The sequence below is a fragment of the Poecilia mexicana genome, unplaced genomic scaffold, assembly GCF_051168715.1.
Source record: "Poecilia mexicana isolate PSO_F unplaced genomic scaffold, ASM5116871v1 scaffold_17, whole genome shotgun sequence".
NCBI lineage: Eukaryota > Metazoa > Chordata > Actinopteri > Cyprinodontiformes > Poeciliidae > Poecilia > Poecilia mexicana.
The window spans coordinates 19,182,738-19,305,361 of record NW_028263386.1 but is presented as its reverse complement, the minus strand read 5'-3'; the positions used below and the strand labels follow the sequence as shown (position 1 = coordinate 19,305,361).

The window sequence follows — 122,624 nt, the reverse complement described above, 5'->3', positions numbered from 1 at the left end:
TTTCAAACAAGTGCAGTGAGGCAGATGTCGGCGTACACACAAACACAACTGCAGCAGGTGCACACATTCACACATTGCAACTCACTTTTATGTAGAGGAACAAATAACATAAATGTCGTCAGGCGTGTGAGTTAACAGAATCTGTAATGCTATAGTGATTCTACAATCTCCCACTTAGTACGTCTAACCTAACATGCTTCTCCTGTGCAGATGCTGACTTGTCAGTCTTCATCGACTTTTGGGGTCCTTCTGTTTCACTATAAGTAATCCCGTTGTAAGCGAATGGGACACAATGGCGTGCTGTTTTTCGGTGTCAAATCCCCTGAGAACTCATGTTTCACTCATCCTTTCTCTGCATCACCGGTCGGCCTCATTCAGGCGACTTCCTGCATTTTTGCCAGTGCCGGCTTTCTAATAAGTGGTTTAAATGGAAATTGGTGGCAATGCTGCATTTCTGCTGTGGGTTTTGTATGTCGCAGCCCTGGCATCCTGCAGAGATTTTTGCTTAGTAACACAAAAAGCTTACCTCCTCATATGTTTATTCCATATTGCCTAATGCCTCGGTAATCCTGATCATGTTTTATTTTGAGGCCTCACCTGCTCCCCCCTCCCCCTTTTTAGGGTGCTGAAAAAACTAGAAATGACTTTTGATGATATATTGACACGTAATTCACGATAAAAAGCCATGTTCAGTATTATTTTTGTCTCAATATTGTGCTTTTGTAAAGTAAATTGGGGCCACGTTCGCTTTCAGTCTAAACACTTTAATGTAACTTTGGATGTTTGCCAGTTTCCTATTGCATCATGTTAGCCTGGTGAGCTGAGATGCTGAAATTTGTCGCATTTTTTTGTGTTTGTGCTTTAGTAAAAGTGCTACTTGTTTTAGTTGTTGACTTTGCATAGTTTATGTTTACTATAATCTATAACAAAGTGGTGAAAGAGTTGCTTGGTAGATCACAATGCCCTGGTTTTAGGTGTCCTTTTAATACTGTTGACCCCAACCCAAATCTGTTCTGCCTCCCTTTCAGGCTTTATCCAACCATGAAACTTGTCCCAGAAAAAAACTGAATAGGTATTTTTTTAGTGCCTACTGTGACTCAATATTTGGGAGGTTTTTGAAATGGCTCGCTTTCCACACACCATCAAAACTTTCACTTATTGCCAAAAAACGTCTGGAATTTTATTTAATTTTTCTTCTGTGCTTGTACTGTTTCTACAAGCAGTAGAGACCTGAATGGAAGTATAAAAATGTGTAGAATATACGCATCGCAAGCACCCCTTTCTGGTCCTGCTCTGGGTAACCGCCAATATCAGCAAAGGGTGGATACTTTGTCACTTTGTTTTGCAATTATGAGCGAGTTGTGTATGTTTGCAGGTAGAATACTGATCATGTTCCGGATTACATCACACCCCTGAATGCAACTGGTGATAATTTTACTCTTGCAGCCTCATTAAAAATATTATTAATAAAAAGTCAAAGGGAGTTAAGTATCTAAATATGAACAAGAGTCTAATCTTAATTAAAAGGTAACTCCTCAGACATATAGTTCTATTCTGTTTTCAAGGAAATTATTAAATAGATTTTTTTTTTTTTTATGCATGGGGTTCATTTCTGTCCTTTCTGTCGCACCATTTGTGATCGCTGGGTTTGGCTTCAGTACGAGTCATCTGCACTCCACAAAGTCAGCAGCCTGTAGTCGTGTGAGGCGGAGATGCGGGTATGGGAGGGAGGCGCAGCCGGAGCTCACGTTCATTAACGACCACCGATAACCGGGAATCTTCCTCCGGCAGCATCACAGCGACACGCAGCCGGGGAAGATGGTCGCAGTGCAGACGTCCCTGAATTCGTCTCCATCGGCGGAGTGGATCTGTTGTCTGGATAAAAGGTGGGTCATTTAAAAGAAGGAAAGAAGAAAAAAAACCAACATTCGACCCACGGCCACGCCGTCGCCTGTCTCATTCATTCATTCATCTGCTTTTGCATGGTTAATCGGGACCGGTGACGGATGCGTGTACAGTGTGACAGCGCAGTGACAGCGTGATGTTCCTCGTTTTTCAGCGTTTTGCGTGTTTCCAATGAAAGTAGGATGTGGTGTATGTGTGTGCGCGCGTGTGTGACAATGCACAGTCTACGTGAAAGAAAATCCCGGTTTTGTCTGTGTTCGGTCAAAAAGGCGTTGGTGGCCTGAAGGTTCAGTGGGGTGTTGCTGCACTGTGTGGACTGTGGTAGACGGGGTGGATGAGCGCCACATGGGTGTTATCTGTCGGCTGAGACCGATAGTTATTATCATAATGGAGCAGTGAGCTGATTGCCTCGGGATATAAAGGAGAATAATCACAGCGTTTGAGTTCAGTCATTTGTTATACTGGGCATTGTCACATTGCTGCATGCAAAAAGCTGCCTATTCTGACTGAACAGATTAGCTGATCAGCCAATTCGCACTGTGACCAACTTCAGCTGGAATTAACATCCTAGCCTCTTTATGGGTCCATGAAACTAAAGTCTTACTGCGTTAAAAAAAAAAAAAAGTCTAAAGGAAATACTATGACTATCACTAATCACTGTCTCTGATGGACAAACCCCGATCTGTGCGACCTGCACACACACCCACGCATACTGCGCACACCTCTCAGACACATTGTCACGTTGCCATTGGCAACCTGAAGCTACCATCTTGTCCTCTCATCCACACCTGGAAGGAGACCTGGGGAGTACTTTCACTGAGCTATATTTCATCGCATTTAGTGGAAATAAGAACCAACATTTACTTTTTTTTTCCAACATTGACTCTTTTGAGGGTAATGAAAGACTGTTTTAGTTTGTGGAATAATTTATCGCCAATTAGTGACAATAAGGCCAGCTTAACCCTTTCACCCCATTTTAAGTCCTCGTTCTGTTTTTTTCTAAGGGGTAGAGTGCCCAAATTGTTTTGGGGTGTAGAAGGGGTGAGGGGGAGAGGGTATGACTCTTTAAACCCTGTAAGGTCGGATAATTGTTTACTCAACACTCTTGGCCATATGTCGTATGTTTACATATCACAAAACAGTGAGAACCGATGATGTGTCTGCCTTTTGAAGGAGTTTCAAATGCAGTGAGACTGCAGTGCTGGGTGGGAGTCACTAATGAATGAACCGGTGGACAGGACAGGATTTTATTGTGGCGCACTCAGCACTCCTCTTCCACTCCTCTGATTCAGTAAATGTCCAGCTCTTACATGTGACTGTGGGTTTGAGAGCTTCGAGTTACAGAAACTGTTGATGTGAAGAAGTGAGGAGAGTGGAAGGACGGTGGCGATGTCAAGACAGAGAAAACTGTTTAATGCAATTTTCCGAAGACGTTTATCGAGAGGGAAACATGCCAGCTCAAGGTTGCCCAGCTTTGAGAGCTGCAACATTTAGCCGCATGCATCCCTTCTCAAACACACCTGAATCAGATTATTGGGCCGATTCACTGCCAGTGAAGGACTAAGATTAAGACTATTTAAAAATAATAAATGTTTTTAAATAACATTGGTTTGGTTCAGACAATGCTGATAAGGGAATTCAACTGTGTCAGGCGTGTGCTGGATACAGTTGCTTTTATTTGTTTGTTGTTGCACCAGACACATTGTATATGGCCCAATTCAGAAGAACATTTAGATAAGATGTCTGACTGAAGCACCAAAACTGAAAGTCTTTACCAAAATATAATCACTAAAGACACTATAACATTAATTATAGTCTCTTATAGGTATCAGCTTATTTACGCTATCTAGATGTAAAATATTGGAAGATGTAGACATCGTCTGTTATCCTGTCTTGCTGTTTATTTTAAGAGAACAAGCTCAAGTGACCTGTGTTTTCTGTTGCTGTGCACTGCCAGTAAGTTGGCTGAAAGCTGCTATGCTTTAAACCTGTTTCCAAGAAAAACGATTTCAGTTGTTTGAAAATACCTTTGTTTGCCAAAAATATGGACAGTCATGGCTGGAAAAACAATGAATATAGTGAATTGTTGAATACTGCGCAAGCAATATAGCTGGCAAATAAACCTCATTTTCCTAACTCTTCTGTTTATTTTCCATCATCTTGGTGTTTGTGAAATTTTCTCTGAGTTTTTCCACAGACTGTTCATAAAATCTGTATCAAATTTAGGCATCAGTAGTTTGAGACGTCTGTCCAGCTGGTTAAATTTATTATTTTTATGGCTCTTTAAACATAGAAACACAATAAATATTCAAATATTAAGCATCCAAGCAGCCCCATATGCATATGATTGCAAGTTGCACATGCAAATATTGTGACAACTATTTTGATTCGGTCTGTTTAGAGTTGCTTCTGAAACGGGACACTGACCAACACATTCGACACGTATTGATAATTTTGATGATGGCACTCGTCAAAATGTAATGTTTGTCTCAATTGTTGACTGTGTGTAGTTTTTATGATGTAAAGCACTTTGAACTGCTGAAATGTTCCATATAAATAAACTTGATTGATTGCAGCGCTACTGTTAAGAAAAAGTTTATTGTATGGATGTCGATCTATGCGGAGCAGAACAGCAAAGGCCTATAATTTCCTACCCAAACGATTAAATCTTACTTCTAATTTGCAGAATATTTCTTCCATTGCTTAGGTCCATGTTTCAACATTTAACTAACAACTGAATGCTACAGACATTAGTATTATAATCCTAGCATTAATCAATAGAACATAGGATGGAGTAGAAATTATTACCGCTTCTCTTGCCTGTTATAGCTGCAATAAATTTGTTTTATTTTTGTGATAATACTGGCATACAGTGAAAGGCTTGATGTTACAATGACAATCGAATACTATATTGCCTAGAAGCTTTCTTCATAGCTTCAGTTTATTCATAGCTTTATTCAGAAGCTGCAGTTGAGATGGTTGAGGTGTGCGTTTGCTGGTTAATAGCTGATGTTTAACAGGTTCCCAGGCTGTACGTGTTGTAGACGGATGTTGAAGCAGCTTTATCCACGCAAGTGAAAAATCTCTGTTGCACTAATGTAAAACCAGAGAGCACAGGAAATGCATTTTTTTGGACCTGACGTAGTGAAACCACAATTTGTTTATCTGGTAACTATTTTTTTTCACCCAGTTCGATTTCCCCAAAATAGTCTGCAGAACATTGAAAGATGTCTCTGAGTCTTCTCTTTAGAGGTTGCTTTGTATATGGATGTGTGTGTGCACGCGTGCGTGTGTGTGTGTGTGTGCAGCATAATTTGTGGCTGAAAGCTGAGATCTCTGCTGACATTAGCATCAGGCTGGGAAGGCTGAGAAAAGAGATATCCTGCAAAAGAGAGGAAGGAGAGATGGAGGGAGGGGGGTGGAGTGAAGCAAGGTGAACACCTCTCAGGTCACATTCTTGTCAAACTATGAGGTACACACATTTCTCCTGGCAAGCTTGCAGGCAGGAAGCTCGGGGCACATAAAAGGACAAAGAATGAGTGAGGAGCTAAAGGATTGTTGCAGACAGAATTAACAGTTTTGCTGTAGACATGTAGAGCGCCACAGTCCTACATAGTTAACCTTTCTGTCTCTTCCTGCTGTACCGCGTGGGAGTCCACCTGTCGAAATCATTAACCCAGACTAGACTGGGCTATGATGCTCTGTCTGAGCTGTGTGGGCCAGTACGACTGATGATGAGTCAGAGAGTAGAAGCAGAGAGAACGTGGAAGAGATTCATTTAAGTAGGAGGAGGCTTTTCTGTCAATTATGGGGGGGAAAAAAAAATGAATGAAGCTGCCACATTATTAGGCACACCTGGTCTAGTGCTTGTTTACGCAAATAGTGAGTCTCTAGATGGATTCAGACATCTTCATCTTCAGACATCCACAGCCTCCACACACTCATATAGGAGAAAGCATTGTCTGCATAGGAGGCAATGCAACTTCTGGGTGTCTGGCACAATAAACGGCTATAATAGGCAAGCAAATTAGTTTTGTTAGTTAGTATAATGCGTCATTGCTTCAGTCTGCTGATTTTGACATCATAACTGATTAGATGCCACGTCATATATTTGTTTGCTTTGATACTGAAACTTACCAAAGCCATTGTCTGCTTATTTTGAGCTTTCATTGCATCAAACTCTTAAGAAGTTGCAAACCTTAATGTTCAGTTTCTTTAAATGAGGTGCAGTAACTTGCAGGAAAACCGAAATGATGTTGAATCCATCTGTACAGCAATGGGCTGACGTTCAAATTGAAGTTCAGAATGAGACGGAGAGCAAATTGAAGTTACTTTGAACTCAGCGTTTTTGTTGGTAATAGATAAATTAGTGTTTTTGAAACAGCTGATGTGCTGGGATTTTTTTATTTATTTATTTTTTACATTCATATCAGACTTATAGAGAATGGTCTGGCAGCGAGAAAGCATCAAGTAAATGGTGGACATCTGGGTAAACATTAATGCCTTGTGATCAGTGGTTGCAGATTGGCTACAGCAGCAGACGACCACTGGGTAACAGATTGGGAAAAAACAGCCCCGTCCAAGTGTTGGACCAAGTAACGTCTTGAATCGAATCCCAAGTTCAGCTGAAACATTCACATGGCAGGGTCAGAATTTGGAGTAAATAAAATAAAAGCACACATTCATTCTGACTTTTACTGGTGGTTGAGGTGGGTGGCGGCATTTTAATGGCATCGAATATATTTTTTACTGACAAAACTACCAAATGTATTGTTGCTGACCATGTCCACTGCTTCATCACAGTGTCACCTGTGATAAAGGGCAGATGAGTATGAACCATAATTTTCGAGGGAGGTTTTGGTTACTTTGGTAAATTTATTAAATCAGCTCTGCGGCCCAAAAAGGATCCAAGCCAATACTAGTGTCGTGTACGAAAAAATACAGCTGTTATGCGAGTGGTGGTGACAACAAATCTTTGTCAGTAATGGAAAGAAGCGATTTCTGATATAATCACAGAAGCATTTATACAATTTTGTCTTGCAAGCCATGCTGTGACAACAAAACACAACGGTATAGACAGGCAGAAAAAAATAGATGCTGACTGAAGAAAATTGCATATCAGGAGGAAGACAAAGACAAAAAGTGCCGGGGGGTTGAGGGAAGATGTTAGGGATGAAGAGGGGAAAGGCATTCTCTCATCAGTGAATGAAGGAGCTCTTTTAGTGCATTAGCTCTTCTGTATGAGGAATTCACGTACACGCAGATGCACACACACACACACACACACACACACACACACAAGGATGAGTCACTTGCAAAGAAAAAAATAAGTGAATGAGCGCTTTCTAACTGCAGCACGTTTTCCTGCGAGACGTTTTGGCGCCGTAGTTTTTCTCCAGTGCGCCACTGAGCAGAAGGTTTTATCCGTCAGATCGTACTTCTGTGTGTTCGCTGCTCACCCTCGTAGATTTCACAAGCAGGAATTGTGGGTGTGCTCAGTGAGATTAGAAGTCTATTAGAAAATAGCACAAGGACTTACATCAACACCCAGTGGGGGGTGCCTGTGCGGAAAGAAATGGCGCATGCAGCCCTCTACTGCTAATGCTAAGAGCGTAGGCAGAACAATGAAGCAGCGTGCTTGCACACACACACACACACACACGCACACACACACACACACACACACACACACACACACAAGCTCACAAAATTGCTAGGATAATGTAACAAAAGGCCTGTCTCAAGACATAGCACTACTGGCTCATTTAATTATTTAGGTCAAGACTGCTGGTCACTTTCATACAGCTATAGCTAATTACTGCATGCTGCAAGGCTCAGATAGACTAGTATCATCCAGGAAGTGGACTTTTATGAGCCCCTCCTCCCCCACTGCCACTTATATATTTTTGCTCCTTGTTACCATACACAGTAGTCATGTATGGTATTGATGCATTTCAACCATTCTTTTCCAGGGATAAATGACTGTACAAGCAAACACTTTATTGAATTTTATGTACAAGAAATAAGTGCACCAGTTTGAATTTCATGCATATGTAATGCAGAGTCAAATTTACACATACAGACTCAAATGCATAGCTAATATTTGGCTAAATGTCTCTTAGCAAGTTGCAGAGAAACCACGCCTTATCGATGTTCAATACATTTGAGTTTAGAGCAGTTCTGACAGCTTCTTGTTTCCCTGCTTCATCCATTTCATAACCAGCTCTGATGTGTGTTTGAGATCTTTATGTCGTTAGGTTAGAAGATCTAATTGTGCCTAAAGTTCAACCGTCTGACGCATACGCTCACCTTCTGATTTAAGAAGTATATTCAAGAGCAACCCAGAGCTCCTCCTACAATGGAAGATGCTGAAGCGCCTCTGTAAAGTGAGTTTAATATGTCATTAACTAAGAAAGGAGTCCCTGCTCCGAAACCGACAGCTTCAAGTAAGACTGATCTCCACAATTGTCCACATGGGAATACCACATGCCTTTGGGAGAGAAGGTTAAAAAAAAAAAAAAATCTGCCATTTGGCCGCAGTGACAAGAACAATGTTTGGTGTTGTCAAGCTAAGGCTTTCAAATTTAAGAACACAGTACCGACTGTCAAGCACGGTAGTGACGTCATTGTGCTGTGGGTCTGTTTCCGGTGCATCGTGCTAAGTGGGTGGAATTAATGCCCAACTGGGTGTCTGAACAGGATTATGATTCCAAAAATCAGAACTGGTTTTGGAATGGCTTAGAAGTTATATTGTAATGCAAAACAGATTAATGTGAGTGACCTTTGGTTTAAGGTCTGTTAAGGGACCTTAAACCAAAGTAAATTGGTCGTACGTACAAATAACAAACATTTTTGCACCAATTTCTTGATTTTTATGTTGCATTTTCTGTCCACTATCAGAAAATGGCTAAAATGTATCAAAAAATCTCATAATTACAGTAATTTATTATAGTGATGAATCTGAGCATGATTCTCTCTAGAGGTCAATGACTGCTGATTGCATTAGGCAACGAACATACACAGTAAGAAGAAAGGTTTGGATATGGTTGTACCTTATTCAAGTACATAACTTTCAATGTTGATCCTCTTTGTGCAGGCCCTCCGAGCGTTCAGGCGAGGATGTGGACATCATACTGACGAGGCTGAGAGGAGTCAAGACATTCCAGAGGTTTCCGCCTCCACTCCTGCTCCAGATCTGTACCTGCGCCTTTTATGAATGCCTGGAGAAAGGCATTACATGTACGTACGCTAACACCAACTAGCATGCAATAATGTGGGCTTTTTCCAAAATTAGAGTAATTGTGCTGCATTGTCTTCCCCCGGTCCTGCAACTCTTTTGGATGATGATGTGCTGTGTGTAGAGTAAAATACAGAGTAAATATTCTTTATTTTATCAAAACACAAACCTGCATGTCTAACCAATATTTTCCTTGCAAAGCAGTGCAAAAAAAACAAAACAAAAAAAAACAGTTATTGATAATTAGTTATCAAAAAGGGACCATTATTGGGAAGTCGAAATGGACATCTGCAAAAGATAACTTGCTTTCTATAAACTTTGTACAGTTTCTAAAGCCTTTTTGCAAATAAATTGGCATCAGAACACAATTGTGTACAAAATCTTACAGGAGGAAGATAAAACAACTAAAAATGCTTTAAGGAAATATTCTAAATATACGCACCCGATAGCAAAAACAATACAAATAAAATCTTTAAAACTCTGTGTAAAAAAAAAAGTGATGGTTTAGCCAATTAAGCTAAGTTTCGTTGATGAACAAATTTGTAGTGTCAAAACAAGCTATGGCGAAAACAGAGAAATGAAAAGTCGCAGTTAAAACTGTGATTGCTAACGCTGGCGGACAGTTTAGCTGATCTCGATGAGCAGCCGTCATATGTGGCCGACCCGGCTGGAGGCAATCTGCTATTGTCCCTGTCGTTACACCACTGCTGCAGATGCACAGTTGTGGAAAGATTGACATTCATTTGCATGGCTGGATATTTTAATTTTTTTTTTCTGCTTTCTGCCAGCATTAAGCTGATCAGCAGCTATGATGGCTTTTTGCAGTCTGGTCAGCTTCGAGCAACTATGAGAACGGTTTTATTTTTTTTATGTCTTTTATTTTTATGTGCTGGGGGTCTCACTGGGAAAAGACTCCTACTTTCATGGCTGGATGAAGCCACAATGTTCCAGCTTCAACTAAATAAACCTGGAAATTGCTCTACACTTCCATGATAATTCAAATTTTAGGTCTATTTATTTAATCATTTACCAATTTTTTTTGTGTTTAATATATTTATTAGGGTTTTCACATTATATCTAAAAACAATTCAAACAATGAAGAAGAAAAAAACTGAAAAAAACACCCAACAACCAGCATCCCTGTAAATACTGCCCCAGATTTTTTTTTATGTAAAAAAACTTTGCTTATTTTGTCCAATACCCTACTCTTAAAAGTGATATTCAACATATTTCTTTGTGTTGAAGAATATATGTATTTTTTTAATTAAAGGCCTGAAAACATTATCATCTTATGAATGAATGCTTGAATGAAGTAAATGTGCTGACGATGTGTTTTATTTTAAACTGGCTGCCTTACACATGCAGAGCCATTAAATAAATTGGGATATTACTGAAAATCACATTTATTTTAGGAACTTTATCACTAGGTGAAACATATTGCATAGAATAATTACACATAGATGGATGTGTCAGTGCCTTTGTTTGTGTTACACTTCATGAAAACATGACATTTACATTTTGTATATTACATCAGACTATTAAAAAACATATTTAACACAGAAATGTGGTTTTTATTAAAAGCATGCCACCTGTTTAAATTAAAGGTTGTTATTTCTAAAGAAGGTACTTTCACTCACCTGAATGCATATTCTAATTTATTGGATGTCTCTCTATTGCTGTCTGCAGTGTTTCGACAAGGAGACATAGGCACTAGCTGGTATGCTGTTCTGTCTGGCTCCCTGGACGTCAAAGTGTCGGAAACGGCTAATCATCAGGTAAGACCAGGCCTATCAACTGAAGCGGTTCATGTAGTTTGTGCTGTGCGTCCGTCGTTTAAGCCCCCAATTTATAATTTTGTCATTTGGTATTGATATAACCTATTCCGTCTTATTCTCTCAGTGTCCATTCAGCTGTAAACGTGTCCCCGCAGTCTCAGAGAGCCGGTCGTTTTCTGACTCCCCTCAATGCCGACATTGTTCTGGTACACTGCCCTGTCCCCCGTGGAAATATTGAGAAAGCAAAACTGCCACAGCACAGAAAACAAATCCCCAGAGAATCGAGCTTTCTGATGGACTGGATATCCACTTTGCTTTTAAAAACTGTGGAAATGGGGTTCTGGTGTACATGCAGAGGAGAAGAGTGGCATGTGGGACAGAGGATTTGTTCCAATTGAAAGACGGAGATAAGAAGCTCCTGTGGTGCGAATCGTCCTATTCACGCTCGGAGCGCTGAAGAGCTATTGGTGGCCTAGTTTCTGTAGCTATATTTGAAATGTCAGTTTAGTTTGGACGACTGAGAAGGTTCATTTAGTTCATTGAAAAATGTTGTCTAAACAAGTGGAAAAAATGACATACGAGTAAGTGTGTGTGTGTATGCTTCACCCAGACCTCAGCTATGTGCTGTTTGTCACTGCTGTGTGTTACATTGAAAAAGTTATGACATGACCTTGTCGTCACATTGTAAGATTTTTGAATTTTATTTGAAATTCTTAAAAAAAAAAAAAAAAAAAAATCAAGTGAGAGGTAAGTAAATGGTTTTCAAAAGATTTTACAAACAAAAGTCTCAAAAGTGCGGTGTGCCTGTTCTGAGGAAAACACTTTTTACTGAAGTCACATCTTCAAGTCTTTTATTATGTCTCTGTCGACTTTAGTTTGACAGAGAAAATATTTCCATGGAAACAGAAGATTAAATTAAAATAAAAAAAATTTCTATCCGCTGGAGGGCTTATAGCAAACTGGACTTCATTGGACTTTTTCGTATCAGTGGCAGCACTTCCATAAAGGCCGAATTTGAGGAGTGCACAACTGATAACTGTCTGTCAACAAGCGTTTCCACCTGAGCGGTAGATCTCAGCAACTCCCACTGAGTTGCCATGTTGGTTGCCTCTCTGAATAACACCCTCTTTCTCTGCCTGTTTGATGATACAGTTCCCATTTTGGATTGACAGAAAGCCTAAAGAAGGGAGGGTTGCTTTATAACATAACACATTTCTGAAGACAGTTAGTCGCACCAGATTTTAAATAGGAGTGGCAGAGAAAAATGAGGGATTGAACTCATTTTCCTACTGAACATTAAAAAAAAAAAAAAGTTTAAAACAACTTCTTCAAAAAGCTGCTTTGTGTTGGTGTCACATAAAATGCCAGTGAGCTACTCTAAGGTTTTGCGGTTGTAATGTGAGGAAATATGTATCACCTTCCTTTTGTATTAACTGCTGTATTGTTCTTGTAAAGTTTATAAAGAAACCTAATTTAAACACACACTGCTCGTTGCATGTTAATCACGTCTGTCTGTGTGTTCAGGATGCAGTCACAATCTGCACCCTGGGGATCGGGACGGCCTTCGGGGAGTCCATCCTGGACAACACGCCTCGCCACGCTACCATTGTCAGCAGAGAGACCAGCGAGCTTCTCCGGATCGAGCAGAGGGAATTCAAAACCTTGTGGGAGGTGAGATGGAGCAGTCAACAGATAATAAAATTAAATGACCCAATCTATAAATGATGATCTAAGCAGGTTGAGTTTTGATGTTTTTTTGGATTTTGTACTTTTTTCCAAAACAGCTTTCTGTTGCAACTCCCCCCTTGACCACAAGAGGGCCGTCCACCATTGTGGCCTCTGTTGTTGCTCCTAATAGATGAACTCCTCAGGCAACACAACAATGGGCTATTTTAAGAACGGAGGGAGACAAAGGCGGGCATGTACCGCACGTGCCTGTGTTGCTTCTTTATCGTAGCCGGTGTCAGTTTATGTGTAATTTACATTTTCCATTATTTGCTACATGTGAGTGCTATGAATAACATAGACTTAAATACTGCACTGTTACAGTAAGATGATCAAAAAAAGAAGAGACTAAACAACAACATGCTGAGATATTTGGAAATAGATTGCTTGATTTCCTCCAGTAATAAATCCAATTGTGTTTGTTAAAATATGTTAGACAGGTTAGCACTGCGAGACAACAGAGTATTGTACTGTAAAGGCTCGGTTTTTCCTTTATAAAAAGAGAGCATGTAGCTGATGACCATAATTAGACAATGTGCAGAGATCCTACATAGGAAGGCAATGTGTGTCGTGGTAGTCTGACTAATTAGCCTGTCTCTCTCTCTCTGTTGATTTGTTTGAGATTGCTGGCACAAACAAAATTTAACTTAAACAGAATGGTCTTTATGCCGGATTGCACTTGTAGAGTTGGCTTTGTAGTAGCTGCTTTTGTGAGGGTCTTTCTCTTGTTGAGGTTACTGACTCCATTCACAAAGTCCCACTCAAGGGAGGTCCTGGCAGCGAAGCGGATCACTTCACTTTGGCTTCACAGTCGTCACCCGGTACTTCGACCCGCTGTCTGCCAAGTCCTGACGAATCCAAATTTTCTAAGGACTTTTGTCTTGCATATATTATTTTTTTTTATGTTTGTACATTTAACTTTTCAGTTTTTGTTTAACGTTGCTCACGTTAAATCTGCTGTGTAGTGCATGAAACGCTCGAGCTCCTCAAAGTGTAATGAAACGAACAGGTTTCTCTCTCAGAACGACTCGTGAAAGGTTGGTTAAGGTGACCAGCCTCTTTAATATCACCCACAACAAGCACTGTTAATTACTTTTCTCTGCTAGAAAATAAAACCCAAAGCTTTGACTCTCTCACATTCGAACATAATATCCTCATGATTGTTTTAATTTTAATTATATTCACGCAACACTTTTTAGGTTCTTAATTGTGTTTTTTCCAAACATCGCAAGACAACTTATTATTTTCTTTTCACTAGATTGTTATAGATTATAGTTTGAGGGTGTGTGAAATAACAGAATATATTACTAATAAAAGTCACAGAAGTCTGTGTTTTATATTATGAAAAAAAGATCAAACATTTGAGGGGTATGGATACGTTTGGCTGGCTTCGTTTGTAGATCTGCTCGATCTAGAGGGATGTTTGCATGGAAATAATCTTTTTGCTGGTTATATTATTGCATCTGAAATGTGTAGTTGTTTGTAATGCTACTACTTCCCCTTAAAAAACGATATTACCTTACCTAAGTATACAATAACAGATGCACAAGAGAAAATTTCTTATTTTTTTCTGTCTAAATTAATTCCCGAAAGACCAGCATGGATTTTTTTTTTATAGAACTATTGCCACTGAAAACACATTTATCTCTATCATTAAAAAATAAAAATCTTCCGAGTGGTATAACTGCATGAATAAAAATTAGATTCACCGAAACGTGGCATCTCCATTCAATGCCGCAGGGACACGTTAGAGTAAGATAAGACAATAATTGGTAATTAAAGCGCGCGCGTCGTCTTTTTGGGCTCGTGGTGTGTTTGCTTGCTCACTAAGTGCACTCTGGGTCCCTATCAGCCGTCTATTTTAGGACAGTGGGCACAAAGCAGAACACGTCGCCTGAGGTCGTTTTCCTCTCAGTCTTATCCGGCTCGTCGTACGAGGCGCTTTGAGTTTCGTTCGTGGGCTAATTTGTGCGCACGTGCACTTTGAGCACTAGAAAGCTGCAAGATGAATGCAGCCGTGCGTTTGATGGAAGGATGAAAGAAGAGGAAGTGCCGCTTCGCAATCCTATCAGGAATATATATATATATATATATATATATATATATATATATATATATATATATATATATATATTTTTTTTTTTCTTTTTACAAATGCAAGTAAAGATGCATCTAGGATCTGCTCCTGATGATTCCCTGGTCTCCTTTTCCCCCTGCTGTTCTTCCTACTTTTGTCTCGTTTTACTCCTATGCCCACTTCCCTTTGCCTTCATTGAACTACTTTACAAGCCTTCTTGTTCTGGTTCGCCTGCCTTCTTCCTCCTCCTCTTCCTCCTTCTGCTCCAGCCTCACCCTTTACTACTCCTGTCTCTGCTGAGCTGCTTTCTCGCCACCTACTCCTCCACTGGAGTAGCTCTGTAATACAGGCTCACATCACCCTGGTAACCTGCGAGAGAAAAGTGCTCTGGCTCTTGGCTTGATTGCAGCGAGGGAGGGCAGGCGAGAGACAGAGACGGAGACTGTGGCAACTGTGTGCAAGGGGAAGAGAGGAAGAGGGAAGTGGAAAGAAAGGAGGAGAGCAGCTTGTTTTGGGCAGGATGCTATCCGGTGGTGTGTGTGTGTGTGAATTGTAAAGGAGCAGAGGGCAGCTCGCCGGGGTTTCAGTCCCTTCGGCTTTAGTTTGTCGAGTGTTACTCCAGGTGAGTCTGACTCTTTGGCTATAACACTTTTAGGCAAGTCTGTCTTTGCTTCATACTTGATTAAAAAAACAAAACAACAAAAACTAATACTATCTCTATGTTTACACTGTTTGTTTTTATCGTTGGGATGTAGTGTATTGCTCTGTTCTTTTCTGTGATGTAGCCGCATGTATTTTTTTATTTTTATTTTTTTTAATTTGTGGACAGCGAAGGGTTTGTGTCCTCAGGTCAAACAGATGCTCTCTGTTTCCATCTCTGTCAGTATGTGTGTTTGTGGCCATCCCCACAAATCCTGGGTTGCCAGATAATGACCTCCCAGTAAAGCATTCTTACATTCAAGCCTCTGCTCCAAAAAAAAGAAAAGAAAAAAAAAAAAGAAAAAACAAACCGGCAAAGAAAATCAATCATAATTTAATGTTAACAGATGTAAGAACAGCATCTGTGCTCTCCGAGTAGCTGAACTGTGCTTTAAGTGCAGCTGCTCTGTATGTGTGCGCGCGCGAGAGTGTGTGTGTATTATATAATGTTAGATGTTCTGCATATAAATGATCTTGGTTGTACAAAAGACTTTGTTTTGAAAGGCTCTTGAGGTTATGTGTTCAAGTAACATTGTAGGCCGTCAGGAGAGACATGGCTTTAATGGGATTTGATGTTTAATGAGTCCCATAATATTTGAAGCCACAAGCTCTAGTCTTGTTTTAGTAGCGTAGTAAAACAGGTCTGCGTGCCTTTTAAATAACACACACACACAAGCACAGTTTCCTACTCTAACAGGAACTCCAGTTGTCCTTTTTCGTTCCCGCTTTGCTAATTTCTGGAGATGCGGCAATCAGTTGGCCAGATTGCTTCAATTTTCCCTCGATCAGCTCTGAACGACAATCAGTAGGTTAACCTCTTTAAAAGCCTTCGTTAAATACACCAACAGTTCATTGAATGCATCCAAACTCAAACCTGCCACTACTTTGCTCCTAAATAGAAATATATTTTTTGTCACACTCCTCATTTTTCATATGTCCGTAGCACATGAAATTGAAAATCAGAATCCTTAAACATCAAAATTAGCAATCCAGTGCATCTCTACTTATTTGACTGATGAAAACTGTACTAATTATACTGGCTACTTAAGTAAAAAAAAAATGTTGTTAGTTCAGGAAAGGCTGAGCTAACAGGTTTAATAGCTGAAATACATTTTGAATACATTGTTAAATCCCATGCAGTATTTAAAAATATACTTAATTATTTAGAAAGCATTTGTACTCTAATGGTTTGGTCATAAGTTTTTAAGATGACGTTTTATTTTCCTGGCACATACATGGGCGTTAAGCATAGTATGGATAGTATTGATATGTCTTGAGGATCATCATGCAGTTCATCTGACCCAAACCGTTACCTTTGAGATTGGTTCGGATCTCTAAGAACCAACCAGAAATCACCACCGCTGCAAGAAGTTTGTTTGGAGAATGGAAGGTGAGGCTGTCAAGCACGGTGGTGGCAGCATCATTCTTCAGATTCATCGGCAGTGGTAGCTTGTGTTGCATCACGCAAAGTGTCATGGTTGAACCTCTAACCCTTTTGGGTCTTCCAACAGAACAATGAGCCCAAAGGTACACCAAAACCTGGTACAAAGGAGAAAAGAAACAAAACCACAAAGGTTTTAAAACTATATCAAGTTGTTATCTTTTCATATCATCCCATAAAAAAACAAAACAAAAACAGTTTAAGTGCACAATTGAAAGAATCCAATTAGTGCTTCGTCAGACTGGCATTTTAAATGGTCTTTGGTCTGATTTGTTTTCCTAACAGAAGTATCGTCAGAGCCTGGCTGGGTTGTTGGCCCCACCTTATGGAGCCATGGAGAGTGGATCCAACAACGACAGTACGTACGGAAAGGAACTGGAAGAAGCATGTGCAGAGTCAACAAGTCCATATCTGTCCAAAAGCAGCATGAGGGCTGAGTTGCTTATCTAAATCGCGTTGAAACACATTAGTGGCACAGACACAGGATGGGCTTTGCTTGGCTTTTCTTAAATCAACCGTTCTAAAGATAGTTTTTCTCCTCAGGACTGACAGACAAAGACAACATGAACTCAGACTCTGGAAACAAGGCTCATAACAAGGTAAATGTTTCCAGTAGTTCCCTGTTTGACCTTAAAGGTTTTGTAATAACTGAAAAACAAAGAAAACTACACTTGTTTTGCCTTCAGCTCTTTGTTTGCTGCAGTATTGGTGTGACAAAAAACTGAGAAGCACATATTTTTTTTTGCTGTTATAGATCTCTCTCTCTCTCTCTCCATGTTATCAGGCAGATCATTAACATGAACACTTTTATTAAAGCGTCCATTAATATTTGAGCTTAACGGTTCTCCATATATCTGAGCAAACTTGCCTCCTATATTCTGCAATCCAGTTGTTGTTGTTTTTTTTATGCAAACTTTTATGTGTCGTTGAATGAACCAGAATAGTAAAATAGATTGTCACACTGATGACTCATAGTTTTGATGTTCTGTAGATATGCTAATGCTAGCTAATGGATGCACATCGAAGAAAGATCCCATCTGCCCAATTAACATGCCTTCCTTTGTTGTTTCCAGTAGCAACTCTTTGTGCGTGTGCATGTGTATGCACAGCTCTCTTATATTCCTCTCTGTTTAAGAAACGGGTTCGGTTTTTTAAAATACGTCTCTGGTTTTATGGTTACACCACATCGCTCATGAAAATCTAACGGGCAAGCGTTCAAATGGCAAGCCCTAATCTCATCAGATTGATGAAAACAAACTATTTAGCTCTCCGTCTTAGATTAAAATTGGAAATGTGGGCTCCTCCTCCGCTTCTTGAACACAACAGCATTTCCAGAGTCCTTCTGTGGGTTCTGCAGGTTCCCTCCGAGAAGCTGCAGAGAGCAGCGAAGGTCCTACGCAACGCCATCCTGTCCAGGGCGCCGCACATGATTCGCGACAGAAAATATCACCTCAAAACATACAGGTGCGTTCTGCAGATGAACCCGTTTCGTTCCGAATGCTTTAGTTCGGATCGTCTCTCTCCGGTGTTTGAAGCATGCGTTCACACACGTGTGTTGCAGACAATGCTGCGTCGGGACGGAGCTGGTGGACTGGTTGGTGATGCAGAGCGCCTGTGTGCTGACTCGCTCCCATGCTGTGGGGATGTGGCAGGCGCTGCTAGAAGAAGGAGTGCTTAATCATGGTAACTTAAACTCGCTTCATTGTGTTTCAGCATGCATGTCTGATGGACTTTAACATGTGAAAAAGCATGTTTTTGTTCTATACATTTTCTATAACTTAACATATTTTACAAGAAAAATAGAAGTTTTTTTTCTTCTACAAAAATCAACCAAGGAAAAGTTGAAAATCAGGAAATATCTAAGCGATCGCAACGACTTCTTTATCACTCTCAGTGCTTTTCCAATGTCGAAGTTCTGCAAGATCAGTAAACTTTAAATTCTAATGAGTATTTAACACTGGAACTGGGAAACATTTTAAATATCCAAAATAAATGAACAAAACAACAAATAAAATGAATTTTGAAGTCTTTATAAACAAAACTGTCCTGGAAAAAAAAGGGGGCTATTTGAGACCAAATCACCAAACTGAAAACTGGACAATAAATGATAAATCATGCCAATGGAAATTATTGAGTTTGTTTTAATTTATTGTATGATTAACTGATTTGTTTATTATTGTGATGTAATAGTCTCTGGATTATTATATCCAGAGATTTAAAAACTGACACTATACGCTGTGTATTAAACTGCACATTTTCTGTGCTGCTCAGTGGACCAGGAACTGGGCTTCCACGACAAGTACCTGTTCTATCGATTCCTTGATGACGAGGAGGAGGACATGCCGCTGCCCAGTGAGGAAGAGAAGAGGGAGAGTGAGGAAGAGCTGCCAGAGACCATCCTGTTTCTGGCTCAGATCGGCCCGGACGCTCTGCTGCGCATGATCTTAAGGAAGCCGTAAGAAACCATTGTGCATCATTTACTGCACTGTAAACGTGGTCGAGAGAGTCTGGTGGAGCGATTCAAGTTTTTAGGAATTTCTAAAGATTACGTGTGACATTAATTGTACAGATGGGAACACATCAGCATTCCCAGAGTGGTACTGGTGGGTTTATTCTGACGAAGCCTCTCTGTGTGTGTGTGTGTGTGTGTGTGTGTGTGTGTGTGTGTGTGTGTGTGTGCGTGCGTGCGTGCGTGCGTGCGTGCGTGCGTGCGTGCGTGCGTGCGTGCGTGCGTGCGTGCGTGCGTGCGTGCGTGCGTGCGTGCGTGCGTATGTGTGTAGGCCAGGGCAGAGGACAGCGGATGACCTGGAGATCATCTACGATGAGCTGCTTCACATCAAGGCCTTATCTCACCTCTCCAACACTGTGAGTCTGCTGCTTCACTGTTGGTTTTCCTTAGTGGCATCAAATAACGAGTTCTCCTCAGAACAGCTTGACACAGATTTCTCGATCCTTGTAGCAAAGTGTGGAAATTCAAGTCGGCTCATGAAGGTTTTGTTTTGTGTTACATGGTTTGATGAATCAAACTGAAAACTTTGGTTCGTAATCAGATCAAAAACGCCACCGTTGATATTAATATCATCTAGTCTTCTGTTAAGATTAGAGGTCTGCATGTGCGGCCATTGTGAAGAAAACATTGATGGTTTTCTTCATATAAGCAGAGGTTGTATAGATTTACGGTTTTTGTTTTGTTTCTGTATTTATTTTTTTTGCTTGCAGGTGAAGAGGGAACTGGCAAGTGTTGTGATTTTTGAATCGCATGCAAAAGCTGGAACTGTGTGTAAGTTTTATGTTACTGGCCTGTATTGTAAAAACTGTTGCTGAAAATTGACTTTTACTTAAATTCGTTCCATTTCTTCTGTAGTTTTAGTGAATCCTGTACCAATAATGTAATTAAGTTGGTGTTAAAAGTTTGACTTTATTAATTTTATTGTCCCTGTAAAGACAGGTGGTGTGTAATCAGTGGATTTGGTGGACAGATTTATGTAAGAGATAAAAGTTGTTCATACCTGTAAGTTGGAATTGAAAGGAGACGTAATCTTTCAAAAAAAAATTCAAAATAAAAATCAGAAAATTCGGTTTAAATTTCTATAAATTTTATACTGAGACCACTGAATAAAATCTGATGCAACCAATTTTCTTCAAAAATATGTGCCAGCTGTTTGTAGTTCAATCATAAATAACGGGGAACACACCAAATAGTTCAGGAGGAAAGTTGAGGAAGGTTTTAAATCAGAGTTTTGTTTTTATTTATTTTTGTTTAATAAAACAACATGCCAAGCTTTGGACACAGCGAACATGTGGGAGAAAGGAGGTCTGGTCAGACCACTCAAAATTTACTTTTTGGCCCAACATGCAAACACAGTTTGTGTCACAAAGCACTAATGATACAAACGCCATCCCCACAAAGATGGGGATATGGCAGCATCATGCTGTGGGGTTGCTTTTCTTTAGCATGAACAATTCAGCTGCTAGAGTCTTTTAGTCTATCACCTAAAATTACAATAAAACTTACCAGTTTGAGATTTAACAAAATAAAATGTAAAAAAAGAGTAAAGATGATTATATGCGACTGATATGTGTGTGTGTTTTTATTTTCCAGTGTTCAACCAAGGAGAGGAGGGCACCTCTTGGTACATCATCCAGAAGGGCTCTGTAAACGTGGTCATCTACGGCAAGGTGCGTCTGGATGCATTCGTCCGCTAGCTGCACATCAGCTGGTGTGTTTTCATTGTTTGGAATTTCACACATGAGCCTTTTAATGGTTTTCCACTTCATCCGAAAGCACTTTATCTGTCTGTAACGGACGAGACCGCAGAAGTTATCGCATCTGGCCTGAACGCACAAGAGCATTTGTGCCCTCTGGAGACGGGGAAACGCCGGCAACGCAGTTTGGCAAAAACATCCACGACCCGGCTTGACTCATCCCAGTGACTAACCGGCCTGATGGATGGCACGCAGAGACAAAAAAAATAAATAAAAAAAATCCCACCGCGCAACTTGTGTGCAAACAAATGGATGCACGCTGCGATCGCACATTTCCATTAATAATTGGCTCTTTGCAAACGAACAGGCAGACTCTGGTGATTCATCGCTGCCCCTGCTTGCGCTCCTGTCTGGTGTCTCTTCTGGGCTCCGGATGACTCTCCGGCCGCCTTCGTGTCGAAGTTCTTTTGTGTCTGACTGCGACCTTCTCTCTGTGTTCGTTTTATGGATGTTTTAGGGAGTGGTGTGCACACTCCATGAGGGGGATGACTTTGGCAAGCTAGCCCTGGTTACAGATTCACCTCGCGCCGCCTCCATCGTCCTGAGAGAGGACAACTGCCACTTTCTCCGTGTGGATAAGGAGGACTTCAACAGGATACTCAGGGTTGGACCCTTATTATTCTTTTCTTCTTTTTTTTTTTACAGACGCCTCAAAACATTTAGTTCCCTATTTTAAAAGTTTTTTTTTTGTTTGTTTTTTTATTTATTAGATACAATAAACGTTGTTGCTTAGACTTTGTCTCCCTCCTGTGTCGGGTCGGCTGTACTGCACCGCAGAGCCTGTATTTACACTGACGCTGCTCTAAATATATTTCGTAGGATGTGGAAGCCAACACGGTGCGTTTGAAAGAGCATGAACAGGCTGTGCTGGTTTTAGAAAAAAGCCACAGGGCGTCCACGTTGGGAAGCATCAAGTAAGTGATACGTGTGGATCCTAAAATAATGGCCATGATGGTCTTAATTATTTTTAGAGGATTAGATCAGATCACCCCGATCCCGGCGTCTGCCTCCCACAGTGGATCATCATGTGTTTAAAATGATTTTCAGCATGGAGTAAACATTTACTTACATAAGTCTGTTTGAAGCCATAAATACACTGCAGTTAAGAATTAGAGTCAAATTGTCCAAATTGAGAAGATGAAAACTCACAGACCTGTTATGTCTGTTTTATTTGTACATTACCCCCATTTTTGGAGCATGCAGAACACTTAACAAGTCTTCTAATCAAAATGTAAACAAATGCATATTTAATGCAGAAATGTAATGTTTCAGTTGTTGACTTTGAACTGCCTTGTTGCTGAAATGTGCTGCACAAATAAGATTTGATTCGATTTTGAGTTTAATCATAAATATCATGTATTACTTTCCGATTGATTATTTAACTTGTGGTTTATGTTCCTAAAAAAAATTCCCCAAAATAGACGACATGATAGTGTCATGTTGTGTCAATTTTTTAAATTTTATTTCTAATTTCTTGCAGATACACTGTGATATCAGGAACGCCAGAGAAGATTCTTGAGCACTTCCTGGAGACTATGAGACTGGACATTCATCACAACGAGCCAGGTAACGGCACAGACAAACAAATACGAAATACAGGGGGGTTGTCAACTTTTCATTGATTGAAAATATACTCTAAAAAGAAGTGAAAATTAAACAGATGACCCAGCTGTGATACGTTTCAAAGTGCAATTAGAAATAAAAAGTTTACAGCAATCAGTAACTGCAAGCGGGCAGAAACGGCTTAGGGAGGAGGCTAGAATAATATGTATAAATATCAAATAAGAAGGGAAAAAAAAATGAAACCAACAAAACCCAAAGCTAAAAACAAATAATTGTCTAAGCATCAAAAACACTGAGAACAGCAACAGTGCGTCTCTGTTTATGCTCTTGTGTTCAAAATTAGTTGTTTTTCTAGTGAAATATCGTTAAAATGCTACGATGAAGATGATTGGTCTAAAGTAGTTGCTGTGGAGATTAACCAATCAGATGCTAACAGCAGTTTTTCAGTGCTGCTGAAAGAGCTGCAGCACAGAAACCTCGGTGACTGCACATTTTAGTTAATTTCTAATTTAAATATTTAATAATAAACATTCACTGTTGACTGAATGATTTCTTGATGTACTGAATGACCTGTTTAATGGATTATGGAGCTTTTGGGCCTTTGTACGTCGTCTATCTAGTAGGAAGGATCTGTACAGTGAGCTTCATCACCATTACCTTTTGAAACTTTTGTGTGTGTGTGCGTGCGTGCGTGCGTGTGTGCGTGTTGTGCTTCACTATGCTCTTCTTATCCATCCCCTGACTCTGTTCTGTTGTTTCTCTTACCTTTTAGACCCAGCAGTGGATGATTTTGTTCTCATGCACTGTGTCTTCATGTCAAACAGCCAGTTATGCCCTCTACTAATGGCACAATATCCTTTTTATCTTTTTATCTTCAAACGTTTCATGTTTTAGGGTTAGTGTTACGTCCTATGAATGTAATGCATGCAAAACAGTTTGCGTTGTATTAACTTTTGTACCGATGTCTTATTAGCTCTCATCATTAACACACAGGCAACCAGAGGCTTAGTTTTTTTTTCTGAATTGTATGAAATCCACGTTTTTTTGTTTTTGTTTTTTTTTTCTTTTTGGAATACCTACAACATATTCTCTTGACATATCTTTAATTAATGCATGCAATAACTCATAAGTGAAGGCTTTGACTGCAAGAGAAATATCTTGAATCCAGATTGATTCTGTATCAATTCAACCTAAAAAAAATAAAATAAAAATCAGATATAAAAATCAACATCTTTGATAAAATAAAATCTTTAAGTTCAGTACGGCATCGGACCTGTGTTACTTCTTACTTGTTCTTCTCCTTAAACCCTGGGTGTACCTACCACGTGGTCTCTCCGCCTGGCTCTGAGCAGGAGAGGCTGGAGTACACGCTCAACAACAAAAGGAGGGCCCTCATTCTGACCCTGCGCTGGGCGAACACACACACCTACCTGCTACAGGAGGAGCCTGCTGCAATCTCTTTCCTGGAGGTTAATATAGCATGATTTTATTTTATTTTTTAATGAAGCCATTAAAAAAAACTTGGCTGCCTCTGGAGCTCTGCGCTCTCTGACTTGTTGTTCCCTGAAGGAGCTGTACGGAAGCGTGTCCAATGAATCTCGGACACTGAGAGGTCTCAAAGACTTGGTGCCTGACCTGGAGAAAGTGGTGAAGCTACAGTACGCATCGGATTCTCGATTTAAATCACTGAGTGTGATTTCTGTAAGCCTGAAGTTATATGTGGTGGTTTTCTTTGCAGCTCAGAGGAAGTCAAATCAACTAAAAAGGTTTGCAAAGAGCACCGATGAGTATTACTGTCCACCGTTTGTGCTAGGCTTACGCCAAATGCATCGCAGTAACCTGGGTAATGTCATGTGATTCAACAGAAGACCCTGATTCGACAGTTCAGCAACGGGGAGGAGCGGCTGCAGAAGAAACAGCCAATTAGGAATCAAGATGACAGTAAGTCGCCCTGTAATCATTTGACACCGACAGCTACTTAGTAGATTGTTATGAAATTTACTGGCTAGAAAAATGCATCATAATTCAAATTAAATAAATATTGAGTGATAAGACTGTTTGTTTTTTTCACACCTAAGTGTGAGGCCGTGATAAGAAGACATAAGCAGAATTGTCTTTGGAATTTTTAAAAATACATTTCAGGCCATTTCAGGTAAAGATGTCTAAAAAAACCATTGAAATAACTCGTATCTTACAGGCTGAGTTGAACCTAAAAAGTGCTACAAAACCCATCAGTAATGCAGGAATTTATTCCAAGGCTTGTTGACCGTTGCAGTAAACGTTGGCCAGCGTGATAGCTGAATAAAATATCTTAGAGGATTTGAGATAAAAGCTAAATCTGACGTCGCCGTTTAGAAGCTGGCTAACTCTTACCTCGGTTCTCCAATCGTCTTTCTACCTGCGTGAAGTCCTCTTGAAGGTCTACTGCAGCGACCACACCTACACCACCATCAGGATCCCAGTGGCAGCGACCGGGAAGGACGTCATCAGCGCCGTGTCGGACAAACTCGGCACCACTGAGGAGCTGCTGCTGGTCCACCTCAGCTCTGCCGGTGGTGAGAAAAAAGAACGCGGAGCTTCTAGAAATTGATTTTAATACAGCAGCGTTGATATAATACGATTTTCCCCCCTCCCCCTCCCTTTGTCTGTGACAGAGAAGCAGTTGTTGAAACCTAATGACGTGTCGGTGTTTTCTACGTTGAGCATAAACGGTCGCCTGTTCGCCTGTCCTCGAGAGCAGCTCAGCGGTCTGGTGAGCGACTGACGTGGCCGCCGGTCTCTCGTCTCGGCCCGCAAATTTATAAAGACGCAAACGTGTTGCTCCTGTTTGCGTCAGGCTCCTCTCCCGGACCAGGAAGGCCCGTCTGCCGGCTCCATGTCAACCTTCGAGTTGATGAGCTCCAAGGACCTGGCCTATCAGATGACCATGTTCGACTGGGAGCTGTTCAGCTGCGTACATGAGGTGTCGTGTGCTGAAAATCTCAAGTTTCTCTGTGAGATAACGAAGACATTAAACAGGTTTTATGACTGTGAGTTTGTTTGTTTTTTTTTTCCCCCTGTGCTTTCCCTCAGCATGAGCTGCTCTACCACACGTTTGGACGCCACAGCTTCAGAAGAACCACGGCTAATCTGGACTTGTTCCTGAGGAGATTCAACCAGGTTCAGCTGTGGGTGGTCACCGAGGTCTGCCTCTGCACTCAGCTCAGCAAGAGAGTGCAGCTTCTTAAGAAATTCATCAAGATAGCTGCACAGTGAGTACATTTAGTGAATGTAAAAGATATTGGCTGATATCAACAAGAAACTCAGGCTTTTACTGCACGTGTTCCCTTTGTCGTCTGCAGCTGTCGAGAATTTAAGAACCTCAATTCATTCTTTGCCATCATTATGGGGATGAGCAACCCTGCTGTCAGCAGGCTGAGCCAGACATGGGAGGTAAAGCTTTCAGCAAAACCAACTAATCCACAAGTTAATCTACTGTAAACCTAATCTACATAAGAACTGTAGAAAAAATCTCCTGTCATATACATTCTGTTTTTGTTTTTTGTTTTGTCTCTGACAGAAACTCCCAACCAAGTTTAAGAAGTTTTATGCCGAGTTTGAGAACATGATGGTGAGCTTTGCGTTGAAATGCCATTTTTAAAAATTTAATCCAATGTTTTATACATGTTTGAGATTTATTCAGTAAGATCAGAGTAACAAAGATCATATTTTCTTGCTTAGCCTTGTTTTTCTTTATAGCAACCTAAAAAAAACTGTTTTGCACTGAAATATACAGTGGAAAGATGTGTTGAAATGTGCAGAAACTGTTTAAATCAGGACTGAAAATACTTGATTTGACCAATCATTGACGAGCAATGGAAGTGTTAGATTTAACATTATATTTGCATTTTTAATGTTTGTCATTTTTGTTTGATTGGAAAAGATGCCAGGAATGCCTGGTGCACCTTTAATTGTACTACTTATGATTTTGTTAAACACAATTATTCCTTAAATAAATATTCTCAATTTTTATTAAAAAAATTTTTTTGATTTGAGGTTATGCTATTTGAATAAAAAAAAATAAAATATTTCCCACGTCTTTACCATGGGTTGTCAATAATTGAGGCTGGTACAAAAACAAAGGAAGAAATTAAACACTGGACATACTTTTTATTTTATTTAGAAAATTTAAATTAGAGATTTGACCTTTATATTTTTTAGAAATTAACCTCATGTATCTGTTTTACGACAGGACCCGTCGAGAAACCACCGATCTTACAGACTCACTGTCACCAAGCTGGAGCCACCAATCATCCCCTTCATGCCGCTGCTTCTCAAAGGTGCGACTCAGAGCCACTGTGTTGTCTGTGATATATTTTTAAAAATAAAATACCCACATTTTTGCATTTTAAACGAGGAAAACTTCAAGACACAAATTGTCTTCAAAGAGCTCCAGTTCTCCCTTTATGTGCTCCAAATATGCAACACGTTGCTCTTTTTGTTGCTAACAGATGATCTTTGCCGCCTTCTTTACAGATATGACTTTTACACACGAGGGCAACAAGACTTGTATTGACAATATGGTCAATTTTGAGAAAATGGTGAGTTCCTTTGATCTTAAAAAAAAGTCAGATGAATATTTTTTTCCGATTGCATCAAAGTTCCTCCCGTTCAGACATAACAATCTAACACGCTGGTATCGTTTCATCAGCGTATTATAGCAAACACAATTCGACAAGTGAGACACTGTCGAAGCCAACCGTTCAGTAAGTTTGTACATTATTCAGCAGCAGTGCTATTGCTATTTTGCTCCCTTTTTTTCCACATATTGTCACATTGCAACAACCAAATTCCAGTTTTTGGCACGTAGGGACGCTAGTGGGGGTGCATAGCATAATATATTTTGCTACTTCTGGATGCAAATTGCTTTGTTAGAGCATCAGAATAAATAGTGGTAATGCATGCTGCATAACCTCTGTGATCCCTGTAAATACACTAAAGTTTGTGGTTGCAACGTGACAAACGTGGAAAAACGTGGGAGGGAAGGATCCGGTACCAAATGTTTCCCTGTGCTCCGTCAGATCCCGACATTTGCCAGCCAAACAAGAACCAGGCGGAGGTGCGGGGCTACGTCAGGAAACTCTGCGTGATCGACAACCAGAGGGCGCTGACGCAGCTCTCCTACAGGCTGGAGCCTCGGCGGACATGAGCCGCAAACCCTCCACCGCCGACGCCTTCGCTCCGTGACGTTAGCATAAAGTACACAAACGCGTCACCGGTTTGACGCAGCCCAACAAGTGGACTTGTAGTAGCAAATCACGGCAGTGATTCCTAGAACTGTGACGGGCTCAAGGACTCGTACTGTGCCGTTAAAACGCCGCCTCCCGCTGCTGGACTGAAGGGAAACCGGGTCAGCTGCTCTCTCGTTGCTCTGTCTTAAATCCTTGACCGATTGTTCATATCGTACCAGTTAGTACTGTTTCTACAGAGCCGCTAGATAGATCTGTGGTGTATAGAACGTGAATCAAATATCCTGCATGGTTGAACTTCATAGGCTTTGTGTTCTATACAGTGGATTTCTATCAGAGTGTCCTGTATTGTTGTGTTAAACCCAGAGGAAGCAGAGTTTACAACGAAAGACTCAACCTGCCTGTCGAACCAACTTCCCCACTTACCAACGTTAGTGTTTTAGACTTTTTTTTAAATATCCTATTATATACAGAAATCTGAGAGTACATATTTGCCTAATAATCTAAATTATTCTAATCGAAGTATTTAAAATCCATAGGATTATAGGTGTTACATTGAAAATGATTTAACAAGAGTATTAGTTTGATCTGAGCCCTGAAGGTGTTTAAAACGGACGCTAAAGTATTACATTTTATGTCAAAGAGATGAGAAGTAGTATCTCTTGGAAAATGCAAATTACCTGATTGGATCTCTATAGATCTGTTGTGATTTTATTTAGTTGAGCTTTTAAAGGGAACCCCCAGTCTTATCTACCAGTTGTGTTCAGTCTGTGTGGTTTTTATTTTTGTACGTGTACATTCGGAGTGCGTGCCGTTCATCTTTTCGTTTGATCTCACGATCTTTTGCTGTGATGATGTGTTGAGAAATTCAGTAGCTTTTTTTCCCCAAAAAAGCTGCCTGTAAGGTGTATTGTATGTGTAGTCTGCCTTGTAAATAAAATAAAAAAATATTGCAAATTTATCAGTGTTGACGACTTGATAATACTGCAATTTCTTCCCATGTGAACAGGATCTAGCTCATGTAAGCTAACAAATGATTGAGTTTATAGAAAAGTCTGGCTTGTAGAATCTGGTGAGCAGGTTTATCGCTTTTATCACCGAGAAAAATGGGCAGATGTACGCGCCATTCATTTGCGGTTCTTATCTGGATCAGTTGGTTTAAAACTGCTTAATGAGGGATTGTCCATAGTTAGGGATACATCCTGTAAGAGGATTTAGGAAATTGTTTTAAGTCAACTGCTGATCGCTGACTAATGGGCGGAAACGTAAATCCCTACAAACCGCTCCGATACACGTTGTGAGCTCGTGAAGCTGTCGCTCCCTTAAACGTAGCTGAAAGGGATAATGAGACATTTTAAAGTTGCTGTCCGTGTATGGTGACCTGGAGTCTTTCATTCCAAGGAGGCACATTTGTAACTGGACATAACTTCCATGGGGGCCAGAAAAGGGCAAAGGGCAACGTGGGAGACGGTTCATATCATCCAGCAAATAAGCAAAACGTAGTCTGAAGTCAGCCAATCAGCTGGAGGTCTTCCACTGTGACTTCTCAGTCATATTTCTACAGAATATTTTCCTTTCTATCTTTAAGACTGTCTCCTAATGGTTGTTTTGCAAACTAAAGGTTTTTTTCAAAAACGTCACAGGATAAAAGTGTCATACTCAGAATTTTTATATAGTAGTCCTTTAGCATTTAACCTTACCATAGCTAGCTTCTATTTAAACTATGTTTATTGATTAGTTTACATAAAATTTAATAAAGTGCTTAACATTCTTATTTTTTGTTTAGTCTCACAAAATAATCTAATCCATCTTGAGGTGACTTGATGCACAAAAATATCAGGCAGAGTTATGAGAAGAGAACCTAAAGCTATGCAAAGGATGCTTTATTTATTAAATGCTTATCTACACTGAATAAGAAAATAGAAACACTAGAACAAAAGGTGAAGGTTCATGCATAGCACACAGGCTTTCACAGCAGCTTCTAGGAATTACCAGCAGATGTTTTTATGTTTTTTTTTTTTTTTTTTCTGTGAAGTTATTGATGTGTTGTAATTTCCCAAAGCTGATCCCACCTGTCCCTAAACGGTGATGTCAGCATGACTTCCCTGCTGATGGTGTCACCAGGTCCTTCCTGTCCGGGTGAGTAACGCCCCGTCCCGCTCTGGCCTCCGCGCTCTTCAGTGCGTTTTTAGCTGCAGCGCATGCTGAGGGCGTTAGACTGGGGGTGTCTGCGGCAGCCAGTGCTGTTACTAACAGATCTACTATGTCAAACACACTATAGGTCGGAGCTCTGTGTCTGTTTGGAGCGTATGAAGAGCTTTATATAGCCACAGCCATCCAGGAAGAAGGAATGCCCCTGGATGCCAGTGACCATATTTGCACAGTGTCTGCTCCAGACACACTGCACACACCGACTAAATGTTCTGATGCAAACCTGCTCATCCGTCTCCCCGCTCAGACGCGAGTGTGAGCGTACACACATTCACACACTGCTGCAGTTCCACCGGATCGCCACCATCAGGCAATGCAGCTCCTCGTCTGGCTGTGACAGTCGACCTGCTCTGACTCACTGAGAGGAAAAACTTCTCCCTCTCTTTCCAGCACTTTCTGGTTTTCTCTTCTTGACACTCTGTTCATCCGACCGACAGCGTCCTGTCCCGAACCGGCCGAGATCTTCTGTGCTTCACTTTATGTCTTCCTGCTCTGATCTGGGACTGTAGACTGAGGTTGGACTTGAAGGGTTCTTTACTTTTCCTTTTATTTTTTTTTAATCTTTTACCCTCCCTGGCGTTGTCCATGAGTGTGTTTGAGTGTCCGTGAGTCAGTATGCCATGTCGTCCCCTGGCTCGTCGTTTGTACAGATAAAGCATGAGGATTTGCTTTTTTACGAAAACTGTGGAGGAGGCAGCTTTGGGAGTGTCTACAGGGCCCTCTGGATATCCCAAGACAAGGAGGTGGCTGTGAAAAAGCTTCTCAAGATCGACAAAGAGGTAAAAGAGGAGCGAGACAAGTGCAACATGCAAAGAGGCATAATTCATTTCTTAGGTGGAAGCGGCACTAATATGAACCCCACATTCAGCATCATTTATTCAAGGGCTGCTGAATTCAACAAGAATCCATTTTCACCTAATTTCCTATAGACTCTTCCTCTGCTTCTTCCTCTCCCTCCCTGCCTGACGTTGAACGTGTTTATCTTGCACATACCTTTTCCTGTACACCTTCTCCTCTTTGTTTACTTTATTATGCTTTTGCTACACTGTTGTGCTCCTACTGAAAGCTTTGAGGCTCACTTCACTGGAGTCCAGCAGCTCTCCATCACCCACACTGTGACTTAAGCATGACTTCCTGTCATGTTAACAGCACAGAGCTGGTAGTTGTGGCTCTTGAAAGCTTATTTCCTGGAAAGTCTTAGCCACATTTGGACATAATCCCCTCCACCCCCCTCAGTTTATACATTTTATAGCAGATCTGGAGAAAGTTTCGACTGAAGGCTAATAAATGGCTGTGTGAGCTAAAACTCAAGCCAATTAATTTAGAATGTGAGTGATTTTATTTTTTTTAAGAGAGGGAAGTAAAGTTTATGAGGAAAAGCTGGAAAATGATTTATGAACCAGAGTTATTGACGGCACAATTTTATAGATCCCTATAAAGACATGCAAAATGATATTTTCCTATGGTTTTTCCAGATATTTAAAACTTCAAAAAAAAAAAATAAAAAAATAAAAAATGTCTCATTGGGATTCAACATCAGAATCCAACAAAAGGCAGCACATGGCTAAGAAGCAGAAGGATTTTTTTAAGTAAAAATAAAAGTCTAAAAAGTGTGCCGTGGATTTGTATTCGGCTCCTTTTGAATCCGACACCCCTAAATAAAATCCAGTGCAACCTACAAATCTAATAAATAGAATGCACCTGTGTGTGTAGCTTAATCTCAGTATAAATACAGCTGTTCTGTGATGGCTTCAGAGATGTGTTAGCAGACAAGTCAAGGATAGAGCTGTGGAGAAATTTAAAACAGGATTAGATTCAAACAATAGCCCAAGCTTCGAATATTTCACAGAGATCTGTGAAATATTGTCATGTCATTTAGGATTGCAGTCCCATGCATTCAACCAGAGATATGCTGGAATGATTTCAATCAATTCATATGCATGTACTAGACTGGCCTAGTCAAAGAGCAAACCTAAATCCAACTTGAACTTTGCAGAGGGTCTCTAATTCTTCTCTTTGTAAGGACAAATTGGCAGAAATGTCAGTTTCTAGATGTGCAAAGCTGAGAGAAACATGGAGGTATACAAATGTATACCAGACATTTAAAAATGGTTATTAAAAAAAAGAAGAAGTTAAACACCTTGTTTCCTTCCTATCCTTCCACAGGCCCGGCGGCAAGGGCGGGCATTGGGGGGCATTGCCCACCCAAGGAGTCAGCCGTGCACCCCCTGGCCTGGAAGCTGTTTGTTGTTTTTACCATAAAGTGCCCAACTCTCTGTTATTCCTATATCGATTTGATACAGTAGTGACTTCCGCACTTCCCATATATGTCCCTTCGGTCACTTTTGTCAGCAGTTCAAACTGTTTAATCCGTTGTTAACACTTCGTAACGCGTTTTTCCGAGCCACCTTTAAACGCAACATCAGCGCTAATACGCTCGCGCGGGGTTTACACCTGTGCAGCGGAGAAGGTGACCTGCACAGGTGTGTTAGAGTCATGGCAGCGAACCAGCAAAACGCAAAGAACTTTTCACAGTTTTCCCCACAAACTAACAGACTGAGTTGAGTAAAGCTGCTGGATGCTGGTAATGTTAGCTAAAAGATGACTAGCTAATGTCAACACAGCACCTTAAGCTTGTTGACAAGTAGCCTGTAGGCTACTGGTGTTGTGGTCTACGTTCAGCTACGCAGATTCATTTTGCCCCCCCTTTACAATAATGCACTATTTGTGTTCGTCCATCACCTTAAGTCCCGACACTGTACGCTGAAGTGTTAGCTTGATAGGAATTAAGATCTGGAGCATACGTCAACTCTGATGAATGGCATGTTTGTCACCGTGCTGTACAAACTCTTTGGAGACTCGGAATGAAAAACATTCAGCCCTTGGCTACTGCAGGCCCTGTTACAAATGACTAACATTTAGTTGTTTCTTTTCTCTTCCCTCCCCCCCTTTCAGCTTAAAGACGGCTTGTTTTATATCAGTGCCAGATACTGGAAAACTTAGGGAGTTTCCCAATGAAAGTGTTTATGTTTCTCAGTCTGTCTTTGCCTTGTCTCCCCATCCAGGCCGAGATTCTCAGCGTACTGAGTCATAAGAACATCATTCAGTTTTATGGAGCTGTGCTGGAACCTCCCAACTATGGCATTGTCACAGGTCAGACCCCACATCCTGCGTCTTATCCGTGACACTCATTGAGATGGCGCGCAGTAACTTAAAGCTCAGTAGGTTGCTGCAGACGCGAAATATTAAGTGTAGATGCAGTGATTTACTAGACAATTTGCAAGAGTAACACTAAGTAATTCCAGAGCGATTGGACACATTGTTTTGTATAAATATACAAGCCTGCCGATTGTGTCCATTAGTTTCCTGCATTTGACCTGAGATGGACAAAGTTACACACACATTACATCACATCCTCTGATATCTATATGGATGATTAGAGGATTCCTTCTCCATTTCCTGGCACAAAGTTTGCAACCGAGTCCAGAACGTTTGGCCTGTAATCCTGAATATTGCTGTAGAGTTGGAATAACATTTAAACCCAAAAGTACAGCTTCGTCCAATGTTGGAGTTACTACACTTAGAAAAGCGCAATCATATATAGACGTTAATATATATTCTGGGGATTGTCAACTTTTGCTTGTGTGTATTGCTTTGCAGAATATGCGAGTGGAGGGTCTCTGTATGATTACATTTCCAGTGAGCAGAGTGAAGAAATGGACATGGAGCAAATCATGACGTGGGCCATTCAAATAGCCAAAGGTAAACTTTACGCATTGCTGTAACTATTTAGAGAGCCACATCTGGAATCGTCCGGTTTACGGTTGGTCTGAAACTCAAATGTCAAGGCCAGTATCTGCAGGTGAAATCTCTAATTAATTAAACGAATAAGTCGAAATGCTTCGCCTTTTATCTGAATTTTAATTTATGACAGATCCAGCTAAAAAGGATTTTACTGAACAAATTAATCATACAGGGGGGCTTGTTTTCCTCAAATATCTCATGCTGCAATGACAATATATTTTACGAGGGGATAGTATCGTTTCCTTCAATATTTAAACACATCAGTAATTTGATCAATAATTAGACATGTTTAAGAATAAAGACAGAAAACATTCTTATTCTAAAGAAAATAGTTTATAAATATTCATTGTATCATCGGTGACCTCCTGTTGTTAAAATTCTAAAAAAAAAAACATAAAAAAAAAAAGAAAGTATTTTGGTATTTAAAAACAAGAGTCTCTAAATTTGCTGATCCCACTCACTTTTTAGTGATTTAAAAAACAAAATGAGAAGAGCGGATTCATCGGCAGGTGCGTTTATTGATTTTAATTACTCCTGTTTTTGATTTTTGTCTTTTATAAAGCTCCACCTTTAAATCCATAACCCTATTACTGTTACAAACCTAAACCAAGAGCAAGAATAGAATTTAAGGATTTTTTATTATTCCAGCCAAAATCGTAATTGGCCCACATTTGGGCACCACATTGAAAATATTAGAGGAACCTCTGGTGAAGACACCAATGACAGATCGATATTAAATGATCATTAATACAATCCATCGATGTTTCTGGTAGTTGCAGGGCGAGATGTCAAAGAGCTCAAGGGGTAACTAATGTTAAAAATACAAAAAGTACATTTTCTAAATATTAAATGGGCTTAAGGTAGATTACAGATACAATAACAGAAGTTGTTCGTTTTTAGATCATTTTCAGCCGTGGATGTTGGATAAGAAAATGATTCTGATCAATAAATCTGGATAACAACCGACATATTTTATTCTGCGTGCTTGTTAAGGTTGAAAAACAGAACTGTGACCAATAATCGAAGCAAATGTTTCGACCCTGTATAACAAAACTAAATCCAGAAAAAAAGAAAAAAAAAAGAAAAAAAAAAACACACAGTCATTCAGCGTTCAGTGATACTCCCACCAGACCAGAACGCTTTCTGGCCTGATTACTTTTTTCCATTACTGACTTATATCAGAACTGGTTTCCATGTAGTTTCGATAAAGAAAACAAACAAGAATACACAAAACGGTTCATGACGACACAGTGAAAAGATGTTTTTCAGAAATCTGTCCACAGCCTTGGCATGCTTGTTCTTTGGTATTTACTACAGCTCTTCTTTGCCAATCCTTTTATGCTCAGTCTGCTTGACATTTTTAGTTTAGTTTTGTTTCCCAGAGATGCTCAAGTGGATATGAATCCCAGCTTTGGCTGAGCCAACAAAATAAATGGCCAGACTGGCTCTGTAGCCACTTTGTTATTTCGGCTGTGTGCTTCTTCAGGTTGTCCGTGTTGTGTTGGAAGGCGAAGCGGGTTTTCTGGAAGAATCTCTCTACATTTGGCTGCTGTAATCCTCTCTGTGCAGAGTAAGCATTGAGCTGATGTTAGCCAGGTGATGAGCTGTGGCTAATTACTTAGTGAGGTCTGGGGGCTACATTTGCGAAGTAAGTGGTTCCAAACTTCTTCAATTTCTAAACAATGGAGACTCCAGAGGTTTTGGGATGGAAAAGAAGAGTTCTTCTTCTTTTTTTCCACCAGTATTCAGCGCACCTCATCAGTCCTCATTTAGCCCTGACCTCTGCATCCTCTACACACACACACACTGACTAACATGAGGCCCTCTTTCGCCAGATTTCATTTAGTATAAGTTTTCAGCATAGTAAAATGTGTAAAAAGTGAAAAGCTATGAATGCTTTCTGGCGCCACCGCATCGACGTGTGATCCTACGAATCCTCTACACTTTATTTGCTCACAGTTTATAATCTCAACAAAAAAAAAATGCGGTTCTACCAAAATTATCAGTTGCAAGGATGATTTTGATTTCAAGTCCACTTTGGTTTAAGCTAATGCAATTTTCAAATCTTGCTTCTGATTATATCATTTTTTTCTGCCTTAGTCTTTGTAATCTAGTTCATGAAAAAGACTCACGCTAATTAGAAGTGGTTGACTTTGTAGTTTGAGGCCACAAAGAGGATTTTTATAGTAGATTTGGTATACTGCTACATCATTGTAAAAAAAACAATGGATCGGAAAGTCTAAAACATGTTGTTTGTCCTTCTAACTTCGCTTCCTGCCAGGGATGCATTACCTCCACGCAGAAGCTCCAGTCAAAGTGATACACAGAGACCTCAAATCGCGAAACGGTAACATGATCCTTTGTCCAGCTTCAGTCTCGCGATGCATTTGCTTTTGAGCAACAACAGCAAACTGCATGTTGCTAAGCTCTGACCGGGGCTTTGTGTTTTCTGGTTACAGTGGTAATGACTGCAGATAAAGTGCTAAAGGTATGCAGCAACAGTCTTATCATATAAAGATGCACTACACATTTGTAACAGGATACTTTAACGTTCTCATGTTGGGCTTTCAGATATGTGACTTTGGAGCCTCTAAGTTTCTATCTCACACCACCCATATGACGGTGGTGGGCACTTTTCCCTGGATGGCTCCTGAGGTTATTCAGAGTCTGCCCGTCTCTGAGACCTGTGACACCTACTCATACGGTGTGGTAAGTTGATTACACATGGAATCAAAATGTCACAATCGGTGGCTTTGAAATTTTTTTTTTTTAAATTAATCTACACATTTAGTCATAAATTTGCATCTAAAAAATTAAGAAAATTGATGAAAGTGAATTATTTCAGCAAAGCAGTTCAGCAATTATAACTCTTAAACACAGTGATTTATATTCCAAGTGCTCATTTTAAATTCCGAAACGTCCATTTTCAACATATCGATATTATTGAAAAGTGTATTTAAGTTACGCGGTGAAACAAGTAGGTTAATCCCACTCAGACTGAAAAAAAAAAAAGATAATTTTTAGCTTACATTTAATAAAAACCTTAAATTTTGTATATTAATTGCCTATCTATGCAACTTTTGGTTGAGGCTCCTTTTTCATGAATTACCAAATCCATGCAGCGTGGCATGCAGGCGCTGCTGAGGCGTTAAGGAAGCGAAGTCTGCTGGTCTGACAGCACAGCTGCTCTGTAAGGTCAGTTTGCTGGCCGGTCAAACACAGCGGTCACACCACGGTCATTAAACAAGTTACTGATACTCCCACCCAAACTGCGTCTCATGAAGCTCGTCAGCAGGAGAAAGAATGAGGCGCTCTTTTTATTAGATGGCTGCTCTGATTACAGATTTGATCAAACGCAGTAGACCGGCACCAGCATTAAAGACAATGACGTCACGCTGGACCTCAAGCAGATCGGATCATGTGGTTCCCTATTTCTTTTTCCAGACTCTTGGACCTTGATTGCCAAATAAATGAAACACATTTATTTTAAATGGAGCAGAGGTATTTGGACCACCGAGGAACAGCCCCGTAGTTACGTCATTATTTTTGCTTGAACAAAATGAATGTGAGATCTGTAGCCCATTTCTGGGGCTACATCTCCTCATGGTGGCTCTTAACACACCGACAGCCTGGGTTTCTTCTTGTGAACTTTTAAAACAGGGTCTTTGCCTCACAGTTCTCTCAAGACCGTGGTCATTCCTGTGGCTTTTTTCTACCACATTTTATTCTTCCACTCAACTTTCTGTAGCTAAAAACTCAGTAAACATCCAGCTTTTTTTTATTATTATTTTTTTAGCAATGACCTTATATGCTGCCCTCCCTGCGGAGTCTCGCTGACTTGCTGCTGTACGACTGTCAAGTCAGCAGTCTGTCCTGGGTTGTAACATAAACATACCATTACTACATTTGCACTTATTTTTTTTATTGTTCATATGCAATATCCTAATTATCTGAGGAACTGAATCATTAGTTGTAAGTGCTAGTAATAAAAATTCAAAGAAGTAAACACTTAAAATGTACTTTTGGTGTGAGTTTATTTAAATAAAGTACATAATTTCCTCAGTTTTGGGCCAGATTGTCTCTTTGTAAATAACCCTAATACCTTGTCGCCAGGTGCTGTGGGAGATGCTGACTCGGGAGGTTCCTTTCAAAGGTTTCGAGGGGCTTCAGGTTGCGTGGCTGGTGGTGGAAAAGCAAGAGGTACTCCACGCATGCTCACACACCTTCACTAACCCACCGCCAGCATGCTGACCCATCAGAGTCCCGGACAGCCAAAGGCACAATGCGATGCTCTCATGGTTTCCACTGCGAGCGCTTTTGGCTGAGTATTTATAGGCGTGATGTCAGGTCTGTGTTCATGTAAGGCCTGGATACACAGCAGCGGAGCCCGACCAGGCTTTCTCCAGGCTAGAGGCTTTACAAGCACGAGCGAGGGAGAGGGAAAAATGTAGTGATGGGAGGGTTGATTTTAGAGGTTTACAAGTGGTAGGCTGTGGTGGTTACACAAGGTCTGTGTTTCAGCTAATGACCTCAACAGCCACACATTTACACACACGCACACACACACACACACGCATACACGGACACTGGTGGTCAACAAACAACCAGGAGAACATGATTCCGGCATAACTACTGGCTAATCTCCAAATACTCTCCCTAAATAACTCAGGGCTGTGTCTCTCTCTTCCTCTTTCCCAGTCTGTCTGATTTCCCCTCACCATAGCTACACATCTCTTCCTGACCCTTCAACTCGCCCTCTCTCCACTCTGAGTCGCAGATATTTTAGGATTAATCCCCAATGAAAAAAAAAGAAAAAGTTTCCATTTACTGCCCTGGGTTATGGTGCCGTTTTGGCTTATTGGGACCTATGATTATGCCGCCGAGGTTTTTAAATCTGTAAGTTAACCCAATTGAGTTTCTGCTGATTATTAGAATATACTTCAAGACATTTTCTGCAAATGTTTGAAAGGATGATTTTTTTTCTTTACTTTTTTTTACTTTTAAATTAACTGAGCAAACTCCGCTGTACATAAATAACAAAAGTTTGGCCATGGAGACCGTTAGCCAAAGAAGGTGCTAACACACCCGTGGTAGCTCTGGAGGAGCTGCAGGTGGGAGAATCCTCTGAAAAGACAATATTAGTCGGACGCTAATACGAGTCTGAGTTTTATGGAAGAATCTAAAGAAGAAAGTCAAAACAAATCATTGAAAAAGGCTGTAATGTGGAACATTTCATTTTTGAGGAATTTAGCTGGAAATGTATCAGAAGAAGTACAATGATTAAGTTCTGGCTGGATGTTTGGGGGGGAAGAGCACAAACTGTTCCCAGATGGGGAAAAAAAAGCAGTAAATCTAAGTTACTTGACGGGACAATTTTTTTAAAAAAGAAATCATGACTGATTACTGGATCGAAAAGGGCAGCTCTTCCAAAGTCCCAATGATGTCGTTCAAAACCCATCTTGTCATTTAGTTGTAATTGCGGCTGCTGACAAATGACAGCAAGCTAATGTGCTAAGCTAAGATGGCAGGTCTGGCAAACGTACCTGCTGCGCATTAGCGTGCCTGGATTGTCACCACAATGTTATGATCCACCAAAATAGGAGGAAGTGCTGCCTCACAGGGCCCGTTTACTCATCTGCTCTTCTTGAATGCCATTGTTGCATATTTGGTCACAGATAGTTTCTTTGTGTGTGTGTGTGCGTGTGTGTGTGTGTGTGTGTATCTAGAGGCTAACCATTCCCACCAGCTGCCCTGCGAGTTTTGCAGAGTTGATGCGGAAATGTTGGCACGCAGATCCAAAGGTAAGACAAACTGCCTGTGGGGAAAAGTGTGAAACATTTTGTTTCCCTCGGTGGAAAAAGGAAGTTTTCACATTCTATTCTCGGTCTAATCTGCAGGAACGACCGCAATTCAAGCAGGTGCTGCTAACCTTGGAGTCCATGGCGAACGACAGCAGGCTGCCAGACCAGTGCAACTCCTTCCTACATAACAAAGACCAGTGGAGGTACACGCGCATAAACACACAGACTGGCGCATAAATGAAAGATGACGCATAAAAACCGCTGAATGATCAGAAGCACTCGACGATTTACTGTGGACGCACAGGGTATTCAACAACACCGCACACATGCGTACATGCAAAAGTCTGTGTGAATCTGAAACGCAGAAGAGAAGCTGCATAAGTGACCCTGTACTCAGCTTGGGTCTATATTAAGCTCCCTGGAAAGTGTCCATGGAAGAGATTCCTCTACTCCTCCACAGGGACGGAGGAGGGGGTACACAGAAAAGTTGTGGGGTGGAGGAGGGTGGATGTGGGACATAGAGAAAAAACATCTCAAAAGTCAAAACGGAGAAGTTTAGGGAGGAACAGTAAATGTGTGTGTGAAGTGTGAAATCTGAAATGTGGGAGAGAGAGAGAAACATACGAGGATGGAAGCAAAAACAAGGGCGGACTGACGAAAGGAGGGAAGGAGATGTGGGCATTGGACCAGAGGAAGGATGGTGTGAGATTCTGTGCATATTTAACATGAGCACAGCGAAGGCAATCATTTCTGAGTGAAGGTTTGGGCATGGGTGGAAAAACTTGGACACAGAGGTGGCTTTGGGGGTGAGGCAAAGCGCAGAAGGTGAAGGGGCGGGATGAACGCGTGGGGAAGTGGTGCACTGAAGGAACACAGGAGGTATGGCCGTGCATCCAGGCTCGGTCTATATTTAGCTGCCGAGAGGTGATTGTTTGTGAGAGCGTGCTGAAAGATCACAGGCAGGCCCTCGCTCCAACAGTGACCTTTTGTGGAAGCAGACGGTACTGCAGCAAAAACATGCTACATCGTTATTCTGTTTTTGTGATTTTACAGGCGAGTCGTAAAAGCACTCTTGCAAGAAATCTGTGGATAGATGTGAATGAATTAGTTTCATAGCTGTTCTCAGTTTTCATTGATGGGACTTCCTGCTTTTGGAGATCTTTCAGTCTTCTTCATGTGGTCAGACAGGCCTCTCGAAAGTGATTTTCATTTTCATGCTGCAGGTCGGATAGTAATCAGACCTGTGTGTAGTGTGGCGTGAAATTGAACCCTCCCCCATTTTTTTTTTAGAACAAGGTAAATAGACTTAAGGTAAAACCAGATTCAGTTTTTCTTTTTCTTTAAACATTTTTTTTTTAATGCTTTTTTTTAATTTACCGACATAATCTTTGATATAAATAAGTAAAAGTCAAAGTAATCTGAGTGGGGATAAATACTCTTTTGCAGCATAGTATATAGAATTTTAGTCTTGCCAATAGCTTTAAGTTGATATTTTAGAAATAAAACAAGTACATTTTGGTTTAAAAAATGGTTGAGATGCTGTTATTGACATTTTTTAAAACAAAATAAAACTCAAAGTCTAAATGTGTTTTCTTTCAGCGTGCAAGAAGATGTAGATTTTTCTTTTTCTAAAAAGTAATGCTCTGCTTGCGTAATAAAAGCAGCTCAGCGCATTAAAACAGCCGATTTGGCATTTCATAGATTTCCTTATTTTGAGAGGCTTTTGGTGGTTAGTCATGACTAATATTTTATCTGCATGCATCTTTGCGTTGACTTTGGCAGATGTGAAATTGAATCAACCCTTGAACGCCTCCGGAAGCTGGAGAGGGAACTGTACTCCAAGGAGAAGGAGCTGGAGGAGCGAGAGAGGAGGCTCAAACTGTGGGAGGAGAGGCTGATGGAGAGGTCCAACATGACTCCCAGTCCGACCTCTTTACTCATGGACCGCTCAAACATTTCCCCGGTAAGAATGAGCCATAAAATACCGTTAAAACTGGATGCGTTCGGAGAGCTTTTCCATCACTTCATCTTTTCCTCTTTTGATCAGTTCTTCACACCAATGTCCATCGGCTCCTCTGGCTCCTTCTTCCGCTCACACTCCCAGGACTCCAACAGCGCCAGCCTCAGCAGCGCCGGGGTCAGTAGCGCCGGTGTCAGCTGTCTCCTCCGCACACTCAGCAACGGAGACACAGAACGAGGGAGCAGCGCCGTCATGGAGAGGGGCTTGGGTTCTCTCGACAGCGGCAGGCTGCACGTCATGCTCCGAGGGCTACAGGGGAGGTTCGAAGAAGACAGGGAAGACGAAGGTACTATTGAGGAGAAAGATTGGGGGCATAAGGAGCAAAATGATAGCGGGAGTCTGGAGGGGGGGAGGGTGCAGGTAACACTCAGGAGCTTCCCGGGAGGCGTCGTCGAGAGGGAGGAGAGAACCTGGGAGGAAGGGGACAGGGAGCGAGGCGGCATGCAGAGAAGCAGAGTGACCACGATAGTTCGAGGGTACTCAGGAGGATTCGGCGAAACAGAGGAGCAGGGTGAGAAGGATGGGGGGTGGGAGACAGAAAAATTAGGGGATAAATTAGAGGAGAGAGGGGTGGAGGGAGGGATTGAGGGAAGCAGGCTGCCGTCCATGTTTAAGGGTCTCCGAGGGAGTTTTGGTAGCTTGGGGGACATGCTGTCCTTAGACATGGATGAGATGGGGGAGATGGACAGACTTGGCGACATGGACATGAATGTGAACATGGGCGACCTGGGAGTGATGAAGGTGAGGGGTCAGGGCGTCAGGAGCGAGGTGGGCATCAGAGGTCGCAGGAGTGACATGGGGGTTGTGGTCCAGGGAGTCAGGGGTGACCTCAGCGAGGCCATCAGCCAGAAGATAAGAGGCGAAGTCGGGGTTGTCGGTCGCTCCGGGATGCAGGTGAGCATGCGGGCGTCTTCCAATCAGAACTCTGTGAAGAGCTGCAGCGTGCGACACGGAACAAAGATCAACATGGCGACCTCCGCCATGGACATGATGGAGCTCGACTGGTCCGACAGCGACTAGGAAGCACATGGGGGTACATGCGGTCACGGCAAAGGAGAAACGGAAAAAACGGTTTAACTTGTTCGCACAGAGAGCATGTGACCTACGGGTTGTGTCGCAACCTTCAGATGAGGCAGATGCAAATCATTTTTTAACGGAGTTTAATAATGCACCCATGTGTTTCAGGAGAAAGCACAGCAATCCGAGCCCCTTTCAGACATCAGCTTTTTAACACAACTGCAACGACAACGGCGGTCAGTTTTTCAAAGGCCACTTTTACATGTCTCGTCCTATACGTGGAGATGTACGAATTCATTCATTATAGAGATTAGATCAGCCGTCAAGAATTTTGAATCCAGCTGCAAGTATGTTTGATTTTCAGCTCGCCTGGTCTTACCAGTCAGACTGAATGCACCTTGCATAACACCTTGTGTATACCCACCGTTTATGTCCTCATAAACGGTGTCTCGACGCAGAAGCGCACACATTGTCTGCGGAGCGACTGTTCTGTCGTCTCAGCCAATCGGACATTTCAAGTTTTGCAACAGTTTCTGCACAGTGGGAGTGGTGCTAAAAAAAACACAAAGAACATCAAGAAGAAACATTCGATTTTACAACAAAATGCTCACTTTGCAAAGTGTCACACTGACTTATAGAAACAGCTAAAATGTAACACTTATAAGGTCAAGCTTTGTAGTTGGAAGTCTTTACGCCATAGATTCTTCTTCTGCATTCATTTGCTGAACGCATGCAGATTTGACCTGCAGTGACATCTGTTGCTTGAAATAGGTACTGCAGTGAATGCCTAAAGCAAGGGTAAAAAAAAAAAAAAGCCAAAGGGACATTCTTTACACCTAAACTCTTTCGTGATGCTTAATATTTCAAGGTGTCCCAGCATAATAGATCGTTGCAACATAAACTCTCTTTAGTGTGGTTGCTGTTCCTGTGGAAGTCAAGACACAAAGTTAGCAACTTTCTGGATTAAAATGGAGTCAGACAGAGCACGAAAGATAGATCAGGTTTCTGGACAGGAAACTACTTTCAGACATTGAGACATGTCTGCAGTTCTTTCACACTGCAAGACTTGTGCCAGATAAAAGGAACAAGGCCTTTACTTTCAGAAAGAATATGTTTTCAAGGTGTGTAAAAGTGACCTTTGTGCTCATTCTGATATGTTCTGTCAGCATCAGATAAACACAAACAAGCGTGTCTGAAAGGGGCGACGTGTGCTGTCCCGACAAGTCCTCAGACTGACTTCACCTGTGTAGTTTAAATAACTTTTAAACTGCTGCATAACATACTGTAAGAGGTACAAGTGTGACAAAACGATGCACTTGAATGCCACACTAATAAGGCAGCACTGTGTTTTTTGTTTTTTTTTTCTCTTCCTGCTTTTACGATATTTTGTAGTTTGTGGATTTGATTTGTTAAACATGCTTAGACTTCATCAGTTCTAACTGTGATCTAGTGTGAGAAATGTTGGCATTTCCCCGCCCCCCCCCCCCTCTCTGTATATTGTATCATTTTTCAATAAAAAGAAAATCTGTTTGATTCCACTGCAGCAACGGTGCTTTAGTTTAGTGTAAAAGCAAACGAGATGAAATCGGCTCAGGCTATTCAGACACTGAGCAGCAGGGCCACTCCTGCCAGCACCCACTTGGCTGGGCGCTCCCTGGTTTTCAGACTAAAAGTCCACACATACGTCGGTCCTCTGATCTTGGTCTTGTAAAGCGGACATTCGTAGATGTTTCTGGTCTCCTGACGGTCGTTGGGTACGGCTCGGACTGAGATCACGGGCATGGCCGGGGTCAGCTCCTTCAGGCGAGCCTCGGCTATCGCTCCGGTCTGAGTGTCCCACCTGGCACCTGGGATGCAGTCAGAAAATGGACGAACGAGGCAGTATTTTCACACCGGATACAGTCTACAGGCGCCATCCAAGCCCACAAAATGGGTCATTTTGTTATTCCAAAGCTGCAGCATGAAAGTACAAAACAACAGTATCTACCTTCCATGTACAATCCATACACATATGCACCCTCTCTGGCAGGTTGGTTGAATTCTTCCTTGTATTTCTTCGTTACATCTACGGTAAGGTTCACTTTATCCAGAGGCCACTCATTTTTACGCGCCAGAGACTGCATCACGGCTAGAAGACGGGGACAAGTTGAAGACATCTGCTCGTGATAATGTTCTTCCAGGGAAAACGGTCATGTAGGAATCAAGAGAAGCTATTATATATGTCTCAGTAAAGTTCTAGCCTGTGTTACCAGTCAGGAAGGACTGCGGGTTGAACAGTCCAGCCAGCCAGACCACGCTGGGGAGAGACAGGTCCTGGGTCCAGCTGTCCAGCTCTTTACAGCGCTGCATCACGTCGTTGTACCTGTTGATAAGGAGTGTCTCTCACTTTCTGTTGCACTTTTAAAAAAGGTTTTAAATGTTGTTATTCACATTTTAATGCAACTTTTTTTTTTTTTTTTACCATTTGATATTTTACTATTTTATGTTACCACAATTTCACTTTTTTGGCCTGTATGCACGCACACACACAGGAAAAGGGATTTTCATATCCCTTTTCGTAATTAGTTACCGAATTTTAATATTTACTCATTTTAGCTGTTTATTTGATCAGTTTTAACTTCTATTCTTTCATCTTCTTTTTGTTTTCACTTTTTAATACTCAGCGTTCTCTTGTAGACACAGAACACTACCATGAAGCATTTTCTTACACAGAATCTAATGAAAAAGGTTATACACATAAAGACTGATTGATCGGAAATTGTGTTGGTCACAGATACGTGCCAGCCTTTTGAGTTGCATCAGACATTATGCTAAATTATCCTTAATACCTAAAGGTACCTTCTGAAGAAGCATTCACAAATACTCCATTATAGCCGAAACACATACCATACAGCCAAGCCGTAGGTTGAAGGGTAGGCCAGTTTGGTCCAAGTATCGGGGACGTTGTCGAAGAACAAGGCTGTCTGCAGCTTCTCCATCTCAGAGGATATGGCCAGTTCACCCTTGACATAAACAACTATATTATGTCACTACGTACATGGAAATAGGAAAGTCTATCAGGCAGATTTTAGGACACAAGAGGTCTAATAATGTTCATTAATCCGTCTTTCTACGTACTTTGAGTCCGAGGTCGAGCTCCTTCAGTGAGCGACGGATCTCGAAAATGAGCATGTTCATCCGCTCGCATTCCTGGAAGCAGACTAGGATGTACGGCGACCGCTCAGCTGTTTTGGATGTTATGTCCGACATATTGTATTCCTCTGGCAGCTTCTCCAGAATTTCATCTAAAATAGTTTTCACCTGCAAGTGAAAGTTTTTTTTTAAATTCATCAACACACAGGAAAAAAAAAAAACATGTTAATGACATTAGGTTCGCTGATGCATTCTTGTCAGAATCTGAGGAGAAGTTCCGGTTTTGTTACTAGTGGAATATTTTCGTTGGTTTTAGTTTTTGCTTTAGGACAGATGATGTCCACCTTTTCCTCCAGCGTCTGTGAAGCTCCCTCTCCCATCACAGCATCGGGAGATTGCAGTTCCAGCAGAGTGTGAAAAAGATTATCCGACGTCACGGTGAGAAACTCGATTTCTGCATTTGGGTGCAGTCCGTAATGAACTGGGCTTTCGTGGGGCAGCATCTCATCTATGAATTCGTGGTAGCCCTGAGATGAATCAAATGCAATTAGCGGGCGAATGCGTCTGACGTACTTTCAGAGACATGCATGTAAAATGTCAAAATATGCCTTGCAGACAGTGAGGCCCTCAGGGTTAGTTCAGCAATAAATACTGCAGCAAAAAACTAGGATAATTAAACCGCTTTAGCAATATTTGCTTTAACTTACCTGATAATCCAGATTGGAGGGAACAACAAAACCTGGTGCTAACAAAAGTTTCCGATCAAACTGGGAAAAAAAAGGAAAGAAATAAATTACTACTCTTTAGATTAATGCTTTGGACAAAGCATTAACATTTCCCTCATAGTGGCTGATGGACTTCTGATCAGCTTGATTATCAGGAGTCAAAGTGAAACAAATTCTAAGGCCGAAATGGAAATTCACATTCAATATGGCCTCCATAACGAGGTGGGAAAAAATGTTTGTCCACTTTAGAGATTTCTTCTTTCTTTTATCTCACTACAGTTTTCAGATTATAAATTTTGTCTCAGACTAAAATAACCTAAAAATAAAATTCAATTTCTAAATAATGATTTTATTAACTAAGGGAAAAAATGTTGTCCAAACAAAAATTTCTTCTATGTGAAAAAGTGATTTTTCTCCTAAACCTAGGAACTGACTGTCGGTCTTTCTCCATCGTTATATTTTCGTAAGGAGTGCAATTTAGGGTTCCAATATCTGTAGAAAGTCATCCATGAATGATTAAAAAAAAAAAAAAGTCTCACAGCATATAACTGTTAACATCAAGTCTGTCCTTGGCAGAATACACCCAATTCTCACCTATTTTTAAGAACCAACCTGGTTGGGCTGCATATATTCTTCCAGGTACGTCCTGCAGAGACGTCTGTCCCAGTCATCGGTGATGTGACCTCCATACATAATCTCCCCAAACAGATACCTCAGGTCCTCCCATGGAACCTTTGTCAGTATAACTTCAACTCAATAACTACTAAATGCAAGCACCACCGCAAACAATCCCAATAAAGACACACTGCACCTGTGCATTCGCCTCCAGGTAGTTATAGAGAACATTAACCGATATAGTAAGGTCTCCGGTGTTGAACGGATATTTTCTGTTCCAACCCTGCGGTCCAAACTTTCTCCTCTCTGCCACACAGGCATGAAAGTAGCACAAAGAGAAAAGGATGGTCTTGAACTCCTGCTCGCGGCTGCACTGGTCCAGAATGTCCTGCAGAGAAGCCAGAACGTGAGGAATAAAGTATGTGACAAGAAAACATTTAGTGAAACTATTACTATAAGTCTGTATGTTTTGTGAAATTCAGAGACCTGGTCAAAGTTATCCAAAGCTGCATGCAAATTGGCGTGCATGCCTGTAGGAGGTTCATTGGTGATCTTTATGGCATTTTCCAGAATGCCCTAAGCAACACATGCAACAAATAATAATTTAATACTTACATATGCATTTAGCATTTTAGGCACATTATTGTGTAAATGGTTCAGAGGGACAGTGAATGAAGAGAGAGAGAGAGAGAGAAAAAAGACACTACTGTGAGTAAACAACGTTCACCTGCGGTATAATGTGTTCTTGGGGAGTAGATGTTGGCTCTGCGCTCATAAACACTCTGTAGTCTGGGTGGCTGTCCTCACAGCAGCACTCCAGAAGCTTTTCGAGCTTTCCCAGCCAGCGAGCCACCAGGTGGATGTTCTGTAATCAAACAGCATTTGTACCATACTTAAAACTCAGCTTAGTGTAGACACCAAAACCATGAATATGCATAAAATTGGTTCTTATTCATTCTTTTCTTGCAAGCAGACCTGCAGTATGACCCAGTGACCCTCCTTGGCAGCCATCTCCATGGCAACCTCAGCCACACTCTCCTGTCCTTGACCCAAAGACACATTGTGAAGCTTTCCCAGGTCTATAGTGAAACCCAGCTTTCTTCCTGGGAACACACATGGATGAATTTAAAGATTAAAATTGAACAAAACAAAAAAAAGAAAGAAAAATAGAAATAATGACCAGGCAATTCTGTGTAGAAACACAATGCTACTGTCCCCAATAGGTATGTGTCATGTTTTGGTAACTGATTTGTGCATGCATGCTTCTTTGTGTTTATTACCCAACGATTCCACATCTTTTAGTGGATCCACTCCAGGTGAGAGAATGAAAAACACGGGAAAGGCAGGACCGCTTTCTCTAAACGATTTAGCAAATTCGGACTTTCGGCCCTCTGTGTACTTAACCCCCAGCTTCTCCTCCACAAAGTTCCTGCAATGTGCAACAAAGAAGTGTACAAAAGGCTCATTCTTTTAAGAATAGATGCAAAAAATGTAAGAACCATATACGTCGATTTCGTATTCATGCAAACACGGAGCAATATCTAAAAAAAGCGAAGAAAGTAAAAATGAAACCCAGATCACCTAAGAGCATATGTCATCCGGTCTGGTCTCAGGGCTCTCATCATGATCAGTTTCTGAAGGGAACTTTTCCCCTTCCATTCCTGGGGAAACGTCTCCTTCTCCGGACACTCCGACTCAACCAGTTTCTTCCAGCGCTTGGGTGAACCTTCGATGTCCCGATCCAGACCCCGAAACTCATCGGTAAAACTCATTACCTTGGCACAAACAGGCAACAGAAATATGAAGCTGATTAAGCTGCGGTTTATTCGCAGACAGCACAGACAAGCCCAGTACGTCTGCAGATGTGAACCTTGATGGCGCTCCACGCCGAGCTGGAGAGGAAGTCAAGGGGACTGACATAGTTGTGGTCAATGTTGAAGCGCAGCAGGAAGTCGAGTTCTCGCACATCTATCTCCTTGCTCATCATCAGCAGCTGGGAAAAAGGAAAACACAGGCATAGAGAGTTAAAAAAAAAAAAAGAGCGATCTTTTTCCTTAATATTGACTTATATACACACACCTGGAAGGTGAGCTGAGCTGTAAACGTGAGCTTGTCTCTCTCAAACAATCCCCTGCTGATATAGTTGAAGGTGGAGTACGTAACGCACTCGATGAGCGTGTTCACTCTGCTCTTTACGTCCTCACAGGCCTCTGCCATCTCCACCGCCTTGTGGAAAACAATGTTGAAAGCCTGAGAGCACAAAACATGTGGAGGCGGCTGTTACTGCGGTTCATTCATCAGACCACAGCCGTCTGTTTCTCATGCATCTTATCAGATTTATTAGATTAGAACTGCGAGTCAGCTCCCATCCCTGCCCTCTGGTTACCTTAAGGCTGAACTGGTACATGGGGTTGATCTTGTTAAGATCATTCATGATGAAGTAGAGCAGAGAAGCTCTGACGGCAACAGGGCGATAGTGCTCTCTGGCTTCATTTATTTTTACTTCGTTAACTTTGGCTTCCAGCACCTAAGAGGGAGGGATTTCAAAAAGCACGAAGAAAGATAAGATAAATACAATATCAAGTAAACAACACGCGGTTGGGAAATTTACATGCACACATCATAGAGGTAAGCTTGGATGGACTTTGACCTTTCAATAATGCATTCAAGCCATTTTCTAGCATGGAATAATATGATACAACAACAAACTGCTGCTGTTTTATTTTCTTCTTTTTTAAACAAAAACAGGAACTTTGTGTCCAAATTAGAACGTGTTGGATTTTTTTCTCATCCACAAAGGGCAAAGTTATACTTGCACGTTCGTCTATGCAAGCAATATCTGGAATAAAAGGAGTCTCTCTTTATAAGCTATCAACAACCTACTAGCACAATTTGTGGTAGATAATTGACCACTAGTATAAGTAGAGATGATAAAATAGGTTATTTCCGTGTTAGGATCTGATCTGTCTGGATGAAGCTCACATCACTGATGACTGGGACAGTTGGTTATTTTTCCAGGAACGGACTAAACCTTTAAGCATTTTCCCTAAATTTCCAACAAAACGGTTAGCCCAATTTATTTGTTCCAAATATCAGTTTGGATGCGAGTCTAAGATATTTTATTGTTGAAACACTCAACTTCAACTGTATTCCAAGGTTCAACCATCTGCCATAAACCGTCACCCTCAGATGAAGTTACAAACTGCAGCAACAAGCCAGACTCGAGCCCAAGTCAAACATTTTCTGTCTCGTCTCCTCAGTCAGGATGAAAACACTCATGCTACACGCGAAACAAAATGACTTTTGCATTAAATCCATCAGCCTCTGGAATCACCAGCTAAACATCTGTCCATTTACTTTCATTTCGATCTCGGCAGCAGTGTGTTTTGTCGTCTCGAGTTTCTCCACCAGCACGTTGTCACCGAGAAAGTTACTCTCCGCCGCAGAGAGTCTGGTCAGCAGCTCGTCCTCCAGGAGCTTCAGTTCGATCTTAAACATGTTCTGCTGTATTGTCAGTTCGCTCTGCAGAGGAAAAAATAAAAGCTCATTAAAAGAAGCTTTGACTATGCTAATTGTAAATTACTTTGAAAGGTTTCTTTTAAACCCAATTGAAACTGGCCAATGGTTAAGCAAAAAAAACTCTGTTTTAGTCCACCTTCAGCCGCTCGAGGTCTGGTCTCTCCTGGTTCACCACCTGGGCCAGGAGCTGGTCTTCCAGCCCGTCTCTGGTCACTGTAAAGTTAATGAGGGTGGTCTGGGCCTGGATCTCTGGCTTGTAGTGTGGGTTGGCAAGTTTCGTGTGAAGAATCAGTCTGAACCCAGGGTGGAAGAAACACTCTTTGTCCCCCACCTTTATGCAGCTGCAGCAGAGAAGGGAGAAAATGAGAGGAGATTTTCTTTTCAAGTGAAAGAAACTAAAGCTTCTTATAAACATGTATTCTCGCGTTGGTATCGGTCCGTTACCTGCCCTTCTTTATTGTGTGTCGCCCCAGTAGAGGGTCGATGACTGGGTCAATAGTTTCCTCCAGGTTTTCAATAAGCACAGTGTCACCTGCCACTACGGCCTGCTCAATAACGTCTACATACCTGAAGAATAAATGAACATCATGGGGGAATATGGCACAAATGCACCTTTGAAGGAAAGGAAGTGTGTTGAACGCTGCTCTACAGAGCAATGATAAGTCTTGTGCACTTCCTTTACAAGCGTCTTTCAAAATGGGCTAATACGCTTTAAGCTTTTTCATACCTAGCGACGATGTATTTTGTTAGGATATTAAGTGATGGACAAGACCGTGCGTAATTGTGGAGGGAAAACTAAATCATATGAGAACAAAAGAAGGCCATTGTTGAAGTCTTTTGAACAAGTTTTCCATGCGGCCATGAAGACGACACAGCAGACATGCCTGATCGGATGAGATGAAACTAAATGTGTTCACCTGCTTACAAAATGGAGAAATACTAATGCCACACATCATCCTGAAAACACCATAGACGTGGTGCTGTGTAGGTACTGTATACCTAATTTCTTCTCAAAGATTTGTAATTAAAGTACATGAGCCAAATTCAGAATATTGTTGTTGACACATAATCAAACTGTCATTGACGCAGAGATCCACCACTGAACACTAGACTTAAAGTACAGTAAAAAAGAAACTACTCACCCTCTCTGCCCCAGACTGACTACCTTCAGAGTGTTGCCATAGCGACTCTTGATCCACTTGATGCCCTGCAGCTGAGGATCAATGAGAAGAGGCCAACGTTCGCCTGCAGCAAAGCACACGTCACCTGGAGCTGTTCAGTTCCGTTTGCGCTGAAACAGAAAAGCAATCACTGTGACCAGATGATGGAGAACGTCTTAAACCTCTACTCACAGTTGATGAGGATGGTGGCATTCTGAGTGGACATTTTGTCTCCTGGTAAGCCTTCATTGTTCCACTGGGCCACTGTTGCGTCATCAGTCAGCATCAACACTGGATCTAAGCCCCCTGCCATTGGGATGGGCACCTGGCGAAATGATAAAAGAGGGGAGTATTCAAAACAGGATGATTAGCTTTCTGTGACCATGCAGCACTTGTAAGAGGACGCCCAGGACCTTCTGACTGCGCAGGAATGGCATCCAGAGGTTGTCCAGCAACTCCTGCCTGTACTTTTTAGAGAAAGAGCCGGCGTAGGAGATGAACGCTGCAGTTAGCAGGACGTCCCCGCAGAGGGTTTCCTCCTGTTCGTGATACTGAGCTACTGAGTGGGCCCAGCGCACGTTCTCACTCTGGAACACACACACAAAAACATCAACCAGACTTGCACTCAAACTGTATGGCTTTCGAACGACATGGAGTATTCATTATTAAAATGTCTGTTTCATATTCAAGATGCATGGACGTTATTAGATGCGTGCCCACCTCTAAGCCCTTGACAAGCCGATTTGCCAGCTCTATCGTCTTGTTGGTGCGGTTCACCTCTTCTTGAAAACGTAGCTTCTCTGCTGTGGCTTTCTCAAAAGCTGTTGTCAGTGTTTCCAAGTTACCATCCAGCTCCTACAGACAAACATATTTATCTGAAATATTTTGATATGACAAAATATACATAGTCCCTTTACTAAAGTATTCACAAGATTTTTAAATTGTTTTGTCAACTTGCAGCCAGAAAATACTGAAGTGCTTTAAATCAGTGGTCCCCAACCCCCGGTCCGTGGACCAATTGGTACCGGGCCGCGCAAGAAATAATTAAATATTTCCGTTTTATGTATTATTTGAGTCTGGAGGATCTTTTATTTTGAAAATCCTTTAACCGGATTCTCTCAGTTACTTGTACGCCAACACTGAGCCCACAAGCAGCAAAATGAGTAAGAAACGGATCAGATGTCTTTGTAAAGTTTCTTGGCAAAGGGGAAAAGGCCCAGAGAAGAGACAGGAGAATGGATTTATCCCGGACCGGCAGGTGAGTCAAACATTACAAGCCGCTCTGTGTAACATGCGGCAACAGGTGTTATGCCCAGAAACGCATGCCTGCCCAAAATTGCATCCCCTCTCGCGGGAGCGCGCATCGCTCAACGGACTGAAATATGACCGAAGAAGAAATTTTAAAGATATAACACCGGTCAGAAAGACGCATTTAGTTCAGTGTCCATGAGATGATATTCAGAAAGGATTCTTTTACTGATTGATTTTAGTTTCCTCTGCGATGAACTCTTTGCGTAAAGTCTATCACGTCCTTGCATGAGGGTGTTAATTATAACCTGTCAAATGACCGACAGGCTTTAAATTTTCATGTAGTTAAAAAAATAACCGGTCAAATACGGAAAATATTCCGCTAACGCGACCTCTGGGTCGCATGTAACGAAGCACAGCACATGGCGCTACCCCCCTCCCACCCACACCTTCGCCATCAGGAGGCGGCACCCTGCTACAGAGCCAAGAAGGGCCGGTGGAAACGCGGTCACTCCGAAATAGAGCCGAGCCAAACCGGGTTGTTTCTATTGCCGGTGGAAAAGGGGCAATTGAAAGTCATCAAGCAAATCAGAACAGCGGAGAGAACTTAACAGAATGTCGCCAGTGAAAGTCCATGAGTAGGAGGAACAAAACAAGACCACCAGAGGGCGGTGTTGTCACATAGAACAGAATGGAATGGTCAAACACGTCACAGGGTCCGAGCTGCGTCACGTGTTCCCTCATGACGTAATTATTATAAGACTTAAAAGTATTTTTAGGCATTTATAGCGTGCTGCACAGTTGGCGCAGTTGGTAGAGCTGTTGCCTTGCAGTAAGAAGGTTGTGGGTTCGATTCCCGGCCCGGACGCTTCTGCATGGAGTTTGCATGTTCTCCCTGTGCATGCGTGGGTTTCCACCCACAGTCCAAAAACATGACTGTCAGGTTAATTGGGGTCCCTCTAAATTCTCCTTAGGTGTGAATGTGTGTGCATGGTTGTCCGTCTCTATGTTCCCCCTGCGACAATGATGGCGATCTGTCCAGGGGCGTTAACCCGCTCGCCCCCGATGTTCAACTGGCGAACGATTCGGAGTAATGTTTCGTCCGAAACGTTACCCTCTGTGAGGGCACCTGTTCGGGGGGATACTCACAGGGGGCTGAGGGTTAAAGTGAATGATGAATGAATGTTTTACCTCACATTCAAAAAATAACATTTTTCAAATAAAAATATTTGTTTACACGATTGTTCCATCAGAAATGGACGTGTTTGACCCTGTTCTATGTGACAACACCGCCCTCTGGTGGTCTTGTTTTGTTCCTCCTACTCATGGACTTTCACTGGCGACATTCTGTTAAGTTCTGTCCTCTGTTCTGATTTGCTTGATGACTTTAAATTGCCCCTTTTCCACCGGCAATAGAAACAACCCGGTTCGGCTCGGCTCGGCTCTATTTCGGAGTGACCGCGTTTCCACCGGTGTTATGCCCAGAAACTCATGCCTGCCCAGCAATGAAGCTTCAAACTGCTTTGCCACCTAGAGACCAAGCAGGCTGTGGATATAAGCAACACTTCGGGTGTCGTTGTCTCCCATCACTCCCTGATGGGACCGTCTCGTTGCAGAGAAACAAGCTCAGGGCTCCCGTTAGTCATTATCGTGAGTTAAGATTTTCACGAAAGTAAAATGCTCGTTTTTGTGGCGCATCTGTATCTTATTTTGAAGGGATATGTAAAAGTTACCATAGCGACCAGAGTCTTAGCGTTTGGGCAGTGGTCGAGAGGAGATGAGTAGAGCTTGTGAGTCTTAAGTCTGGTTTAGACGGCAAGACTTAAGAATTGTCGGCCGATTCTCCAAACCTCTGTGACCACAGAGCTGATAAAAGTCCAACAGGTTCGATCGGTTCGTGTGTCCAAGGCAGGAGGAACCACCACACGAACATCCCGATTCCAGAGGATAATCCAGTAAAACCCCCAACATAGCATACGGGAATTTAGAATAACCAAACACGGATGACGATGTAGTTCAATAGTGACAGTTTGTGGAGTCATTTTAAGAGATAAAAGACGTAACAAAAAGAAAAGGCGGTGGATAAAAGACGACGGGAGCAGCCGCTCTATTTGCTGCACTATGATTTGGAGGTGAATATGTTTTTTCATAGTTAACATTTTTAACTGAATAAACATAAACATATATAATAACGACCTTTACATAAAATAATAAACATTTCCACATATCATCTCCGATATCCACTGGACTCTCAGTTGCGCGATATGTCAGCTGTTTGGGATTCCCCTCTGTTCTTACGTCACCGCGCTTTCTGATTGGCTACATGTCACATTCAGCAGGTTGCAATCTCGTTCCCAGTCAGGGTAAACCCCACAGGCTGCGAAAAAAAGCCGAAGACAACCCAAATTAGGTATATTCAGGATTTATGCAGAAGCCTTATCTGCCGGTTCACCTCCCTCCCTCCCCGGCCGCAGCAAAATTTTCCAAGTCTTCACCGGTCCGTGGTAATAAAAAGGTTGGGGACCACTGCTTTAAAGGGATTTTTATACTGACCAACATACAGAGGTGCATAACATAAGCTTTAATATTTCACAAATAAATATGAGTGAATAGTGGTGCATGATGTATTCAATCCTTTTTAATATACCATATCTAAATAAGATATAGTGTAAAACACTAACAATCAGTAAATAGTGTGCAACGTGGTGTTAGCATGAGTATATCTGAGCAGTGGAAGACATTGTAAGACAAGAATTAGAAGAAATGCCATAAGCCATGTAGCAAAGATGATGTGGTTAGATGAGAAATAAAGAAATAAAGTATTTATATGATTTATGTTTACAGCTCTCCATCCGGTCTGACTCAGAGTGTTTGGAAAGAAGTATGGGAAAATTCTTTTTTCCCAATGAATAAACCTGATGGAGACTCCAAGAGACTTGTAAGATACAGAAAATAAGGAACCAAGCATTTCTGTAATTAAAACCAACTCGTGTTTCTTGAATCTTTTTGGTTCTGGTTTAGTTAGCCCAACATTTAAACATGAGCCAAAAAAAAAAGAGAAAGGAACTCACTGAAAGTTTTTTCCTGATGACTTCTAGTTTCTCAGCAGCTTCTAGTAAATCGCCATTAGCCTGAGAAAGACACATCCTCTTCATCTCCACCTGGCAGGATACCTGGACAAACACACATACTTCATATCTTATCGAGTAAAATGAATCTCAAACGCAATTATCTTCACCGTGAATAAAATATAAACTAGAGGAGGTGATGCACTTACAAAGATCTATCCAAGGCAGCACAAAATTTAGGGAGAAGCACATCTGTCAATAACAACTCAAACCCATCACCTTTCACTTAGCTTTGGGTGAAAGGACATATTTGTTGCAGCTGGGGTTTCTGTGTGCACCTCATGGAAGTGGATGATGTTGATCACCCAGGCACAGAGGCCAGCAGCGGCTGAGGACTTCTGTCGCACAAACTCTGGGTTGAACTCTGGGTCTTTGAGGTAGTCGTCTCTTACGCACCTCACAGTGGCCTCGGGGATGTGCTCTTTGTCAAAGTTCACCAACGCCTGCAGGAAGTCATCGATCTGGACAGCGACATATTTCACAGATCAGAACAACAACAACGCGGTTCTGCAAAGATTCTATTCTGATTCCTGCATGCACTATTTTTTAATCGGACTTAAGAAGGCTCATGAGGAAACAGACGATATGAAGGATGCCCTCCTGTACGTTTCGGTTCGACGAACATCATGCAATGCTTCACCTTGCTCATGACCATCTTGGAGGCCTTCCAGCTGCGATCTTTGGGGATTCGGCCCTGAGGGGACAGCAGCACCAGGACGGCTGCCGAGACGTTGGCGACAATAGCTGGAGGGTTGGGAAACGTCCTGAGCTCCGTCAGATTCAACTGGATCGCACAGATATACAAGAACACATGTGCTTGTGACTTTGTCTTTTGCATTTTGAAACTGAAAGACGTCAAATAATTTATTAACAACGTGACATTTGATAAATGCATCAATTACAGAGTGAGGTAAACTGAGTTTATTTGGATTTACTACCCTATTGAGCGTGTTAAGAGCTGTGTTAGCTGCTTGTAGAGCGGGTTCAGCTTTGGCCAAGTCGTCCTCTGTCTCCTGTTGCTGCTTTGTCACACTAGCTTGAATTGCTTCCACCTAAATAATTATGAAAAATTACAGATTATCTATAGTGCCACTCTGCTTCCCCTTAACTGCAGACATGAAGTAGCTACATATATAATCTGGTGAAAGTCATCCAATTTAAACAGAAGCAAAAGTCAAATGTTTTTACCTTCTTAGAGAAAAGAAAGTGATATTAAATAAACCTTATACTGTGTTGTACTAATAATAATTAGCTGGTGCCAAATTGTCGGCTGTTTTAACCCTTTCATGCATAGTGGCCACTACACTGGACAGCTGTCTAAAAGCCATCTTCTTGTGCTTCTTGTGGATATTTATGTTATAAATGCACACAGACCACTGAAGTGGACACTAATGCAAATACACCATCAACTACTGGCCATCGGCTGCAAATGCAAGAAATTATTTTTGTTAAATCCAGTATGGCCGACAGACAAAAAAAGCATGCCAACCGACCCGGTCTCTCCTTCTACTGTAGACGACTCTTGCAGGTAAAAAAAAAAAAAAATATTGTGACATCAGATAACCCCTAAAGATCAATACTACTGATGTATTCTTCAAATAACTTTGTATTTGGAGAAAATTCCAATTGATCACATAAAAATAAATAAATAAAAAACTTTTTTTTTTACAAATTTTTTTTCCTACAAAGGATCATAATTCATGCATGAAAGGGTTAAAGAAGCATAAATAGGATTCACAATAACTGGGAAACAGCTTGAAAGCTCATAAAGACCATTATGTCACACATTCTACACCTTTTGCTCCTCGGCGTCAGCCACAGCCCTCTCTTGGTTAAGCTTGTCAGTCTGTTGTCCTATCTTGGCAATCAGAGCTTCGATATCCGAGTTCCTTTGCCACAGCTCCACTTCCTGCACTGCTAACTTCGCCTTGAGATCCTCCACCTAGCAAATATAAATACTTTAAACAATTAAAAAAGAGCAGAAACTTATTTTAGTATTCTCTTTGTATCGTGCTCATTTTCTGACCTGTGACGCAGTGTTCTTGAGTTTCTGCAGTCCGTTCTCTAGCCTGTCCATTTTCTGGGACAGCTCCCTGCGTTTCTTCCCCAGCAGGTTGTCGTACAGCTTCATGAACTCGAGGAAACTCTTCGGAGTGGTGTAGTTGAAGTGCTTCTCATTCTGCTGGTACTTAACGCTCACCTTTCAAAGAGCCAACCGGTTAATCACGCTCATAAAAGGACATGGAGATCGATCATCTCTAATGAGCTTTGCTGTTTTTCTCACCTCATTGACACTCGTATGAGCGTAGGAGATGAAGTCACTAATGGAGACCCTTATTTCAGGCTGTGCAGAATGAGCATGGGAGTAGATTGAGAAAGTAAATACAAAACAGTATCAAACTTAAATTATGTTTTGGTTTGCTAAAAATATGAGCATACAACTCTTCTACCATATTTATGTGAACTTTCTTACATATTAACATAAAGCAACCCAAAAATTGAGTTTGTTCTATGTTGTTTTTTTAGGTCACAAACCAGCATAAAAACACAGCACAACTAAAAATGAAAACTGGAAGAACGGTAGGAAGAAAGCTATTGTTGAATCAAAGTTATATTCGGTTCCATATACAGTTTAGCCACAAACCATGAAGGAAGGGGACAGCAATGTGTAGAAAGCAAGTCTCTGCTCATATGAGAGAAATTAGGATTAAATGTTGCCAGTGAAGGAGAGCTAAAACATCACAACCACCTGGTGATGGCAGTTTCACGCTGTGGGGATCGAGGGAATAAACTAAATGGTTTCCAAATTTCTTGTAGTCATTATTGCTGTTAAAGGCATTTTAAATATTGACTTATGGGGCTTGAAGACAAGAGTGTTCCTCACTTGATGCACGATAATGTGTTGGCCAACCATATAAAATCCCACTAATTAATTCTGATTTTACTCATTGTAGTGTGACGAAATGTGAAAAAGGTCATTTGTTATTACCGCTTTTTGGAGGCGTTACTGAACTTTAATATGTTCTCACCTCCAGTCCCGGTATCTTGTCTATGAATGTAGTGCTGACGGACTGCAGAGCAAGTTGAGGCCAGGGGTGAAACCAGTCGATTGCGGTGCAGTTAACCAGAGCTGGAAACTTGCGCGCGCGTGTACGCAACGTGAATCCAACTGGTGAGAAACATAAGACCACCTGAAGAAAAGAAACGACTTGAAAACATTAGTTAAAGAAGCGTAAGCAAGAACTGGTGAGATGTGAAGTATTTAAATTGAATGGACGGGATTTTAGACCTTAAGCTGTCTTCTTATTCGCTCAATAAAGAAGCTCCAGCAATTGTCTCTGCTGTCTATGAGTCCTAACCCCCTTAGCTCCATGCGGATCGATGCTACAATCATATCCACTTCCTCATCGTTGAACAAGTCAGGAATGTCTCCTGAAACACAGACATATATGCAAAGAATCTATTTTTTTCCTACTATTGCCTAAAACATAAAATAAATAACCTGCTGTGATCGAAAAAGTCGTCTGAATCAAAAATCGTAAAATAGTTTACAGCTATCGAAAAATGGTCCAGTTCTGAGATTTTTTTTTTTTTTCATTTTGTTTTATCGTCTAGCCTTATTTAAAGATCCTTGCTATGCTGAACATTATATAAAAAAAAAAATCACTAGGCTAAACATCCAAATATAGCTGATCACATCTGATAACCTTGGCGCCTTAAAAGAACAGTAAACAAACCTGAGGCCAGCATATCATTGATGAGCACCAGGAAGCGTTCATCTGGAATCTGGGCATCGGTATGTAAGAATACCGTTCCAATGTTTTTCACTCCCACTTTTATGTACAAGGCAGCTATATCACTCTGCAGATTGTTCAAACATAGATATATTAAATAAAAGTGAGAAAGACAATGAAAATATTGTTACTTTCTGACATGGTCGTAAGAAAAGAAGCTCAAAAATGGGCGACAGACTTTGATGTGTTTTGTTTTTGGTGTGTTCACCTTCAGGTCATTGATGCCATATCCTTTCCGTAGTGTGATCTGAAAGACCTCCAGCGAGCTGAGAAAAGCAGCCAGTCGACACAGACTCTGCTTTCCGCTGCCGCCTACCCCCACCAGCAGGGCGTTACCATAAGGGGCCTCCAGGATGCGACTGATCCGACAACTGAATCAAAACAGAAGAACTGAACACTAATTGCCTGGCCGGTATAGGTCGATAGCTAAAGCTGACAAACAGGAGTCTGCGCAAGTTTCTTACATATGTTGGACGGCTTCTTCAAACAGCACTAGGTCCATGACGGCATGAAGCTCGTTATAATGCTCCAAAGCATCAGCCAGTGTCTTCTGAAGCTTCTCCCAGTCTGAAGCCTGACAATTGAGAAAACAACAAAGTTGCTTAAAAACAGCAGCTGGTTACCCTTTTAAAGAGAAAGTTACTCAGTTAGCAAATTATGATGCAACTATTCTGAGGAGGGACATGACGGCATAATTTCAGCCCCAAGATCTCAGAGTGATGGCAAACTGTTCTCGCTTAGGAGTCTGTTAGAAACTACCTCATTGGTTTGCAGGAGCTTTACGAAGTGCAGATTGAAGAGGCTGTGAGTTTTATGACCCACATGAGTGAATAATGTCATACCTGGTGATAACGTGGCTCTCCTACTCCCTGGAAAAAGTGAGAGTACACCAAAGGCTGATGGATAAACATGGAGTCATCTATTCCCTGAAAAGAAACGACTGAAAGAGTGGAAATATATTTTCCATTGTCTGTTTTCTTATCTTTGAAAATGCTTACATTTCCAGAAAATTTCTTGACCGTGCAAGGAATCTTATTATAAAGATAAAAGCATTCGTCCTTACCTCAAAGTATCTTTTCCCGGTGTCCAGCAATATTTTATTAAAGAGTTCAACATCCTTCTCCTCCATCAGCTTGTCAGAGTAGACTCTGGAGCTCTCATGGAGCCACAGATGGACCAGGTCCGTGGGATAACGGATACATTCTGGTAGGGCAAAGAGGACACCCTATGCAAAAAGAAATCATGGAAAAAAACATCAGATTACATTTAATAAAAGTACTAATTTTGCTGAATGAACTGAGCAATCTAAATCTCCAGGTATTTGCTTTTTTTTCCTTAATTTTTAAAGTTTCCTTTGAATAAACAACATAGTTGTTTCATTTGGAAGAGGATCAAATAACGGTGTATTTTCTACCTGGAATATATTGGAGAGGTCTCTCAGGTTGAAGATATAATGGAAGCGTATGGCTGTTGGGAGAAAGTTCTGGCTAATCTTTTGATGAAGACAGATAGCTGCCTAGATGAGAAAAAAACGACAACGACGAAAGAAAAACTAAAGATTTGTCTACTGAAACATGAATAAGTAGACAAATGTTGCTCTGAAGCCGGCGGTGAACCTGAATGAGGGTTCCAACCGAACGAGAGACTCCAAAGCTGAATCCTCCTTGGAGGAAGTGAGCCGACAGGATGCTGGAGAAGATGGTAGCCAATGCGTCAGCACCAGGGAAATGTACTGCAAACACTGCAAAATGTCTCTGGAAAAGAAAAAAAAGAAACATATTTCTGTTACAACTATTACAAATGTTCAACTTTTTAAACTACAATCTTTCAAACTGCCAATATAATGGTGAATAAAGGATTCAGTAAAAAGTCTGTGACCGACTGTACCTGCAATCTGGGGTTGATGGAGAAGCTTCCAGCTGTCGGGTTCATGCAGGTGATATACTGGCAGTTGTGTATTTCCTTCAAGACCAGCCTCTGTCTGTCATACCTACGACAGTTCAGTAATTTGGATTTAGATAAACCACCACACTCTGGACTGAACTATAGCTATAAATTTAAACAGCGGCGCTGTTTGGTTGTCTTGCAATACTTACCAGTGACTATAGTCAAGATGCTGGCGAATGAGTGTGTGTGGTTGGACAGTCCCGTAAGCGTCCACCTCAGGCATGTTGAGGTCATCTATGAAGTAGATGAGCCTCTTAGCGGTAGGAGGAGCAAATTTTCGCCCAGCTTTTTTCTCCAGAGGTTTCTCCAGAACACCTGAAGGACATGGAGAGACTTAGAAAATAAGCCATCATTTGGCACATATCACATTTTAGCCGCCAACGTGTGAATGGAACGAGCTGCAACATTTGTCACATTGCAACCACAAACTGTAATGTATTTTCTGGGATTTTATGTGATTGACCAACACAAAGTATTACATAACTTTCAACTGGAAATAAAATCACATCCTTCAATTTCTTTTGCACGCTTAAAAGATCTAAAAAGTGTGGCCTGCAGTGTTTTCAAAACCTTTTTATTTTGATAATCCTGAACAAAATCCAGTGCAACCAAATGATTATTCACACACACACAAAAAAGCAGCTGAGGGGATTGTTGTAACTAGAGGAATGGCAGAAATTCACAATGTGTGAGGATCTGCTAACAGTTCACTATTTGTGTGAGTTTGCAACAGGCCATCTGGGGGACAAAGCAAGCATTAAGAAAAAGGTGCTCTGGTCACACAGGTGTACATCATCCTCACAGTCACAATCACCATGGCAACACAGAATAGGGAAGTCGGAAAAAGGTGATAGGAATCTGGAAGGAGCTACCTGTAGATCAGTCCTAGAAGAAAACATGTTACAACGAACAAAAGATTTATGACAGAGGAAAAGGTTCAACTTTAAAACTGAACATGCAGCTTAGTAAAGTTTTTTTTAACAAGGCTTGAAACGTAATGGTCACAGATACCATCCATCCAATCTGTCTGGGAAAAAAAATAGCAAAGCTTTCAGTAATTAGATGTACAAAGTCAGAAGAGGCATACCATCAAAGACTGGCAGCTGTAGCAAAAAGTGGCTCTATAATGTGCATACGTGAAAACTATTCTTCTATGTCACAATGCACTAATTCTTAATAGACTACCCGCATAAAAATCAATTAACATACATTGAAGTCTGTAGCTAACAAGACAAACATGTAGGGAGTTTGAATACTTCTGCAAGGCGCGGTAATTCTTCTAAACTCATCATACTTCCAGTCTTGGCTTCGGTTTGATAATCCAGCATTGTCTTGTAACCATTTCTAGTTTTGTAGCGGTTCTTACGTTGCAGCATTGCTGATGTGGTGTAATAATTGAAGGGCACTTTTGCCACCATGAAGTTTTCTTTCAGTTTGGTGACTTTATCAGACACCAGGATGGTTTTGCCCACGCCTGCGTTGCCCACCAACATGACAGGTTTTCCTTTTTGCAGCAGCAAGTCCATGAAGTACGTGAGACAGATGGTTTCTGGGGTGTGAACCAGCACTGTCTGAAAATAGACGTTACATGTTGCCCTGAATCAATGACTTTGACACTGACGCGTAGAGTATTTGTAATCACAATCACAAACCTGCAACGGGACATCAGGTTCCAGCTCAAACGGCACCATTTTCTCACTCCAAGGTGTAAACTTTTTTGTCTCGGAATCGATGTAATAGTCAAAGACTGAGCCTTGAGAAGGAAACTTTACAGCTCTCATCTCTTTGGACCACCAGCGGCTGAACTCAGTGCGGTAATCATTCAGCTGGAATGGATATAATCGAAACACAATTGTGTGAAGTGGTTTAATAATGTGTGCTGATGTCAGTTCATGATCATGCGATTACTTGATCACTACACACATGATCCTGAAAGAGAGCGCCTCCGAAGGCCCAGACACAGGCGAAGACAAAGTAGATCTCATACAGTTCTCGGGGGGAGTCTGGTGGAGTGTTGTCCTCTGTCAACAGGCAGTCCAGCAAGGAGCAGAGAGTCTGATTGACCAAAAGATAGAGATGCTACAGTGTACTTGAAGAGACAACAAAAAAGAGCCTCTGACTCGGTGTTATTGAGAAGACCAACCTGTACCATGCTGTTTTCTGGAATGGGGGTGATGGTTTTGAGGTTACAGCGGACTTGCTCCAAGCAGTAAGGCACATACTTATCAAACAGAATGGTGAGGTTGGCCCGCTCTGATTGGGCCTGTCGGGTATCTATCCAACTTGCCACGTACCTGTGAAATGCGCTGTGTAAATCAAAAACCGAAAGCCCGAAAAACAACCAATGCATACTTTATGGCAGGGGTCCCCAAACTACGGCCCGCGGGCCGGATCCGGCCCGCCACGTCATTTGGTCCGGCCCCCTGAACAATGCCGGATCCGGCCCGCCTCCTCATACCAGAGAGCATTCAGTGTTTTTTTTCATATATTGTATTTTCCGGTTTATATGTGGATTTTTCTTCAACCACCAGGGGGCTTTTGAGCAGAAGTGAAACTAACTTTCCCTCAATGGAATATATACTAGTCAGTCCCAGTCACCGTTTCACTCACGGTTTTTTCCATTTGCATTCTGGGTAAAAATCTATCTAAAAGCGCCTCCTACCCCCCCCCCCCCCCACCCCCGACAAGAATTTTCTAAGGTTTCTTTCTACAAAACCTGAGACCGGCCCCCAACTAGACAAAGGAACAGCTATGTGGCCCTCGCAGGAAAAAGTTTGGGGACCCCTGCTTTATGGTGTGAGTTTAGGGTTATCTCTGGAGTCTTACGAGCTCCAGCCGAGGTCCTGTGGGTTGACGAAGAGTATTCCTGCCCTGGACACCGTGGCTGGGGTAGCCGCCCTCAGATGGGAGATCTCAAAGAGCAGACGCATGGAGGAAGACAAACTGATCCGTTCATTGCTGGCCAGAGTCAGAACCTGAGGAGTAAGAGGACTGGAAGTATAAGTATGTGGTATAAGCTGAAAAAACACCATCCCAATTCAGTGACTTGGAATGAAATATAAATAAAAACATGCCTAAAATGTATAAGGTGGTTTTCTCTTACTACTGTAAACATATATTGTAGCAAATTAACAAGGAGTGATGTCTCACTTTATTGTCATCCATAACTGTGTTGAGAGACTCAATCCACATGGGGTCAATGTCCCCATCTAAAACTATCCATTTTGGTCCATCTTGGGTCACTGAGGTCAACTCCCTCATGGTGTTGGAAAAAAGACCTAATGAAAGAAATAATGAGTTTCAAATAGAGCAAAATCTATTTCTGCTCATCAAACAACAAAAAAAAACCCTAATGTTTATATCACGTTTCAGTAATTCTCAAAGGTTTAGGAATTAACTATGCTATGAACTGGAATAACTCAAATTTAACGGGCGGGGGTCATTTAACATGATCGATGTTTATTTTGACTATAATCTGTGTTTATTAAATTCTTTGTAAAAAAAAAAAAAAGTGTTTAAGCTTCTCACCATCTTTCCACTCTCTGGTAGCAGGATGCAGATATCCAAACAACTCATCTGTGGTTACAGCTTTGGGGTTGATATCAGTCCATACTGACTTCTTCTTCGTGATAGAATATGTCCTGTGGAGGGTCTTCAAGATCTGCAAAATAAACAAAAAAACAAAAGTCAAAAATGTGACAACACATAAAGAAAACAACTCTTCCGTCACTGTTAATTTAATAAAATAACATATGTCAACAGATGTGTCGATTAGGTACAAGGTAAGCAGTTAAAACACTTGAAAAGTCTTTAAAAATGAAAACAAAAAATTTGTTTTGTTTTTATTGCCATTGATGAAGTTATTAACCTGACTTTTTCCAGTTCCAGGCCCACCCACGACAAACACAGAATGCCTTACAGCAAGCAGCTCCTCCAACTGAGTCACCTGCACACACACAAACAAGCAAATATTAACTGCAGCACTTCATACAGTTAAACAAACACAGTCCGATATAACTTCAAAGTGGAAGAAAATGTTAACATTTTAAATTTTTCACATTTCACTTGACTCCCACAGTGTGCATATGTGCGTGTGCTTGCATGTGGAGTGCATCCCACTCTCCATTTTTACGGTGGCCGACAGGTGCAAATGCGCAGCAAAAGAGAAAACATGCAAACAAAAGAAAAGACACCCCCCCGAATCAAATGCAGCAAACAAAAAAGAAAACACCCCCGAATTAGAAAACACCCCCGAATCAAATGCAGCAAACAAAAAAGAAAACACCCCCGAATTAGAAAACACCCCCGAATTAAATGCAGCAAACAAAAAAGAAAACACCCCCGAATTAGAAAACACCCCCGAATTAGAAAACACCCCCGAATTAAATGCAGCAAACAAAAAAGAAAACACCCCCGAATTAGAAAACACCCCCGAATGAAATGCAGCAAACAAAAAAGAAGACACCCCCGAATTAGAAAACACCCCCGAATTAGAAAACACCCCCGAATTAGAAAACACCCCCGAATGAAATGCAGCAAACAAAAAAGAAAACACCCCCGAATTAGAAAACACCCCCGAATTAGAAAACACCCCCGAATTAGAAAACACCCCCGAATGAAATGCAGCAAACAAAAAGTGTTGAAAACGGAAGTGCTCCAGACCACTATGCGAAGTCTAACAAAAAATAGCTGTGTCCGAATTCAGGCTCTGCATCCTTTCAAGGGCCCTGAGAAACTGATCCTTCGAAGCATAGACATAATAAAAGAGTACACCCTCCCCCCCACGATTGGCTGCTCCGGCGCAAATACACTTTGCTTTGCTCAACCAAAGAGAGACAGCAGGCGCAAATCGTGACACCGCACCTCGTACTGGCACTTCCGGTGGCAGGTCTGACACCTGCCACAAGTGCCACTGCGTTCGGCTGACTTCGGCTGACCTCGGCACCTCTTACTGGCACTTCCGCTGACACCTGCCACAAGTGCCACTGCCTTCGGGACTAGCTGCCAGAGTTGCCACTGCGTTCGGCTGACTTCGGCTGACCTCGGCACCTCGTACTGGCACTTCCGGTGGCAGGTCTGACACCTGCCACAAGTGCCACTGCGTTCGGGATTAGCTGCCAGTGCTGCCGCTGCGTTCGGCTGACTTCGGCTGACCTCGGCACCTCTTACTGGCACTTCCGCTGACACCTGCCACAAGTGCCACTGCTTTCGGGACTAGCTGCCAGAGTTGCCACTGTGTTCGGGTGACTTCGGCTGACTTCGGCTGACCTCGGCACCTCTTACTGGCACTTCCTCTGACACCTGCCATTAGTGTCACTGTTTTCGGGTCTAGCTGTCAGTGTTGCCACTGCGTTCGGCTGACTTCGGCTGACTTCGGCACCTTCCAAGGGTTGCCACGACCTCATACTGGCACCTCCCACGCCTCACGGACCCCTCTCGCCTATTTTTGCTCACGAGATTTAGGGCGGCCATCTTATAGCGTTCGACCGCTCCACTCAGCGTTATATGTTTAACAGGCACAATGACGTATTTGAACATTTAATCTTTCATAACACGCTGTTTTGTTACTGGAAACCTTATACATGCAGCCATATTTATAAACAGTTGTATTTTTAAAGTATTTTTAATTGTATTATACATACTTCAGCATATTTAAATATGCTTAGTGGGGAAAACAATAGAATAGAAATATAATATTCTTTGGTGACAGCTTCTGTGTCAGAATTAATATGAATGAATTTATAATTAATGAAAATAATGGTGGATCTGGCACAAAGTATTGCATTTCTTGTTAAGTATTCTGTTCCCTTAAAAAAAGCAAATATGCCCTGGTCTATTTTTTATACAGTCTCAAATTTCAGTTTCCAATAAACAGCCTCAGTGAAAACATGTTGACAGTTGCCATAAGCTGTCACTTGTGCCACGGGCTTCTGGGTAAGGTGCCACTTGTGCCACCTTACCACTGGGTAAGGTGACACAAGTAAGGTGGCCATGGGTGCCACAGGCTGCTAACCTCATTCTCTATCTGTTTCAGACAGAATGTAGCATATGAATAACTTTAGATCAAACAAATAGAAATAAAATATATCTTAATTACAACATAATTCTCATACATATTTAAATATACAGCCGGTGTTCAGACTTAAACAGAGAAAGACAACTCCTGCGCTTTCAGATGGGACCTCTTCTGCAACAGGTGATAATAACTACCAGTAGGTACCTACCACTACAACTGACACTCGGTTGCCATGGTATGTCAGTGCTGACAAGCTCCTGTCAGTTCCGGATTATAATTATTTTCATACAATGACCTTAATATAATGCTATTGATTATTAAACCGGGTAAGTTCACTAATATTGACTTATTAGTTAACATTTCTGACAGTGGCAACATGAGATATTGACAATTCCAGAGTGACATTATGTTCAGCCTGGTTCCATGACAGTGCACAGGATGTCATAAGTTATAGTGGCTGCCTGGTCTATTATCTAATAGACCAGGCAGCCACTATAACTTTCAGTGTTTTTTGTTAAGATAATGCATTTTTTAAAAAAAGAAACATGTTATCATAATTTTCCAAAAATGCCAGTTAATCATTTTTAAATAGTTATTACTTGTTTTTATTTATTACATTTAATCCCCGCTATTTTTCATTATTTGTCAAGTTTATTACAGATTTGTGTGGCATAAATGAAGGTTGCTTCTCTGTGTTTTTTTCTGGTTCGGTTCATTGTCTTCAAAGTTTTCTTATTCAAAGATGAGAGAATGACTAAAATCTGAGCTAAAAAATGCATTTCAACAGCATTTTCAAGGCAGCAGGAGGATTTTCACTTTCAAGTTAAAACAACTTCAATTTTTTTACACCAATATTGAATATTGATAAGTCAAAACACAAATTATTTACACCTCAAAAAATTTGACAATGTGTGAATCTTAAGCAGCATTAAGAACAAGAATGTTACATATTTTTGGAAATAAAAATTACTTTAGTTTATACTTAAGATGCAAATGATTTTTTCAAAGAAAATTGTGCTGTTTACATATTATTTTATTTGGCAGATATGTTTCAACATTTTTTCAAGTTTGTCACAAAGTATATGCATAGTAATTGATTTGTCAATATTTATTAGCCATTGTATGTAAATACTTTAAACAGCAATTTGAAGTCTACTGTAAAATTCATGTTTAGTCAACGTGTGAATTTACTACATCAGGATCAAATAACTTATTATTCCTCCATGAGAAATTATGATCATTAAGCTTAAATTTATTTTTCAAACTTTATTAATTTCTACAATATACGTTATACAGAGTCTGATTATTATTACTATTATCCAGTTGCAACATTTGGCTTCCTGTTGCACTATGTCAGCCACTGTTCTGCGATATAAACATGGGCAAGGGTTGAATGTCATTTTGATTAAGTAAAAAGTCCTATTAACTATCAGTGATGTGTGATTAACCAGATGTGTCTTTGAACATAGTGACAGGTTCCACTGTAATAGTGACACTTTATAGTATATTCAATTGGCCATCTTGATTGAATTAAACTCAGTCAAAAATATTCAAAGTGTTAAATGGATAAATATACAATTACCATTGAATTTTTTTTTATAAACACGCATTATAAGTAACACGTTTTCAAAAAACTGTCATTGCCATCCCCCAAAACATCGGAAACAGTTGTGACAGCTCTGAAACATCCTGGACATCTAACAGCAGCTCTAGTGGAGGCGAGACTCAGCTGTTACAAAGGTGCCGAAACCAATGGCATCCCTGATACCTTCTGTGTATTTGATTAATTCAAAGACGGAAGGAGTCGGCTGGATTATTCAGATGAACTTTAGTGAATAAATAGGATGAACGAATCATACATGATATAATAAACGTGTAGGAATTCAGCTAACATAAGTATTTATGCGAAAAAAAAATTATTAAATTCTGTCTTCTTCGTCTGTGTTTAAGTTCTTCTTCTACTAGTAATAAAGCATCATGGGATATGTAGTCCATTTGCCTAAGTCAGTAGCAACACTGAGAGCTAGACCCGAAAACAGTGGCACTAATGGCAGGTGTCACCGGAAGTGCCAGTAAGAGGTGCCGAGGTCAGCCGAAGTCAGCCGAACGCAGTGGCAACTCTGGCAGCTAGTCCCGAAAGCAGTGGCACTTGTGGCAGGTGTCACCGGAAGTGCCAGTAAGAGGTGCCGAGGTCAGCCGAAGTCAGCCGAACGCAGTGGCAACTCTGGCAGCTAGTCCCGAAAGCAGTGGCACTTGTGGCAGGTGTCAGCGGAAGTGCCAGTAAGAGGTGCCGAGGTCAGCCGAAGTCAGCCGAACGCAGTGGCACTTGTGGCAGGTGTCAGACCTGCCACCGGAAGTGCCAGTACGAGGTGCGGTGTCACGATTTGCGCTCGGCCCTGCTGCAACCAAAACAGCAGAAGATGCCTTCAGCACTGCGGAATATTGTTGATCGGATCGACGGACTACTGACGTGAGGGCTCGACAGACTTTTCGCAAGTAAGATGGACATATTACTGTGTATTTTTGTGATTAGAATATTACTATACTGTATTTATGTCCACTGGCGAAATACCAGCTAATGCTAGCTATAGTGCTTGGTGTTCAGCCCCCGCTCTGACAGCTAACCGAGATTCCGTAAATCTTAAAATGTTTAAGTCATTCTCCAACATTTAGATTATCTGATGCAAGAGCCTACTATAGAAATGAAACAATATTATAAAAATCATAACATTCACCAGCAAAGTTTACACAGATGACAATGGCTATTATTTAATTATTTAACTCAGTCAACGTAGGATAACTCGAAAATGTCCCGTTTTTGTTTTGAAGGTTTCCTACGACGTGAGGAAGAAGGGAGAGACAGATTCACTGCACAGCACGGATGAATCTCGTATCGGATTTTGGACCCAATCTCAGCTGCTGAATCACTCTTAAACCAGAACTCGTAGGCTGGAAAACATTATATATATATATGTGTGTGTGTGTGCGTGCATAATCATGCATAGCCTAATGTATATTATTCAGTATTAATGATTATTTATTTATGTTTGTATACTTATATAAGTATGTATTGATAAGACGAGAGCGGTCCATTAGGCGTCTGTCCTTTTATTATGTCTATGTGAGAAACGGCCCGATCTACAGAAGACGGATCCTTCGAAGGCCACGAATATGGACGACCAGAAGAGAGAAGCTGTAGCCTCCGGCTAGCTGCCTAGCCTCCATCTCGGCGTTATGTTGCTTAGCAACCGTGACAACGTGAAGCACAGAGCAACGAAGTAAAAAAAACGGACTCAGTTGTCTTTTACTCTTTATTTCTGTATTATTCTTCACCTTTTGTAATAAAAGTTGTTCCATAGTAAAAAGAAAATCTGTCTGATTCTAAAATGTTTAATGTATACAAGGGATATTATTCATTTTCAAATACTCTCCAGATCTCAGGTAGTAAGACATTACAGTTAAATAAACTATGTTTGAAGGCTTAACTTTAATCAGTCAAACCCATTTGCTCAGGAATAAATTAAATACTTTATTAATATCTACATGGAGCGCCCGGCCAGCTGACAGCTTGCGAGTGAAGCTGGCTGTTAATGCAGCGGGAGAAGACATCTCCGAAAACGTCGGAGCAATATTGGAAGTAGGTGATTTATTAATGAACCGAGCAGATATTTCAGATCTATACATCTACATTCTCGCCTAAAAACATTGTAAAAAATAAATTTGTGTAATTTTAAGTGTAATACAGCAAAAATTATTTTGTCGCCATTGCTGCTTCGGGGGTGTTTTCTAATTCGGGGGTGTTTTCTAATTCGGGGTTGTTTTCTAATTCGGGGGTGTTTTCTTTTTTGTTTGCTGCATTTAATTCGGGGGTGTTTTCTAATTCGGGGGTGTTTTCTAATTCGGGGGTGTTTTCTAATTCGGGGGTGTTTTCTTTTTTGTTTGCTGCATTTAATTCGGGGGTGTTTTCTAATTCGGGGGTGTTTTCTAATTCGGGGGTGTTTTCTTTTTTGTTTGCTGCATTTCATTCGGGGGTGTTTTCTAATTCGGGGGTGTTTTCTAATTCGGGGGTGTTTTCTTTTTTGTTTGCTGCATTTGATTCGGGGGTGTGTCTTTTCTTTTGTTTGCATGTTTTCTCTTTTGGTGCGCATTTGCACCTGTCGGCCACCGTACCATTTTTACATTTTATGAAATTAAAAACTAACTTCTTTTTAGGTTGAGGTCAACATTGTGGAGAAAACTGCAACACAGAGTTGGTTTGAAATATATCTCATACAATGAATGTATCACCAAGCTCTATTCAGTCATTCCATTAAAAAGTGGAAAGAGCACGGTACAACAGCAAACCTTAAGGATAAAATTCTCTTCAGCTTGGAGACGCAGCTCACTGACTGACTGACGAACGGCGTTTTCCAGAGTGGGATCTTTCTTCCTGGGCACATCCAACTGAGGAAACAAGTCACTGATCAGTCCGAGGAAGATGGGCACATCGCTGGTCACTATCTTCGGCAGGTTGAAGTCCCTCAGAGCTCGCATCAGCACCTGAAGAAAAAGCGTTGCAGCTTGAATTTGTCAGCAAAGGGTAAAACACTTGAAGAAAAAAAAGGATCACTATGTAAATTATAGCAGCGGTTTCAGTCAGAAACAGAAGTGAGACTCGCCTGTTCTTCAGGTCTGTTACGTTCCTCACGCTTCAGGGAGCCAGCTACAACCAGCACTGATTTTATAGCTCTTAAACCCCAATCATAATGATCCTGAAAAAACAAGGAAATGTAGGCTGTGTAAGTCAAACACATTTAACAATTAGACTACTAATAGGTGTATTTTGTTATGTCAGTCTGATAAGTCTGTAAGTCAGTGATACTCTCACATTAAATGGATAACAGTGATAACAGTATCCACAGTAACTTGCTACTTCTTTATTTTAGTTTATCAAGCGGGGAAACAGAAAGAGTTGGAATATAAACACAACATGTACCAGGATATACAGTAGTAAAACTGATAGCTGGTAAATTAGATTAAAAAAACTAAAAGAAAAACTAAAACTTAAATAATGAGAGTCATAAAATAATCTTCACATACAACTTTTTAAGAGCATGCCAAACCATTTCTCAAATACATTTTAGTTCATGAAATTTTACATATTCCTATGTGCGTGCCTGTTTTGACAACAGCTCTTTGCACAGAGTGTAGAGACTGATGAACTTGCGTGCCAGCAGACGAGCATCGATGAACCCTTCAGCCACCAGCATGATTTCACAGATCAGTTCAAAGTCTGGGATCACCATTGCACAGGGCCTGCATTTTAGGCAAGAGATAAGAAATTACTGGTGTATATGAACCTTTGTACTGAAAGCCTCTATTTATCTCGATATCAGACCTGAACAGAGCCTTCAGGTTTTCTGGGAGCTCCGCCCTTCCAGCGTAGCCCGGGTTCAGAGTGATGAAGATCCCCACTGTTGGTTTCAGCTCGATTTCCTCACCCAGAAACTGAAACCTGCAAGAATAAACTAATTAATGCAGGCAAAAAAAAAAAAAAAAAAAAAGTTACCCAACATTACAAAGCCAATAAAAAAATAAAAAAATACAACACACCCGCATACCTCTGTTTTTTGTTGCGCACAGCATCTTGAATAGTCTTGACCTGCACAGCTACCACAGACAGGACATCCACTGAGATCCTGTTGAATTCATCAAAGCAACCCCACACTCCTGTTTGAGCCAGACCCTTATAAATATTACCTATGGACTGAGGACGCAGAAAGGAGAAGGATGCAGAATCCACAGCATCACTCATTTTAGATAAGTGAAGGAAAAAAACTGCCACAACAGAAATTGGGAAGAGCACGTTTGATGTTTGCGATACCTTATAGTCCATTTGCTCTGAACAGTTGAACACATACACCATGATGCCAAGGGAGCGTCCCAGATCTTTAGTTGTCTCTGTTTTACCGGTGCCAGCTGGGCCTGATGGGGCGCCACTCATAGTCAGATGGAGGGACTGGGTCAGGGTTATGTAACACCTGATTGTGGTGGTGTTGGGATTTAAAATTGATACAGAAAGCAAAGTCAAAAACCAGGATCCTGACAATGTGGATTTTAACCACTGGGGCATTACAATACAATATTAAATATCCATCGATATTAATCGTAGCAGGAAAATGTACCTACATTAACTTGCCAAAGTAATTATACCACGTAGGCTTTTCCACATGTTGTCAAGTTGCACAACCATTTTATTTTTAATATTTAATGTGATGAACAAATGGAGAAAGAAGCTGGTGAGAATTGTCGTTACGACGAATAGAAAAGGAAAAACTTGAGACCGGGGTTAAGGTTTATCGTCCAGCCGGACAACAGCTGTAAAAACGGCAAGAGCAAAATGAAGCCTGTTAGATTGGTCCGGTCAAAGTCCAGACCAAAGTATAACTGAGAATAGCAGGCAAGACTTTAAGATGTATGTTCTCTGCTGCTTTCTACTCAAAATACTCGAGTTTGAGCAGTTAATTGGTAAAGATTTCACTAGCTAAATTTGCAAAGGATTTAAAGACATGCCCCGCCCTAAAAAAAAATATATATACATCATGCTCTTCTTTTTCTGGTCTATCTCAAAAAACCCCTATAAAATACATAAAGATTCATGGTTGCATCGTGATAAATGTGAAAAAGGTTTGGAACATATGACTACTTTTGCAAGGCATTGCAGGAAAGACAAGAACACTCTTCTATTTCAAGGCAATATGTATTTGGACTATTTCTACTTTTTAATAAGCCTGCAGCGCGAGCCAATTAGTAATACCTCCTTCAGGTCTAAAATCCGCTCTCCATAAAATAAATATCATTAGGTATGAGAATGTCATGAGTGGAGCTCACAGCAGAAGTTTACTACCTATCAGTAAGTGGGGTGATAACCAGTCTGTTTGTGTTTCCCAGGTACTCATAGCTGAACTGGAACTGGGCGTCACAAATGTTGACACAACAGTGACCCGTTTCTTCATCCCAGCGATGGCGGAGCTGAGACAGCCACGCGAATGCCTGTCCGTTCGTCACCTAACAGGTGAACACAGTGAAGCAAACAGTAGACTCCAATAACTCGTACGTCTTATCATTCAAATAAGGCCTGTTTCAGATACCTTTTGAGTGATGAGACTGCCAACCACATCTCGAGCGTGGACGTCAATGGTGCAGATGGTCATTATTTTTTGTCTGTCTCCGGGACTTAAATCCCCAAGCAACATGTGGATGAGTGAGTTGAGCTGTGTGATCTTGAAATTGACAAAAATCACTTATTAAAAGTGCCTCTTTGTTGACCCACCAGTAGGGAACAAAGTCTGACTTTCTGACCCTACCTGTTTTTTGTTGTAGTCCTTGAGGGCCGTCTCAAATCCTTCCTCCACCCTCTCAAAAGCGATACCCACATCTGTGGCCCACCACACCTGACTACCAGTTAATGACACCTATTTATGGGGGAAAAAGAAAACAGAACATGCAACAATAGGGTCTTACTTCTCTGTCTTTTAATAAAGGTCCGGTTTGCAAATGAGCCTGTGCCTTGAACACCTGTCTACAAAACAACAATGTAACGTTGTTTAATGTTGGATTGAATAGAACTAACCTTGTCAAATGTGCATAAAGCACAAAATGAAGATACAGTTACTTCTACATGAATTGCAAGGATTATATATATATATTTTTTATTATGGGTTAAATTTGATTAAGAATTTTTCTATGTAAATTTGCCTTTAAGATTATAGGGGCTGATTGCATAACAGGATATTAGGTTTAATTTAGTTGCTGCAGTAAGCTGAAGTTTAATGGGAAATTTTTAACATTACTTATAATTAATTGATTTTACAAATCAGAGGATTATAGAAAAAAGTAAGTTTTTAAAATAGGAAATATTTATAGACAGTTTTTACTGAGTTCAGGTCTTCAGATGCAAATGTTCTGCACTCAAAACAATTGTTACCGCATGCATTTGGGTTGTGTTTTTTAATTAACTGCAAACAGTTTAGGTAGAAAATTATCATGTTCAGGAGATTTAAACAGTCTGCATGAAGGATAAAGAGGAGGAGCAAGGGTTTTTTGAATCAGAAACTGTTTTGTATCATCTAATTATTGCTAAATCAGGAACTTCATTTGACATGGTGTCTGCAGCTTTCAGGGAGTTACATGCCAGACTTTTAAAAAAAACATTTTTATTTAACTTTAAGTCAAACATGCATTATGAAAAAATAACATCACTTATTCAGCTTGATAGCTTACTTGATAGGACAATTCGGTAATAATTACAAATTATATCTAACTATTACACTCTACGTTTTCAAGCCACACTGCTCCATATACCAGACTCAGTGTGACACCTGATCCAGGACTGTTGTTTAGTGAATGTAAAACACTTATATTTGGAAAATATGTTAAAAATAATAAGCTACTATACAACATTTGCGGGGATTTGAAAATTCATTCATTCATGGCTCAAATTCTGCAGGAATGGCCGCTAAAAAAAAAAAAAAGTGTATGGGACATAAATCATGACTGCCTCAAGCTGTCAACCCCCTTTATCCATCTTAATCTTCATATGCTGACATTGGTCAGTACAGGTATGTTTTCAAATATCAAATGAGGAACTTTTCCAACCATAATTTATTTACTCAAATCCACATCTGTTTTCGATGGAAAGAGAACCAATCCGTGTTTCAAAATCTACAAATACGCAAAAACACAAACCTGTGCAGGATAATCAAAAAGCCACTGATCTCGAGGTTTGTCCTCATAGGCACCAACAGCCTCCTGTATCTCTTTCCTGACTGTACAGCGCATACTGCTCTCCAGGGCATTTAACCAACACTCTGCCTGGAGAACAAAAGGTTTTTTTATTTTATATATATATATATATATATATATATATATATATATATATATATATATATATATATATATATATATATATATATATAAGCTCTGTTTATAGTTTACCTGTCCTTCACAGATACACGGCTCTGAGAAAGAAACATATTCCCTCTCCCGGCTGTACATCCCAATAGCAACCGCCACTCCATCGTCATCCTCTCCTCCGGTCTCGTCTGAGTCCTTGAAACAAAGGTCTGCTATGTTGTCAAACAACTTCAATAAATGGCGCGTCACCTGAAAATTACACACATGCGTATAAAACCGATCAGTTTTCTTCATTTAAATCAAGATGAAGCACACTTTAAGTACTCCGCACACATACAGAGTCAAAATATATTATTTATGAATGCCCTGTGGTAACATTTTATGGATGGGCTGTTTTTAAGACAGTACCAATGAAATGTGACACCTGTTTGGGCTGTGTTCCCTTCGACACAATCTCCAACAAATCTGAAGCTGAGACAAAGTAAAATCTGGGGAATGTGAGTCTCTTTGTTTCCAAATACTCAGCCAGAGCCTTCTCACACACAGACAGCCTCTGCTGTAAGGTTTCCAGGCTGTCCAGGAAGCCGGGCTTGTTGGTTACATTCACCACATTGCTGTCCTGAACCACTTCAATCATCAAACTCTAAAAAAACAAAAATCAGACAAAAAATAAGATGAGGGTTTTTTTTAAAAAAAAAAAAAAAAAAGAAAAGTATGGACGCGTGTTAGGCTGGGTGATAACCTGAAGGTCAGTGTGAATTCGCTGAAAGCGCTCTGCAACGTTGGCCAGCTGGCAGCGAATGTCATCGCTGTTGGTGAAGATGCTGTTCAGGTGGGCCCAAGTCCTCTGAACAGACATCCAAGTTGAGATAACCAGGTCAGCCACCATTAACTTCCTCTGCCATCCACTCACTTCTGCCTGGAAATACTCTACGTATTTGCTCATCAGGATGTTCTGGAGTTGCACCTGAAGGTAAGGGAATATGGCAGATTCACAGCTCCTGTAGGAAGCTGCTCTGATGTAGTCGCACATTTCAGCATCTTCTGCTTGTTATTTTATTTTATTTATTTTTTTGTTGATTGGATAACACTGATTTCAAAGAGTGACCAAAGTGATCAGATCGTGCTTGAGCATAGTTTGTTTATTTAACAGAAATGCAAAGCAAAATTATGTATCGCCTTAGAAATGTATTCGCACCTCTGAAACTTTTGCTGCAGAGGTATGAATAGAGGCTGACGCTTTAAGCCTTTTGAAAAAAAGAAAGCTGTGAAGATTTGAAGAAATGGGAGATTGCATTCTACTTAATAACTTAGGATCTTCAAGTCTTGGATGTCTGAGAATCTCCGATGCTGTAACGAAACTATGTAACAAACTAACCTGGTTGTCCTCCAACGTTTCGATTAGATTCTCATCGGCTTTGAGCAAAGGTGTTCCAGTGCTGTTATGAGTCTCATATGACAGCGACATAACACTCCAGGTCTGCGTTATCTCTGCCAGAACCTATATTTCAAATGGATATAGTTCAATAGGGATAAAACAGCTTTTTTTTAAAGCATTTTCTTATTGATTTCCCTATTAATTTCTTTGAAGCAAGGCCAACTCAACATGCAACTTTTCTTTAAGTTTAAATTCGGCAACTTCTTATCTATTCTAACAGCGTCAATTCCCTGCCTCCTACCTTCTCGATGCCCATTTCTTTTACAGCTTTGTCCACTATGTTTTTAACTTCGTCCTCCACACGGTGTAGCTGTAATTCTAACAGGTCCCCCAAGGTGGTGCCCTCTCCCATCACAAACCGTACCTGAGCATCATAAAGGAGATTTGCTGTGCTGTGGTTGTGATCAGAATATTTGAACCCAGAGAGAAGTCTGCAGAACAGCTGCATGCAAAGCATGCAGAAACACAGCACAGCGGGAGCGCATCGGTTCTCATACTCCTGTGGTGTTCATGAGCTGCTGCCAGTGTCTCTCTCTGATGGCAGAGTTCTGCAGCTCGTTGACAGCTCTCAGAGAGGTCAGCAGGTTTTTCACGGTTGATTCTAGACCCAGATAAACGTCCCACGCTCGCACTTCCTTATCTAGCATCTTCATCTCCTGCAACGCGAAGCAGCCGTGCAGTGAGACCATGAAAGCGAACACGTTTTTCACCACCACAAGTTGAAACAGGTCTGGCTTCTTAAATATATGCATCACGTACTTTAGCGAAACGTCGGAGCTCCATGTCCATCAGCTCAACGTTTATCTCTTTCCATGGAGTTTTTGTCCACTCTTCTATACTTGTCTAGTATTAAAGAGTTTTTTTGGGGGGGAGAGGGGCAAATTTTAGAACATTTTTCTAAACCACAGTACTGAAAGATTATTTGAAAAACTATTAGAATATCTTTTATGTCTAATAAATTGTACCTTTACAAAAATGATCATGTCCCAGACTGCTTTGACAAGTATGATATCAGAGCGACACTGGCGCAGCTGTTTGTACTCTGGGAAGCTGACCTCAAATAAATCAGCCGTGTCCTGAAGGTTCTTCATTTCCATCTCAATCCCTGCAACTGACTGATGACACTAGAGAGAAAGCTGGTGGTTCAGATGCTGCTAGACTTCTGCTACTTTGCAGTTTCATTTGTTATAACAGTTTTCCTAATATGTTGCAAAGGAACCTTTTTCTTGGCTTACCTTATCAATAAGGTCATATGGCTCCTCCACATTGATCTTGAAGATCGATTCAGTACGAAATCGCTCTCTGAACTCGTGCTGCTTCACCTAGAACGTGAACATTTGGAAAATCTATGATGCATGTAAATCTGCTTCGATTTCAAAGTCTATAAACGTGCGGAACGTGGTAGCTGGATCACATAAATAATGTAGGAAAGGAAGGACAAAAGTTGATATAGGTATATCAGATATCAAGCTCTTTGCGGGTGGTTTCCAGACCGACATCTGACCTTGCTCACACCTAGCCTCACCTCAAACCGAACACATTTTCTGCGTATCACCGAAACTTCGTTTGACTGCAGTGGTGCAACTTCGTGTTTGACCGTGAAGGCAATTTTTCGGACACGTTTCCACTTCTCAGGCAGCTCCTATGTTTTTGGAGAATAGGAGTGAAGAATTTCATGTGCTGATGGCCGCACAAAGCCCTTTCTGCAAACAGACTTTGCGCTGGAACAAACCTCCATCTGTGTGTAGACACTCTCTGGAAGTTGCTGACCATAGGACTTGAGTAGCTCTGCAGTTGACTTGAGTGGTTTGAAGTGCTGTTCATTACTGAGCTGTCTATCTCGGATGGCCATGAGGTGTCCCATTACGCTCACCAACCCTGCATAATCCCCATCTGATACTTTGGTAGAGAGACCTCCAGCTGTGTCCTCCAGAAAATGGGACAGCTCCTTCACACTGTGAAACAATAAAGATTGTAAAACAAGTATTTCATGAGTTATCATATAGAATAAGGCAAGCTGAGACAATGAAGAGGCCTAGTGGGTCAATCGGGTAACACAGCAAACTGTCAGTGACAAGCTGTGAACAGAAGTTAACACCTGCAGAGACGCAAAACTCCAACACCACAGATGGTGAACCAAGAGAGAAAAAAGAAACACAGGGAGTCTTTTACGATGCACAATTAAATAAAACTAAAGATGAGAATTTAGAGCAAAGTATGAATACATATATAGGAAAGAACTGAACAAAACTCTAAGGAATTTTAAAACTGAGGAACGAAGTGATATGGAAAGCAAATGGTGACGAAAATAAAACAAGAAAGAAAATCTTAGGAAAACACAAGTTTTAGGACGTGGAAAACAAATGGTTAGGTTTCTGTCAACCAAAGATGAACTGAAACCCCCCTGAAATGTGTTGGGAGGAGCAAAATGATCAATCAGTCACATTAAGACAGACACAAGCTAATGTTAGCCTAGCTCTGAACTAAACCCCTCAACCTAAAATCTGCAAGAGGAAGAGGCAAGTCTATTGAGAATGTGAGCTGAGTTAGATTTATATTTGGACATAAATGATGAATCTCATAACTTTATTGGTAATTCTTTGTCAGAACACTGGGGCAGCTTTCTAAACTTGCTGGAGCAGAATGTTAAGGCTGACATCCCAAAACTCTGGTTGGGTCAAAATATTTGTTGATATGGAAAAGAAGAAAGACTGCAGTAAATGTATACGTGTACACAAATTTAGACCGTGAAAAGAACACTTATCGGGGTTTTGGGACAAAAGGAATCTGGATTGTCTTATCTAAAGTCTGGATTTTTGGAAATGGTCCAAATTACGCCCATTACATTAGATATTCAAAACCTATTTCTACAACTCTTTTGTACTTCTGCAAATGATTTCTGTGGTGGATAAGAAGTCCTTGTTTGTGTTGGTCTCACCTTTGATTTACATGGTTCAGAAGGTGCTCTTTGAACATCCAGCTCCACTTTTTGATGACGTTCATGAGTGTGTGCTTGAAGGGACGGATGTCCAGCTGCAGCCAGCCACAAAACACCGTCCTGTCCTCCATTTTGCTCACCCGAACATACAGAGACTCAAAAAGATTAATCTAGACGAGGAAATTATCCAGTTACTCTCATTGCATTATTAAGTTCTCTGAATGCTAGAATAACAGTAGGAATAATTAAGTCACATAAGTGGAACACACTTGATCTTTAAAGTTTTCCAAGGTGGGTGGGTTCTTTTTCAGCTCATAGTCAGCGTACAGCTCGGCTTCCTCCGTGCTTAACACGTGACCATAAAGCAGAAACTGCCTCATAAATTCAGACCTGAAAGAGCGAGAGAAAAATGGAGGGCAGAATAAATAAATGCGGATCTCTGCAAAGAGGAAATTTCATAAAACAAATCATCTGACCTGTCATCAGTCCAGAGGTAACGGTAGCTAGAAAATGATGTCTGATACTCCCTGACCTGAAAATCAACACAATGTTTATGGTTGTGTACTAAATAAATAATACATAAGTCTGTAGAAAAGAGAATTACCTTGGCAACCGCGCCTCGTGCCCGTGAGCGGATAATATGACACATTTCTGACAAATCCTCCATTTCAGCGATGTCAACCTAAAGGATGAGAAATCAGGGTAATATAGGGCTTTACAAAGCTTTACATACATAGAAACTATTTGAGTTTTGTTACTTTACAACCACAAATATGTATTTTTATTTTTTTGCCATTTTAGGTCATACAGTAACTGTGACTAAGACAAAACAATTAATTAGTGTTAATTGGATGCAGTCTTGAAAATGTTCTGAAAAACGGACTTTTCTTACTATTTGTCTTCATAAGATAGCAAAGGAGCTGTAAGAATAGATACATTTTGAAGTTTGAAACCTTGGAATATTGTTTTATAAACTAACAGTGCTTCAAACTTCTTTCCAAATTTACCCCTGACCTGTCTCCTGTGTTTCTTGGTCTTTATCATGTCATTTGTTCTGCAATGTTCTCCAACAAACATTTGGGGAATGTCTGCAGGATTAAATTTTGGTCTCTCATATTAAATACAGATAACTCTCACAGACACTTGCCACAAATTTCAGATTTTGAAATATTTGAAAATCGGATGAATATTTCTGTAAGGCAGTGCACTTTCACAGTGAATACACAATCTAAATGTATAATACCTGATAATTATCCATCTGCTTGTGTTTTGCCACCCTGGGTATGAAGGATGCCATACTTGCAATGTTGGTCACCATTTTGTCCACAATATCGTAGAAGTTTCCATCGTGACTCAAGTCCAGTGAAGGGTCAAAGGTCATTTCATTGCTGTTGAGTATGAGTTTTATTTCAAAGAGGGGGGTAATGCGCTGAGCTGCGTCTGTGTTGTCCACGAAGTACTGCAGGGAACAGCGTACTGCGTTGGAGAAGCCCGCCACGATCATCCGGTCCACGTACTCGGTGTACGCACGCCATTCACAGCTGCTTTGATCCGTCACACCTAGCAGAGACTGGTTCTCCTGGATCACAGTGAACAAAAAAAACGTTATTGGTTTAATGAAATATAATGCTTAGCAAGAGTATTTAAACCCATTTTAATGATTTTGCATGATAGAGCAACAAGAAGTAGTACATAAATATACATTGGAAAGAAAGTAAAAGTGCTTTTCCAATGTTTTCATAAAGAAAAATCTACATGTCTTCTGGATATATATATATCCAGAAGACATACATATATATATATATATATATATATATATATATATATATATACACACACACACTCAGCACCCTCTGCCGTGATAGTCTTTCAAAAAACAATCCAATGCATCTCCACCGTGAAACATGATCCCGGCAGCATTGAGCTCTGGGAATCCATTTCTCCAGAGATGGGGAAAGTGCTCAGAGTTAATGTGAAGATGCATGGAGCTTTTTGTGACCCTTATTTTATGCTCCAGAACACAAACGTGAGCATACCAGCAGCAGCTTGTGTATCTGCTCCCCTGTACTGCTGATGAGCGCCTGTTGTTTGGAAACACTGTCTTCAATGTCGGAGATGTTGAGAAGAGAGGAATCACGGCCCGTTCTGGTGATGAAAGCCCGGCTGCTGAATTTAACCATGAGGGCCTGAATGGCTTCAACGTTAGCTTTGCTGTTCTGGACTCGAGTAGAAATACTCTAACAACAGAAAAAGAGACAAACGATTGTACTCTGTAAATATGTTCAACAACAGTTTTCAAGCAGTTCCTAAGGAAGCAGAACATCTTTATGTTCTGCTTTTAGCTCCTCCTCTGATGACGGATTGATGAATCTCCTTGAAATCTGATGGAAATATTCTCTACCTTGACCACTTGTTGTGTACTCTGAATGAAGTCCCAAAGGTCATCCTGAGCCCATGTCAGTTCCTTAAGGGCTGGTTCCAGCTGTCGTCCCACCCTGTTCATTTCATCTTTCACCAAGCCCAGCTCTACTGCCAAGACGGTGCTTTTTAGCTTGTTGTACCATTGGGTCACTAAGGTCAGTGTCTGTGTGTACTACATGACAGAAAGAAGCACAGACATAGATTTCACATTGAAATATTTAACAACAATAGCTGCCACAATGTCCATTTTGATGTGAGGATGCTATTAACCCACCAGGTATAATCTCTCCTGCTTAGAATAGAGATGCAGAGCTGCTTTAGGAATGTTTTGGACTTTCAGGATGCTCAGATATTTCACCTCCTTTAGCACAGACATCAGCTGGGGAAAGCAATGTTAAAATGACGTTAAACATTTAAACGTTATGAAAACGTATAAAGCAGTTTTTGTGCTGCATAGAATTGCTAAAGTGAGTCACCAATCAGAGCAAAAAGTGACTGATGTTTTAAGTCAGGTGTCCTAAAATCCAGGCCTCGAGGGTTGGCGTCCTGTATGTTTAATTAAGTATGAAACTTACATTTGCTAGTCAGCTTTTCTGCTTGAATAACTAACCTGCAAACTAACCTAATTGCAGGTTAGTTTCTTACCACCTGTAATTTCAAAAACGATGTTTTGATGGTAGACCTCGATTTTGACAGTTATTTAATTATTGGTGTCATAGTTTTCTTTTAAAAAAATTAACAAAAATATGAAGAGGATATGGGTGGACGAACAGCACACTGCGGTTGCTGAAGAAGAACTACATAGAATGAACAAATAGAATAAATGACTTAAAGGCCTAAAGGTCAATAAAATGGTAAAATGGCTTCCTATGGTAGGCATAACAAGATTGGGTTTAATTTCAGGAATAACACAGATGACTAAAAAAAACTATACGGCGATTTGACAGGTGTTGATGGGAGTGGTAATATACAATTGTCATGACATAAAAAACAAGAACGCAAACAAAAAATGTGCTTTTGGTAGATGGTAATGAACAATTCACACATTATTCTAGCAAAGAACATTTGTTTACTTGATATTATTCATACTGCCTTTGCTGTCAAAACTGAAGATATGCCTTCGCTTCATTATTGTTCATTTATGTTTCTGATGTCGCTAAAAATTAAATGTGGAACACCTAGCTCCTAATTTAGATTGTGTTCCTTTAGTTTATGAAATTTCTGGAGTTGGAAATATTTTTCAAACTGGCACTTATTTTTCAGCCAAGGAACACAAACTAATACAAGATTACTAAACCACAGAGTTAGTTGTAGATTAATGTGTTTGATAATCCTTACTGCATTGTTCTCTGAATTTATACAAAGTATCTACATCTGGCAGATTTTTTTAATTTATTGTTTGCGTGGCCCAGTGTAATTTAAAACAATATGCTCTTATTGTTATTTGTGCTTACAGCAGGACTGAAGTTGACTTGGAAATGGCCCGTGTCAGTGTCCAGTGTCAACAGTGGCTCTTTGAGATGTAATTGGCAGATATCCTCCAGCCCCTCGGTCCACTCGGTCAACAGCTCCTCATCATGCTTTTCCAAAATCTCCAGAGCATGTTCACACTTCCTGAGCACCTCGTCAGCATCTGCACTCCCAACAGGCCTGTGAAATACAAGAGGAACAACTTTGTTATCCATATAGTTTTAAAACCCAACCACAAAATGTTTTAGAACAGAACAGAATCTTTATTGCCATTGTAACAATAAAACATTGTCCAAAATAATTTTCATGCAGTTCTCCAGATAAAAACAAGATTCTCATAGGCAATAAAACAATCACATTATAATATTGTACTTATCCTTTGGTAAAAAAATAAATAAAAAATTAGCTTAAAGCTAAATGTAATCTTCGATCTGAAAGGCCAAATTGACCACTTAGCAGCATTCAGCATGGTGATGGCTAGTGGGTAAAAACTGTGTCTATGTCTGTTGGTTTTAGTCTTTAGGGATCCAAAATGTCTGCCTGAAGACAGGCGTCCAGCAGTACATGTCCTGGATGTGATGTGTCCTGAAGCATTTTTTCATGTTTCTGAAACAGCAGGAATTATGCAGTTCTGGTAGTAGAGGACTTCTGATTGTCCCCTGAGCAACTTTAATTTCCATATGGAGCTCTTTTTCTGCTCTGCTGTGTAGTCGGAAAACCATGCAGAGACACAGTGAGTCAGGACTCTCCACAGTGCAGCGATAAAAGGACACCAGCAGTCTCTAAGGGATGCGGCTCCTTCTGAGAACCTTCCGGAAGTACAGTCTTTATTATGTTAATCAGTTCGCAGAGAAGTCCTCTAAAGCTTTTAACATCCTTTGCAGTAGCGTATGCAGATGCAAAGAGATACAACTGCTGCATAAATGCTAAACATTGAGAGGCATTTTAGGTTTATGTGTTTTCTCTGAGCCTGGTAGGTATACAGTCGCTTCGTACGTGTGAGGCAGCTGGCAGAAGTTGCTTCTGTTCGTGAGGATGCGGCTCCGAAGTTCTTGCGACCATTTGAGATTCCCAGCCACAGAGGGCATGTTCTTTCCAAGAACTGCGCAGTCAGACTGCAGCTGAAATAAAATTCAGTATTATTAATATGGCTGATGAATTCTGCTTATAGTCAGCAGCAACAATGTTCCTTGCGTGACTGCAGAGCAAATATTTAAATCTGACGACACTTTCACAGTTTTAGGTCAGTCAAGTTTGCCAAAATTTCGCATTTTTCAACTTTCTATATGTCTTTTTTTTTTCTACCTTTGAAAAAGGTTTGCAATCCAAACCTTCTTCAAAGGTAACAGTGAAACTTTCGTTTAATTAAGTTTCCATGAGTGAAAAAGGAAATATCTTAGTGCGCATGTAAATATCTGGTTTCAGCATTAAACCTTTTGGGGTGTCCAACTCCAGTCCTCACTGGTCAGAGTGCTGGATGTACGAGTTTTTGCTCTACAACATGTGATCTAAATTACTTAATTGGTTCCTCAACAGGACATCAAGGTTTGCCAGAGCTTTGAACAGGTTGACATCTAAAACATGCAGGGGAATTCATGTTTGCACTGCTCTGCTTTAGAGACTTCAGTGTTAAAAGCATAAAGTGCTCAAGCATAAAAATAAATCAATAAGCAAAGAAAAAAAATTGAAAACCCTTCATAAGAATATTTTAGTTTGGCCTCTCACCTTTTCTCTGTGTTGATCCAGTATAAAATGACAGTGGTCTATTTCCTGGTTGAACAAGGCCAGCAACACGTTGTAATTAGGAGAAAACAACTCTTGGATTCTGGGTCTCTCCAGAAGACTGCCAAATATTTTCAACAGCTGGATGAGAAAAAAAATTATGAACTATAAAGACAAGACTCAAGAGAAAAATTCTAAATATGACAAATGACATACAAATGGCTGCAAACATGTTAGATCTTGTGTCCTCTTTATCATAAAATCCTGAAAATGCAATATTGCATGCTGTGTTTGGATTTTTCTAGATGTTAAAAAAAAAGCTCTACCTTAAAGACTGAATTGAGGTTCTTGGAGTGGTGAAAGGCCAAATTGAGGACAGTCCCCAGCCTCTGGTCAAAATCTTTGTTCTGCTCCACAAAGCGTCTGTGATGACGCACGAAATCCTGCGAACAAAAGGCCAACAGAAACAGAACCGATGGACATAGCCACTTCATGTGTTATTTAAAGGAGGTTCAGACTTAACCTACATTTCTGTGCAATTTTTTATTCCATTAAAACTTCAGTGGATGCTTTCAAGCTCTCCTTAGCTCAGTTAATCAGTTTTGCCTGCATTGGCTTGTACTTGAGAAAAATGTATTCTGACACAAATCAATTTCAGATTGAGTTTCTGTTCCAAGTCACACTGGAAGCTGTTGTAAAATAATATTTACATGTAGTAAATTAAATATTGATGCCCTGATTAATAATGACTCCAGTCATTGGTTCTTGTGTGTTGCTTAGCAACTACTTTGCCTTACTAGCTTTCAATTAGTGCACCGCTGGACAGAAAAATAACATCTAATTACTATTTTTCATTATTTGGCCAGGCCTGTCAATGCCACATATAAATGACTGTGAATAACAACCCGTTGAGGCCTAATGAATAAATAGCAGTGCGACATCAAGGACAAACAGCAACAGCCTAGCCACATCTCACATCATTAGCGTAGTCAAAGGGGTCGTATTTGCTCTCTCTCAGACTCCGCCAGTGGTCATGAAACTCCTCGCTCATGCTGAACACCATCTCACTTAAGATTTTTCCTCTCGATCCACCAAGTTCAACCTTTTCCAGCTTCAGAAAGTCCAAAGCTGTTGCAAAAATGTCCTATTCGAGAGATGGGGAAAAGTAGCTGATGAATAACACTGACGAATCAATAAATAAATTTAAACATAACATGGTTTACTTGAAAAATAAAAAAAAATCTGACAAATGTATTTCAATAGCCCTTCGCCATACTTCCAGACACACGTAAAGCTCTTCTGCTGTGTTTTTTTTGGGGACCGAAACCTACACTCTTGCCTTCCTGCCACAAACACAAAAACAGAGCTGTGACTATGAACACACACACCTCAATCATAAGCAGTCTTTCCAAGATGCAGTCTGAACGCTTGAAGACGAGTGTTGCAGGAAAGTCCCACAACTTGATGTCCTTCTCGTGCTTGTAGTAAGCAGGTATCTGTTGACGGTAGACGTGAAACAGCTTCTTGAAGGAACGCAGAACTGAGACACTTATTCGTACTCTCTCCATCCCCTCCTCAAGCTCCATCTTAAACAGTTCTTCAGGAATCAGGTATGCGAAGGCCTGTGAGACGCATGCAGTTCGGTTCACTTTCTGACCTTTTATTCTGACTTCTCGTGCACATGTACGGTGATGATCCGCGTACCTTTTCTATGATCAGATTGCAGAACTCTTGCAAGAGGACCACCATTCGCTGTGGGGTGCAGTAGTACTCGGAATGACTCCAGATGAGACAGAGCGTGTGAAAAAGAGGAGGCAGTAGAGGTTCCACCTGTGGAAAACTCCTCTCTTCCAAGTTACTGATCTGTCTCCTCAGAGGTCGCAGGTACAGATCTATGTCTTCTGCTTCAAGCACAGCTGCAGTAGTAGTGTATAAATTTTAAGCAAATAAATTATTGTTGTTGCTTTAGTAAAATGACAGTGCCTTCTGCGAAAGCAATTAAGCCCCCAGATCTTTTCCCCATTTTAACCACAAGCCTTTACATGTCATATTTGGATGTCATGTGTTCTAAAGTGACACAGTTTTATAAAGGTTTAAAAGGTATAAATACTTTTGCAAGACACGGATAAGTTGCAACCCTAGAATAAAAGTTATGCACCCTTATCGACTTTGACACAGACGTCTTTAAAGGCGGAGTAGTAACTGCTCTTCACTCTTCTCAGGATCTCCATGATTTGCTCCACTTTGGAGCTCTGGATCTGAAAACAATATAAAAACCTGATGATATGCTTTGACTGGTTCCATTCATATTATTAGGGCAGCGTGAAAGGTAAAAATTTGAGCCAGTACCAACGCAAACATAAAAAAAAGACATATAGACAGGTTAAACTAATATTGGTGACACATCGCTTTACTTGGTTTTTAAAAAATGTGGAAAGACATTTTCTGATTGCTGCAGAAATGCTATTCCAAAACATTATCTAGGCCAATAATTTTTCCAACAGCAACAAAAACAATAAAATAAATTCTAAGAAATTATTCTGGTCCCCACATATACATGTCACAGGAGTGCTATTTTATAAAATTTACAATTTACCGAAGGTGGGGCCTCAACATTTCCTTATGACATATTTTCAATCACTCACCCAGTTCAAATTTTATTTATTTCCAGTCAAGCACTTTAATATTCATTATGTCTTTTCATGGCCGTGATTCACTCAGGGACCCATTAGCAAAATATTAAATTCTGATTAATAGCAAAAGAGCAGGGATATTATTCATTTATAATGACTGCAGTGCTCAAAAAGGCACACAACACAACTAACATACCAAGCAGCTGGGACATATTCCAGGATTGTATGCTGTTAACTTCCCTTTGATTATGTCAAACTTGAGTTATTGTCAGCTAATCAAAATAAAATTTTTGTCTTAGTAAAGTAGGTAAATAAAAATAAAAGTATGTAGTAAATCAAGAACAGTAGGTTAAAGGTTTTTAGCCAGATTTATCTTGTATCTCTGTGAACACTGCTAGAGTTCAAGTTTAGTTACATTTTGTGTAAAAGCCCGGTATCAACCTCTAATTTAATGTCAGACCTGTGACTGGATGCCCAGCAGGTTTTCCCTCCGAGTTGCCCAAAACTGGAGCTCCGCGTTGGGGCCTGGGTGGTCTCCCTGAAGCAGAAGCATGCCAGAGTCTTTCTTAAGCACATTCCAGATCTGGCCAGACCACTGAACGATCAAGGTTTCAATAGAGTATAACAAGCCATGATCCAGTGGCCATCCAGTCGGACTGCGAGAGAAAGACAGGCAGAGAGAGTAAAAAAATAAAGTTGAGCTATGGAGCATGAAAAACACTTTTTGGCAAACTTCATATAGGAACTCTTTTACTTTAGTGAGTTGGGTGTTGTGTTATAAATACTTTTGGCAAGTTCAAGTTGCTCAATAACAATAAGCTGCAAACTTGAAGTTTTCTATTTTACTTCTGATGTAGCCAAAATAATAAACCTCTGCTACACCACTCTTAACTTATTTTAGCTTGGTAAGCCGATTGAGACATTTAAAGTAAAAGTTTATTAGCTAATGTACTTTAGCTAACAGTGACTCTGTTTCCCCAAACTACGACAAATTTCAGAGCAAACATTTATCTCTATATTTTGAACATGCTAAAATTGTAGTACTTGGACTTCGATCCAGAAACTGCTCACAAAAGTAACTCACATAGCACAGTGTATTACTGCTATAATACCATTTTAATATGTCAATCAGGAACCATAGACTCTGTAAATGGATATAATTCTAAACTTAGCAATTATTCATTTTCAGTCTTTTTAATCAATTAAACTACTGATTTAAAAGATGCTACACTGGCAGTACAATGACAAATAAAGTTGTGTCGAGGCTGAAAACAAAAAAAAAAAGTCTGCACTTAGTGGTGGAGGTAAATCAGAGGGACGTTCTAACCTAAAGCTAATATCTTGGGGTTGTGCTCTCTCCACGCATAGTGGAAGAGGCAGCAGAGTTCTTCCCTCTGCATGGCCTCTCAGAGTCACCACTTTGCTCCTGAGTCTTTCCAGGTGGTGATGGATGTCATCAGAAACCACCCGCGGCCAGTCCTCATGGTTAAGCCCATTGGATAGCACGCACACCAGCACCTGAATGGAGACACGGACTGTTTTTAAGACATGGACTGCTCATTTTGGACAGATTTATTCCATTAAACACTCCATATATTCTTGTTTTGTTTTTTGTTTTTTTCATTTTTACAAGCATACAGTGCAGGTATGAAAAGCGTACTGTGCAAGTATTAATTACCCCCTGAACTTAACATTTTGCCACGTCTCTAAGCTATAATTCTTTAATTGGGATTTCATGTTATGTATGTTACAAAATTGTGGATAATTAGACAGTAGATGGAAAGAGACAAATGGTTTACACAATGTTTTACAAGTGACATGTGGAAAGGGTGCTGTCCATTTGCATTCTGACATTGTAGAACCACTTCTTGTTGCACTTAACACTGCAAGTCTTGTGTTTGTGTTTACCATCAATACATATCTGAAGATTGAAGTTGTTACCCATTATTTTGAACAAAAATCTTAAACTCAATGAGAATCCATGGATACAACCATACACATCAATTTTTAAGTGTTGTCACAGATTTTAAATTGAAATGAAGACTTTGACTGGACTTGCTCACATCTTTGTTACAAATATTTGTGTTGTAGCACTGGCTGTATATTTAGGATGGTTTTCCTGCAGGAACGTGAACCTCTACCACAGTCTCAATTTTACAGGTTGTGGCAGCTTTTCGACGTCCCTGTCTTTAGCTCCACCTATCAACTCTGACAGTTTCTCTGGTTCTTCCAAAGAAAATCGTTCACTCAGCATGTGGCTGCCATCACCATTGTTCTCAGAGGAAATGACGTGGTAAGGTTAGTTGTCTACATGCACCTTAAATCAGATGTATTTCAGGATCTCCTTCCACATGTTTATTCCTTGTGGCTCAAATGGCTAATTAGGTGTGTAAGGCTAAATTTCTATCGAAAATATCTGGTAACACAAGACCAAACAAATATAGCGTTTGCTGTACACATACCAAACTAGTGCACAATTGCAGCGCAACTTAGAAAAAGAGAGGACTTCCGTCTATCACTTCTATTTTGGAACATTCAAGTTTCTTATTCAGCTACAATGACAATGGTGAAAGAAAGACGGACCAAACCCAAGCTTTACCTCTGTATTTTTAAACTGCGATAGTTGTTAGGTAAATTGTATTATCAAATGTTAATTGTTTTATATACCTTTATACTGTTATTGTCTTATATGCTTTTATTTGTTTAATTACATCTTTTTTGGAATGTTCCTGTATTGTTAAATTACTCTGATTCCTTTCTCAGAAGGCCTCTCTGAAGAAGAGCAGTGACAACAGCTTTCTGCGGTAATCATTCAGTGGAACGTCCTGCTTTTTCACCTGTTAGATAGCTGTAAAACCATCGCCGTGAAGACGTACAACTTGCTCTGTTTGACCCTGGGTCAGGAACTGGATAATCTAGTGCAAGATACATTGTGTTGTTGGTTAGTGATAATCTTTGGCGCTGTAACTATGTGATGAAGTGTTTTTTCCCCCTCCCTTTAGAGTTACAGCGCTCTCTGTGATTAGGGATCCTAAAGACAATAAAAAGAGAGGTGCAGGCAAATGTGCTTTGAGAGCGGTAGGAGATTTGTCACTGAAAGCACATCTATGTCTGTTCTCGCGAGTATTCAGAATCTAATTTTCTCTTGTCTTTCCTGTGTTATTTAATAGGTGTCAACTCTGACAATAGTCATATAGGCTTGCTCTATGCTGAATTTAATGACAAACTTAAAGGCGAACGTAACATCAGAGGGATAAATGTACAAAAATAAGCCGAAGTCCATTTTGGTTACCTGTAGCTAGCTAGATATCAGCTAGCATCAAATCATCCCACAGTGTAAGCTGGAGGAATCTCCCAACAGCTGCGCATGCTGCATTCAGGTACGGGTGAGAAACTAGGTTGTCTAAATCAGTGGTCCCCAACCCCCGGTCCGTGGACCAATTGGTACCGGGCCGCGCAAGAAATAATTAAATATTTCCGTTTTATGTATTATTTGAGTCTGGAGGATCTTTTATTTTGAAAATCCTTTAACCGGATTCTCTCAGTTACTTGTGCTCCAACACTGAGCCCACAAGCAGCAAAATGAGTAAGAAACGGATCAGATGTCTTTGTGAAGTTTCTTGGCAAAGGGGAAAAGGCCCAGAGAAGAGACAGGTGAATGGATTTATCCCGGACCGGTAGGTGAGTCAAACATTACAAGCCGCTCTGTGTAACATGCCTGGTCATAACACCGGTGGAAACGCGGTCACTCCGAAATAGAGCAGAGCCGAGCCAAGCCGAATCGGGTTGTTTCTATTGCCGGTGGAAAAGGGGCAATTGAAAGTCATCAAGCAAATCAGAACAGCGGAGAGAACTTAACAGAATGTCGCCAGTGAAAGTCCATGAGTAGGAGGAACAAAACAAGACCACCAGAGGGCGGTGTTGTCACATAGAACAGAATGGAATGGTCAAACACGTCACAGGGTCCGAGCTGCGTCACGTGTTCCCTCATGACGTAATTATTATAAGACTTAAAAGTATTTTTAGGCATTTATAGCGTGCTGCACAGTTGGCGCAGTTGGTAGAGCTGTTGCCTTGCAGCAAGAAGGTTGTGGGTTCGATTCCCGGCCCGGACGCTTCTGCATGGAGTTTGCATGTTCTCCCTGTGCATGCGTGGGTTTCCACCCACAGTCCAAAAACATGACTGTCAGGTTAATTGGGGTCCCTCTAAATTCTCCTTAGGTGTGAATGTGTGTGCATGGTTGTCTGTCTCTATGTTCCCCCTGCGACAATGATGGCGATCCGTCCAGGGGCGTTAACCCGCTCGCCCCCGATGTTCAACTGGCGAACGATTCGGAGTAATGTTTCGTCCGAAACGTTACCCTCTGTGAGGGCACCTGTTCGGGGGGATACTCACAGGGGGCTGAGGGTTAAAGTGAATGATGAATGAATGTTTTACCTCACATTCAAAAAATAACATTTTTCAAATAAAAATATTTGTTTACACGATTGTTCCATCAGAAATGGACGTGTTTGACCCTGTTCTATGTGACAACACCGCCCTCTGGTGGTCTTGTTTTGTTCCTCCTACTCATGGACTTTCACTGGCGACATTCTGTTAAGTTCTCTCCGCTGTTTTGATTTGCTTGATGACTTTCAATTGCCCCTTTTCCACCGGCAATAGAAACAACCCGATTCGGTTCGGCTCGGCTCGGCTCTATTTCGGAGTGACCGCGTTTCCACCGGTGTTATGCCCAGAAACTCATGCCTGCCCAGCAATGAAGCTTCAAACTGCTTTGCCACGTAGAGACCAAGCAGGCTGTGGATATAAGCAACACTTCGGGTGTCATTGTCTCCCATCACTCCCTGATGGGACCGTCTCGTTGCAGAGAAACAAGCTCAGGGCTCCCGTTAGTCATTATCGTGAGTTAAAATTTTCACAAAAGTAAAATGCACGTTTTTGTGGCGCATCTGTATCTTATTTTGAAGGGATATGTAAAAGTTACCATAGCGACCAGAGTCAGAGCGTTTGGGCAGTGGTCGAGAGGAGATGAGTAGAGCTTGTGAGTCTTAAGTCTGGTTTAGACGGCAAGACTTAAGAATTGTCGGCCGATTCTCCAAACCTCTGTGACCACAGAGCTGATAAAAGTCCAACAGGTCCAACAAAAAGAAAAGGCGGTGGATAAAAGACGACGGGAGCAGCTGCACTCTATTTGCTGCACTATGATTTGGAGGTGAATATGTTTTTTCATGGTTAACATTTTTAACTGAATAAACATAAACATATATAATAACGAGCTTTATATAAAATAATAAACATTTCCACATATCATCTCCGATATCCACTGGACTCTCAGTTGCGCGATATGTCAGCTGTTTGGGATTCCCCTCTGTTCTTACGTCACCGCGCTTTCTGATTGGCTACCTGTCACATTCAGCAGGTTGTATTCTCGTTCCCAGTCAGGGTAAACCCCACAGGCTGCGATAAAAAGCCCAAGACAACCCAAATTAGGAATATTCAGGATTTAGTGGGAACACCAACATGCAGAAGCCTTATCTGACGGTTCACCCCCACCCCCGGCCGCAGCAAAATTTTCCAAGTCTTCACCGGTCCGTGGTAATAAAAAGGTTGGGGACCCACTGGTCTAAATAACAAATAGTCAAGGTGATTTAAATATGTTTTATTCCCCAAAATCGACTTAATCATATTTAAAAATTCCTAAGCATAAAATGAATATGTACATTATTTTTGAATCGACTCAAACATACCTAAAACTTACTAAACCTTTACTCCCCCCACCCCCCTAAAACACCCCTACTATTAGTATTTAGATGATCTCTGATGAAGGTTAGTTGAACCTGGGTTTTATTTCAGGATATTGGATTAAGGAGGCACAATTTGAATTATCACCACACTTTGCCAAATTTTATTTAGAAAAAAAATATAAAATGCAAAAGTTGGATATGTAAAATTGTTGAGTCCAAATTGAAAAAAAAAAGTGAAAAAGTTCTATGGATCTGAATACTTTCTTTCACAAGGCAGTGGAATGCGTAATAGTTCAGTTCCATAAGCCCTGAGATTACACTGCACAAAAGTGAGACCAGCTGTAAGACATTTTTATAGTGTAAGATTACCATCACATGCATTTAGAATCATCATGTATCCCATCGGGATCAGAAATGCATATACTGTCCAACCTCAGAGATGACTACAGGAAGGTGCTCCATTGGGTATCCAGGTACTTCTCCCAGTCTGAACTGGTGCCTGAAGTCTTGGTGGGCAATTCTCTTTACTCCTTTCTTTAGCACACACAACAGCTTGCTCTTCCATGGTGGAGACGTCTTCACGGGGGCAAAAACAGTGGGAATGCTTTCAACAGCATTGAAAGCACCAGAAATAAGTAGCGACTTATTTCAAAAAATGGGGGCATTAGATAGATCATAGACATGAATATTTACTCATTGTTTTTGCAGCTTGGATATCTTTTTTATATTAAATATTATAAATTACTGTCTGTGGAAAGAGGATCCTAAATTGGATTTCTAAAACAATGCATCTAACATTTATGCATTTTTTAAATGCAAGACTACTTTATCTGTTGCATGTGTGCATTTCTTACTTGAGCATCCCCAGCATGCAATGTTCCACCAGGTCCAGTAAAAAGTAGCAGCCTGTTCATCCAGATGTCGTCCAGAAAATCCAGTATAATCTTTTGATTCTCCTCTGCTGCAATAAAGCGGTTCCACTTATCCGTCTTCACTCGTAGCACACAGAAAGCCTGCTCTCTAAGGAAGTCAACTCTTTCATCTGACAGCACCACTCCTGTCTTTAGAGAGGGTTCCTGTGGGACACGCACTCCTCCTGCAACCGCGGTGGTCATACCGCCGCTGTTACCTCTACTTGTGCCCCCAGCCTCAGCCATGAAGACTCAGCTGGTAGAAAGGGCAGAGAAATAATGTGCAAGGGAATGTGAAACCTGAGAAGAGGTTCGAGTGGAGCAAGATAACAGGTGCTAACTTACTTCAGTCCTGCTTGACAAGATGGATGGATCTCTCTGTAAACCTAACAATGTCCTTCTGCTTTTGTCCAAACTTGGTGTTCTTTCTTTTCTTTAGCCACCTAGAAAAGCTATTCACAACTGGATAGACGGTTGCCTGTGTCACTGTGACAATGTGTGTGGGATGGCTTCATTACACTAAATGGCAGCGTCTGTTTGTGGAGCTTATAAAGCTTGTAACTCAATCTAGGTAACCCGAACTCTCAGAGGAGACTTACAGAGAGTCCCAGAGGACAGGCAAAATTATAGCAAGTAAAATGTCCACGAACATTAAGTTTTTATTAAGACAGTGCTTTGCAAAAGAATTATTATCCCATTCAAATTTTGACATTTTTGTCCTATCACAACCTAACCCACCTGATTAGTATATATAGTCCATCTGTAAGTAACTTAATCTAAATTGAAATTTGTTTAAGCACATTAGTCACTAAATGTGATTATAAAGACCAAGGAACATACTAGACATGTCGGGGATTCTATTATGGGGGAGTCTGCTTTCTAAAGCACTTTGAATTGGCTTGAATGATGTTGTTGATACACACGATTAAAGAAGCAAAACGGCAAACTTTGGCCCGAGCATCCAAAAAGGGAAAGAGTATAGCACAACTGTAAACCCACCATGGATTTCTATTTAAGCTGACTGACTGGGCAAGGAGAGTATTAATCAGAGCAGCATCAAAGACACTCATGGTAACTGAAGGAGATGCAGAGATCCACAACTCTGTTGGGGAAACAGCAAACATGTGGAAGAAGGTAACTGGTATCACCATAGTATATCTTTGTGGCTAATACAAAATTACAATACAGTATTGTTTTTTCCCATGGGGAATACTCCTTTCCCCATTTTTTAAATCTTCTTTTGCCAAACAAATGAATTGTTGAATGAATACTATGGTAATATTAATAAGACACAGTATGTGATAAACAGGAGACTGACTGAAATCAAGAAAGAACAAATACTTTTTTGTCTATGGCCAAATAACAATAATTCAAGGAACATGGCCATCTAAGAGCCGCCGAGAGACATTTGTTACGCTAACCTTTTGACACAAAGGCAGCTCTGACCAGATCTCAGGCTGACTAAAGAACATCTGTTGTATCTCAAGTGTCCAATATGGACAATAGTGCCAATGGGTATTATAAATGGGTATTGTTGTTTGGTTTCACCTAATGTGAAATTCCTATAGATTTGTGTTGAGGTTGAACAAGTTAGATTCCTCATAATGTTATTGAACCCATTGCTTTCTTTATTTTTCTGGGGCCCATTTCTGTCCTCTTTACAGGGGATCTGACTGAAGCTTGTGTTTGTGATGTTTTGACTGAGCCACAAACATTTGAACATAGTTGGCAAATGACAAAGAATTTGCATGTTCCTGAACACAACAAAGTGGCATGCCAGAGGTCACAATGCTTGGACTATATAATATCTGTTTGCAATTGTTTTCATCTTATAGCTAGATTACTTTATATTGGATTTTTGCCCCCCAAAACAGTTGTTAATCCCTCAATAGTGCAATGTGTAGCATCACCACATGAGGGCAGCTGGGTACAGTGCTCCAGACAGCGTCCTTCAGCTGTAATCCAAAGTGACCCTAACCATGACATCCTATTACGAATGTTATGCCATTTATGTAAAAATGTAGAAAAATGGGGCATTTCTCTAACTGTATTACTTAAAATACCACAGCAATGATTACCCTTATAAAGATCCTTCAGTCTGTGAGTTTAACATCAGGACATAGACATAATCCTCTCCAAATTTTAAAATATATGAGCTGGAGAACCCAAAGCCTCTCTGGGATGCCTGACATTTAAGTGCATTGCTAACCTTATAGTCATACATTTAATTCATATTTGTGACAAATCAATAAAACAGTGCACAATAATATCCAAAAATGGATGACATACATATTCCTTCCACAGAGGGTGTTTAGTAGCCAAATGTTTATTGGTGGAGGAAAGTCTTGTATTTCCTGACAGAGTGAAAATAAGGTTTAATCGTTCTCCATGTTATGACAATTAATTTTCTTGTTCAGTAAGAATCTTTTCAGCAATTACACACATTTCAATTACTTGTAAAATTAAATGTAGTTGTTATTGGTGTTGTTTTGTTTCTACATACCAACAAAATGACAAAGATGTTTTTTATTACTCTCTTGAAAGGCAAAGTTTAAATACCTTTCTGTAATCAGAGCATTTTTGTCTTTGATATTAATCATGACAATTTTTTCTTTGATTGTAGCATTTTGTTCCTTGATCATAGCATTTTTGTGATTGATTATAGGCTTATTTGTTTGATCATAGAAGTTTTGACTTTGATAATAGCAGTTTTGTCTTTTGTATTAATCACAACCTTTTGTCTTTGATCAAACATTTTTTGTCTTTGATCATAGCATTTTTGTCATTGATCTTAACCATAGTCTTCCTGTCTTTTCTCAAAAACCATAACCTTTTTGTCTTTTATCTTAGCATTTTCTCTTTGATCATGGCAATTTTGCCTTTGATCTTACCACTTCTGTCTTAGATCTTGACAGTTTTGTCCTTGATATTTGTGTTTTTGTCTTGGATCATAGCATTCTTGTCTTTGATCTTAGCAGTTTTGCCTTTGATCTTACCACTTTTGTCGTTGATCTTGGCAGTTTTGTCTTTGATCTTGCCATATTTGTCTTTGACCTTAGCAATTTAGTATTTGATCTTACCAGCTTTGTCCTTGATCTTAGTGTTTTTGTCTTGGATCATAGCATTCTTGTCTTTGACCTTAGCAGTTTTGCCTTTGATCTTACGACTTCTGTCTTTGATCTTACCAGTTTTGCCTTTGATGTTAATACTTTTTGTCCTTGATCTCAGTGTTTTTGTCTTGGATCATAGCATTCTTGTCTTTGATCTTACCATATTTGTCTTTGATCTTAGCAGTTTTGTCTTTGATGTTTGATCTTGCCAGTCTTGTCCTTGATCTTAGTGTTTTTGTCTTGGATCATAGCATTCTTGTCTTTGATCTTAGCAGTGTTGCCTTTGATCTTGCTTCCCACTTTTGTCATTGATCTTGGCAGTGTTGCCTTTGATCTTACCAGTTTTTTCTTTGATCTTAGTGTTTCTGTCTTAGATCTTAGAATTTTCTCTTTGATGTTACCATTTCTTCCTTTGATCTTACCAGCTTCACCTTTGATCTTAGCAGTTTTGTCTTTGATCTTACTTGTCACTTTTCTCTTTGATCTTGGCAGTTTTGCCTTTGATCTTACCATATTTGTCTTTGATCTTAGCAGTTTTGCCTTTGATCTTACTTACCAGGTTTGTCTTTGATCTTGGCAGTCCTGCCTTTGATCTTATGACTTCTGTCTTTGATCTTTCCAGTTTTGCCAATGATGTTAATACTTTTGTCTTTGATCTTAGCAGTTTTGTCTTTGATGTTTGATCTTGCCAGTCTTGTCCTTGATCTTGGTGTTTTTTGTCTTGGATCAAAGCATTCTTGTCTTTGATCTTAGCAGTTTTGCCTTTGATCTTACTTACCAATCTTGTCTTTGATCTTGGCAGTTTTGCCTTTGATCTTACGACTTCTGTCTTTGATCTTTCCAGTTTTGCCTTTGATGTCAATGGTTTTGTCTTTGATCTTACCAGTTTTGTCCTTGATCTTAGTGTTTTAGTCTTGGATCATATCATTCTTGTCTTTGATCTTAGCAGTTTTGCCTTTGATCTTATGACTTCTGTCTTTGATCTTACCAATTTTGTCCTTGATCCTAGTGTTTTAGTCTTGGATCATAGCATTCTTGGCTTTAATCTTAGCAGTTTTGCCTTTGATCTTACTTATCACTTTTCTCTTTGATCTTACCAATTTTGTCCTTGATCCTAGTGTTTTAGTCTTGGATCATAGCATTCTTGGCTTTAATCTTAGCAGTTTTGCCTTTGATCTTACTTATCACTTTTCTCTTTGATCTTGGCAGTTTTGCCTTTGATCTTACCATATTTGTCTTTGATCTTAGCAGTTTTGCCTTTGATCTTACTTACCAGGTTTGTCTTTGATCTTGGCAGTCCTGCCTTTGATCTTATGACTTCTGTCTTTGATCTTTCCAGTTATGCCATTGATGTTAATACTTTTGTCTTTGATCTTACCAGTTTTGTCCTTGATCTTGGTGTTTTTGTCTAGGATCAAAGCATTCTTGTCTTTGATCTTAGCAGTTTTGCCTTTGATCTTTCTTGCCAATTTTGCCTTTGATCTTATGACTTCTGTCTTTGATATTTCCAGTTTTGCCATTGATGTTAATACTTTTGTCTTTGATCTTACCAGTTTTGTCCTTGATCTTAGTGTTTTAGTCTTGGATCATAGCATTCTTGTCTTTGATCTTAGCAGTTTTGCCTTTGATCTTACTTACCAGGTTTGTCTTTGATCTTGGCAGTCCTGCCTTTGATCTTATGACTTCTGTCTTTGATCTTTCCAGTTTTGCCATTGATGTTAATACTTTTGTCTTTGATCTTACCAGTTTGTCCTTGATCTTGGTGTTTTTGTCTTGGATCAAAGCATTCTTGTCTTTGATCTTAGCAGTTTTGCCTTTGATCTTACTTACCAATTTTGCCTTTGATCTTATGACTTCTGTCTTTGATATTTCCAGTTTTGCCATTGATGTTAATACTTTTGTCTTTGATCTTACCAGTTTTGTCCTTGATCCTAGTGTTTTAGTCTTGGATCATAGCATTCTTGTCTTTAATCTTAGCAGTTTTGCCTTTGATCTTACTTATGACTTTTCTCTTTGATCTTGGCAGTTTTGCCTTTGATCTTACCTTATTTGTCTTTGATCTTAGCAGTTTTGCCTTTGATCTTACTTACCAGGTTTGTCTTTGATCTTGGCAGTTTTGTCCTTGATCTTGGTGTTTTTGTCTTGGATCAAAGCATTCTTGTCTTTGATCTTAGCAATTTTGCCTTTGATCTTACTTACCAATTTTGCCTTTGATCTTATGACTTCTGTCTTTGATATTTCCAGTTTTGCCATTGATGTTAATACTTTTGTTTTTGATCTTACCAGTTTTGTCCTTGATCCTAGTGTTTTAGTCTTGGATCATAGCATTCTTGTCTTTAATCTTAGCAGTTTTGCCTTTGATCTTACTTATCACTTTTCTCTTTGATCTTGGCAGTTTTGCCTTTGATCTTACCTTATTTGTCTTTGATCTTAGCAGTTTTGCCTTTGATCTTACTTACCAGGTTTGTCTTTGATCTTGGCAGTTTTGTCCTTGATCTTGGTGTTTTTGTCTTGGATCAAAGCATTCTTGTCTTTGATCTTAGCAGTTTTGCCTTTGATCTTACTTACCAATTTTGCCTTTGATCTTATGACTTCTGTCTTTGATATTTCCAGTTTTGCCATTGATGTTAATACTGTTGTCTTTGATCTTACCAGTTTTGTCCTTGATCTTAGTGTTTTAGTCTTGGATCATAGCATTCTTGTCTTTGATCTTAGCAATTTTGCCTTTGATCATACTTACCAGGTTTGTCTTTGATCTTGGCAGTCCTGCCTTTGATCTTATGACTTCTGTCTTTGATCTTTCCAGTTTTGCCATTGATGTTAATACTTTTGTCTTTGATCTTACCAGTTTTGTCCTTGATCTTGGTGTTTTAGTCTTGGATCAAAGCATTCTTGTCTTTGATCTTAGCAGTTTTGCCTTTGATCTTACTTACCAATTTTGCCTTTGATCTTATGACTTCTGTCTTTGATATTTCCAGTTTTGTCATTGATGTTAATACTGTTGTCTTTGATCTTACCAGTTTTGTCCTTGATCTTAGTGTTTTAGTCTTGGATCATAGCATTCTTGTCTTTGATCTTAGCAATTTTGCCTTTGATCTTACTTACCAGGTTTGTCTTTGATCTTGGCAGTCCTGCCTTTGATCTCATGACTTCTGTCTTTGATCTTTCCAGTTTTGCCATTGATGTTAATACTTTTGTCTTTGATCTTACCAGTTTTGTCCTTGATCTTGGTGTTTTAGTCTTGGATCAAAGCATTCTTGTCTTTGATCTTAGCAGTTTTGCCTTTGATCTTACTTACCAATTTTGCCTTTGATCTTATGACTTCTGTCTTTGATATTTCCAGTTTTGCCATTGATGTTAATACTTTTGTCTTTGATCTTACCAGTTTTGTCCTTGATCTTAGTGTTTTAGTCTTGGATCATAGCATTCTTGTCTTTGATATTAGCAGTTTTGCCTTTGATCTTACTTACCAGGTTTGTCTTTGATCTTGGCAGTCCTGCCTTTGATCTTATGAATTCTGTCTTTGATCTTTCCAATTTTGCCATTGATGTTAATACTTTTGTCTTTGATCTTACCAGTTTTGTCCTTGATCTTGGTGTTTTTGTCTTGGATCAAATCATTCTTGTCTTTGATCTTAGCAGTTTTGTCTTTGATATTTGCATTTTTGCCTTTGATCTTTCTTACCACTTTTTTCTTTGATCTTGGCAGTTTTATGTTTGATCTTGCCAGTCTTGTCCTTGATCTTAGTGTTTTTGTCTTAGATCTTAGATTTTTCTCTTTGATGTTACCATTTCTTCCTTTGATCTTACCAGCTTCACCTTTGATCTTAGCAGTTTTGTCTTTGATCTTACCATATTTGTCTTTGATCTTAGCAGTTTTGCCTTTGATCTTACTTACCAGGTTTGTCTTTGATCTTGGCAGTCCTGCCTTTGATCTTATGACTTCTGTCTTTGATATTTCCAGTTTTGCCAATGATGTTAATACTTTTGTCTTTGATCTTACCAGTTTTGTCCTTGATCTTGGTGTTTTTTGTCTTGGATCAAAGCATTCTTGTCTTTGATCTTAGCAGTTTTGCCTTTGATCTTACTTACCAATTTTGTCTTTGATCTTGGCAGTTTTGCCTTTGATCTTACGACTTATACTTATGTCTTTGATCTTTCCAGTTTTGCCATTGATGTTAATACTTTTGTCTTTGATCTTAGCAATTTTGCCTTTGATCATACTTACCAGGTTTGTCTTTGATCTTGGCAGTCCTGCCTTTGATCTTATGACTTCTGTCTTTGATCTTTCCAGTTTTGCCATTGATGTTAATACTTTTGTCTTTGATCTTACCAGTTTTGTCCTTGATCTTGGTGTTTTTTGTCTTGGATCAAAGCATTCTTGTCTTTGATCTTAGCAGTTTTGCCTTTGATCTTACCTTATTTGTCTTTGATCTTAGCAGTTTTGCCTTTGATCTTACTTACCAGGTTTGTCTTTGATCTTGGCAGTTTTGTCCTTGATCTTGGTGTTTTTTGTCTTGGATCAAAGCATTCTTGTCTTTGATCTTAGCAGTTTTGCCTTTGATCTTACTTACCAATTTTGTCTTTGATCTTGGCAGTTTTGCCTTTGATCTTACGACTTATACTTATGTCTTTGATCTTTCCAGTTTTGCCATTGATGTTAATACTTTTGTCTTTGATCTTACCAGCTTTGTCATTGATCCTAGTGTTTTAGTCTTGGATCATAGCATTCTTGTCTTTAATCTTAGCAGTTTTGCCTTTGATCTTACTTATCACTTTTCTCTTTGATCTTGGCAGTTTTGCCTTTGATCTTACCATATTTGTCTTTGATCTTAGTGTTTTTGAGTTTGATTTTACCATATTTGTCTTTGATCTTAGCAGTTTTATAGCTTTAAAATTTTATAGTTAAGACCAAAGACAAAACTGGTTAATAAGAAAATTGCAGAATATTTAGACCAACATGTGTGTGCTTCCATCTGTTCAACTAATACTGGATCCCTTTAAAGACCTGTTTGGCACAGACTTTAATATTTCTATTTCTCAAGGATCAAGGATTTCTCAAGGATCTTTCCTCATAATGCCCTGTTTTTTTAGAAGTATATCTGTCCTTTCCCCAGCATAACTCCTCAAAACATGACTCTACCAGCTCATTAACTTTACAGTTGGGATATTTTGAGGCTTTCGTCCTTCCCCTCTTTTCTTCTAAATCTAACAATGGTCATTACAGCCCAACACAGCACTGAAAATGTCTTTGATTTAGGGTGTTTGTTGCTGTGTGCATTCATAAACTAAAATCTGGGGTTTCTCGCACAGATTTGGGGAAAATGGCTTTCCCCCCAATGAATGGCATTTCATTCCATGTCAGAACAGGTCTCGTTTTAATATGGATAACAAGACTCTTCTCATCATTTTCACAAGGTGGGTGATTCGGGAGTTGATTCAGAAATATAAAAGTATAACTTGTCTCATTCCTGTCCTTCCTGAGTGGTATAATTGGACGTTTTTACGGTACTCATACTTGTGCATAGTTTTTCAAACAGATAGCTTCAAGTATCTGGATATTGTACGAAATGATGCACCACACCTATTGAGGTCCATCATTTGAGCACTGAAATCTTGCATGATTTTTGGGTGTCCTTCCACGGAGTCACAAAAGGAAGGTTATGAAATGTTTTGAGTTACGCTACAATAATCCTTGCAAACCGATCATATCATAAGCTGGGCTTTATCAATTTGTTTAGTTGAAAAGCATGGTAAAGTAATTGTATGTAAACTTCAGAATATAAATGTAGTTACACAAAATTCTCAACATTCTGGCATCCAACAAATGGACATAATTTATATAATTTTGACTGAGCTTAAACAGGAAGTTTTGACTAATTAAATGTCAGACAGAAGAGGGAAAAAAGGTTATCGGTCTGTTTATACATAGTGCATGAATATCTCTTTATGTATGCATAATACGTCTTTACTTTTTCATCACTTATACTCAGTACTCACAGAAGTTCATTCTTTATGGAATAATCAGAATATTTAGCAATTACCAAAGAAGTTGGTTTTAATGGTAGCTGATGTATGTGTGGCTGAATGTGCAGGACTTTGTGTTTGTATGCCCATCCAGAACCCAAGTCTGGTGAGGGTGTCTGGTGAGGGTGTCCCGTGGGTGTCTCCTCACGCTGTATCTAAGCCCATTTGAGCTTGCTGACAGAAGGAGCATGACTGCCCATCTCTCTGACCTCATGCCCAATGTCAGCTCTGCTCTGCAGGGATGGAGGGATGGTTGGAAAAAGAGGCCCTAGGACAAGTGGGGAAGGGCCGATGGGGAGAGAAAGAGTGAAGAAATTTGAGGGTGTGTGCTGGCATGGAGAATGAGAAGAGGGGGTGAGCTTGCTGAATACAAATGAAAGAGGGAATGGAGAGGTGAAGGGAACAGAGCAATAGTGAAACGGAGATCTGAACTTGGTGATAAATATTTAAGTGTGTTATTGAACAATGCTGAGTAATCCACACAGGATAAGTGAGGACATGTGGAAAAATGGATCCTAAGACGATATTTAATCTCCTAGCTCGTGACTAGAACTGCAATATCACCAGGAAGTGGATGTAATCTTCTTCCTCCAATGTGGCACAGTAAAGGATTTACTAAACTGTTTGTAGCCTCTCAGAAATATTGTTTTAACCCAAAGCAACTTCATTGATTTGTTTTCCCTTCTCTATTTCTCTGCTTCTTTCTCTGTCCCTCTCCCTCTTTTTTCTCTCCATTTGTTGTTGCTATGACGACGTATTGCTTGACAATCAAGCTGCTGTTCTTGAGTTCTGAGCTTCTGCCTGGCATGCTCTCCAACTCGCTCCTCAACCACTCCTCTACTTCTCTCCTTGTCAGCCCTTTCTTGTTCATTGGAAAGCTAGAAATTACCATACAGATTAACTTGAGGTCTAATCTTTTGTCAGATACACATGCATACACACTACTGTGCCTTACAAAAGTATTCGTATCTAACAAAGTTATTCCCATTTCTCTATTTTACAAACACAACCTTCAATATATTTTATTAGGGTTTTATGTGACAGATCAACATAAAGCAGTGCATTTATTCGTGATGCAAACTCAGCTGCTCTGTGAAGGCCTCAGATGTTTCTGTAAAGAACATTAGTCAATGAACAGCATTAAGAAGACCAAGGCGGACAACAGAAAGGCCAGGGATAGTGCCATGTAGAAGTTCAAAGCATGTCAATGGTACAAAACATAATTCTAAGTTGTGAACATAATAGCAGAGTACTAATGAATCCATCATCTAAGAATGGAAATAATGGCACAGGTGCAAGCCTACACACATGGGCACCCACCTAAATTGACAGTAAGGGAAATGAGAGCAGCATAAAGGCATTATGGTATCAACTGTTATCCATAGATGTAGTGTTTACAGAAGCGTGACATGAAGAAATAAATCACTGAAAGTTAGTCACAATAAATGCAGGAGACAAAGCAAACAGTGTGATCACAGGAGGTCAAGGTAGAACTTTTTAGTCTAAGTGGAACCTGGCCAGAGTTAATGGACAGAAGGACGGGGTTAATCCTGGAAGAAAATGCCTGAGAAATAAACACTTGGGATTGAGGTAGAGGTTTACATGAAAGCTATCTTGCTACCATTGCCGATAGACATCCTACAAGTAATCTAAACGGGCTTATTTTGCAGTGCGGAAATTTTTGTCTACAGATGTGCAAAGCTGGTATAAACATACATACCATAAAAGAATTTCAGCTGTAACAGGCATTAACAGGCAGCTCCAAAATGTGTTGAAGCACGGGAGCTTAATACAAACACACTCCAATCTTTTCAGTTTTATTTGGTAAAAAAAAAAAAAAAAAGAAAACCATAAATTATTTTTCCCCCCAATTTTCTTTCAAGTGCTCATCTGTTCCAAATTGACAATATGACAAAATTGTATGAACATTGTTCATGCCTACTAGACTTGGAGGCAAAAAAAAAAAATGTCAGAAAACGAGTGGAAAAACAAAAGGGAAAATGGTGACACAGTTGCCAGGTGTGTACGGCACACACACACACACACACACACACACACACACACGAAAAGACCCTTCAAAGCCTGCCTCCTCTCACTGGCAGACTATGCTTGAAACCCCACCACGCTGGGTGGATACCATGTCTGGCTGCACGTGTCTTTTTCTGTCCAGATGGTGCTGACCAACCGTCCCTCCCTGGATAGGGGAAGTAAATGGAGCGATTACAGTAATGACCGACACGCACATCTGTCCCATACCTCTGCATTGCTGCCAGCAATTTTGGACTCTTAGCCTCAAAAAAGAGAGAGAGAAAAAAAAACGCCACTGAGATCTGTGCAGTTGGCCAGAGCAAGCAAACCACATGATTATGTGGAGTTTCTCTGATCAGGCGATGATGTCCAGTTTTGCAGATTAATTAATAAAACTACAAGCTGCCTGTTGATCTGCCTTTCACCTTTTAAAAGAGAGTCACCTTGGAGGAAATATGATAACTCTTGCTGAGATTACTTTGATTTATCCCTCTGCACTCCTCAATCTGACCTTGTGTTGCTATCCATGTTCCCCTTCAACTCTGCATCTTTTCATCCCTTCAGTATGAACCACTTCAAAAAGCAGGCCCCTTCTTTGTCCTTCAATTTCTCTGTTTTGGCATCTTTGATGTGTTTTTTCCCCCCCTCAAACCCAAAAGTGAATCAGGAGAAAGGGACAATTTGAACCAACTGGCAAAGGCAGGCGGCCTCTTTGTAGCTTGAAGAAAAGGCAGAGTGTCACCAGCAGGCTCTTCCTTATCGTGCTTTTTGCTTTGTTCCGGAAAGGTCTTCCTCCCAGTCTGGACTCAGTGATATTTGAGAGGAAAATCCGAGCACAGAGGAAGAGGTTAGAGTGCGCGGGCCAGTCTCCCAGGTTGCGTCCGTTGGTATATTTAAGTCCTTAGCTTGTTCTCCCCGGTGTATTCATGTTTCTTACTCTGGTTAAGGAGAATCCGGCACTCTGCAGTCAGAAACGCTGATTCCATGCTGACCACTTTCAAAATACTGTTCACCGAGCCAGTTCTGTGAAAGAGAACACCCTTATTTCTCTGGCAAAGTACACTGCAGTGTTCTCAACAAAATCTGCAGATACAGTGTTTTTGAGGGTAAAAAAAAAAAACAAAAAAAAAACATGCAGCATTGTTCTCTGCTGTGGCAGACACAGGTAGTTTCCTCTTACAGCAAGTTCACCTGGGCGAGCTCTCGGGAGACTCATTAGAGTTTGCTGACACAAAGAGATGCAGTGGAGTTTAGTGGGTACCTCACAGACAGAGTGGGGTTTGTCTTGGTTTTTAGTCACGCTTGTATCCTGCAGATGGTGCTGTTTCTCCATCTGGCTCCACGCAAAATTCAAAGCGAGTTTTTTTGTTTGTTTTTTTTCCCTGTTGTTGCTTTTAAATTTCCACTAAAAAGGTGAATTATGTGTGCTTCTTGTCAATAACTAAATTGGATATTGCACAAATCCCCTCCAGGTATAAAGTAAACACGAGATGGTGGGATTAAAAAAAAAATTAATAATACAGTAAAATTGTGTTTGAACCCACTTGTACTTAGTGTTTCTGTATTGATTTAGCATCACCTGCTTTTCCTCAGTGATATTGAGCATACAACTAAAAAGGAAGAAATGAATCCACGTGAGGAAAAAGCCCTTAGTACAAACTTGTTTGTTTTGCTGTCAACTTTGGGAGCGGCTGCATCTTAAGAGCAGGGAGAAATGTAGAATAGGTATCCACTTCTTTATAGTGCCTTTGGATTTTATCCACTTCAGTATTTTATACCACAGACCATCAGAAAGGAGAGCATACATTTCAAGAATGAAACTGTTATATTGTTTTCTAAATATAAGTTAAAACTCTGGAATCCGGTGAAACCACTTCAATGCAGTATACCGATGTTCAGCTCAGTTCACCTCAGTTCATTCATGTAGCGCCAACTTACAATTAATTGCGTCTCCAGGCATTTTACAAGAGATTTCTGATTTATGTAGAGAAATATCCTCGTCTAGTAAATCCGTCATACAGACAGAATTAGTCATTTACATACTTTCCATTCAATTATTATGTAAAGTGATAAATTTTCTGTCGAAGAAAGCGCAGCACATTGCATTGAGTGACAAACTGCAGAGATCCTTCCTCCTGATCAAACCGTGTGCAACAGTGGACAGTTGCAAAAGGTCCACTGTTTCAAAAGGTCAGTTCTTTTTGTAGACATCCCTCATACTGTGGCGACAGTGGAAGGAAAAGACTAAACTATTAGAGACTAAAAGCTGTTACAGAAAATTAGGGAAGAAACAGTCTCATGAAGACCAAGAAAAGTTCCCAACATGTTGGGAATTAGGTTATCAAGAAGTTTACAAACAGATCGAGGTTGTAAACCTAACACAAGCTTCTAAGATCACATGGAAATGCTATTTTATCTGAAAATTTAAAGAGCACAACTCCAAACAACCGTCAACATAATCTGACTTGCTGGGCAAAGAGAGCTGCAATCCCAGCATCAGCCTAAATCAACATGGTAACTCTGGAGGAGCTGCAGAGATCATTGATCATACTGATTATGGTTTTATTTTATTTTTTCTGCAGTGACAGGAAGGTTTGTTGATGGGGAGATGAGTGGAGCTTGCACAGTAAGAGAGTAAGAAAACCTGAGAGAGGCTGCAAAAAAAATAAAAAATAAAACAGGGGCCGAGATCCACCTTCCAACATTAGAATGACCTCAAAGGCAGAGATACAAATAACAGTTTAGAATAAAGCTTTATTGTGCTTTTCATTCATTTGTTGCTCTGTTAGATACTCCGTTGGGGTGATGTGAGTTTTCTCAATGTTGACTGCATGTTGCATGACTGCTTTACTTACCATATTTACACAATGTGGTTTTGGAGTACACTTTTTAGGCTTTTCTAGTGTTTTTTTTTCCTTTTTTTCGTAAGTGATTATGTAAAGGGCACCGTGTTGTACCCTGTAAAATTTTATAACTCAGCAGTTAAGCCAAATGGGGTGAAAAAGTGTTTCTATGTGGCTCCAAAAACCCCCATATCTGAATAAAGAAGAAAATTAGCTAGACTTAAACACTGGCTGTACCACCATCTGACTTTTAAATGACTGTACTGCGTTCACTGATTGGCTGCCACTGCTCTGCCATTACATGCGAAGATTTACTAATGAATGTAGACTGCAGGGAAATAACAGACTGAGGTTTCACTCTTTTCAGTGTAATTGTAGAGCACAGAGTCTGATTGTCTGCGACTTGGTGACTTATTACAGTCACAACTGTTACTGTGACCAACAGCGCAATGCAGCAAGCAGGTTAAATACAACCCTCCTCCTATTAGCACAAACACACTCATTCTTCTTTTGCTATTATGCTGAAAGTATGCAGGGTTTCATTAAAATGCTTGGGGAATGCACTCAGTTATTGGCCGAGTTCATGCCACAGGCTTGTTTAGCGGTCAGAGCAGCTATAATGTGATGTTTGTCGTCTAAAGCAAGTACAATTGGATATTTTTAGCTTTCCTTTTTTATTTGGTGATGTTTGATAACCAAAGGGGTAGTATTTACCAAAATAGAACAAATCTAACATGTGCTGGTTTAATTTTTGACCCCAATTATGAACTATGAGAACTTTGACGTCGTCTCCACTCTCACCAGACATAATCACGCCTGCAGTTTGAGTTTAATCAGGAGTTATTGCTTAATTGAGCGAAAAAATATTAGGGCGGCTTTATAGAAAAATTAAAATTGACACGATGCATAAAATCACACCCAGTCACAAAACAAACAAATAGATGAGTCATTGATCAGGGTTGAGCCTTGATCTCTGTGTGACAGCATGCCTCGGCCGATCGATAACTTTAATTCAACCTCAAGTGTGTGTTTGCACGAATCAGCCCACCACATTTCTCCAACCAGGGAGTTTGCAAACCGTACGCAGAAACGCTGACACAGAGTCATATTCTCTGTTTTTCTTTTTTTTGTTTCTCAAGCCCTCACAAAATTAAACGCACAAACACAGCACCCTGATTAGGTGAGCCACAGGGGTTAGGTCTAATGACAAACAAACTCAGCGTGTGCACAAACATTTCAGCTCCACAGATGAAATATAGATTTTCCCGCCATCCCAAAAGCTGATGGGTATTAGGTGAGGGCATGTTTGTGTGTATTTGAGTGTGAGCGATCTTGTTTTTCTTGTTTGTGTTATATGCCCCCCCAATCCCCTACCACCCCGCCAAAAAAACAAAACAAAAAAAAAAACCATGGGTAAAAAGCATGTAAGTGATTGGATGCTACTTTGTTGCTGTTAAAGACCCTCTCTCCAGGGAAAAAAAGGGGGTTAAACTGAAATGTGTTAATGTCCCTATGTCTGAATGTCTGTCTGAGGTAAAGATTGTTTGTTGGATTCACCGTAATGCCTCACTCTGAAACGGCAACGTCTTTCTTTTTTAATCCCAGTTAAGATACGATGTGGTTCTAGGGTGCAAATTTAAAAACAACCAATTTTCTGACCGCAAAATCAGCAGCATAGTTAAAAATACACAACAATAAAACAGAAACCATTAGCGTAAGGTATGTTCCAAAAAATAAATTCTGTTAGCGCAACCCATGCATGTAAATGTGGAACAACAAATTTTATATTTCTGAGGACACCATACCATATTGCAACATGTTACCGTCACGTGCTGGGAATCAAAGTTGTTACGTTTTGCATGTTAGCATTAGCATCGGCTAAATGTGTTTGCTACATTGTGCTGAGGGTTTAGTATAAGGAAGCGGGTTTCCACATTTGAAAATAACGCACTCACTTAAGACTGAATTTTAAAATCCCCGTCCTTTTACCTGGAGCCTCCAAAAGATTGCCTGAATTACCAGCCAACTTTTAAGGCTTAAATGTCTGCGCAGCCGCTGTAAATACGTGCGAGTCTGTATGAGATGCAGAGTTTAGTAACCTCAAGTAAAAATGTCACAGTTCATTGTTACAGAAATATTTCAAATAAAATTGTTGCAGTTTTACTCAAAACAGAAGGGATGCAATGAATCACAATTTGGAAACGTTGCCAAACACCCAATTTGTTGTTGTCATAAGAGAAAAGTAATGAAAACCTTTTGCAGTTTTAATGTGCATATCTTTAGAAGCCTGTAACCCGCTGTCAGTTTGCTTTGAGTCACACAAGCCTTCGAACACGTATTAAGATATCAGATCATGAAGACAGGATCAGATTCAACAACCAGTAGCTGCACTGGACTTCAAGTCATTTAATTTATGCTATCCCAATTATATGCTCAGTTAAAAGCTCATTAAATAACTCTTCAAATTGCTAAATGATTGCATCATCAAAACTGTTGCAGTTTTTGCAAGAAAGGATATTAACATGACTCAGAACTTTAATTGGAATCTGTAATCAGATTTATGTTTTTGCCAACATGAATGCATGTTTAAGTCTAATGTTGGGATACATAATTGTTCCTGAGCGTTCAGAGTTAACGATGTGACGTATGTAACGACATGCTCAATTCCATCAGGCTTTGACTTGGCGACCGTAGGGCACAAGCATCCTTTGATCATCTTTATTTTATCTCTAACCGACCGTTTCTCCGTTCTCTCTCCTCAAAACCCACACTCCTGCCAAAAAGCTAATCTTTCTGTGCTGATGAAGGTTATTGGGTATCCTAACAGGCTTTTAAAGGAAGGTGATGGACTGAGCGATAGCTGGATAAATGGATGGATGGAGGGAGGAGAGAAAGGACATGTGAGAATAAGTGGCAGGGGAGGTGGTGTCAATAAGCACATCAACCTGATCCCTTACAGACTGTGAGGTAGGCTCACGCAGCCAGTGTTTGCATTCATACTCATGCGCCCGCTCGCATCTGTGGCTGCTCATAAATCTCTGAGAAAGCATAAAAAGGAGTCTTTTGGTGCCAATAGGCTGCGAGATGGATTGCAGGAGATGTCTCCACCTTGACCAGCTTTGTGACAAATGCCTCGAGGTGCAAATGTGTACCCTCCCATGTAATGCTTCAGTCGAGAGCTTTGGGTCTGGGCAGAATGCTGAAACACTGTTTGAGCTTCGGAGAAGAATACATCGTGACATTTTGACAATTTTCAGGATAAAGGGTAGAGATAGAGCTGCATCAAAAGTGTACGTTAATTAATACAGAGTTGTGTATTTTGACAGTCTCAGATCAGCGACATGTGAGATTAAAGTTGAAAATATGAATAATGTATGAAGGACCTTTTTGTTTTAGGCTTTCATTATTTTCTTTACCTCATCACATTCTTCCTCTGAAACAGTCAAGACGTGTGATGGGGGGTCCTGAGTCTTTACTCACCCACTCTTTCCACCTTTCTACTAAAACTGGTAATCATTTGTTTCCCAATCACATTAGCATGCCAGTAATGAGAGGGGTAAGTCAACCATTAGAATATGATCCATAATTCATTGTTGACTCCCGTTCATTACCCCAAACTCCCTTCGATGAATCTTTAATAAGTGTGTGTGCGTGTGTGTGTGCACTCTGTGTAACTTTACATCTGTGTTTGTCATCTGGGGTGCGGACCAGTATCAGCTTCTGGGCTGATGGAAATTTACATGACTTACTAAGTAATCTACCTACTTCCACATGCATTATGTAACTTAGCAACGACGTAAGCAATAAGTTTAATTGGAAACTATGTGGAAGGGTGCATTGCTGTGCATCTGTTTGGGTGTGTAGGTGTCTCTGTCTCCCAATTTCTGTCTCTGTCTCTCTTGTGAGTGGAGTCGACAGCTGTTATCAGTCGCTGACAGAATCCTCCCATCAACCCCCTCCTTCTGCTGTCAATCACAAAACATTGTCATCAAGTCTCTATTTTAATAGCCATTCTACTCTATTTGGCGGAAGAAAAAAAAAGTGAGGTGTGACGCGGATTTTGGCTTCTCCGGTAAAGACGTGTAAAAATTCTCAAAATAAATTTGCCTTTTACTGCAGTACAGTAATCTCACACTAAAAAATCAGAAAAAAAAATACAACCTTTAATTTGAGTGCCGTATTTTCCGGACTAAAGCGTGCACCATATTATAAGTCACAGCTACAGATAAAAAACAACAACAAAAAAACAACAAAAAACTGGAAACGTACATGAGCTGCACCGGGCAAAAAGCCACTGGTATCTCCGCCGCTCTCGATTTTTCATAAGGACCCAGCAGAGGGCAGCAGAGGGCTGCGTCCTATATATGAGTTTGAAGACATTTCTCCGTTGTGCCTGCTGCTAGCATGTGCTTGTTCTAAATGAAAAGCAGCGCTTTCTTCTTTGATTTTCAATTTTGCCTTCCAATGATTCACTCCCTGCTAAAGAGCCCCCTGGTGGTTGAAGAAAAATACGCAGAAAAGCCACAATGAGCTACAAGCCGCAAGGTTCAAAGTGCAGGAAAAAAGTAGCAGCTTATAGTCCGAAAAATATGGTACACTTATTCAGTGAGGGAGAATTATTGTTATTTTTTCTTACAAATACCCCAGTGGCATTTTGGAATAATTTCTTTAAAACATAGATGTGATAGAATTTTTTAAATATGTTTTTATATTTGCTTTGCTGGCCAATCAAGCATGGCATTACCATGTTCACTGAGCCACCTGTTGGTACCTTTGGCAGTGTGGGCAGGTGAGTCCTGCTGGCAGAAGGAAGCATAAAGTGTTTCAAAATGTCTTGGTAGACAACTGCATTAAATGTGTGCTTCTCTGGTTCAGGAATGCTTGACACAAAGAATGTGACTTTTGTAGCCCATCTTTAGGATTCATCTGTGTGTAGTGGCTTCGGCCCTAGTCCACTCTTTATGAAGCTTCCCAAAATTCATGAATGGTTTTTGCTTGACGATCCTCTCAAGACCACGGTTATCCCTGCTGATGGGGCATCTTTTCTGACCACACTCTATTCTTCCAGTAAACTTTCTATAAATAGAGTTGGACAGAGCACTCACTCTGAAAACAACCACCATCTTTAGCAATGACCTTTTGTGGCTTACCTTTCCTGTAGGGATTGCCATTGATTGTCTTCTGGCCGACTATCGAGTCAACACTCTGCCCCGTGACTGTGTAGCCTGCTGATCCAGAATGAGAGACAATTTAGAGGGTCAGAAAGCCGTTGCAGGTGTTTTGTGTTAATTAGCTGATGATGGTGTGGCACCATGAGTTTCCAATATTGAACTGTTTTACAATATTTTACATTTCTGAGACACAAAATGTTGGGTTTTCATCATTAGACATGAACAAAGGTTTGAAATATTTAATTCTGCGTAATTGATCTATGTTACATATGAGCTTCACTTTCTAAAATTGGGTTACAAACAATATTAAACTTTTTTATGATATTCAAGATGCACCTGTGACACAAAATAAACCTTGCTCCATTACCATCTCAGTCCCCAGACATAAATACTATAGAAAAGCTGTGGTTTGAGGCGATCGAAAATGAATATGCGGCAGGAACAAGGAGCAAAGAATAGATGCCAACTATTCCTCGCAGTATGCGCTTCAATTATTTCTTAATGGATTCTTTTATCCACTAAACAAATGCCAATAAAATAGAGGTCGAATGTCTAAATATTTCAGTGTAAGAGTATGCTGCTGCAATAAAACATGAATTTATTTTAAGGCTTCTTTTTTATTTGCACATCTTTGCCAGGAGTTATCCTTTCCTTCTTTCCTCAATTTATGCATGAGAATTCCCCAAACACCTTCATTAGGTTCCCTACAAGACAGAATTACTCCCTTAATAAATAAATAGTAGTTAAAGCCAGCTGGAACATCATTAATGTCCAGCTCAGAGCCAGAGAAGAGCCACTTCAGGTCCGGGGCGTGTGTGTCCTTTGGCAGCTGCCTAATGAGATGCCTATGTTTACTGCCATTAGTACTTTATTAGATGGCATGGGTCGCTGAGGTTTGGGAAATACAGTGAGCTTAATTTAACCCGTTTGGCTCTACAGGGACAAAGGAGGCTTTAGGGGATCTTCAGGATCAAGACCATCTTAGAGCTCAGGATGTAAATTAGCTGACCGCCATCATTAAGGCCTTCAGCAAAGCATTTTCCTCATTAGGCTTTCTTGTAGATGCTGATGACTGACTGTGATGAATAAACTGTTAATTTCTGGGTTTTTTGCTGCTCATGAAATCAAGCTATTTTCAGTTTTTTTCCATCTAGACAGAGCTATCATTGTTGTGGATGCCAGAGATAATTGGTCAAACAATGACCAACAAAATGTTTTCATCAACACCTTAAAGCTTTATTTACATTTGCCACATTAAATCCACAACATTTGTATCAATCCAGTGCAAGTCAATACTGGAAATGGAAAAAATAGCCATAGTCTGTCATTATGGCTACAGATTTTCTTTTGCAAATGTTTTCCAGATTTGTACAATTAGAGATTTAATTTACACCCATTTTCTGAAAAATAGTTAAAGCTATTTTTAAAAAATGATATTCAGTTAGTTAGTTACCACAAATTCAGATGGATTTAGATATTAAGTTTGACAGTGCCATTCTAATACATTCAGGCTTTGGCCTAAAGCATTTCATTGTAGTTATATTTTGAGGGTTTGAGTCCCAATGGAAGTTGTACCTCCGTTACTTTTAACAGGTTTTCTTCCAATAGTACCGTATTTTTCGGACTATAAGCCGCTACTTTTTTCCTACACTTTGAACCATGTGGCTTGTAGCCCGGTGCACCTTTTCTGTGGATTTTTCTTCAACCACCAGGGGGCTCTTCAGCAGGAAGTGACTCATTGGAAATCAAAATTGGAAATCAAAGAAGAAAGCGCTGATTTTCATTTAGAACAAGCACATGCTAGCAGCATGCACGATGGAGAAATGTCTTCAAACTCATACCCCCTCATCATGGAAACAACACAAAGAAGTTCATATGATGCCGCTTTTAAGTTGAAGGCTATTATGTTATGTATTTAGCTATAACTATCTGTCATCTGACCAATTTATCCATTCGTGTCCAAAGAAACATATCCCCACAGCATTATACTGCGCCCAGAAAAGTTTGATGAGTTGAACAAAGCTCCTTCAGGTAGATATTGGTCTGCAACTTAACCCTGCTTTAATTTTTTTTTTCACAATTTTATCACTAGTAATCTAGAGTGTTCCCAGATCTTCACTAGTTCCCTAGCAAACCTCTAAGGCCTTCACAGAAGAGCCGTGTTTATACAGAGATTAAATCAGATTTCTAAAGGCAATTTAATTGTATGCACAGGTAAAAGAAAATGTACAAATACTACATTTTCCAGACCAATATGTATATATATTTTTTCTTTCCACTCCAAAGTGATTCATTACTTTCTTATTGTCTTTAATATAAAATCTCCTTGAAATATATTGAATATTGTGCCTATAACATAACAAGTGTGAAATTTAAAAGTATTACTTTTACAAGGCACTTTGCTTTTGCTCTCTCTTCTCAATTGTGGCAAAAGACGAAGAAGTGCTTTTTAAAAATCTGAAATATGACTATAATCTAGCGCTCTGTGTTCATTGACCTTCAAATGTTAAATATGTCAGTGTTGTCTTAGTTACAATAACCTTATGGCAATAGATCTAATTTCTTATTTTCAACAGTCTGCAACACTCTTATTTTCTTATTAGACCTCCCCCATCCACACCCTAACACACACACACACACACGCACACACACACGCACACACACACGCACACACACACACACACACAAACACAGCATCATTTGTTGGTAGTTGGTAAGTGACAGGGTCATTTTCTTCCCCATTCATGCAGCCTTTTCTGTCTGGGGCTATCAAAGGTCACTCAGTCAGACCTGATTTACTGTATCACCATGGTGCTTTGCTCTCCTCTGTTGCTGCGCCTTTTCCTGTCCATTAACGGCTCTCTGTATATTAAGCCTCTTTTAAGCATGCAGGAACAAGGGAAGAAGAACCGAATATGCGAATGTAGAATTTCACAGAGGTACAATGAAGGACATACACTTAGTTTCACTTCAGTTCTGCGTCTCTGGACTTATGTCTGCTGGAAAAAAAAAATTAAAAATGATTTATATCAAGTAAATCCTGTTAGGTTCCTACAGAGCCGAATGTGTGAATTAAAACTGATTATTTAGGCAGATTTTTAAACACATTGGCAAATTAAAAAAAAAACCTGAAATTTTAACAATTGCCCATTTAAGAAATGATTGAATTTGATTATTTTAAAATCAGTTGTATGTCTTATTGTTAATAGATAATAAAAATATTGTCTGATTGAAGTGAAAACGGTACCAAGAAACAAAACCGAAGAACATAAGAACTACTTAGAGAAAACGCTGCTCAAATATATAATAAGAAAAGAATATAAATTCAGGTTTTTAGTGCCAGTTTAAAACTTATGTCCTTTCAAGGTACTTTACAACTCATATCCAGTAATATGGAATCTCCTTTCAGCCAAATAAAATCCAAGTTATTGTATTGCAGACCAATCATATAGTGAGATCAGGGATCTATTTACATCCAGGCCAGTTTAGCCTATTTTTTAATACAGTCACATTTGGTTGACTAGTCAAAAATCTGTACTAGTCAAAGTGCAGATTTTAGGAATGCATCACAATATCTGTACTTCATAGTGAATCTGAAATCAACTGGAAGAAAGATGGAGATGATAATGAGCTGTGTTGAGACTAAATAATACAACGGAACAGGGGGCAGAGACAGGATTTCTAAGCAAACCTTTGTAAGTGTATTGGTTGATAAATGCCACTGTGGATACTTCACTGTGTTGCTAATGAAAAAAATGAGAAAATCAGAAAACTCATTTGTGCTCTGTGTCGGAATATGACAGGAATAAGGTTTGCACCTCAAGAACCATCCACGGAAGAAAGAGGAGATAATTTATGACACGACAATCTGTGCCAAAGCTGCAGAGTAGAATGGATGTGTCCTTTTAGATGCCATTGGACAGGCTAGACAATGGATGTTTTCATCACTGACGTCTGGACTGAACTGAATTGAAGGCTCTAGCTTCACCACAAAGAACAAACAAATCGTATCAATGATAATTTGACCAAAGATTAGTTCTGATGTTGTGAGAACATAAAAGACAAATGTCCATGGTAACATATGAAATGACACGTGAGAGGGACAAGAGACAGACGTGCTTTTATTTACCATCGACTAAGCCATAGCAGTATATCTGTTTCAGGTGCCGAGGGAAAATGCAAAAATCTCACCCCAAGTTGATGGAGAGGTGTTTGCACTTTGAGAGAATGGAAGGAAGCTAGATAGCGGATGGAGGATAGGAATAAATTTAGCATTATTCATCCTTTAGACCCTTTTGTCTCTCCATTGCACTGCCTTCTCTGAAGTCATGCATCTTTGCATCTCATCTGCATCCACTCATGTGCCATTTGTCTCTTCTGACTCCTCTCTCAGGTTTGCTTGCGTCATGCATCCTTGCACTTTTCTTCTTAATATCCTATTTCATCACATATTAGTCTTCACCTGCATTTGTGTGTGTGTGTGTGTGTGTGTGTGTGTGTTTGCTGACCATTCCTGACCTGAAACTCACAACCTGCTGAATCGATGCGGTTCCCACAAGTAAAAAAAAAAAAAAAAAGTGTTCTTAGGTTTGTCATACCCAGTGAATTGCAGGTGATTCTAGACAGTGATCAAAACTTTTTAATGAAAATAACACGTAAACAAATATCATTTATAAGTAAGTTTATCAATTAAATACCTCTGTTTTGATTTTAAAAAGCTATCTTTTCAGTGATTTCCAATCACAGTACTGAGACTGCATTAAAGTTAAATATTTGCAAGCATCATTCAGAAGTTACTTGGGAGACCTGAACTATTTTGTGTCATTTAGGAATTACAAGTCTAAATAAATGAAGAAAGAGCAACAGTGGAGTTCCTCAAGGCTCTCTTCTTGGGCCAGGCGTATTTTTATTTATTTATTTTTATCATGTCTTAGTCATTTTCTTCAAACATTTCTTGTTTTTAACGTGAGCCTTAAAGTTCACTATTATTCTCCAAACATTTTTCTTGCCCTTCACCTCTTGTTCTTTTATTTTTTTCCTGTAAAGCATTGCGAATTACTTTGTATGAACGGCGCTAACCAAATAAACCTGCCTTGCCGTTGTGTAAATGTTGCTGAGTGTGAACGGCGGCTCTAAGTTTTAATCTACCTAATTAACCTGGTGCCTCATTCCCTCCAATGATGTGCTTTTGTGAGACAAACATCTCATTTTACATAATTTGGATATGTGTGAACAGTGTCAAATTAAAACACTTTTGTTGGACTTTATTGGCAAAACCAGACTTCACTTAGCATATTGATTCATCACTCTGATCTTTACACGCCAAGTCCTGCCGCTTTGTTTATAGCATATTTTAACATTTACTGTAGACAGTTTCATTTGCGATTGTGTAAAGATGTGGGTGTGCATGCCGGAGTGCGACTCTGCGCATAGCTATGAGAAGCTCAGCGCTTCAAAACATACTATGCTGTGTGGCATTTCGAGAGAACAGTAGCAAGTGTTAGGCGATGTTGTTGATGCTTCCCGAGAGCAAACATTGGATGTGTTGTGTATTTTGCTTTATGAAATGTTAAACATGTAAACTCACTTGCTGATATTTCCATTTCCTGCTCATTTCTTTTGTCGTCTCCTCTTGCAGTGTTTCTGGAAGGTGGCAGCTAAAACGAGAGTACCCTTTTTTGTTCTGTAGGCACGTACAAGTGCTCTGAATTTAACCTCTGTTGTTCATTAAAACAGGATGTGTGTGACATTTATAAAGAGCTCAGCTACTTAGCAGGCAGCTGTACTCTCAAGCCCTCCCTGCCCATGAGTTATTATCCCCTGTGGGTCGAAGTAAGTATGTGAAAAGGCGATATAGCAGAAACGCTATATTACACCGTTTTAGGCGGGATACATTTACGCTTAATCTATGAGACGGTTTAATGTGGGACATGTCCCATAAATAACTATCAAGACTTCTGTTAATTAAAATGATTATTACTGCAAGCATTTCTTGGCAGGAGGCTGCCTTTGCTGAAGCAATGCCACAAGGGAGCGAAGGACAATCGGTCTCTCCACGCACTGGTCTCCACGGATTCTGTAAAAACAGCACAATTTAGTAAAATGCAAATACTATATGTAGTTCAGGGTGAAGAAAATGTCGGAAACGCCTTCATTTAGCGGCATTAAGTGAAAAATGCGATACTATAAATCAGGCAAAGTGTCACATTGAAATACTGCTGAGCCTCCATGTCCTCTAGAAATTACACGTCTGCAGAATAAAATTGTTTTCCTCATTACATGCGAGGTAATAGCCGACAAGGTTACTTTCAAAGTCATTTGACATTTTCTCTGAGCAATGGAAATGCATTACTGAACTATGTTGGAATTAACAGGAGTTAGACGAGCTGGATGACAACGTGAAGACTCTGACCTCGATTTGAGTAGAGTGGGAATATTCTTTTAAGAAAATGTTATTAGAGAAGAAAAATGCTCCTGTGTTGATGTAGACTTTGTTTACCAGCTGGCATGAAAAATAAAAGTAGATGAAAGATTTCAGGTTTTGGATTTATTGAACATTTGCTTCTTATGTACTTCAGTTTTATGTTCTCCACCTTTTGTTTTTTTCAAATTGTCCTTACTGATTTTTTTTTTAAAGTTTCCTGTATAGATTAGACATATGTTGTTCGGAGATTCATTACAATGACTTGGATGGAAAGAAAAAAAAATCAGATATTCTCTTTATCATGGTTTCAATAAACACCTTAGAAATGTATATATTCATAATTTACTTAAAAAAAGATTGACAACATACAATGAAGATAGACTTACTGAATTATTAAGCTTTGTCTTGGTACTTTGTCTAGACCTTCTCACTTCAAGTCTATTTGACAGTGAAGCCAAAGAGTGAATTAAGTTGTGGTAAATGTTTAAACTCCATTTCTAAGTCTGTTTCCATCTGTTCTCTGGGTATGTTTTGCTAACCACCTGCCGCTGTAAGTCAAGTGTTTCTAATCATGCTGAAAATTACCTGACACATTACCTGCCTGTAATGTATCAGCAGACATTGCCAAAGGTTGCAGCTTTTGATCATGATTCGCTGCAAACTCCCAGTAGTACTCTCATGGATGTAATTTGATCTTCAATCACAAACTGCACAGAAATCCTTTGCATATTGAAGGTGCGCAATTCCACAAAAAAACCCCCAAAAAAACCAAACAAAAAAACAGGCAATTCAGAAC

General features: G+C 40.3%; 4 protein-coding genes across 4 annotated transcripts; 2 read left to right on the top strand and 2 right to left on the bottom strand.

The window, feature by feature from the left end:
* The first annotated feature begins 1,309 nt into the window (after positions 1-1,309).
* On the top strand, positions 1,310-28,877 carry LOC106905601 (rap guanine nucleotide exchange factor 4-like). The gene is made up of 30 exons (XM_088014508.1): positions 1,310-1,886; positions 9,002-9,144; positions 10,829-10,917; positions 12,442-12,588; positions 17,145-17,217; positions 17,403-17,458; positions 18,217-18,323; positions 18,421-18,542; positions 19,131-19,314; positions 19,640-19,724; positions 20,079-20,139; positions 20,962-21,038; positions 21,583-21,729; positions 21,945-22,039; positions 22,606-22,691; positions 23,461-23,539; positions 24,007-24,157; positions 24,258-24,346; positions 24,427-24,454; positions 24,554-24,629; positions 25,097-25,243; positions 25,343-25,440; positions 25,525-25,650; positions 25,761-25,939; positions 26,030-26,120; positions 26,248-26,298; positions 26,920-27,007; positions 27,204-27,268; positions 27,379-27,433; positions 27,749-28,877. The coding sequence occupies exons 1-30, from the start codon at positions 1,819-1,821 to the stop codon at positions 27,874-27,876; spliced, it is 2,991 nt and encodes a 996-aa protein (XP_087870634.1). The 5' UTR covers positions 1,310-1,818; the 3' UTR covers positions 27,877-28,877.
* An 890-nt stretch (positions 28,878-29,767) lies between these two features.
* LOC106905603 (uncharacterized) lies at positions 29,768-44,492 on the top strand. Its single transcript, XM_014970518.2, has 11 exons — positions 29,768-30,906; positions 33,193-33,280; positions 33,788-33,889; positions 36,213-36,278; positions 36,391-36,419; positions 36,503-36,640; positions 38,045-38,131; positions 39,658-39,732; positions 39,829-39,935; positions 41,515-41,695; positions 41,780-44,492. Exons 1-11 carry the CDS (start codon positions 30,748-30,750, stop codon positions 42,770-42,772), a joined length of 2,025 nt encoding a protein of 674 aa, XP_014826004.1. The 5' UTR covers positions 29,768-30,747; the 3' UTR covers positions 42,773-44,492.
* dnah9l (dynein, axonemal, heavy polypeptide 9 like) lies at positions 44,360-83,827 on the bottom strand. The gene is made up of 79 exons (XM_088015040.1): positions 83,726-83,827; positions 83,361-83,561; positions 82,568-82,903; positions 81,929-82,006; positions 81,801-81,856; positions 81,594-81,714; positions 81,325-81,494; positions 80,119-80,341; positions 79,912-80,028; positions 79,622-79,708; positions 79,352-79,510; positions 79,146-79,229; positions 78,884-79,042; positions 78,628-78,750; positions 78,327-78,449; positions 77,691-77,915; positions 77,373-77,591; positions 77,030-77,197; positions 76,781-76,906; positions 75,400-75,507; positions 75,184-75,315; positions 74,940-75,100; positions 73,917-74,073; positions 73,654-73,799; positions 73,431-73,547; positions 73,210-73,348; positions 72,712-72,804; positions 72,398-72,592; positions 65,906-65,983; positions 65,566-65,698; positions 65,188-65,315; positions 64,864-65,012; positions 64,181-64,331; positions 63,961-64,092; positions 63,690-63,863; positions 63,404-63,608; positions 62,187-62,352; positions 61,978-62,080; positions 61,707-61,844; positions 61,505-61,606; positions 61,154-61,315; positions 60,933-61,016; positions 60,555-60,664; positions 60,299-60,461; positions 60,034-60,157; positions 59,586-59,728; positions 59,326-59,487; positions 58,581-58,640; positions 58,323-58,496; positions 58,092-58,238; positions 57,235-57,348; positions 56,937-57,080; positions 56,575-56,757; positions 56,446-56,451; positions 56,240-56,341; positions 52,641-52,775; positions 52,334-52,507; positions 52,113-52,245; positions 51,903-52,005; positions 51,205-51,327; positions 50,897-51,101; positions 50,599-50,763; positions 49,628-49,768; positions 49,321-49,491; positions 49,112-49,234; positions 48,823-49,016; positions 48,522-48,670; positions 48,217-48,344; positions 47,969-48,106; positions 47,728-47,817; positions 47,438-47,629; positions 47,239-47,358; positions 46,609-46,668; positions 46,246-46,428; positions 45,887-46,069; positions 45,656-45,771; positions 45,019-45,131; positions 44,757-44,897; positions 44,360-44,616 (listed from the first exon to the last, which is right to left on the bottom strand). The coding sequence occupies exons 1-79, from the start codon at positions 83,825-83,827 to the stop codon at positions 44,369-44,371; spliced, it is 11,190 nt and encodes a 3,729-aa protein (XP_087871166.1). The 3' UTR covers positions 44,360-44,368.
* Positions 83,828-87,838: 4,011 nt separating this feature from the next.
* LOC148154802 (dynein axonemal heavy chain 11-like) lies at positions 87,839-96,472 on the bottom strand. Its single transcript, XM_088014826.1, has 8 exons — positions 96,170-96,472; positions 95,748-95,891; positions 90,898-91,088; positions 90,031-90,226; positions 89,096-89,195; positions 88,642-88,853; positions 88,326-88,559; positions 87,839-88,081 (listed from the first exon to the last, which is right to left on the bottom strand). Exons 1-8 carry the CDS (start codon positions 96,470-96,472, stop codon positions 87,899-87,901), a joined length of 1,563 nt encoding a protein of 520 aa, XP_087870952.1. The 3' UTR covers positions 87,839-87,898.
* Positions 96,473-122,624: the final 26,152 nt, after the last annotated feature.

Excerpts from the sequence above, each read along its gene's own strand:
- LOC148154802 (XM_088014826.1), bottom strand. The coding sequence starts at position 96,472 with ATGGCTGAGGCTGGGGGCACAAGTAGAGGTAACAGCGGCGGTATGACC. Across the intron at positions 91,089-95,747 it reads TTCCTGTAGTCATCTCTGAG|GTGCTGGTGTGCGTGCTATC; the intron begins GTTGGACAGTAT and ends GTCTCCATTCAG. Across the intron at positions 88,854-89,095 it reads CTGTGTCAAAGTCGATAAGG|CTGTGCTTGAAGCAGAAGAC; the intron begins GTGCATAACTTT and ends CTACTACTGCAG.
- LOC106905603 (XM_014970518.2), top strand. The coding sequence starts at position 30,748 with ATGTCGTCCCCTGGCTCGTCGTTTGTACAGATAAAGCATGAGGATTTG. Across the intron at positions 36,420-36,502 it reads CTGCAGATAAAGTGCTAAAG|ATATGTGACTTTGGAGCCTC; the intron begins GTATGCAGCAAC and ends TTGGGCTTTCAG. Across the intron at positions 36,641-38,044 it reads ACACCTACTCATACGGTGTG|GTGCTGTGGGAGATGCTGAC; the intron begins GTAAGTTGATTA and ends CCTTGTCGCCAG.
- dnah9l (XM_088015040.1), bottom strand. The coding sequence starts at position 83,827 with ATGAACAGGGTGGGACGACAGCTGGAACCAGCCCTTAAGGAACTGACA. Across the intron at positions 59,488-59,585 it reads GAATAAGAAGACAGCTTAAG|GTGGTCTTATGTTTCTCACC; the intron begins GTCTAAAATCCC and ends TCTTTTCTTCAG. Across the intron at positions 46,070-46,245 it reads CACAGACGCTGGAGGAAAAG|GTGAAAACTATTTTAGATGA; the intron begins GTGGACATCATC and ends TTTCACTTGCAG.
- LOC106905601 (XM_088014508.1), top strand. The coding sequence starts at position 1,819 with ATGGTCGCAGTGCAGACGTCCCTGAATTCGTCTCCATCGGCGGAGTGG. Across the intron at positions 21,039-21,582 it reads ACGTGGTCATCTACGGCAAG|GGAGTGGTGTGCACACTCCA; the intron begins GTGCGTCTGGAT and ends TGGATGTTTTAG. Across the intron at positions 24,630-25,096 it reads AATTAGGAATCAAGATGACA|TCCTCTTGAAGGTCTACTGC; the intron begins GTAAGTCGCCCT and ends ACCTGCGTGAAG.